Source organism: Dipodomys merriami, unplaced genomic scaffold, assembly GCF_024711535.1.
Source record: "Dipodomys merriami isolate MVZ:Mamm:240054 unplaced genomic scaffold, mDipMer1.0.p SCAF_59, whole genome shotgun sequence".
In the NCBI taxonomy this organism is placed as follows: domain Eukaryota; kingdom Metazoa; phylum Chordata; class Mammalia; order Rodentia; family Heteromyidae; genus Dipodomys; species Dipodomys merriami.
The window spans coordinates 7,417,235-7,561,413 of record NW_027206168.1 but is presented as its reverse complement, the minus strand read 5'-3'; the positions used below and the strand labels follow the sequence as shown (position 1 = coordinate 7,561,413).

Genomic DNA, 144,179 nt, shown 5'->3' with positions numbered 1-144,179 from the left:
AACTCTAAGAACAATAGATGCTGGAGGGGATATGGACAAAAGGGAACCCTACTGCATTGTTGGTGGGAGTGTAAACTTGTTCAACCACTTTGGAAAGCAGTATGGAGGTTTCTCAAAAGACTCCACATAGGGGGCGGGCAGAGGATGGGAAGGGATGGGAAGGGGAAACAAAGGAGGAAGCCACAATGCTTGATAAGAAATGTACTCATTATCTTGCCCATGTAATTGTAACCCCTCTGTACAGTATTTTCACAATAAAAAACTATATAATCATCTCAAAAAAAGGGGGGGGGAGAATGATTGGGTAGGGGGGGAGAGGATGGGTAGGGATGGGAAGGGGAAACAAAGGAGGAGGCTACAATGCTTGATAATACATGTACTCATTATCTTGCCCATGTAATTTTAACCCCTCTGTACAGTATTTCCACAATAAAAAAATAAAATAATTTTTTTTTAAAGACTCCACATAGAGTTCCCCTATGAGCAAGCAATCCCACTTTTGGGCATTTACCCAAATGATCACAAACAAGATCATACTAAAGCTACCAGCACAACTATGTTTATTGCAGCACTATTTACCATAACTAAGATATGGAACCAACCCAGATGCCCCTCAGTAGATGAATTAAGAAAATGTGGTATATATACATAATGGAATTCTATGCCTCCATCAGAAAGAATGGCATTGACCCATTTGTTAGGAAATGGAAAGACTTGGAAAAAATTATATTAAGTGAAGTAAGCCAGGCCCAAAGAAACATTGTTTCCCTTATTTGCAATACTAGTATATGTCTGAGACAAGCAGAAATGATCAGATAATTTGATGTTAGGCAAAACGAACTCCAAGACAAGGATTCAAATGTTTTTTTTTTTCTTTCTTGCGATTATTTCTAACATATTTATAAGATGATTTCTTTGTTGCTTTATATGTCCCTCCCCCATGGTATAACCCCTGTTTTCACTGTATTTGATGTTGGTATAATTTGGGATGGAAAGGTAAAAAACAAATTGTTTAAACAGGGATACAGGTGGACCCATTGCAACAATGAAATGTACAAGATGCTATGTCAAAAAAAGAACTTTACAACTTTGGGAGGGTAGTAGTGGTGGAGATGGGAGGGCAGGGATGGTAGGGGAAAAACAAAGGAGGCAACAATGCTTGATAAGAAATGTACTCATTACCTTGCTCATGTAATTGTAACCCCTCTATATGGTATTTTCACCAAAAAAAAAAAAACTTATTTTAAGAAAATTTTAAAGAAAACCCAGTCCTAAACTTCATTCAGAAGCACGAAAGACCTCAAATAGCCAAAGAAATTCTGAGAGGCATTATGATACCTCACTTCAAATTATGCTTCACGAGTTCCAGGAAGATAGTGGAGGAGAAGTTGGAGGCTAAACAAGCTCTCACATAGAAAGCAGTTTTAGTGTTCCAGTAAACAGTCCTAAGCCAGAGAATCACACCAAGTGTGCCATCACAGTACAGAGAGTTAGGCCAGAGAGGGAAAATCAGGCAAGGAGACAGATCTGAGCACTTGCCAGCAGCCACAGCTGCAGCAACCATAGCCGCCATACCTGCAACAGAGAGTCTGGGACAAAGGCGCCAGACGCGGCGGGCCAGCATATTCTACTCAACACCAGCAGGAACTGACAAGTAGCAGACATCATCATCCTGCAGTTCACAGACCAGAGATGATCCACAAACCAAGACTCAGTGTGAGTAGAAGCCTGACATCCTCACTCCTTCACAGGGAGCAGAGGGAAGGCCCATCCCTTCCCCTACCCCCACTACCGGAGATCTCCATCTTTGATACTGACAAAGGCCTGGCTGAGCAGCTAGCTCCAACTCAGGCCTTGGAAGAAAACAAAAGAATCATCTAGCAGGTCACAGGAACCTAACCTGACCTGCCAGGCTCAGCTCCACCCAGGGAAAAGTCACCCAGCTCAGGCCAACTGCCCCAGGAGTGGCTTTCTTCACTGGGTAAACAGAGCCAGGGGTTGCCCCTTCCTACAGCAGCCTTGACAATCAATTGAAATTCAGCAAACTTAAACCCTGAGAATGGCTCCAGGCTGGGCTCTGTGAGTGTCTCAGAAGCTAGCCCCTCAGGGAAAAGCTGCTGTTTGCTGAAAGGCCTCAACTCTACCCAGAACCTAGCCTCATCACAGCATCTCCAAACTAGAGGAAACAGCCATCTCCCTCTTTTGTGATACTCAAAGCAGATCTCCCTCCCATTGAGCTAGCCTGGGAGGAGGATGACAAAATCCTGGGAAAAGCAGATCATTTTTCTGCCTGCTCAAACTAACCGACTTAAGAAACCAACTAAGCCACAGGAAAATCAAACACCAGAAGCAGACCACAGACTCCAACTAGAGCCTGGTTAAGAACACAAGGGAGATACAGGATCTTCCCATCCCCCCCCCCAAAAAAAATCAAAGAACACTTTTTGTGTACCTTTTATAAAAAAATTTTTTCTAAAACTTTTTTTATATTGTTTTCTATTAACTTTTTTTTCTTCCGCTTATAATTTTTATTTTAGGGGTATAAGTATGTGTGGTTTGCTTTCTTTTTTTTTTCTTTTCCATTTTATTTTCTTTTTAAAAAAATTTTTGTTTAGCTCTACTGACCTTTTGATCCTCTTTTTTTTCTTTCCTTCTCATTCTTTTCACCTTTTCTTCTCTTTTGTTCTTCTTTGCATGACTTAATTGCTGTTCTGCTCATCCTCAGATATACGCGTAGTTGATTATTAGACATTATCCCCCATTGTGTACACACTTAATCCAGAAATTACTCAATTCAAAACCTTTTAGACTTAAATTCCTTAATAGCGGTACTACATCTTTATACCTATATAATATTATAAGCATTTTTATTTTTAAGTTTTTCATGTCTCCGCTCTATCCCCACCCTTATCCTATCCTCATTCTTCTCTGAATATTACATTTTTATTTGCATAATTTTTAAGTTTTTAAGTGTTTCATTTTTAAATTTTTAATATTTGTTTTTCTATTTTTTCTTTTCTCTTTTTTTCTCTTTCGCTTCTTTTTTTCTCTGTCTACTATCTGGTAGGTTTTTAAAAAGAGGTAGCCGAGTAAGAACTGCACCAGCACGCACGTGGTATTGAGGTAAGGGGTAGGTTTATTCAGTAGACCTGCTGGGACCAGGCAAGGATGGCACTCCACGTGGCTGGGAAAGGCCTGGGAATGAGAGAGAGCTGGGAAAGAGAGGAAAGAGCTAGAAAAGAGCAGAAAGAGGGGTAAGAACAGCAGCACTCACGTGGTATTCAGGTAAGGGGTAGGTTTATTCAGTAGACCTGATGGGACCAGGCAAGGTTGGCACTCCACGTGGCTGGGAAAGGGAGAGAGCAAGAAAAGAACAGAGAGAGAGCTAGAATAGAACAGAGAGCAAGAAAAGAGCAGCAAGAGAGCGTCTGGGCCTGGGCTAGGCCTTATGTAGGGTATGGGTGGGGAAAGGTGTGGCCACATCAAATGCAGATGTGACCTCAGTGGATGCAGACGTGACCTCTTCCAGGTGCCCCAGTTGCCTAGGTAACGCAGGTACTTGGTGGAGACTTTGCTGCGAGGAGGGTGGAGTCTGCTCACCATCCAGGAGCGGACCTTACACTATCATTCTATCCAACCTATTTCCTGCTTTGAGATTGTGACTTAATTAACTCACCCTCTGCCTCTCCACATCTCTCTATTCCTATTTTTACTCACATCTCTCCCTAAACCTAATCATTTCTGGCTTGCTAAATTCTTCTTTGCAGTTTGTAGCCCATTAATACATAGTTGTTTGATGTTGAATAGATAGATCTGTTGAACTAGATAGAGTGTATCTGCAGACTTTTGACTGTGCAACTACAGACTTTGGTTGATGCTTACCTTAAGATAGTGTTCTAGCAAAAAACTGGTGTTACTTTCATGCCAAATGGGCAGGGCAAGCCGGAAAAACACAAGAAAAATGGCAAGTCCAGCTATCTCAACTCCCATTCATGATAATCAGGGGACAGAACAGATAATGAATAATCCAGAGGAGAGTTCCCAAAAAGCTCTACAAACACTACTGGTAAGCATGGTAAATGAAAAGATTGAAACCTGCAAAGGACTCTGTATGAGCATGATAGGGAGAGAGAGAAGGCAAAACAAAGGTCAATACAGGAATGTCATGAGTGTGAGGAAGTTACTTGAAGATTGATACAGGAATTGCGTGAGCAGCTTGAGAACACTCAAAGAGAAATAAAGGAATGGCATGAGCAGGCTGAGATCAGTCCAAGAGATAGACAGAAATTGAGGGATCTGGCTGAGAACAGACAAAGAGAAAGTCAGGAATCGCATGAACAGGCTGAGAACACTCAAAGAGAACTACATAAACTGCACGAATGTGAAGAAGCTAATCAAAGAGTAATAGAGGAATTAAGAGAGCAGGATGAGAATAGGCAAAGATCACTAAAGGCATTCATGGAATCCATAAACAGAGAGCTGAAACAAGTCAGGGAGACCACAAAGGGAATGCTGAATAGAACCCAACAGAAGGAATGGCAGTCCAAGGAAACCATACCAATCAACTAATTGATTTGAGAATAAACACTGAACACCAAATTAAGGAAGTAAAGAAGCTCATACAAGATCTAAAACAAAGGTCCAACAAAGAATTTGAAGCATCAAAGCCAAACAACTAGAAGGAAAAAAAAATAAAAAACAAAGTAAGAAGTCTTGAGAGTAGGATAGACCATGCAGATCGAATCTCCGGGATTGAAGACAGCATAGATTATAGAGAAAGAAAATACAACCATCCAAGGCAAATCCAACAAATAATGATAGATCTATTCAACATTTGGAAGACATCATCAGAAGGCCTAATCTGAGGATAATGGATGTAGAGGAGCACCTAGAGACATAGTTAATGGTCTAGGAAAATTGTTTAACAGGACCCTAGCAGAGAACTTCACAAACATGTGAAAAGATAGGCCTATTCAGATACAAGAAGCTTTTAGAACTCCAAATAGAGCAGACCTGAACAGGACATCTCACCGTCACATTATAATCCACACAGGAACAGTTCAGACCAAGGAAAAGATCCTTAAAGCTGTCAAGGAGAAAAGATCAATCACCTATAAAGGGAAACCAATTAGAATCACCTAAGATTTCTCAGCAGAGACAATCAAAGCAAGAAGAGCCTGGAATGATGTATGCCATACCCTAAAGACAAACAACTATCAACCAAGAATACTGTACCCAGCTAAACTCTCCTTCATAACTGAAGGCCAAATAAAACCTTCCATAGCAAAGAAAAATTGAAACAATATATCTCCACCAAACCAGCCCTACAAAAGATTCTTAAAGATGTCCTACACATAGAAAACAAAAAAGAGCACAATAAAGGCCAAGAAACCACAGCCAAATTGAGAATCCAAAAACCATAGGAGAACTCAGTTTTCGCAGCCCCCAAGAAGGTAGATAAAATGGCAGAAACTCCCAAAAACCTCTAAGTCCTATCTCTCAATTTTAATGGACTTAACTCTCCAATTAAGTGACATAGACTGTCTAGTTGGATTAAACAGCAAGATTGTACTATCTGCTGCCTTCAGGAGTCACATCTTGCCCATTAAAAAAATACATTTTGAATGTGAAATGCTGGAACAAAATCTACCAACAAAATGGCCCACCTAAACAATCGGAAGTTGCAATCCTAATATCAGATAAAATAGACTTCAAATTAAAATTCGTGAGAAGAGATAAAGAAGGTCACTACATACTAATTAAGGGATCTCTCCTTCAGGAGGATATCACAGTTCTAAATATCTATTCCCCAAACAACAGAGCACCCAAATTTATCCAAGAAACACTACTTTCCCTCAAATCCCACATACATCCAAAGACATTAATTGTTGGGGATTTTAACATATCACTCTCCACACTAGATAGATCAACTCGGCAAAAACTCAACAGAGAAAACACAGATCTAAACAACTGCATATATCAACTAGATTTAACAGACATCTACCGAAGATTTCACCCAGCAGGATCAGAATACACGTTTTTCTCAGCAGCACATGGAATATTTTCTAAAATAGACCACATTTTAGACCACAAAGCAAACTTGTCCAAATTCAGAAACATTGAAGTTATACCTTGCATTCTCTCTGACCACAAGGGAATAAAATTAGAAGTCAACACATGGAGGCTGAACAACACACTGCTGAATCATGAGTGGGTCATGGAAGAGATTAGAAAGGAAATTCAAATGTTCATGCTATTCAACAAAAATGAACACATAAATTACCAGCTCCTCTGGGACACAGCAAAAGCAGTACTCAGAGGCAAGTTTATAGCTCTGAGCTCCTACATCAACAAATTGGAGAGATCGGAAACTAACAATTTAATGACACATCTAAACCTCCTTGAAAAAGAGCAGCAAGATAAACCCCAATCCAGTAGACAGAAAGAAATAATCAAAATTAAATCAGAATTAAATGAATTAGAATAAAAAAAAACTATAGAAAGAATCAACAAAACAAAGAGTTGGTTCTTCGAAAAACTTAACAAAATTGACAGACCCTTAGCAAACCTTATCAGAAAAAGGAGAGAACACACCCAAATTAATAAACTCAGAGATGAGAATGGAAACATCACCACGGAAACAACCAAGATTCAGAACATTATAAGGGAATACTTCTCAAAACTTTATGCTAATAAGTTTGAGAACTTGACAGAAATGGACCTTTTCCTAGCAAATATTGACATGCCAAAACTAAACCAAGATGAGTTAAACCAGCTTAACAGGCCCATATCAAGCATTGAAATAGAAACAGCAATAAGTGACCTCCCAGGTAAGAAAAGTCCAGGACCAGATGGTTTTACAGCGGAATTCTACAAGGCCATCAAAGCAGAGCTCACACCAATACTCCTCCAACTCTTCAATGAAATTGAAAGAGAAAGTTCACGACCGAACATATTCTATGAAGCCATCATAACCCTCATCCCAAAGCCAGGCAGAGACTCATAAAAGAAAGAGGACTATAGACCCATTTCTTTGATGAACATTGATGCAAAACTTCTCAACAAAATTTAGGCCAATCGACTTCAACAATTCATCCAAAAATTCATACACCACGATCAAACAGGATTCATTTCAGGGATGCAAAACTGGTTCAATATATGCAATCAATTAATATAATTCATCACATCAACAGGAGCAAGGATAAGAATCACATGGTTAACTCAATAGAGGAAGAAAAAGCATTTGACAAGATCCAACACCGCTTTATGATGAAGGTTTTGGAAAAATTAGGAATCCATGGAACATTCCCCAATACAATAAAGGCTGTATATGACAAAACCTACAGTCAGCATTATACTTAATGGTGAGAAACTAAAGCCATTTCCTCTTAACTCAGGAACAAGACAAGGATGTACACTTTCTCCACTTCTCTTCAATCTAGTATTAGAATGCCTAGCTACAGCAATAAGACAAGATGCAGACATAAAGGGGATCCAAATAGGGAAAGAAGAAGTAAAGTCTGCCTCTTTGCAGATGGCATGTTCTTGTATTTAAAGAATCCCATAGACTCCACTCCCAAATTACTCAAGCTGATTCAAAACTTTGGCAAAGTAGCAGGGTATAAAACTAACCCTCAAAAATCAATGGCTTTTCTGTATGCCAACAATGACAAAAGTGTGGCTGAAATTAGGAAAGCAACTCCGTTCATAATAGCCCCACAAAAAATGAAATAAATAGGAAGTAACTTAACCAAGAAGTGAAGGACATCTATGATGAAAACATTAAAAACTTGAAAAAGGAAGTCAAAACAGAACTTAGAAAGTGGCAAAAACTCCCATGCTCCTGGATTGGAAAGATCAACATCATGAAAATGTCAATACTTCCCAAGGCTATCTACAAATGCAATGCGATACCTATCTAAATTCCAACCTCATTCATCAAGGAAATAGAAGAGGCAATCCAAAAATTCATATGGAACAATAAAAGACCCTGAATAGCAAAAACAATCCTCAACAGAAACAACAGTGCTAGAGGAATATCAATACCAAATTTCAAACTCTACTACAAAGCCATAGTAATCAAAACAGCTTGGTACTGGCACAAGAACAGACCTCAGGACCAATGGAATAGAACTGAAAACCCAGAAATGAACCTACAGACCTATAAGCCATCTAATCCTTGATAAGGGAGCTAAAAAAATAGAATCGAAGAAAGACAGCCTCTTCAGTAAATGACGCTGGCAAAATTGGTTAAATACTTGTAGAAAATTAAAGCTAGATTCTTATATATCACCCTGTACCAGAATCAACTCCAAATGGATCAAAGACCTCAGAGTCAAAGCAGACACTCTGAAAACATTACAGAATGGAATAGGAGAAACCCTAAGTCTCCTTGACACAGACCCAAATTTTCTTAGTAGAGACACAGAAACACAACAAATCAAACAAAGGTTGCACAAATTGCACAAATTGCAGAGCTTCTGCATGGCAAAGTACATAGCTAGCAAGATCAATACAAAGTCCATGGATTGGAGGAAGATTTTCACTAGCCATACAACAAGGGTCTCATATCTAAAATATACTTGGAACTCAAAAAATTAAATCCCCCAACAACAAATCCTCAAAGAAACAACTGCCCAATAAATAAGTGGGCAAAAGACTTAAAGAGAAACTTCTCTGAAGAGGAAAAAAGGATGGCCAAAAGACACATGAAGAAATGCTCAACCTCCCTAGCCATAAAAGAAATGAAAATCAAAACAACATTGAGATACCACCTCACACCAGTTAGAATGGCTAAAATCAAGAACTCTAATAACAACAGATGCTGGAAGGGGTGTGGACAGAAGGGAACCTTACTGCATTGTTGGTGGGAGTGTAAACTTGTTAAACCACTTTGGAAAGTAGTATGGAGTTTCCTCAAAAGACTCCACATAGAGCTCCCCTATGGCCCAGCAATCCCACTTTGGGGCATTTATCCAAATGTTCACAATCAAGACCACACTAAAGCTACCAGCACAACTATGTTTATTGCAGCACTATTTACTATAGCTAAGATATGGAAGCAACCCAGATGCCCCTCAGTAGATGAATGGATCAAGAAAATGTGGTATGTATACACAATGGAATTCTATGCCTCCATCAGAAATAAAGACATTGCCCCATTTGTTAGGAAATGGAAAGGCTTGGAAAAAATTATATTAAGTGAAGTAAGCCAGGCCCAAAGATACATAGGTCCCATGGTTTCCCTTATTTGCAATATCTAGTATATGTCTGCGTCAAGCAGAAAAGGTCAGGTAAATTGATGTTAGGGAAATGAACCCTAAGATATATATTCAAATGTTTTTTTTTCTTTCATGTGATAGTTTCTAATGCATTTATAAGATGATTTCTTTGTTGCTTTGTATGTCCCTCCCCCACAGTATAACCCCTGCTTTCACTGTATTTGATGTCGGTATAATTTGTGGAGGGGAAGGGGAAAAACAAATCGTTTAAATAAGGATACAGGTGGACCTGTTGCAACAATGAGAAGTACAAAATGTCATGTCAAAACCAGCTTTACAATGTAGGTGTGGGGTGGGGTATGATTGGGTGGGGGGGAGGGGGGAGGCTGGGAAGGGAGGTGAAGGGTAAACAAAGGAGGAGGCTGCAATGCTTGGTAAGAAATGTATGCATTATCCTGTCCATGTAATTGTAACCCCTCTGTACAGTATGTTCTCAAATAAAATAAAATAAAATAAAATTTGAAAAAAAAAATTTACCCATTATATTGCCCATGTACCTTGGCTCAGGCCAAAATTTTTTGAATAGAGACCCAGAAACACAACAAATAAAAGAAGGGTTGGACAAATGGGATTGCATAAAGTTGCAGAACTTTTGCAGGGCAAATGACATAGCTAGCAAGATCAATAGAAAGCCCATGGATTGGGAGAAGATCTTTACTAGCCATACAACGGACTAGGGTCTCATATCTAAAATATACTTGGAACTCAAAAAATTAAACCCCCCAACAACAAATCCTCAAAGAAACAACTGCCCAATAAATAAGTGGGCAAAAGACTTAAAGAAAAACTTTTCTGAAGAAGAAAGAAGGATGGCCAATAGACACATGAAGAAATGTTCAACATCCCTAGCCATAAAAGAAATGCAAATCAAAACAACATTGAGATATCACCTCACCCCAGTTAGAACGGCAAAAATCAAGAACTCTAACAACAACAGATGCTGGAGGGGATGTGGACAGAAAGGAACCTTACTTCATTGTTGGTGGGAATGTAAACTTGTTCAACCACTTTGGAAAGCAGTATGGAGGTTCCTCAAAAGACTTCACATAGATCTCCCCTATGACCCAGCAATCCCACTTTTGGGCATTTACCCAAATGTTTACAAACAAGACCACACTAAAGCTACCAGCACAACTATGTTTATTGCAGCATTATAGCTAAGATATGGAACCAACCCATATGTTCCTCAGCAGATGAATGGATCAAGAAAATGTGATATATATACACAATGGAATTCTATGCCTCCATCAGAAAGAATGACATTGCCCCATTTGTTAGGAAATGGAAAAACTTGGGAAAAATTATATTAACTGAAGTAAGCCAGGCCCAAAGAAACATAGGTCCCATGGTTTCCCTTATTTGCAATATCTAGTATATGTATGAGTCAAGCGGAAAAGGTCAGATAATTTGATGTCAGGAAAATGAACCCTTAGATATGTATTTTTATGTTTTCGTTTCTTTCATGCATGTGTTTCTAACGCATTTATAAGATTATTTCTTTGTTGCTTTGTATGTCCCTCCCCCACAGTATAACCCCTGCTTTCACTATATTTGATGTCAGTATAACTTGAGGAGGAGATGGGGAAAAACCAGTTGTTTAAGGATACAGGTGGACCTGTTGCAACAATGAGAAGTACAAGTTGTCATGTCCAAAACGAGCTTTACAACGTCAGTGTTGGGGGGGGAAGGGGGGGGAAGGAGAAGGATTGGGATTGGGGGGGAGGGGGGAGGCTGGGAAGGTATGTGAAGGGTAAACCAAAGGAGGAGGGTGCAATGCTTGGTAAGAAATGTACGCATTATCCTGCCCATGTAATTGTAACCCCTCTGTACAGTATGTTCACAAATAAAATAAAATAAAATTTAAAAAAAATAATAAAATAAAAAAATATATTGCCCATGTAATTGTAATCCATGTATTTTCACAATAAAAAAATTAAAATTAAAAAAAATCACATCAGTATTATTCTGGAGAAAATTTAATAATATTCATTGTTCTTCAGGTAAAAAAAAAAATAAGGACACAAAAGACAAAAACATAATTGTTTCCTTGGCTACCTTCATGCTTTTGCTGATGTTTTTTCCTATGCCTTCCTTGCATTATACGTGCACTGCAAAACTCTTATGAGCTTAGCCATCCAGTTACATAAGACCAAGCTCCAAATGAATGAATTTCCACCTGAGAGGAATCACAGCCAGAGACGGGTAAGAGGGGGTGTCAGTCTGACCAACCTAAGACAGGGCCTTCAGCTTCGCTCCAAAGAAGTTCCCGATGACAAGGCGATCCACCCAACCTAAGACAGGCAGGTTTGCTTCTTTAAACAAAGACAGGGAAGATGATGTTGGGAGCCACTGGGAGCTGACAGTAAAGTTCAAAGGTCATCTTGACCCCTGTGCTAGCTTAAAGGCACTTACAAGGAACTGGCTTGCTTAAAAGACACCAGGTGCCCAGGAATTAATTGAACTGCTTCGGACATTTCTAACTGGTGGGACTGATGTTTATTTTTGTGCTAGGTGGGGATGTGAAGTAACTGGGACAAGCTCTTGGATCATGCACAAGGGCCCTCCCTTTTCTAGTCTGGCGAATCTTGACCCCAGACTTGCCTCAAAACCCCTGCGTAGCCAATGCTATCCTTATCAATGTAATCCTGTTAAAACAACCTTTACAGAGGAGGGAAAAGGATAACTAACTGGGAGGTGGGTCTGCCATTAAAACAAAAAAAGGGAAATCTGCAGAGAACATGGGAAGCAAAGATGGTGATGAGAGGGAATTGACTGAGCAGAGCCCAATTTACTGTAGAGCACATGGGCAGCAGAGATGGCACTGACAGAGAGTAGAGTGGGCAGAGCCCAATTCACCTTATGATCAGTGCTTAATCAGCCCCGGAAAGCTTAGGTGCATGATAGGGTGTGACCTTGACAGTGATTGGTTCCTCTTCTTGAGCTACCATGCCACCCGCCGTTTTTGGCTTTAAAAAGGGCTGCTCTATGTTAATAAACGAGTTTTCTACCTGCTTGAAAAAAAACACATATGTATTATTCTGGAGAAAGTTTAATAATATTCATTGTTCTTCAGGTTAAAAAAAAATAAGGACACAAAAGACAAAGACATAACTGTTTCCTTGGCTATCTTCATGATCTTATCTAGCCTCAAAATATTTCACATCTCTTTTGCAGCAGTGTTCAATTTATATCAGGAAAATTTCCTACCTCCAACCTTTGACATTTCCAGTTATTTTTGCCTAATCCAATCTTCCTTCTGCTCTTACTTCACCAGGCTAGTTCTGTTATCCTTCAAATACATTACATGTGACTTCCTCAACTAACCCTTCCTTATCTCCCTACACAAAAAAAAAAAAAAGAAACAAAACTTGCTTCAATGTTCCCACAGCACCATGTAGTGCTAAATTCTCTGAGCACTGGTTAACTGACTTCAATTATCAAGGGCATGTCTGCTTTTATAATAAAAAAGGGTGACTATCAAGCAGGTGTCTGGATGTGACCAATCATTGTTTCACAAATATTTGCTGATTGTTCTCCAGATTAAGACTTTCAAGGTTGCAAAATCATTTAAGTTACAAGTATTGCACTCACTAAGTCCTCTCAAAAAGACTCACCTAGCTTGAACCATATAGCCCTGTTTTCGACACTTTGGTACATAATTTTTGCTTATAACTTCAGACCTATGGAAAATATTAACACTACTCCTTATTCCAGAAAGATAATCAGATACTCTGGTATATATGACCATATTAAAATTAAATCTAATTAGCTAGAAAGAGCCAAGTAAAAGCATGGGCCTAGTGTGGATGAGCAAGCCCTGAGTTCAAACCCCTGTACTATCAAATAAAACAGAGCAAAACAGGAATAATAAAGCATTTGAGAAGTTTCCCTTAGTAGAAATCACCTTGCTGTTTAAGCTAGCTGCAATAGTAGTTTTTATATTTGGGCATAACATTCTAGTGGACAGTTGGAAAAAGCATCAATGAAATTTTATATGCATGATATCTTAGAACGTATCTTCCCTGGACAGGAGTGGCACCTATCTCTGGCCTCAAGACTCTGTCAGAATCACAAGCACAGAGACTTCACTTGCAAGTGATGTCACTAATCAGCACCTGAGTTTCAGGGCTCCCATAACGGTGCTTCTCATGATTTTTACTGAACTGCATATAAGAATCACAAAAGACACAGCTTCTAGAAATTTAATTTACATATAAAACACGTGGTTACTTTGTTAAATGCCGAATTTGTTAAAGTAAATCTGATTTTGGACAAACTTAATTATGCTTGGGATAGTATGATTAAGTTAATAAGTTTTTTAATTTTTGTTCTGCCCCTCAGTAAATGTGATTGAAATGTCTTGATAGAGTCTCTCTGAGGTTTTTTAAAGCCTCTTGAATAATTGAATAATAAGCAAAGATTAAGAACCTCTGTTCAAAATGCCTTCCTCACAGAAATGACATAATTTGGCAGTGATGTAATTTTATGAGAATACACTGCACAGTAATATTAATGAATGTTATAATTTGTAAAACAATTACAAGTAGTAAACATTAATCAGAATATTTATACTAGGTACAAAAATCTTGGGAGACAGAGTTAGAGAAGATGAATATCATAATGTGAAACATAATCCTTCAGAAAGCATCATCCAACTTAGGAAACCAAGACGCTCAGTTTGGAAGGACAGTTAAGCACTAGCTGACTCTCCCTCTTAACAACTTACCCACAATGTCTGAGAGTAACTCCTCAGTGATCGAGTATCTTTCTCCCTTTTATCCATTATGGGCATATGAAGTAACAGCTTCTGTAGTCATCTCCCATGTCACCACCCACACTTGTGTATCTCATCCTACTTCTTCTCCCTGGTATCAGGGGCTCTGTATCTCAGAGGAGTTTAGATCCCAAAGGAACTCATTGAAAACAAAATAATTACCTAGGACCCTGTAGGGGAAATTATTTCAGGGTGACTTATTACAGTGTCTGATCACACCTGACTATATTTTAGGAGAATGGTGGAGAGAAGCTTGTGGATGGATAATTACTCATTAGCCATTTGCACAATGGACAGGAATCCTATGTCAGTGCATCCTACCCTTCGAGAGATGAAGACAAATGGGTGGATAAATAAGCAAGGACTGAACTGTGATGATTCTAAACTATCTTAGAAGTATATGTTTCAATTTTATACTGTGGACAAGAATCCATCAGTGGTCTTTGAGTAGACTACCACCATGGAAAACATGTATTTTGAAAATATTTCAATGGTAGCAGAATCTTTCTCTACAACCCAATTCTCCATGAAAAAATACCCCAGGGGAGAAATAAATATGCAGCTTACAAGGAGCCAATAATATGCAGATATAGAGAGAAAAGACTAGGATAAGAGAAAAAGATTCTCCCTGGTCTTGATCAATTCTTCCTTGGGCTAAAATAAAAAAAAAAAAAAGGAATACAGATTTTCATCCCACTAAATTGCTTATATCCACTTCACTCTCTAAAAATCCTTAATAGAAAGTTGAGAAAATGATTGCACAATAGCCTTGAGCAAAAGAGCTCAGGGACAGCAACTAGGCCTTGAATTCAAGCCCCACAACTGACAAAAAAGAAAACAAAAAAGCAAAAAGCCTAGTAAGCACCCACCACCACAATCATCCCAGTCTCATGATGTCAGATAACCTCTCAGTGCCAGCTTTTCCTGATCCTGCAAGTGATCCTGGTATTTGTAACACCTTGTTCTATAATCCCTTATCACTTAAGGTAGATTCAATATTCATTTTGGGAGAATCTGACTGTTCAGTGGTATTGTCTTTTGGGTGAAGGGATGTTATAATAGTTTTCCATTAACTTTACCTAGTGATACCAAAACAAAACAAAAAAGAAAAACAACCTCCTGGATATCAACCATTTCTTTCCTCATTGGGTAATGAAAGGCAGCTTTCCATTGTTAACTGGAATTGAATTACCTCAGCTAGTATGATAGGGTATGGTACAGTATAGTATGGTATGTATGATATGATATGGAATGGTATGGTATCCCCTTGCTTGAGGGTTCATCAACATAAAGAACCACTGGCATTCTCAACTTCCAGTAGAACTGAAGCACTGAACCATTCTTATTTCTTTTCTTTTCTTTTCTTTTTTCTTCTTCTTTTTTTGTCTGTCATAGGGTTTGAACTCTGGGCCTGAATACTGTCCCTCGGCTCTTCAGCTCAAGACTAGTGCTCTGCACTTGAGCCACAATGCCACTTCCAGTTTTCTGGTGGTTTATTGGAGATAAGTTTCACAGCCTTTCCTGCACAGGCTGGCTTTGAAAAGCAATCCTGAGATTTCAGCCTCCTGAGTAGCTAGGATGATAGGTATGAACCACCAGTATCCGGCAGCACTGAACCATTCTTGACATAAGTATTCTTTTCCTTAGAATTGTATCAGATACTTCTTGTATATCACTTCAAATTGTCCCAGACATTATCTCTCATTCCAAACACAGCTATAGTGAGCAATTCTGAACAGACTTCAACTAACTTATATAACGACAGTCTAACAGCATTACCTCAAGCTTTCTCCACCAGGTTTCTTATTCCCTGCCACTGGACACCTCTGATTCAATGGAAAGAATACCATGTTTCATAGCCACACACAGCACCTGTTAGTACCTATGTCCATCTTTAAATATAACTGAATGAGGATAGGCATATGTTTTAGACACTTTTAGTGTGGACCAAGTCAATAAACTACTCAACTATTGGGTATCCTTTCTTCTTTATTTAATGTCCCTTTATCCCTCACTTCTGTGACATAAAAAGATATTCTCCACCCAGTGTAGTCTCTTTCACAATTGCAGAAGAAACAAACACCTTCCACGATTTAAAAAAAAAAAAAAAAAGAAACTAAAGGAACTGATAACTACTAAATCCGTATTGAAAAAGGTACTTAATGGAATCCTGCCCACAGGAGATACTTGAAAGCAAGAAAACACAGGAAAAACAAATTTCTTTAGTATAGTGGAACAGGAAATAGTATAGAAGGAATAGGAAAGAAGCATAAAAGAATGACAACGTCAAGCATCATTAGCTACTCAGTGGCTAAGATTCAGAGGATCACATTTAAAAACTAGCCTGTGCAATCCATGACACTTTATTCCCAAAATAAAAAACAACAGAATTTAAGCAGAACTCAAGTACTACAGTGTCAGCCAACCAATTAAGCTGAACAAGCAAGAGAGTTTTAAGTTCAAACACAAGTACAGCCAAAAATAAAGAGCTCAGTGCCAATGGCTCATGCCTATAATTCTAGCTGCTCAGGAAGCTGAGATCTGAGAATTACAGTTCAAAGCCAGCCTGAGCAAGAAAGTCTGTGAAACTCTTATCTCCAATTGACCAGCAAAATGACAGAAGTGGAATTATAGCTCAAGTGTCACAGTGTTAGCAAAAACTCATGGACAGCACTCAGACCTTGAGTTCAAACCCTAAGACCAACACACAAATAAATAAACAAATAAGCATGAATATTATATAACTTTCACTATTGATATTGAATGTTAATGGTTTCAAATCTTCAATTTTAAAAATGTTGGCCTTTCCTTGTGCCAGTGGCTCATATCTGTAATCTTTACTACCCAAGATGCTGAGATCTAAGGGCTGTTGTTTGAAGCCAGCCTGGGAAGACAAGTCTGCAAGACTCCATCTCCAATTAAGATACAAAAATATCTGAACTATAAGTGTGGTTCACAAAGTACAACACCAACCATGAGCATAAGAAAAGCTGGGCAAGAACCTGAGTTCAAGCCCCAATACTGGCATTAAACAATGCTCCATAGGAAATGTACTCATTACCCTACTCATGTAACTGTAATTCCTCTCTACAGCATTTTTACAATAAAAAAACATATTTGGAAGAAAAAAATTGAAAAAATCAAGACTAAATCATTGGTTACCTAGTAAAAATAATCTTACCAGCAAAGATTTATGTTGGGAGCCGACAGTAAAGTTCCAAGGTCATCTTGACCCTTGTGCTCACTTGAAGGCATGTACAAGCAACTGGCTTTCATGAAAAGCACCAGGTGCCCGGGTTTGCTTTGCTGTCTGTAGAGTTTGTTTTACTTTCTATCAGTTGACCTTGTCTTGTTTCAATCAGCACCTTGTTTTTATTAAAATTTTCCTTGCTTTTCTGCACTATGGTGACCTCACGTTACCGCTTGACTTCTAATAGTATGTAATAAGGAGATTTAAAAATAAATGGTGCTGTAGACTTGAGCTGCAGACCTCCTGACCCCATCCTTTGTCTTATGTCTGTATTTTTCCATCCTCGCCCCCTAACTCAGGACTCCCTTTCATTGCTGGTAGGTTCCTGCAGATTCACCCTTAGGATTAAAAGATGATAAAGGATCTTCCAAGTAAATGAACCCTGAAAGCAGGCAGGAATAGCCATACTACATCTAACAAAACAGACTTCAAAGGCAATTCTAAGAGGGAAATTGATACTTATTAGTGGACACATAATCAAAGAACAGAGATCTCAAACTATTATTAAAAACTTAAAACTTGAACTCCTTTAAAAAATGAGCTAAACTCAAAACCTGCCAAAGGAGCCACGTAATAAAAATCAGGGCAGCAATTAATAAAATAGATACTGGCAAAACTACATAAAAATGGATAAAACTGAAATTGGTTCTTTGAAAAGATAAATAAAATTGATAAACCTAAGCCAATCTGACTAAAAGGAAGAAAGTAATTATTTAAATTAAATCAAAGATGAAAATGGGGATATGATGATAAATACAACTGAAATCTAAAAGATTATTTCTTAATAATTCAAAAACTTTCTTCAAATAAAGTAGAAAACATAGTAGAGGGCTGGGAAGGTGGCTCAGTGGCAGAGTGTTTGTCTTGCATGGATGAAGCCCTGGGTTCAATTCCTCAGCACCACATAAGCAGAAAAAGCCAGAAGTGGTGCTGTGGCTCAAGTGGTAGAGCACTAGCCTTGAACTGAAGAGCTGAGGGACAGTGCCCAGGCCTAGTGGTCAAGCCCCATTACTGACCAAGAAAAATTAAATTTAAAGAGAAAAAAAGAAAGAATAGTAGAAATGGATACATTTCAAGATAAACTTACCTAAATTGAGTCGAAAACACATAAACCATATGAACAAATCTGAGCATATGAGCTGTATAAACAAGCTACAAAACTGAAACAGCAATAACTGCTAGATTCCATCTAATTCCAGTCTGTTACACCATCATCAAGAATAAAAACAACAACAAATGCTGGTGAACATGTGAGAAAAAGGGACCTTTAAAGGTAAATTGGTACAAATCAAAATGGAGAGTTCTCAAAAAACTAATATTAGTTCTCTATGACCCAGTGAAATAACTTCTGTGCCTTTATCCAAAAGATTGCAAGACAGGACACAATAAAGACAACTGCACATCTATGTTCATTGCAGAACCCTTCGTAGTAGGCAAGTTACAGAAAGTCCTGATATCCTACAACAAATGAATGGATCAAGAAAATGTGGAATGGAATTTTATTCAACCATCAGTAAGAATAAAATTGTGTCATTTGCAGGGAAATGGATGAATGTATCTGGAAAAAAAACATATTGAGCAAAGTAAGCCAGGTGCAGAAAGACAAAGGACACATGTTATCTGTTATATGTGTGGATCTTAGACTCAAACTCCCACGTAAACACACACAGGGGATTAGGTGTGTGTGTGTGTGTGTGTGTGTGTGTGTGTGTGTGTGTGTGTGTGTGTGTGTGTGTGTGTGTGTGTGTGTGTGTGTGTGTGTGTGTGTGTGTGTGTGTGTATGATCAAGTTGATCAAAGAATGAAACTACACGGTGCAAACCCTTTGAACAATTAATAGTTTAAAAAATGAGTATCAGGAAGCACATATATGTTTTGAATGAGGGAGGGACTTAGGAGGGTTTGGATGAATGGAAAATGAAACAAGGTATGAATACAGTCATAATACTCAATGTATGTATGTGGAAAAAGAAGTGGGAAATTATATGACCAGTGAGGAAAGAGTTTGTTGGGAGGGGAGAATCATGTAAGGGATAACTTTGATCAAGATGTACTATAGACATAAATGGACATGCTAAATTTTACTTCCTATGAACAATTATCTGAAGATAAAATAAATTCTTAAAAATTAATGTTAGAGGGGGGCCAAGACGGCAACGGGACAGTAGGGAAACACCACAGCTCTCTCCAACCAAATAGAGATTTCAAGTTCCAATGCTTAATTTCCCCAAGAGACCAGCAACAGGAAAAAGACAACCACCAAGCCAGGTGCCCATGGCTCACACCCGTAATCCTAGCTACTCAAGAGGCTGAGATCTGAGGATTGCAGTTCAAAGCCAGTCCAGGCAAGAAAGTCCGTGAGACCTTATAAACTCCAATAGACTCTTATAGACTCCAATAAACGAAAACCAGAAATGGTGCTGTGGCTCAAGCGGCAGAGCACTAGCCTTGAAGAGGGCAGGGACAACACCCAAGCCTAGAGTTCAAGCCCAATGACCCACAAAAAAAAAAAAAGACAAACACCCAGAGAAAAACAGGAGGTGAAACAAATAAGGAAAGAAAATGAAGAATTTCAGAAGAAAAGTGCATGAAGACCTTTCCCCCTGTGCTGGCAGGCCAGTCCAGCTGGCCGGGGCTGCCGGAGACCCTAGATCCACAATGCCAGCACAGAAGATGTCCCAGATGCCCGGGCTAGACCCACTGATTGCAAACAGAGAAACCTCAGAGCTTGGAGCCTGCACAAAGACCCTTCGCCCACTCCTCACCGGAGCAGATCCACCCCATCCCACCAAAACCACTCGGCCTCACAGCCAAGGGGAGAACCCCAGAAGTACAAGATACATGTGTAGAAGACTCCCAAGGTGCCGGTGCTGACCCGGAGAGCACAGAGACAAAAACCTTAGAGCTCAGTACTTACGCAAAGACCCCCTCCCCCACTCCTCAGCCAGCGGCCAGGACAAAAAACGCCTGTACACCAAGACCTGGACAGCATTGACAGAGGCAGAGACAGGGAGAAACAATGAACCAGAGCAACCAGCACCCAGCCCAGACCACAAGCATCTCAACTGAACACAGAGCACAGTGGCAACCAGCAACCCGCATTGCACAGAAACAGTGATCTGCCACAGCACTGCTTTAACTTCCCAGCTAGCTCCAGGGTGAGTACCCCTGCAGGGGACAGCATACCCCCTCCCAAGGGAGACCAGTTTGAGTGCCAACTCCCAGAACTTGACCCAGACCCTCACCCCAACACCTGGACTACACTAAAATTTGGAAGTGTTCAAGTGCCCCACCAGCCCATGAGCACATCCAGCCTACCAGGCTAGATCAAGATTACCCCTGGAAGGGAACTTAAATGTCTAAGCTGGGAACAGCACCCGTAGACCACAACAGCCAGCAGGAGAAATTCAAACGCATACCCCAGACCGTGTACCCTGGGTGGGATACCCAGCAGTACAGGTCCAACTGACATGCCTCAGGCAGGGGACTGGGAGCCAAGGCCAGGCCTGGGGATTGGGTGCCTGAGCTGCATAACTCGACCATCATGATTGAAGTCAGAAGCTAAGCACAGGCCTCACGGAAGAGGGTGGGGTGTAAAACAGGGAACTGCATCCCCTGGGAATCAAGCCCATGAAGGCAAAAGACCTGTATGTCCAGAGCAGGAGAACCAGAAGTCCAAACCTCACCAGCGCCTGACTTACATATCCTAGGCCAGGGATTGGACAGTCCCTGATTATAGTCAGGAACTTAGAGCAGACTCCAGCATCTGGGAGAATACATCTAGAACACGAGTAAGCACGAGCAGTCTAAGCTGCTTAGTCCTTGGCTAAAGGCAGGAACTGCCTGTGATCTCCAGAAGACAGGAGAAAGTCTTATGTGGGTTAGACTAGCAGCTGAAGGTCAGCCTCTCCCACAAAGAACAGCGACCAGGTACAGACTCTCTCAGCCAACACAGGGCCTAGAGCAAGCTTCATCAATTGATCCAGGAACCAACCCAGAACCAAGCAAAGACAGCCCACCTATTGATCAAAACAATCAGAATTCCAGATTAGCCTCCAATAATCCCTGAATCACCATGTGAAAATTATAGAAAAAAAATTACAAGATTTATCAGCACCCAGGATAGCAAGCTACCCCCAAAAGCCAGCAGCCCCAGTGGAAGCAAAGCAGGCATGCAAGACAAACAGTACATCCAAGAGATGCTGGAGGCAATGACTCAAGAATTAAGGTGAGAAATAGATCCGAAATTTAAAGAACACAGAAACTAAATATCAAAAGAGATGCAGGATTTCAAATAGGGGAAGCAGCAAAAATAGGTGAAGTACACACCTCACTAAGAGATGTGATTAATAGTCTGAGAACCAACATAGAAGCCATAAATGGCCCAATTTCCTCCATGCAAATCACAATGGAAGTCATAGTTAACAGAGTGAATGAAATGGAAATTAGAATATCAGATACAGAAGACAAAATGCAACAAATGAAAAAAAGTCATAGATACAGAAAAATAACTAAAATTATGCCAAAGGGAAATCTAAGAAAAAGCAGACAGTGCCAAGAAATTTAACCTTCATATAATTGGAGTGGATGAAGTTGAGGAATATCAAAGCAAGGAAATGGGAAGCTTATTCAGTAAGATTATATGAAAATTTCCCCCATCTTAAAAGAGAACATCTTACCTATGTGACAGAAGCATACAGAACACGTAACAAACAGGATTCCAGGAGAAACACTTCTAGGCACACATAGTAAAAATGATAGATCTGAATAATAAATAAATAATCTTGCATGCAGCAAAAACAAAGAAGGAGCTATACTATAATGGGAAAAAATCAGAATCACTGCAGATCTCTCCACACAGACACTGAATGCAACAAAGGCCAGGGAAGGTATGATCCGAGCCCTGAGAACCAATAACTGCCAGCCCAGACTGATATACTCAGCAATGCTCACATTCAATGGAGAAACTAAAAATTTTAATAGTAAAGAAAAACTAAATGAATTCATAAACCATAAGCCAGCATTACAAAGAATCTGAAGAGGGGGGGGGAACACAACCTGAAGAAAGCAATCAAGAACAGGGATCCACATCAGACAGATATCACTAAAAGTCTGACTTAGTAAGCACAGGAGGAAAGGAAAGAAGAACAACTTAGGACTGCAGGAAATTGACAGGGAACACAATGCATCTCTCTATAATAACTATAAATATTAATAGGCTCAATTCACCGATCAAAAGAAAAAGAACTGCAGTTTGCACCAGAAAACAAGACCCATCTCTCTGTTGACTTCAGGAGACCCACCTCACAGCCAAACATAAGAACAAACTCCAAGTAAAGGGATGGAGAAAGATCTACCATGCAAATGCTCCCAGCAAGAAAGCAGGAGTAACTATCCTGATACCAGACAAAATAAACTTTTCATTAAAATCAACACAAAAAGACAAAGAAGGACACTACATATTAATACAGGGAACAATCCAAGAAAAGGATATTACCATTATCAACTTATACTCCCCAAACATTGATGCACCCAAATATGTTCAGCAAATACTCTCAAACTTACAGAATAAAATAGATCCAAATACTATAATATGAGGAGACTTTAATACCCCACTCTTACCAAAGGACAGGTCTACCAACCAGAGGATTGGCAAACAAGCCACTAAATTGGGTCTGGGAAGGTGGCTCAGTGGTAGAGTGCTTGCCTTGCATGCATGAGGCCCTGGGTTCAATTCCTCAGCACCACATAAGCAGAAAAAGCTGGAAGTTGTGCTGTGGCTCAAGTGGTAGAGCACTAGCCTTGAGCTGAAGAGCTGAGGGACAGTGCCCAGACGCAATTTTCAGGCACCGTGACTAGCAAAACAAAACAAAACAAACAAACAAACAAAAAAAAAACCGAAGCACCAAATTAAGTGAGGCCATATTTCAATCAGAACTAATTGACATCTACCAAGTTTGACACAGTACGCGTTCTCAGCAGCTCGTGGAACTTTCTCCAAAATAGACCATATCATAATTCATACAGGAATTTAAACAAATACAAGGGGATTGACACAATCCCCTGCATCCTATCCGACCACAGTAGAATCAAGTTAGTTTTCAGTAACAAAGCATACTGTAGAAATTACTCAAATACATGGAAATTGAACAGCACACTTCTGAGCAACATCTGGAAAACAGAAGAAATTAAAGAAATTAAAAAGTTCCTACATTCAATGAAAATAAATACATATCACAAAGAAAAATCTGGGACACAGCAAAAGCAGTCCTGAGGGGCAAGTTTATCACTCTCAATGCACACATCAAGAAAATAGAGACAAGGTAAATAATCTCATGTTGCAAATAAAACTGCTAGAAAAGCATGAAAAAATTGAATCTAAAGTTACTTAACTGAGCAAGATAAGCAAAATAAGAGCTGAAATCAATGAGATAGATAAAATTGATTTTAAAAAACCAAAAGGCTGGGCTTTTTTGAAAAAAAATCAATAAAATTGATGGACTTTTGGCAAGATTAACTAAAAAAAGAAAGGAAACACACATCAGCAAGATCAGGGATGCCACAGGAAAAATTATAACAATCACCCAAGACATCCAAACAATTATAAAGGATTATTTCCAGAAACTATACTCACTAAGGAAAGAAAACATAGCAGAAATGGATGAATTTTTAGAGAAATACAAATTGCCCAAACTGGACCAAGAAGAAATAAATCAATTAAATAAGCCAATACCTTACAATGAGATAGAGGAAACTATCAGAAATCTTCCAACAAGGAAAAGCCCAGGACCAGATGGATTCAATAGAGAATTCTGTAAGACCTTTAAAGAGGAACTAATACCCATATTCCTCAGCCTCTTCCGAGAAATAGAAATAGAAATAGAAATAGAAATAGGTGGTTTGGGAGCTATCCCAAACTCATCCTACAATGCAAATATCACACTCATCCCCAAACCAGGCAAAGACCCAACAACAAAAAAAAGAGAACTACAGACCAATCTCCATGGTGAACACAGATGCAATGATCCTTAACAAAAATCTACCCAACAGAATCCAGAAATACATTTAAAAAATCATATATTACAACTAAGTAGGCTTCATCCCAGAGATGCAGGGATGGTTTAACATATGTAAATCAATAAATAATCCATCACATCAACAGCTCCAAGGTCAAGAACCACATGATTATCTCCATTGATGAATAAAAGGCTTTTGATAAGATACATTCATTGATGTTAAAAGATCTGGAGAAAATAGGAATAGAAGGAACATTCCTTAAAACAATAAAGCCATATACAACAGACCAATAGCAAATACTATACTTAATGGGCAAAAACTACAACCAATTCTCCTAAAATCAGGAAGAAGGCAAGGATGCCGACTCTCACCACTCCTCTTCAATATTGTTCTTGAATCCTTAGCCAGAGAGGCAAGAAAAAGACACTAAAGGGATCTACATAGGGAAGGAAGAAGTTAAATTATCCCCTTTTGCAGATGACATGATACTATACCCCCATGATCCCAAAAACTCCACTCCCAAACTCTTAGAACTTATAAACCACTTCAGCAAAGTAGCAGGATACAAAATTAACCCACAAAAATCAGTTGCCTTTCTGTACAACAACAATGTACAAACAGAAAGGGAAATCAAGGAAACAACCCTATTCACAATAACTCAAAAATATATTTAGAGGAAGAGATGGGAAAGGGAAATAAAAGATGAGGCTACAATGCTTGATAAGAAGTGTACTCATTATCTTGCCCATGTAATTATAACTCCTCTGTACAGTATTTTCACAATAAAAAATATACTTAGAAATTAACCTAACAAAAGATGTAAAAGAATTATTTAATGAAAACTATAAAAACTTAAAGAAATGATAGAGGACACCAGGAAATGGAAAGACCTTCCATGTTCTTGGATAGGCAGACTTAATATAGTGAAAATGGCCATACTGCCAAAATTGATACACAAATTCAACGCAATTCCTATTAAAATCCCAATGACATTAATTACTGAAATACAGAAAAGAGTCCAAAAATTCATGTGGAACAACAAAAGACTTAGAATAGCCAAAACAATTCTAGGCAAAAAAGACAACATGGGAGGGATCTCGATGTTGGGCTTCAAACTCTACTATAGAGCCATAATAACAAAGACAGATTGGTACTGGCACAAAAACAGACCAAAGACCAATGGAATAGAAGATCCAGAAATAAAACCACATGCCTACAGTCAACTGATATTTGACAAAGTAGCCAAAGACATAAAGTAGAAGAAACACAGCCTCTTCAACTACTGGTGCTGGGAAAACTGGGAGGCCACATGCAGAAAACTAAAAGTGGACCCCAGCCTATCATCATGCACCAACATCAACTCAAAAATGGACAGAGTACTCTGTTGCAGGACAGAGTAGGAGAGACATTTGAGCTTTTAAGCACACACAGGAACGTCCTGAACAGAGTTCCAGAGTCACAACACATGAACCCCCATGTTTATTGCAGCACTGTTACAATAACCAGGATATGGAAACAGCCCAGATGCCCCACTACAGATGAATGGACCCAAAAGTTGTGGTACCTATATACAATGGAATATTATATAGCCATTAGAAAGGACAAAATCATGGCATTTGCAGGGAAATAGATAGAACTAGAAGAAATCATGTTGAGTGGGGTAAGCTAAGAGAAAAGAGACAAATGACACATGGTCTCCCTGATAAGTGGATGTTAAATCCAAAATGTAAGGAGATACAACAAAGTAAACAAGACTCGAGAAACAAAGGACCTCTGTTCATCTGGTTGAATCATTACTAAATGACCCCATGCTGCTGACTACATATATGGGATAAATGTGCACATCAGAGGGAAACTGGGAGGAGGACACAGAAAAAGAGGGGAAACAGGGGAAAACATACAACAGTGGGACCCATCATCTGCACTGGTCATAGATCAAAACAAACTAAGCAACTCAATGGCAGCAATGTGAGGGAGGGAATGAGCAAGGAAGAGGGAACAGCTAACACTAAGCAAAAGGAAAGAAATGTATATACCACCCAATGTGGAAGAAATAACAACTTGCTCCATGAAGGTTAGAATGTGTTAGAACGTGTTTGTTACTATCCCACAATACTGTGAAATTTGTAAAATTTGTGTAATCACTTAATCGCAATAAAAAAATACTATAAAAAATAAAAATTAAACCCAGATGAGTGGATCCAAAAATCATAGTATCTATATACAATGGAATATTATGCAGCCAATAGAAAGAACAAAATAATGGCATTTGTAAGGAAATGGAAGGAACTAGAGCAGATTATTTTGAGCAAAGTAAGCCAAGAACAAAGAGACAAACAGCACATGGTCTCCCTGATATGTGGATGCTAAAGCCAAAATACAAGAAGATATGGAAAACAAAGGACAGCCACCCATTTTGTCATATCATTGCTAAATGACTCCATGGTTTAATCCATATATATGATAGATATATGCATGCAACAGAGGGAAGCCAGGAGGAGTAACAGAATAAATGGGAACAGCCAAAACTAAGCAAAAGGAAAGAAATGTAAACATCACCTGATGTGGAAAAAATAACTTGTATTGTCAAAGCTCATACAATTCCCAAACTGTATAGACCATGATAATGACAATTTGCCTTATGAAAATTAAAGTGTGTTTGTGACTCTTAAGTATCACTATTCCACAATACTGTGTAATAGGTGAAATTTATGTAATCACCTAATCTCAATTTTAAAAAAGCAAGAGAAGGGATGGGCTAAGAGAGCTGGGTGACAATGTTGTCAGACACTTAGTACTCATATACTGCTTTGTAGAATGGGAACTTCTTTATACAACCTCTTAAACATAATAAAAGTTTTAAATTTTCAAAAAAATAAAATAAAAATTAATGTTTTACATATATATATATATACATATATATGCATTCCTGAATACCATGATGAAACCCCTTGTTGCAATAAATACACACTAAAAAATAAGTAAGTTACAGGAAAGTAAAACATGATCTGTTGGGAGCTACCAATGGGAGGAGGTGGGTAAATGGACAAGGTAAATGAGATTGATTTGGGTAAAGCTTATTCATATATATGAAAATACAACAGGTAAACTTGTTAAAATTGTCTTAGAGGTGGGGATAAGGGGTAAGGGATACTCTGAATTCATGTATAAAAATATCACAATGAATTTCCCTGTGTACAAAAATAATAGAAGCTAATAAAACATTGTAAAAGAAAAGCATGACTGCCGGGCGCTGGTGGCTCATGCCTGTAATCCTACATACTCAGGAGGCTGAGATCTGAGCATCGAGGTTCAAAGCCAGCCGGGGCAGGAGAGACAGTGAGACTCCTATCTCCAATAAACCACCAGAAAACCGGAAGTGGCGCTGTAGCTCAACTGGTAGAGCACTCGCCTTGAGCTGAAGATCTGAGGGACAGCGCCCAGGCCCAGAGTTCAAGCCCCAGGACCGATTAAAAAAAAAAAAAAAAGGAAAGTCCGGGAAGATGGCGGAGGAGAAGCTGGAGTCTAAGTAAGCTCTCGCATAGAAAGCAGTTTTAGAGTTCCAGTGAACAGTCCTAAGTCAGAGAATTACACCAAGTGAGTCATCACAGGACAGAGAGTTTGGCCAGAGAAGGAAACCCAGGCAAGGAGACACTTCTGAGCCCTTGCCAGCAGCCGCTGCGGCGGTGGCAGCTGTGGCAGTGGCGGGCGAGCGCAGCCGCCATACCTGAGCAACAGAGAGTCCGGGATGAAGGAGCCAGACGCAGCAGGCGAGCGGATTCTACTCAACACCAGCAAGAACCGACAAGGAGCAGACATCTTCATCCTGCAGTTCGCAGACCAGAGACAACCCAGGAACCAAGACTCGGCATGAGTAGAAGCCTGACGTCCTCACTCCTTCTCAGGGAGCAGAGGAGGGAAGGCCACGCCTCCCCCCTCCAGCACCGGTGATCTCCATCTTGGATACCAACAAAGCTCAGAGGAGCTGCTAGCTCCAGCTCAGGCCTTGGAATAAAACGAGTCATTTAGCAGGTCACAAGAACTTAACGGCAGCGTGACCTGCCAGACTCAGCTCCACCCAGGGAAAAGTCACCCAGCTCAGGCGCCAGCCCGAGGAGTGGGTTTCTTCACTGGGTAATCAGAGCCAGAGGCTGCCCCTCTCTCTAGCAGCCTCGACAAGCAATTGAAAATCAGTCAACAGAAACCCTGAGAATGGCTCCAGGCTGCGCTCTGTGAGGTTTTCACAAACCAGCCCCAGAAAAGCTACCAGAACCCAGCCTCATCACTGCATCCCCCTCTTTTGTGATACTCAAAGCAGATCTGTCTCCCAATGAACTAGCCTGGGAGGAGGATCGCCAAATCCTGGGTAAAGCAGAGCATTTTACTGCCTGTTTGAACAAACTGACTTAAGAAACCAACCAAGCCACAGGACCACAAGCAGACCAGAGACTCCAACAAGAGGCTGGTTAAGGACACAAGGGAGATACAGCATTTTTCCCACTCCTCCCAAAAAAAATCAAGGAAATTTTTGGGTTTTTTTGTTTTTTGTTTTTTTGGTTTTTTTTTCTTTTTTCTTTTCTTCGTCTTTTTTTTTTTTTTAAGTTTTTATTTTTGGTACCTTATATAAAAAAAATATTTTTTTCTTTTCTAAAACTTTTTTCAATCTTTAATCTTTGCCTTTTTTGATAAAAAAAAAATGTTTTCCAGAAAGTTTCTTTTCCTCTTATAATTTTTATTTTGGGGATACGGGAGTGTGCGTGTTTGCTTTCTTTTTTGGTCTTCTTTCTCTTTTTTTTTCTTTTTTAAATTATCTTTTTGTTTTTTGTTTAGCTCTACTGAACTTCTCATCTTTTTCTTCTTCCTTTCATATCCTTTTCACCTTCTCCTCTCTTTCTTTCTTCTTTATGTGACTTAATTCTTGTCCTGCACACCCTCAGATAAACCTGTAGTTGACTATTAGACCCTATCCCCCATTGTGTACACACTTAATCCACAAATTTATTACACAGGTCAAAACCTCTAAGACTTAAATTCCTTAATAGCAGTACTACCTCTTTATACCTATATAATATTTTAAGTATTTTTATTTTTAAGTTTTTCACATCTCCTTTATATCCCTCCCCTTCTCTCAATAAATTCACGTTCTTATCTAAATAGATTGTTATCTACTCTACATAATTTTATTAATTTCTACCTTTCTATTTTTTCTGGTCTCTTTTCCTTTCCCGTTCCCTTTCTTTTTTTTTTCTCTCTCTCTCTACTTTCATCCTACCCAACCTATTTCCTGCTTTGAGATTAAGACTTAGTTAACTCCCCCAGAGCCTCCCCACATCAATCTATTCCTATTTTTTTACCCACATCTCTCCCTAACCCTAATAATTTCTGGTCTTCCAAATTCTTCTTTGCAGTTCGTAGCCCATTAACGTATTGTTGTTAGATGTTGAATAGATGTATGTGTTGAACTAGATTGTTTCTGTAGACTATTGAATGTGCAAATTCAGACTTGGGTTGATGGTTGCCTTAAGATAGTGTTCTAGCACAAAACTGGTGCTATTTTGATCTCAAATGGGCAGAGTAAGCCGGAAAAAACACAAGAAAAATGGCAAATCCGGGTATCTCAATTCCCAATCCCAATAATCAGGAGACAGAACAGATAATGAATAATCCAGAGGAGAATTCCAAAATAGCTCTACAAACACTGCTGGCAAACATGATAAATCAAAAGACTGAAAGCATACAAAGGTCTCTGTATGAGCGTGATAGGGAGAGAGAGGAGGCATTTCAAAAGTTTATACAGGAATATCATAAGCATAAGGAAGCTACTCAAAAGCAGATGCAGGATTTGCACGAGCAGCTTGAGAATACTCAAAGAGAAAGACAGGAATGGCGTGAACAGGCTGAGAACACTCAAAGAGAACTACAGGAATCCCATGAATGGGAGAAAGCTTATCAAAGAGTAATACAGGAATTGAGAGAGAACAAAGAAAATACACAAAGATCACTAAAGGCATTCATGGAATCCATTAACAAAGAGCTGAAGGAAGTCAGGGAGACCACAAAGGGAATGCTGAATGGAACCCAACAGAAGGAAGGGGAGTCCAAGGAAACCATAACCAATCAACTAAGTGATCTGAGAATAAACACTGAACATCAAATTAAGGAAGTAAAGAAGTTCATAGAAGATCTAAAACAAAGCTTCAACAAAGAACTTGAAGCCATCAAAGCTGACCAATTAGATGGAAAAGAGATAAAAAACAAAGTAGAAAGTCTTGACAGCAGGTTAGACCATGCAGAAGATCGAATCTCAGGGATTGAAGACAGCCTAGATATTATAGAGAAAGAACATACAAACATCCAAGACAAGTCCAAGAAATATGATAGATATATCCAACACTTGGAAGACACCATCAGAAGGTCTAATTTAAGGATAATGGGTGTAGAGGAGCACCTAGAAACAGAAGTCAATGGCCTAGGAAATTTGTTTAACAGGATCCTAGCAGAGAACTTCCCAAACATGCAAAAAGATAGGCCTATTCAGATACAAAAAGCTTTTAGAACTCCAAACAGACCAGACCAGAATAGGACATCCCACTGTCACATTATTAACCACACAGGATCAACTCAGACCAAGGAAAAGATCCTTAAAGCTGTCAAGGAGAAAAGATTAATCACCTATAAAGGAAAACCAATTAGAATCACCTCAGATTCCTCAGCAGAGACAATCAAAGCAAGAAGAGCCTGGAACGATGTATGCCATGCCCTAAAAACAAACAACTATCAACCAAGAATACTGTACCCAGCTAAACTCTCCTACATAACTGAAGGCTAAATAAAAACCTTCCATAGCAAAGAAAAATTGAAACAATACATCTCCACCAAACCAGCCCTACAAAAGATTCTTAAAGATGTCCTACACATAGAAAACCAACAAGACCACAATAAAGGTCAAGAAACTGCACCCAAACTGAGAATCCAAGAACCATAGGAAGAAACTACTTTTCGCAACCCCCAAGAAGGTGGATAACATGGCAGGAACTCCCAAATACCTCTCAGTCCTTTCTCTTAACGTTAACGGGCTGAACTCTCCAATTAAGCGACATAGACTGTCTAGTTGGATTAAAAAACAAGACCCTTCTATCTGCTAGCTTCAGGAGTCACATCTTGCCCGTAAACACAAACACATATTCAATGTTAAAGGTTGGAACAAAATGTACCAAGCAAACGACCCCCATAAACAGGAGGGAGTTGCAATCCTAATATCAGATAAAATAGACTTCAAATTAAAACTCTGAGAAGAGATAAAGAAGGTCACTACATACTAATTAAGGGATCTCTCTTTCAAGAGGATATTACAATTCTAAATATCTAAATATCGTCAAACAATGGAGGACTCAAATTTATCCAAGAAACACTACTTTCCCTCAAATCCCATATAACTCCAAAGACATTAATTGTTCGGGATTTTAACACACCACTCTCCCCACTAGATAGATCAACTCGGCAAAAACTCAACTGAGAAACTACAGATCTAAACAGCTGCATAGATCAAATAGATTTAACAGATATCTACCGAACATTTCACCCAGCAGCATCAGAATACACGTTTTTCTCAGCAGCACATGGAACATTTTCTAAAATAGACCACATTTTATGACACAAAGCAAACTTGTCCAAATTCAGAAACATTGAAGTTATACCTTGCATTCTCTCTGATCACAAGGGAATAAAATTAGAACTCAACACCAAAAGCCACCTAAGAAAGTCTGGTATCACATGGAGGCTGAACAACACACTCCTGAATCACAAGTGGGTCATGGAAGAGATTAAAAAGGAAATGCAAATGTTCATGCTATTCAACAAAAATGAACACACAAATTACCAGCTCCTCTGGGACACAGCAAAAGCAGTACTCAGAGGCAAGTTTATAGCTCTGAGGTCCTACATCAACAAATTGGAGAGATCTGAAACCAACAATCTAATGACACATCTAAACCTCCTTGAAAAAGAGCAGCAAGATAAACCCCAATCCAGTAGACAGAAAGAAATAATTAAAATTAAATCAGAATTAAATGAATTAGAATCCAAAAAAAACTATAGAAAGAATCAACAAAACAAAGAGTTGGTTCTTCGAAAAAATTAACAAAATTGACAGATCCTTAGCAAATCTTATCAGAAAAAGAAGAGAACACACCCAAATTAATAAACTCAGAGACGAGAATGGAAACATCACCACGGAAACAACCAAGATTCTGAACATTATAAGGGAATACTTCTCAAAATTTTATGCTAATAAGTTTGAGAACTTGACAGAAATGGACCTTTTCCTAGCAAATATTGACATGCCAAAACTAAACCAAGATGAGTTAAAAAAGCTTAACAGGCCCATATCAAGCATTGAAATAGAAACAGCAATAAGAGACCTTCTAGCTAAGAAAAGTCCAGGACCAGATGGTTTTACAACGGAATTCTACAAGGTCTTCAAAGCAGAGCTCCCACTGATACTCCAACTCTTCAATGAAATTGAAAGAGAAAGCTCACTACCAAACACATTCTATGAAGCCATCATAACCCTCATCCCAAAACCAGGGAGGGACTCATCAAAGAAAGAGAACTATAGACCCATTTTTTGATGAACATTGATGCAAAACTTCTCAACAAAATTTTGGCCAAGCGACTTCAACAATTCATCCAAAAAATCATACACCACGATCAAACAGGATTCATTTCAGGGATGCAAAGCTGGTTCAATATACGCAAATCAATTAATATTATTCATCACATCAACAGGAGCAAGAATAAGAACCACATGGTTACCTCAATAGATGCAGAAAAAGCATTCGACAAGATCCAACAGCCATTTATGATGAAGGTTTTGGAAAAATTAGGAATCTACAGAACATTCCTCAATACAATAAAGGCTGTATATGACAAACCTACAGCCAGCATTATACTTATTGGTGAAAAATTAAAGCCATTTCCTATTAACTCAAGAACAAGACAAGGATGTCCACTCTCTCCACTTCTCTTCAATCTAGTATTAGAATGCCTAGCTACAGCAATAAGACAAGATGCAGACATAAAGGGGATCCAAATAGGGAAAAAAGAAATAAAACTCTCCCTCTTTGCAGATGACATGATCTTGTATTTAAAGAATCCCATAGACTCCACTCCCAAATTACTCAAGCTGATTCAAAACTTTGGCAAAGAAGCAGGGTATAAAATTAACCCCGAAAAATCAATGGCTTTTCTGTATGCCAACAATGAGAAAAGTGTGGCTGAAATTAGGAAAGCAACTCCATTTGTAATAGCCCCACAAAAAATAAAATACCTAGGAATTAACTTAACTAAAGAAGTGAAGGACCTCTATGATGAAAACTTTAAAATCTTATAGAAGGAAATCAACACAGAACTTAAAAAATGGCAAAACCTCCCATGCTCCTGGATTGGAAAGATTAACATCGTGAAAATGGCAATACTTCCCAAGGCTATCTACAAATTCAACGCAATACCTATCAAAATTCCAACCTCATTCTTCAAGGAAATAGAAGAGGCAACCCAAAAATTCATATGGAACAATAAAAGACCCCGAATAGCAAAAACGCTCCTCAAAGGAAAGAACACCCCTGGAGGAATATCAATACCAAATTTCAAACTCTACTATAAAGCCATAGTAATCAAAACAGCTTGGTATTGGCATAAGAACAGACCTCAGGACCAATGGAATAGAATTGAAAACCCAGAAATGAACCTACAGACCTATAGCCATCTAATCTTCGATAAGGGAGCTAAAACAATAGAATGGAACAAAGACAGCCTCTTCAGTAAATGGTGCTGGCAAAATTGGTTAACTACATGTAGAAAACTAAAGCTAGATCCTTATATATCACCCTGCACCAGAATCAACTCCAAATGGATCAAAGACCTTGAAGTCAAAGCAGACACTCTGAAAACATTACAGGATTGAATAGGAGAAACCCTAGGTCTCCTTGGCTCAGGCCGAAATTTTTTGAATAGAGACCCAGAAACACAACAAATCAAAGAAAGGTTGGACAAATGGGATTGCATAAAGTTGCAGAGCTTTTGCAGGGCAAATGACATAGCTAGCAAGATCAATAGAAAGCCCACGGATTGGGAGAAGATCTTTTCTAGCCATACAATGGACAAGGGTCTCATATCTAAAGTATACTTGGAACTCAAAAAATTAAACCCCCCAACAACAAAATCTCAAAGAAACAACTGCCCAATAAATAAGTGGGCAAAAGACTTAAAGAGAAACTTCTCTGAAGAAGAAAGAAGGATGGCCAATAGACACATGAAGAAATGTTCAACATCCCTAGCCATAAAAGAAATGCAAATCAAAACAACATTGAGATATCACCTCACCCCAGTTAGAACGGCAAAAATCAAGAACTCTAACAACAACAGATGCTGGAGGGGATGTGGACAGAAAGGAACCTTACTTCATTGTTGGTGGGAATGTAAACTTGTTCAACCACTTTGGAAAGCAGTATGGAGGTTCCTCAAAATACTTCACATAGAACTCCCCTATGACCCAGCAATCCCAATTTTGGGCATTTACCCAAATGTTTACAAACAAGACCACACTAAAGCTACCAGCACAACTATGTTTATTGCAGCATTATTCACCATAGTAAAGATATGGAACCAACCCAGATGCCCCTCAGTAGATGAATGGATCAAGAAAATGTGGTATATATACACAATGGAATTCTATGCCTCCATCAGAAAGAATGACATTGCTCCATTTGTTAGGAAATGGAAAAACTTGGAAAAAATTATATTAAGTGAAGTAAGCCAGGCCCAAAGAAACATAGGTCCCATGGTTTCCCTTATTTGCAATATCTAGTATATGCATGAGTCAAGCGGAAAAGGTCAGATAATGTGATGTCAGGAAAATGAACCCTTAGATATGTATTTTAATGTTTTTTTTCTTTCATGAATGTTTCTAACACAGTTATAAGATTATCTCTTTGTTGCTTTGTATGTCCCTCCCCCACAGTATAACCCCTGCTTTCACTATATTTGCTGTCAGTATAACTTGAGGAGGAGATGGGGAAAAACCAGTTGTTTAAGGATACAGGTGGACCTGTTGCAACAATGAGAAGAACAAGTTGTCATGTCCAAAACGAGCTTTACAACGTCGGTGCGCGGGGGGAATGGGGGGTAAGGAGTAGGATTGGGATTGGGGGGAAGGGGGGAGGCTGGGAAGGGACGTGAAGGGTAAACAAAAGGAGGAGGCTGCAATGCTTGGTAAGAAATGTACGCATTATCCTGCCCATGTAATTGTAACCCCTCTGTACAGTATGTTCACAAATAAAAAAAAAAAAAAAGAACTGTAACAACAACAGATGCTGGAGGGGATGTGGACAGAAGGGAACCTTACTTCATTGTTGGTGGGAATGTTAACTTGTTCAACCACTTTGGAAAGCAGTATGGAAGTTCCTCAAAAGACTCCACACAGAACTCCCCTATGACACAGCAATCCCACTTTTGGGCATTTACCCAAATATTTACAAACAAGACCACACTAAAGCTACCAGCACAACTATGTTTACTGCAGCATTATTCACCATAGCTATGTTCTGGAACCAACCCAGATGCCCCTCAGTAGACGAATGGATTAAGAAAATATGGTATATATACACAATGGAATTCTATGCCTCCATCACAAAGAATGACATTGCCCCAATTTTTAGGAAATGGAAAGACTTGGAAAAAATTATATTAAGCGAAGTAAGCCAGGCCCAAAGAAACATAGGCCCCATGGTTTCCCTTATTTGCAATATCTAGTATATGTATGAGTCAAGCGGAAAAGGTCAGATAATGTGATGTTAGGAAAATGAACCCTTAGATATGTATTTTAATGTTTTTTTCTTTCATGCCTGCGTTTCTAACGCATTTATAAGATTATTTCTTTGTTGCTTTGTATGTCCCTCCCCCACAGTATAACCCCTGCTTTCACTATATTTGATGTCAGTTTAACTTGTGGAGGACATGGGGAAAAACAAGTCTTTTAAGGATACAGGTGGACCTGTTGCAACAATGAGAAGTACAAGTTGTCATGTCCATAACGAGCTTTACAATGTCTGTGGGGGGGGGGGGGCCGGGAGGAGGGAGAATGATTGGGACTGGGGGTGGAGGGGGGGGCTAGGAATGGATGTGAAGGATAAACAAAGGAGGAGGCTGCAATGCTTGGTAAGAAATGTACGCATTATCCTGCCGATGTAATTGTAACCCCTCTGTACAGTATGTTCACAAGTAAAATAAAATAAAATAAATAAATAAATAAAAAGGAGTATATGATCCAAAAAAAAAAGAAAGAAAAGCATGACTAAATGAGCTGAATAAAGTGGTAGTTCCAAACAGTACTAAGAGATTACAAATACCCACTATTTGGCTCTCAATTAGAAGTCAGGTAACACAGGAGAGTCTATATTCTGAAGAAAGAGACTAAAAACATCAGGAGTCATAACAAGAAGACTGGACAGTAGAAAAGCATGGAGAAACATAGGCAACAAAGAAATACAGCAAATAGTTCCAAGCATAGGAGCTGAAGACATATCACAAGGTAAATGTGACATCCCTGGTGTCAGATGGGTAATTCTAAGCACAAGATAAGTCTACATCTACTGCAAGCCCTTAGACCCAATGCAGGGGTTTGATTAGACGGTGAAATGACTGCTTAGGTGACAAAGACTACACTCAACAAAGAAATTCTCTTTGAATACATTAGCTAGATATTGACTTGAGAGAGGATCTAAGTTTGAGACAGATACTCAAAAAGGTCCTGAAGACAAGGAACTATCATGGGTCTTGGGATCTTGGGACACCCCAATACAATGTCTGGGTGAGAACCAGGAGAAGTAGTTGAGAGAAAGACAATCTGATGTGGTCCTAGAGAAGTTTTTTGTTGTTGCGTTTTGTGTGTGTGTGCCAGATCTGGGTTTGATCTCATGGCCTAGACACTCTCCCTGAGGTTGTTTTTGTCAGCTCTTCAGCTCAAGGCTAGCACTCTACCACTTCAGCCACTGCACCACTTCCAGCTTTTTCTGTTTATGTGGTGCTGAGGAATCGAACCCAGAGCCTCAAGCATGTGAGCTAAGCACTCTACCACTGAGCCACTTTCCCAGCCCAAACTCTGCGTTTTTTCACTGAAGGCTACCATTTAAGCCACAGCTCCATTTCCAGCTTTTTGGAAGGTAACTGGAGAAAAAAATCTCACAGACTAGCTAGGCACCAGTGGCTCATGCCTATCATCCTAGCTACTCAAGAGGCTGAGATATGAGGATTGAGGATGATTCCAGGCAGAACCTGGAAAAGCTGTTGCTGCTATTTATGCATAACATACTGCTATTATTGGTCTTTTTATATTTTAAATATAAATATATATACATATATATAATTTGAATTTTTGGAAACTTTAGCTGTGCTGTCAACTTTGGAAAAAGTATCCCAGTTTACCGTGTTGAGTTGGCACTGTACAGAAATTAATAGCCATATTGGTCTAGAAATGTTAAGCTTAATTTTTTTCCATTTGTACAGGGGTAAATGCACTGTATTAAATATGTAAGGTCTTATCTACGTGGGTTTGATTACAGAAACTAATAAAGTATTCTCTAAATAATTAAAAAAAAAATCTCACAAACTAGCTAGGCACCAGTGGCTCATGCCTGTCATTCTAGCTACTCAAGAGGCTGAGATCTGAGGATTGAGGCTCGAAGCCAGCCTAGGCAAAAAAGCCTATGAGACTCTTATCTCTTAATTTTAACCACCAGAAAGCCAGAAGTGGCGCTGTGACTCAAAGTGGTAGAGCACTAGCCTTTAGCAAAAAAAGTTCATAGGCATTGCCTATGAACAAATACCGCAACTCAAAAAAAAAAAAAAAAAAAACTCAAGACTTTCCTGCCCCAACTAGCTTCAAACTGAGATCCTCACATCTCAACTTCTTCCCAGAGAAGTTTAAGTACTAAGGAGTTCTGGGAGCAATGAAGAAGGCAGTGGCTGAAGGCCTCACTCTCCCTGGTAAGTAGTCCCTATCAAGCAATCTTATCAAACAGTCCAAGGCTTGAGTCAGTAACATCACCTGAGGCAGAAAAAGGAGCACAGCTTGCTTTGGGGGCTGGCTTAATGTTCAGTCTCTAAAGGCCTGCCTCCTAGCTATGTGTTGACTCCTTGGTAGGTCAGAGCTGATGCCCAGACCCCCTGAGTCATGTGACTTCCACAACCTTTCTCCATATAAGCAAGCAGACTGCTGAATGGGCCTAGACTGAAACCTGTCAGTGGAAACTGAATCTTGCAGTGTGTTACTGACAGGATGGGTGACTTATAATCAAGACATTCTGAATCATGAAACATCCACAGGGAAATTAACTTCTAAATGGTGTCTATAAGCATTGAGGCCAGCAAGCAGAGCAATTCTGTCACTCAGGGTAGTATGCTCCCCACTCACTGGCAAATTCAGATGTCTAAGCACATTTAGGATTGAAGCATACTCTTAGGCTTGGACTCTTGATGATCTTGGAGAAACAAAATGGGGATCCTGTAGTGCAAGTGGGAACCTACCTAGCCGACAAATGGCAGTGCTCTCTGCATCAAACAAAAGCTTCTAAGGGGTGACTCTGACCCAGATGAACTATACTTATAAACTATATGTTGAATTGAAACTCCTTTGTGCAATTACTTAAAGATAGTATTTGTAAGTATGGCAGTCCTGCGGCCTGCACTCTAAGCCTGGCCTGCACACTGTCTGAGCTTTTATGCTCAAGGCTAGTGCTGTGTCACTTGAGCCACAGCTACACTCCAGGCTTTCAGGCAGTTAATTACAGATAAGTCTCACAGACTTTCCTGCCCTAGCTGACTTAACTTTCACCCTCACATCTCAGCCTCCTGAATGGCTAGGATTAGAGGCATGAGCCACCAATGACCAGTGCAGCTCTCAAGATAACTTTCTTAAATTAATAACTTTTAAAAAGCTTCTATCCTGTTACCTTTTCCCCGTGACACCAACTTACTCCTTTTGAATACCTGCTCCCTGGTGTTTTATTTTGCTGAATTTTGATTTTGACAGTCAAGAATCCAATGTATATCCTACAGGGAAAGGCTAGGGAGGGAGGGGTGACATTGTCAAATTGCAACTCCTTTGTATGACAACCTAAGGATAATAAAAAGAAAAACAAAACAAAATTGAGGGGAGGGGTAGGGTTCAGAGGAATGGGGAGAATAATGAAAAGAAAACTTAAGGATATAAAAATATAATTCTTATTAAGGATAATAAAAATGTAATATTGGAGCTGGGAAGGTGACTTGACTCAGTGGTACAGTGCTTGCCCTTGCATGCATGAGTCCCTGGGTTCCATTCTTCAGTACCACATAAGCAGAAAAAAACAGAAGTTTGGCATTGTGGCTAATGTGGCAGAACACAAGCCTTGAACTAAACAGCTGAAAGACAGTGCCCAAGTCCAGAGTTCAGGCCCCACGACCAACAAAAAAAATACACACATATATAAAATATATAAAATACATATAGAAAAACATAAAAATACATACATATATAAAATATATAAACATACATATATAAAATACATACATATATAAAATAAATAAAAATATAAAATACATAAAGTCATGGGGCTTGAACTAGGGTATAATTGCTATCCCTGAGCTCTTTTTGCTCAAGGCTAGTACTCTACCAATTTGAGCCACAGTGCTACTTCCAGTTTTCTGGTGGTTAATTGGAGATATGAGTCTCATGAACTTTCCTGCCTGTGCTAGCTTTGAACCACCATTCTCAGATCTCAGCCTCCTGATTAACTCGGTAGGATATGAGTCACCAGCACTTGGCCTCAAAGTATAATTTTTTATAAAAGCATTCACTGGCCCCTCCTTTTGTGTCCAGCAGGTGGTAGATTTGTTCCAAGAACCAAACACTGGCAGAAGCTTCTATACTGAAAGTGGCCTCAAAGCAGAAAACTTACCCACTCTTCTACAAAAGACTCTATCTAGCTAGTTATTTCAATGAGTACTGCTGGAGGTCAGGCCTACTGCTCTGAACATATAGGTGAATGTCTAGTTGCTGAGCCATAATACTTAATCTAGCATGAGAAATAACACCTCAATCTTAGACATTACACAAGTGGTAGAGAGCTAGCTTTGAGTACAAGAGGCTCTGGGAGAGTGCCCCAGGACCAGCAAAACAATAAAAAAATAAAAAAAAGAAGTCCAAGACCGGATGGATTCACTGTTTAAATCAGTTAGACCCTTAAAGAAGAATTAACACTAATACTCCAAAAACTACCTAGAACATAGAAAGGGAAGGGGTTCTACCAAACTCATTCTACTAAGCCAGTATTCCCTTGATACCAAATGACAATGACAACAGGCACTGCTGACAATTATCCAGCACTTACCAGCTCTTGCCTATAATCCTAGCTACTCAGGAGGCTGAGATCTGAGAATTGCAGTTCAAAGCCAGCCCCAGCAGGAAAGTCCATGAGGCCCTTATCTCCATTAAACTACTCAGAAAAGGCCAGAAGTGGCCCTGTAGCTCAAGTGGTAGAGGTCCAGCCTTGAGCAAAAGAAGCTCAGAGATAGCACCTAAGCCCAGAGTTCAAGCCTCAGGACCAGCAAAATAAAATAAAAATAAAAGTATAAACCAGTTTCAATGATAAACTAAATGCAAAAAGTATCAATAAAATATTGAAAACTAAACAGCATATTAAAAAAGATCACTGGCCATGGTAAAGTTGGTTTCACCTCACAAATTCATGGTAGTTCAACAAATATAACTCAATAAAAGTAACACAGCATATATTAACAGCAATATATTGACAGGGACATAATACATGATCATAATACATGATCCTCTCTCAGTGGATGCAGAAAAACTTTGACCAAATTCAACATCCCTTAATAAAAACTCTGAAGAAACTAGGAATATTAAAATCTTTTGTCAACATAACAAATAATATATATATATATAATAAACCTATAGTTAACATCAATTAAAAGGAAAATTGATGAATTTCCTCTAAAGTCAAGAACAAGGGTAGGATGTCCACTCCCTCTATTCATATTAAAAATACATACTGGAATTCCTAACTGGAACAGCAAGAGAAATAAATTGGGGAGATTTAATTGGGGAGGAAAGGAGTCAAATTATCCCTTTTATCATAGATAACTTGGTCCTCAGCTTAACAGATTCCACAAAAGCTCTACATCTAATTTGAAAAAAACTTAGGTAATATAGCAGGATATAAAATTAACAGATAAAAATCAATAGCTTTTCTATATCCTGAGGAAACAATACCATTCACGGTAGCCTCAGGAAAAAAAATCTTACCTTAAAATAAGGAGGTGAAAAACAACAACAATAAAAACCTATAAAACCCTGAAGAAATTGAAGATGACTCCAGAAGATGCAAAGATTTCCCATGCTCCTGAATCAACAGAATCAATATTGTGAAAATACCTCCAGTACTGAAAACAATCTGCAGAAATGAAATATTCATCAAAAGTCTGATGTCATTCTTCATAGAAACAGAACAATAAATTATAAAATTCATTTGGAAGCTCAAAAGACCTGAAATAGCCAAACCTATCCTAACTGAAAAGTGAAATGCTGGAGGAATCACAATACTGAACTTCACATTATAGTACAGATACACAGTAACAAAAATAGCATGCTACTGGCACAAAAACAGACATGAAGAAATGTCAAGTAAGATTGCATTAAGAGGTTTCTACATATCGAAGGAAACAATTACCATAATCAAGAAACAATAAGAAATGTAAACTAGCATATGACATAGATACTTGTACACCCATGTTTATCATGATAGTCAAACTTTGAAAACAGCCTAGGTGTCACACTCATAAATGGATAAATGTGAAATATATGTACACACACACACACATCTCATGGAGTATTAATCATCCATAAAGAATAATGGAAATATGTATCTTTAAGAAAAATCACAATAAAAAGCAAATTCAGCTGGGCACTGGAGACTCACATCTACAATTCTAGCTACTTAGGAAGCTAAGATCTGAGTGAGGATCAAGGATAGAAGTCAGCCCAGGCAGAAAAGTCTGCAAGAGTCTTATCTTCTATTAACACCAAAAAGCCAGGAGCATCAGCCTTGAACAAAAAAGCTAAAGAACAGCACTCAGGCCCTGAGTTCAAGCCCCAGTACTGGAATAAAAAAGGAATAAAGCAAGCTCGAAACAGGCAAATATCACTGGTATCTAGACCTAAAAAGAATCTAAGAATCGGGCATAAGGCCTTGTTAGTGAGAACCAGTGGGAGAGGAAACGGGATAGTATAGTACTGGAGGAGTGAAGAATGTTGAAGTATTTTAAACACATATGAAAACAGCATACTTAAACCTACAAAGTACTGATTTTAAAACGGGAGAATGAAAGAGGATTTAAAAGGAGGTAAAGTTGTTGAAAATACCCTGAATGCAAATTATCATAATGAAACCCTCTTTTTCTGTGTACGTGTGTAAGCGTGTGTACAGTTACTTTCTGCTACCACTTGAGCCACAGCTCTACTTTGTTTTTCCTGGTTCAGAGTCTCATGATCTTTTATGATCTTTCTTCCCTTCTCATCCTCCTGACTAGCTAGGATTAATAGGCATGAGCCACTGGTGCCCAGCTGCTTTGTACTACTGATGTAAGCTAATAAAAAAGAAAATAAAATCTCTACTAATGACTTTTTTGAAGTCCTGACGATGGGAATGCTTCTAGAATTACCTCTGCTAAGTCTGATGTTTGTTTGGAGAATAAATGTACTATTATCCCACATTAAAGAAGTACCTAACAGATAAGAAAGCTGTTCATGCTTATAGACCTAGCCACTCAGGAGGCAAAAATCAGAAGGATCTTGGTTCAAGGCCAGCCAAGGCAAAAATAAAGTTCGTAAGCAATTCCCATCTTTCCAGCTAAACATGGGTGTGAACAGGAAGACTGAAACTCTACCCAGAAAATAAAGTCAAAAAAGGGTTGGAGGTATGGCTCAAGTGGTAAAGCATCTTCTTTACAAGTATGAACTATTTCAAACCACAGAACTACAAAAAAAAAGTACTCACTATCACTTCTCAGCCTTTAGAATTATATCAAGTGTAAGGAGTAACTATGTATATTACAATGAAAATTTTTATCTGAAATCATTCATACATTTTAGCAAATGCTCCATTTAGCAAACACATTAAAATTATTTTCAAAAATTTCATTTTAAAGGATTTAATCCAAGAAATAAAGTACAGAAAACTTACAACACTATGACCACAGGAATGGTAAATTAAACAGCAATAAAATGAATCCATTTATACTGTCTTATCACTATTTAAATTTCATTCATTGCTTTTGTATAATACTTCATCTCAGCATCTACAATTTTAACAAATGCTTGGAACGTTTTTTGCTCACAAACAGATGCTGGTCTGACAGAAACACATTTGAAAATGTTCTTTTCTGGGTCATAGTTTCCAACACATCTGTGAACTCGGCCTCTAATCAGTCTTGGAAGCTCACGATCCTGTTTTTCAAAATATAAGCATCAAAAAGTCATTATTTCATCTAAATTTCAACTTTTAATAAACGATTAACCATATTTTGTATATTTCTGTGTATAAGTATGCATTTGGTATACAACTCTAGGTTATATTACATCTAGATGTAGCATATACCTAGAATCCCAGCACTCAAGAGGCTGAGGCAGAAGGGTTTAAAATTCCAGGTCTCATTGGGTGACACAAAGAACCAAATCAAAGAACCAAATCAAACAACAAAAGTCTAATCAATATAAAACAAGTGCTAGATCAAAGAGCACATATATATGTATATATATAATTTGTATATTTATGTATATATGTGTATATTCTAATATACCACAATTTAATTTTCCATATTACTCTTGATGGGAAACAACCAGAGAGATTTTGCTATTATGGACAATGTTATATGAACTAAATAGGAACCATGTCCAAAAGCCTTAATTCCATCATTCAGATTCCTACTGCTGAAAATAATCAACAGAGTAGGAAGTCATCTTCCATTTTTACCATTTTTTAATGAAGTTCAGATATTTTAAGCAACTTGCTTAGGTCAAGAAACTAATAAATGATAAAATAAATATCATGATCCAAGTCTTTTTTCAGAATTTAAGACAATTTCAGAACTAAAACCAAACCCTTTTATAATATGTAGATCTCACAAGGTATTTGGCCTTTAATTTATATTCAAACATTTAATTTATATTCCAACTTACACTTGGATATAAATTACTCCCAACACTTATTAAACTTTATGTTTTGGTTCTTGCAGGTTGCTGAATGAGGCTTTGTTTCACATCTTTGCATATGCTGCTTCTTCATCTTAAAAAGCATTCTTCCACATCTCTTACAGATCTTCCTCCCTCTAGTTTAGCTCTTACTAGTCCTTATAATAATACAGGTTCTGATATGCTACTATTTGCTTGAAATTCTTTCTCTGATTTCATCTTCCTATCCACTTCTATAGCACCCTACTTACACTTCTATCATAGCCTTTATTTTTGTGTGTGCCAGTCCCAGAGCTTGAATTCAGGGCCTGAGCCCTGTCCCTGAGCTTTTCTGCTCAAAGCTAATGCTCTATACTTGGGCCACAGGTCCAAAGCTCTGGCTTTCTAGTGTTAACTGGAGATAAGAGTCTCATGAACTTTTCCTGCCTAGCCTACCTTCCAATAGCAGTCCTCAGATCTCAGCCTCCAAAGTAGCTATGACTAGAGGTTGAATGACAGTTGTCCCTAGTACAATACCGGGTCAAGGATGTAATCAAAGATTTTTCTTGAGCACCAGCTACCAAATGCTACCCCCACTTCCTGGAGGAGAACCTATGAAAATGCTAGGAGAGCATTTAATTTTTTAATGTATCTTTTTACTTGAGATTGTAACTCTTTTGAGGGAAGTAGCCATTTACTCCTTACATTCTACACTATATTCCTAACATAACATCTAAATCACAATAACTAATCTCTCCATATTATACAAATAAACAACTCTATCAGAAATAAAACCAAATAGGCCGGGCGCTGGTGGCTCACGCCTGTAATCCCAGCTACTCAGGAGGCTGAGATCTGAGGATCACGGTTCAAAGCCAGCCCGGGCAGGAAAGACCGTGAGACTCCTATCTCCAATAAACCACCAGAAAACCGAAAGTGGCGCTGTAGCTCAAGTGGCAGAGCGCTCGCCTTGAGCTGAAGAGCTGAGGGACAGCGCCCAAGCCCAGAGTTCAAGCCCCACGACCGACAAAAAAAAAAAAGAAAACTAAATAAAATATTCAGATGTAAACAATTTATATTACAATGGAATTTTGGCCTGCACTTTGATGTTTTGTTGGCAAAGTCTTTCCAAAGAATATTTTAAATACTCACAATTTCATAAAACACACAAGGCAGTGTATTTTTTCCATCTCTCATAAGAAAGGTCTTCGAATAGTATGGACCAGATGTAACAGCTGAATCAAGGACAGCTAAGCAACATGAAAATAGGGAAGAATTACTTGTTGGTAAAATACAAATAAAATTTAACACAGAATAGATTTTTTTTCCTCTTTTTTAAACTGCTATTACAAAGGTGATGTACAGAGGGGTTGCAGTTATATAAGTCAGGTGATAAGTACATTTCTTTCTGGACTATGTCACCCCTTCTCTTGCTCTCTCCCAGTTTTTCCCTTTTATCCCACAAGTTGTATAGTTCATTTTCAACAGTGTCTAGTGAGTACCACTGCTGCATTTATTCACCTTTGTCCCACCATTTTTGTGTCCTCTTAGCCTCTCAAAGACAGATAAACAAGACAAAAAGAAAACAAAAACAGAAAGTGGTGCTGTGGCTCAAGTCATAGAGCACTCACCTTGAGCTAAAGAGCACAGGGACAACACCCAAGCCCAGAGTTCAAGCCCCATGACCAACCAAAAAAAAAAAAGAAAACAAAACAAAAACAGGGCTGGGAATGTGGCTTAGTGGTAAAGTGCTTGCCTAGCATGCATGAAGCCCTAGGTTCAGTTCCTCAGTACCACATACAGAAAAAGCCAGAAGTGGTGCTGTGGCTCAAGTGGTAGAGTCTTAGCCTTGAGCAAAAGCAGCTCAGGGACAGTGCCCAAGCCCTGAGTTCAAGCCTCATGACTTGCAAAGAAGAAGAAAAAAAGAAAGAAAGAAAAAAACAGCAACAAAGAAACACCTCTTCTTAGGCAATCCAAAAATTCATATGAAACAATAAAAGACCCCGAATAGCAAAAATGATCCTCAACAGAAAAAACAGTGCTGGAGGAATATCAATACCAAATTTCAAACTCTACTACAAAGCCATAGTAATCACAACAGCTGGCACAAGAACAGACCTCAGGACCAATGTAGTAGAATTAAAAACCTAGAAATGAACCCACAGACGTATAGCCATCTAATCTTCGATAAGGGAGCTAAAAAAATAAAATGGAAGACAGCCTCTTCAGTAAACGCTGCTGGCAAAATTGGTTAACTACTTGCAGAAAACTAAAGCTACATCCTTATATATCACCCTGCACCAGAATCAACTCTAAATGAATCAAAGACCTCGGAGTCAAAGCAGACATTCTGAAAACATTACAGGATGGAATAGGAGAAACCCTAAGTCTCCTTCACACAGGCCCAAATTTTCTTAGTAGAGACCCAGAAACACAACAAATCAAAGAAAGGCTGCACAAATGGGATTTCATGAAATTGCAGAGCTTCTGCACGGCAAAGGACATAGCTAGCAAGATTAATACAAAGCCCACAGATTGGGAGATCTTCACTAGCCATACAACAAGGGTCTCATATCTAAAATATACCTGGAACTCAAAAAATTAAATCCCCCAAAAACAAATCTTCAAAGAAACAACTGCCCAATAAATAAGTAGGCTAAAGACTTAAAGAGAAACTTCTCTGAAGAGGAAAGAAAGGGGGGCTGGGAAGGTGGCTCAGTGGTAGAGTGCTTGCCTTGCATGCCTGAGGCCTTGGGTTCGATTCCTCAACACCACATAAGCAAAAAGAAAAAAGCCAGAAGTGGAGCTGTGGCTCAATTGGTAGAGCGTTAACCTTGAGCTGAAGAGCTGAGGGACAGCGCCCAGGCCCAGAGTTCAGTTCCCACGATCGGACCCAGAAAAAAAAAAAAAAAAAAGAGGAAAGAAAGATGGTCAATAGACACATGAAGAAATGCTCAACCTCCCTAGCCATAAAAGAAATGAAAATCAAAACAACATTGAGGTACCACCTCACCCCAGTTAGAATGGCTAGAATCAAGAACTCTAATAACAACAGATGCTGGAGGGGATGTGGACAGAAGGGAACCTTACTGCATTGTTGGTGGGAGTGTAAACTTGTTCAACCACTTTGGAAAGCAGTATGGAGGTTCCTCAAAAGACTCCACATAGAGCTCCCCATGACCCAGCAATCCCACTTTTGGCCACACTAAAGCTACCAGCATGACTATGTTTATTGCAGCATTATTTACCATAGCTAAGATATGGAACCAACCCAGATGAATGGATCAAGAAAATGTGGTATATATACACAATGGAATTCTATGCCTCCATCAGAAAGAATGACATTGCCCCATTTGTTAGGAAATGGAAAGACTTGGAAAAAATTATATGAAGTGAAGTAAGCCAGGCCCAAAGAAACACAGGTCCCATGGTTTCTCTTATTTGCAATAACTAGTATATGTCTAAGTCAAGCAGAAAAGGTCAGATAAGTTGATGTTAGGGAAATGAACCCTAAGATATGTATTCAAATGTTTTTTTTCTTTCAGGTGATTGTTTCTAACACATTTATAAGATTATTTCTTTGTTGCTTTGTATGTCCCTCCCCCATGGTATAACCCCTGCTTTCACTGTACTTGAGGTCAGTATAATTTGTGGAGGGGAAGGGAAAAAACAAATCATTTAACTAGGGATACAGGTAGACCCACTGCAACAATGAGATGTACAAATCGTTATGTAGGAAAATGAACTTTACAACTTTCATGGGGGGGGGGTGTTGGGTGGGAGAATGGGAAGGGATGGGAAGAGGAACCAAAGGAGGAGGCTACAATGATTGATAAGAAATGTACTCATTATCTTGCCCATGTAATTTTAACCCCTCTGTACAGTATTTTCACAATTAAAAAAAGTAAAATTCCAAAGGGAAAGGGAAAAAAGAAAAATTTCTTCTTTCCATTTCCTGGAGTTCATTTTGATAAATATTATTTTAGAGGCAGAAGACTTAGAATTAATTCCAGCACTGTAATTAACCAGCTGTGGGGATTTTTTTTGTCTTTTCTTTTTTGGTACTGGGGATCGAACCCAGGACATTGCACTTGCTAGGCAAGCGCTTTGCCACTGAGCTACATCCCAGCCCCATAAATATTATTTTATATGATCAGATGCATATAAGCATTGAGCCTTTGTGTTTCTAGAAGTAGATATTAATTGTTCCCACATCAACCTCTCACAATTCTACTTACACAGTAATAAAGATATTTTAAGAAATGTATTGTAGAACTATTTTGTATAAAAAATGTTTCTAGCCCTTGGCTTTATATTCAAGTGCATATAATTAAAAATAGGTGTTTAGCTGGGTGCCAGTGGCTCATGACTGCAATCCTAGCTACTCAGGAGGCTGAGATCTGAGGATCATGGTTCAAAGTCAGCCTAGGCAGGAAAGGCCATGAGACTCATCTCCAATAAACCACCAGAAAACCAGAAGTGGCACTGTAGCTCAAGTGGGAGAGCACTAGCCTTTAGCTGAAGAGTGCAGGGTCAGCGCTCTGGCCCAGAAGTTCAAGACCCGCAATAGACCAAAAAAAAAAAAAAATGTGGCCATCTAAAGTTTTTCCTCAGAATATGTTTTCTAGAGTGTCTAAATCTCCAGAGCAGTGTATTACATTATCAATAAAATACATTATAACAAATGGGCATCATAATTTAATTTTTAAAAATTACCGAATTATTATTACAGCCCTAGTCTTCAGCTTACTAACATTTTAGAACTTCAGATCAGTTGATTTCTTAATTGTATTTTATTGTGTAAATGTAGGGTATATAACAAAATAGATTTCAAATGTGAAATCATTACTTGAAAATGCAAGCTCTTTCTACATATGATATAAATAAATGTATGGATACAGATAATATGATAACTTATAAAAGCATGGCCAGGAAAGATACTTCAGGAGTTATTTCTAAAATGACAATCATAAAGGAGCTTTAAATATACCTGTACTACTACATGGTCATATGGATATTTATGATAGTCTCTTTCTGTGAGATTATTTCATAATTTATTATTAATTTTAACTAAAAAGTATTTTGATTTTTTAACATTTTTAAATTTATTATCCTCAAGTAGTTGTACAAATTCAATGAGTACAATGAATGAGTACAATGAATCTTTATCAATTCACCCCTTTAAATCAATCATTCTCCATCTCTCCCAATCCTACCCTAAGTAGTAATTTTTGAATCCCTAAACATTACTTCTATTATTTTTCCCTTCTAAGAAAAATTTAATTCTAGAAATATACAAAATTCTCTTAAAATATTAAGTTAGCAAAAGTATTCTTGTATTATTCTTAAAATGTTCTTTTAGAGTATTTAAATATTAGTTAACTTCTGTACAAAAATAAGTAAAGTAGTAGAAAGTACACTAGATTAAGATTAAGAAGACTTGGATTCTTGTGTGTGTGTGTGTGTGTGTGTGTGTGTGTGTGTGTGTGTGTGTGTGTTCAAGTGCATGCATGTGCACACATGCACCAGTAATGGCGGCTTGAACTCAGGGTCTCCCACTTTGCAGCTGCTGCTCTAACATTTGAGTCATGTGTCCAGTTCCAAGGAGACATGGATTCTAAATCCACTCAGCTGCTAACTTTATGATTTTAGTCAAAACTATTTTAATAATTTGCCCCATTTCCTCATATAACTCAAAGGGTATAATTACTTGCAAGAGTCTATCTAATGTCAGCATTATGAATCAGAAGAATACTACACTATCAGTTACCAATTACTTAATTCACACAAATAAATGACCCCAAAGAAGAAAATTCCAATAAACCATAATCTCCTTTTGTAAAATTTTTTCATAATCCCCTGCGGATTCCTGTTGATATTTAAAACTGCTGTCCAAATAGTATTACTGATGTATTTTTGAAGTATTATACTTACCTAGTAATTCAAAAAGCAGTACAGATTTCTGTGTATGTTTGCGCCAGTATTTCATGCTTTCAATAACTGCAGAAATAATTCTTAAAGAACTGTTTTTAGCCTCATACTGTAACTGATGCAAAGGAATTTTCTTTTGGAAAAAAAAGTACATTCGAAAAATTATTCATTTATTAATGTCATTACTATAACACAGTAGAAGGAAAAATCAAGATGCATTTGAAGACAAGAAAGCAAAAATTATGTATTATTCATCTACTCATTCACATTCATTTATTGAATAAACATCATACAGACATAAATAAAACAAGTTCTTTCCTTAAAGTTCTCACATTCTAGGAGAGGAGCCAGACACATTATTCATTCATTTCAAAGGTGTTTTCTGGAATCTAAAAGAAAAATTCTTGAGAGTAGAAGAGAAATTATTAGGGAATAAGAAGGTGACAAATATATACATGTGCACATATGAGGGAAGCCAGGAGGGCACAGAATCAGAAGGAAACCGTGATAAAATACAGCAGAAGGGTCTATCAGCTGCACTGGACACTGATGAAAGTAAACTAAGTAACTCAAGAGCAGCAATGGGATGGAGGGAATGAGAGAGAAAGAGGTAACAGCTTACACTAAGCAAAAGGAAAGAAATGTACATATCACCCAATTTGGAAGACATAGTTGTATTGTCAAAGTTTGTAGAGTTCACAAGCTTTATAGATCATGATAATGACAATTTGCCTTGTGAAGGTAAAATGTGTTTGTGACTTTAGCTAAGTATCACTATCCCACAAAATTGTGAAATTTATATAATCATTTAATCTCAATAAAGAAATTTTTTAAAAAGGTGATCAATGAGAGGCAAAAAGGTACAAGTGTAAGGCTGAAGAGGTAAGTACAATAAAATTAATTTACATATATGTATGAAAAAAGTTGTAATAAAACACTTTCATAAAATTATAATACTAATAAAAATCGAAAAGCAGTTGGACCATCTATTCCATCGGAAACACAGCTTCTACTGAAAATAGAGCACAAAATAGACATAATACTTGTCCTCACATGACTTAACAGTCTAAAATGCAATTCATAAATAAATATGTAAAACAACGCGAAGAATAGGTATGTCTTATACATTTTAAAAAACCAAGAAAAAAGAAGGATTGAGATTAATATTTTAAATGGTTATATGGTAATATAGAGAAATGTTAAGGGCCCTGAGATACAAATTTGCTTTGTATCTCTGAAGATTAACTAATAGTGTAAGAAGAATGGTCATACATGTCTGTAATCCCAACTATGTGGCAAATAGAAAAGCCTGGCCAGATTAAAAAAAAAAAAAAAGAAAGACCAAGTAAGACTACATAAAAAAAAACAAAGCCGGGCACCAGTGGCTCATGCCTGTATTCCTAGCTACTCAGGAGGCTGAAATCTGAGGATCATGGTTCAAGCCAGCCCGGGCAAGAAAAGTCCGTGAGACTCCTCTGTCTCCAATAAACCACCAGAAAACTGGAAGTGGCTCAAGTGGTAGAGTACTAGCCTTGAGCTGAAGAGATGAGGGATAGCACCTAGGCCCAGAGTTTAAGCCCCACAACCGACAAAAAAAAAAAAAAAAAAAAAGCTATTTCTGCATGCAGTAGCCCAAACCTATAATCCAAGCTACTTGGAAGGTGGAGCTATGAGGATCGCAGTTTGAGGCCAGCCCAGGCATACAAGTTTGTGAGATTCCATTTCAACCAATGGCCAGGCACAATGGCATGAGTCTATTATTCCAGCCACAGATGGAAGCACAAGTAGAAAGAGCACAGCTCAGAAACTACCTTGACAACCAAACTGAAAAAGGGGTGGAGGCATAGCTCAAGTGATAGAATGGCTGCCAAGGAAGCATGAACCCTGAGTTCAATCCCCAGTATTGCTAAAAAACAAAACCAAATTGGACCTTGGTGGAACACACCTGTAATTCCAGCTATGAGGGGACACAGGTAAGAAGATTGTGGGCAATTGTGAAATCCTATCTAAAAAATAAACTAAAAATAAAAAGTCCAGGTTTCATGGCCCAAGTGGCACAGTGCTTGCTTAGCAAGCATAATAACCTGAGTTCAAACCTCAATAACAACAAAAAGAAAGAACACAGTGTAAGATACTGATGATTTTCTTTGTGAGGATAAGGGTTGTAAGAAACACCTGATGGAACTTTTTTTTCAAGTACAAATACTTCCTCCCTTGTTCCAATACTAACCCAAATTCTAAAATGTCTCCTTTTGAAGATTATTGCCATAGTGAGCCACTGTTACTAAGGTGACAATGTCATTTTATGCACAAGAGGACATAAAGCTAAGAACTACTGGAAAATATGCTATATTGATCACGTTACCAGAAAGAAAAAAAACATAATTTATCCTAAACAGGCATAGAGACAGAACAAACAAAGGATATTTAAGACCCCAGACAGAAGCAGGTAAGAAGCTGTTATCACTCCTATGTTGAAAGGACAATGGAAGAAGTCAAATTACTAAGCCAAGAAAATCTATACTCATAGAGAAATTATTTCATGCAGTGACATAGTCATTTGATATTCTCCTAGTGATTTCCACCGGCTGAAGCTAGCAAATAAGAAGTCCCATCATGATGAGCTATGAATCACCATTACAGAGCACAACGAGTGAGTGAAGAATCTACTGTGCCAGAAGGTGAGGAAGGGGAGAGACTAACCAATACATATAAAGTGTACAAATATTTACAAAGAACAATTAGCACTGTGCACAGAGTGAGGTAAGAAGAATATAAACCAAAGCAGAGGTATTAGAGCACATTCCATCTTTAGAGAATTGTCAAGTCCAGAATGACTAGCAAATTGGAAAAAATAGTAGAGTGTGGAATATGAGCTATAAACGCAGAATAAGAGCAGACTACAAAGCAGAAATCAGTAAACTATTGCCTACACTCCAAATTTACCTGACATCTGTTTTTGCGAACTTTATTACAACATGGCCATACTCATTCATTTATGTATTGTCTATAGCTAATTTCAAACTACAATGGCAGAGTTAATTGGTGTAGCTGAGTGTGTGTATATGTGTGTGTATATATATGCATATACATATATACATATATATATATATGTATATATGAGACAACATTACTAATTAAGTAAAAAATACTACCTGGCTCTGATCTGTTAAAAAAAAAAACTTAGAATAAGAGGTTGGGTAAATTTTGCAAGCTGTAGATAAATTTATTGTCTTAATAATTATTAAGCAGTGAAAGCCTGAATCCAGAAAAAAACTCTAAAGCAAGCTAGTGCTGTTGGCTTATGCCTGTAATCCTAGTATTCAGAAAGCTCAGATCAAAGGATCACAGTTCAAAGGCAGCCTGGGAAGGAGGCCCATGAGATTCTTATCTCCAACTAACTACTAAAACAGATGGAAGTGGAGCTGTGGTTTTCACTGGTTGAGTGCTAACTTTAAACACAAAAGCTTAAGGACAGTGCACAGTTCAAGCCCCATGACTGGCACCAAAAAAAGAAAGAAAGAAAAATAAAGCCTCTAAGGCAACTACTGAAAAGAGCATCCAGCTGATTCTCTCAGTGGCTTATACCTGTAATCCTAGCTACACAAGGAGCTGAGATCTGGAGGATAGTCAGATCTGGGCTAGAAACTAGCCAATGCACAAAAGTCCAAAGACTCTTATTTCCAACTAACCAGCAAAAAGCCCAGGCTGGAGGTGTAGCTCCAGGCAGAGAAAGTGAATGAATCAGTGAACGCAAAAGTTGAGTAAGCATGACCTGAAGTCCAAGTTCTGGAACCAGACAGACAAACAGACAGAAAGGAGCCTCCAATCACATCCCTTACGACATTATTTTGAAAACTAACACTCATCTACTCCAATGGAATTGCATATTTGTACTAATCAACATATGCCATAGGATTTCAAATTATTTTTTTTATAACTTTCTAAGTATTTACCTAATGTTTTTGAAGTCATGTATTAAATTTAAATGTTTACCTTCAGAGTGTTTTCTTCTGAAATATCATCCAAGGTTTTTTTCTTAAATTGATTTTGTTGAAAATTAGGCTTAAATGCCTGCAATCTGCTGTTCTTATCCAAGCCTTTTTTTGTGGTATCAGACATTTTTGAGAAGCTTGTTTGTCTGAGGATCTCAGTTTCTTTGTGACCAGATAAATTAGAAGGTTCAGATATTCTTAATTGCTTTTGTGGTTGAGTTCCCAAACTCACTGGACAAGAACCGAATGTATCCTTTGCCATCACATTTTTTTTAAATTGAGGTCTAAAATAATTTGCATCCCAAGTATGCAAGCTGGTATTTTTGTCATCATCTCTGTAGCTATAATAATAAAAATGTATTTATATAAGCTTTTCTAAAATGACATTTGATAAAATTTTTTACTTAAAAATTTGTAATTACTATTTCTGATTTATAACTACTAATTACAAAATCCAATCATAATACCTCAACAACCTCACAATAAATCATTACCTCTTTCCAAATGAAAAGGTAGAATCAGGGAAGAAATAACTTGCCGAAGTAAAACAGCAAGTTATTGACAAATCCAGATCTCAGAAAACTAGTGTCTCAATTCATAATACAGTGCTGCAAAGTATATTTTTAAACTATTCTAGCCTCCATATGACAGTGGTTATCTTCAAGTGGAAAGAGGACTTTTGCTTAATTCTTTATACATTTTCAGTTTTCTACAAAGTAAAAAAATTAAATTTTAACTATTATATAAATCACATGAAAAATATAGGCAGACTAGATAGCTATTTGATTAGATATTTTGTGCTTTCACTATATAGCTAAGAAATACTACTATTCAGTCTGTCACAGCACTTTTTTGCTACATTAATCTTAGTATCAGCTTATCAGAACATGGAACTCTTCAATGAAGCCAAAATCTAACTATATTTTCTAGGTGCACAAGGAGAAACTCCCTCAAGTCACAGTTGAGTAATTTTCCAGGAAATATTGCAAGAAAACAATAAACTCATCCCTTAATTAAGAAAATAATCCACCAAAAGGGAGTTCATATTTAAGAAAATAATCCCCCACAAATGCTTTATGGTATCTGAAGCTTGTATTAACTGGAAAATTTTGTTAAATACAAAATTAAATAACAAGTGCAAATCACAATGACAAAAACTTTTAGATTATAAAAATACTACAAATATCATAATATCCAGGAAAAATATTAGAATTATTAATCGCCTAATATACCTCTATGAAGACTTTTTGTTGTTGTTGTTGGTCGTGGGCCTTGAACTCTGGGCCTGAACGCTGTCCCTCAGCCCTTCAGCTCAAGGCTAATGCTCTACCACTTGAGCTACAGTGCCACTTCAGGTTTTCTGGTGATTTATTGGAGATAAGAGTTTCACGGACTTTCCTGCCCGGGCTGCCTTTGAACTGTGATCCTCAGATCTCAACCTCCTGAGTAGCTAGGATTACAGGCATGAGCCACCGGTGCCTGGCTTGAAGACATTTTTCTACTATCTCTTTATATGATAATTTGGAACTTTATTTTCAATACAGAGAACAGAAATGCAATTGTTCTTCCTCTCTTGTGGCTACTAAAAGCAGCATTTATAGGCAGAAATGTTTCTTTAAGCTTCACAATTATTTAGTGGTTAATCATGAAACTAAAACTTCCTCCTGAGGTGTTTCCACAGCCTGGAGATTAGCCCTGAAGAACTACAGCCTGATTGCCTCTCTAGTGTGCCCAAAACACATAATCCAATTCAGTCATGTCTTCAACACCCCTATTAAACCATGAAGCCTAATTCGCAGTAGCTCCCAAAGAGAGAAGGAAGCAGCATCTTCCCCAAGGCATTTACATTATCCATTATATGTAATCTACGCATGATATAGAATCCATAGGTATTAATGCAGAAATTTCCCCAAGAGAAGGATAGGAAAGAAAAAAGTTGAAAAAATAGTTAAGTAGACTCACCTCCAATCACTTTTGTTTCTTTCAGTATATGACTGAACATATTTAGACATTGATTCTTCACTTCTCAGAGGACAAGAAACTGAAGGTGATGTTGGCCTTTCAATGAAATGAGTTGTTAAGTATCTTTTTTCAAACTGATCATGTAAAATATACACGGAAGACTAACATCAGCTAGTAACAGACAAACATTTATTGGTTTATATTTTTTTCACATACCCTGGGTTCATTGTGTCCTTTAAATGCGCTAATTCTGGAGTCACAGCTTCCCAGGCCCAATCTCAAAAGTATAAGAACACAAATAAAAGTAAGATAGGCAGCATTTTTCAAAATAACCACTTCATATTCATTTAATTTGGGAGGTTTAAAAATTAGGAGAAAAAAACTTCAATAGTACTCTGTTGCAGATTTAATCACAGCCTAATTTTTATGTGTCTTTCTTCCCTCACTGTATTTTTAATAGTTTAATCTGTATGCTTTCCACAACCAATTTTTATAAAGGATCTTATATTTTGTAACATAGATTTAGTTTGACCCAATGTTTGTTAAAAATTTTAGTTCCACTCAACAGTAAGAAGCACATCATAACAGACAGCAGATACATGCAGGATGTGTAGAAGACAAAGATGGAGAGAGTGGAACCGAATTTCACCGCTAAACCTAATACTATATAATGTACAGTAATATTTTCATAGTCTATTCTACTCTATGCTCTTCTATTACTTTTTATAGATTATATCCCAGCCCAAGTAATGAAACAGACAATTAAAAAAACACTTATATAATGCTTTCTTATCTATTACAAGAATTTAGATCTCTCATGAACAGTAATCTTGATCAGAACTGGAAGAGCAGAAAGATGCACTTTTCCTTACAGAGTAGCTCAAACATGGATTTTTTTTTTAATTTTTATTGTAAAGATACTATACAGAGGGGTTACAGTTACATGAGTAAGTTAATGAATACATTTCCTATCGAGCATTGTTATCCCCTCCATTGTTTTCCCCCTACTATTCCTGTCTTCCCAATGTCCCCAACTCTCCCCCCCCCCCACCAGGTTATACAGTTTGTCTTCAACATAGTTAGCTGTAGTGGTCAGCTCTTTAATGTTTGCTGACTTTTTACTTCTCTATGGAAGAAGGACAACATTCTGAAATATGTCTGGTATGTGCTGGTTATATATACTTTAATTTCAGATACACACCTAGAACTATTAACAGACAAATAAAACTACACATTTAAAATGTACCTATGACTTCTTTTAAACTTTATTTTTGTGCTGGTCCAGGAGCTTGAACTCAGGGCTTGGGCACGCTTCCTAAGCTTTTTTGATCAAGGCTATCTCTCTACCACTTGAGCCACAGCTCCACTTTGGCTTTTTGGTGGTTAATTGGAGATAAGATTCTTAGACTTTCCTGCTGGGGCTGGCTTTGAATTGTGATCCTCAGATTTCAGACTCCTGAGTAGCTAGGAGTACAGGCGTGAGCCACTGGCACTGGCTAAAAACAGAGTTATGTGTTAAATAATAGGATGTTAGTAGTCTCACTTAAAAGATGTTATTAATCAGAGGCTCCCTGTCCCCAGAACTTAATCAAGAGGTTTTTAAAATGCAGTAAACCTGTTTCCAGCCAGCGCCAAGTGATGGGCATCTCTAGGGATAACTGGCACAAGCACCACAAAAACGGGGGTAAAAGGAAGCCCTATCATAACAAGCAGAAGTATAAGCTGGGATGCCCTGCTGCCAACACTAAGATAGGGCCCCATCACATACACACAGTCCGAGTTCGAGGTGGCAACAAGAAATACCATGCTCTGAGGCTGGATGTGGGCAACTTTTCCTGGGGCTCTGAGTGTTATACTCTTAAAACAAGGTTCATTGATATCGTCTACTATGCATCCAATAACGAGCTGGTCTGCACCAAAACCCTAGTGAAGAACTGCACTGTGCTATTGACAGCATACCTTCCCAACCATGGTATGAATCCCGCTATGCACTGCCCCTGGGCCACAAGAAGGGGACCAAACTGACTCCTGAAGAGGAAGAGATTTTAAACAAAAAACAAGAAAATTCAAAAGAATTATGATAAAGGAAAAAGAATGTCCAAAACAGCAGTCTTTTGGAGGAGCTGTTCTAACAGGGGAAGCTTCTTGCCTGCATTCCATCCAGACCAGGCCAGTGTGGCCGAGCAGATGGAAGGTAAGGAGCTGGAATTGTATCAGAGGAAGATCAAGGCCTGGAAAGGCAAATAAAGTCACCTACCATCCTTAGCTCATGTAATAAAGGTGTTTATTGTTTTTTAAAAATGCAGTAAACCCATGACCTCTGAGAAGTAGAACTAGACAATATAAACCCCCACAATAGCAACTTAGTTTGTGTATAAGCTGAAGCTACAAGCAAGCAGCAAACTGAATGAGAGAATCTCAGTCCCATTGGGTTGCTGGAACAAAATACCTTAGACTGGGTTATTTATAAACAATATAAATGTATTTCTTACAGTTATGGGAACCGAGAACTTCCAGGTTAGGGTGGCAAAAATGTTTCATATCTGGTGAAAGCTTGTTCTCTCCTTTTTTAAGTGGTACTTGTATTTTAAACTCAGAGACTCAAGCTTGCTAGACCAGTGTTCTATCTTTGGGGCCATACTATCAGCCCCTCCCTCACACTTCTTTAATAAGGTCACTAGTCCATGGCTAAGAACAGAGGCCATGTGACTTAATCCTCTTAATGCTAAAATCAACATGAAATTTCAGACAATAACAGAGTAAAGGGCTAACAAATGAAGAAAGGCAAACTGCTGTTAAGAAAAAAAAGACTAAGCATCAAAACTTTCTAGTCCTTTCCCATCTTTCCTACATTCTACACATACTTTTCCCTGTTCCTAAAGCAACTTGAATCTTTCCATTGTTTGCTACCACATACATAAGTCACAATGTCTATATGTGTTTTGAAGAAGAAAAACTCTTGTGCTGGAATGTTCATACTTGGGGAATGAAAAGAAGAAATAAAAATCTAAGCTGGGTGCCATGCTTATAATCCTGCCTATTTAGAAGGCTGAGACCAGAACAATCAAAGTCAGTCTAGACAGAAAAAATCCGTAAGACCCCATCTCTAATTAATCAGCAAAAATCTGGGCTGAAGGTGTGGCTCTAAGGGCAGAATGCCAGCTATGACCAAGCAAGGCAAACAAGTGCAACTTCCGCCACTCTCAATTCAAGCCTTAGTACAAGTATATATACATACATATATACATACATACATACATAAAGTTACTTCTGAGTTCTTGTTTTCTGCAAATTTTTACTTTGCTCATTTTCTTACCTGTTGGTACAGGAGGGCAATCATAACTTTCAGAAGCAATACCAATACCTGGATCATTTTTCAGCGGATTAGAAGTTAATGGTTGTCTGTTTCTCTTTTTCTGATTGAACAATGGTACCTGCAAACAGCCTACATAAAATGTACCAATAAAGTAGTATATAGCAGATAAACAATTTGAACTTACAAAATAATTACTATAAAATAATGTGTAGCTTACATAACATGCAATTTGAATCTCTACTTCTATAGGTCAATAGGTACATTATAGCTATTATATATTTTATGTCCCTAATTTTATATTATTTTTAAAAACTTACATAACCTCATTTTGCTTTAATTTCTCATCTCTGTTCTCATCTCCTAATACTTCCCAAATACAACTTCTGTTTTTCTTCCCCTCCATACAACTTCTGTTTTCTTTTCCCTCCTGTGCTTACCTATTATCAACTGCAGAAAACCTGTAAGTTATAACAAAGGTGAAGAGAAACCAAAGCATGAGCCATGATTTCTAAAAACTTAACCATTATTTGGACCATAACAACCAATCTTTAGGGCCACAGTTATCAAAAGTTTAGTTTGACTAAGATTTGATTTGGAATGCTAATTATCATTTCAGTTCCAAAACTATAAACTCATTCTTTTTTTTCTTCCTTTTTTTCTTTTTTTTTGCCAGTCCTGGGGCCTGGGCTCTGTCCCTGAGCTCTTCAGCTCAAGGCTAGTGCTCTACTACTTGAGCCACAGTGCTACTTCTGTTTATTGAAGATAAAGAGTCTCATTGGGGCTGGGAAGGTGGCTCAGTTGTAGAGTGCTTGCCTTGCATACATGAGGCCCTGGGTTCAATTCCTCAGCACCACATAAACAGAAAAGGCCAGAAGCGGCACTGTGGCTCAAGTGGAAGAGCACTAGCCTTGAGCTGAAGAGCTGAGGGATAGCACCCAGGTCCAGAGTTCAGGCCCCAGGACTGGCAAAAAAAAAAAAAGGAGTCTCATGGACTTTCCTGCCTAGGCTGGCTTTGAACTGTGATCCTCAGATCTCAGCCTACTGAGTAGCTAGGATTACAGGCGTGAGCCACAGGTGCCCAGCATATATAAACTCATTTTTATAAACTATATTGCATCATATTTTGTCTAAAACCCCAAACTCTTCAATTTTAATAAGCACTCCAGGTATGGATTATGGTATTTTTCTACAGACCATTCTGAATACTTTGGAGAATGACAATATAAAAATACATGGCCAGGCGCTGGTGGCTCACACCTGTAATCCTAGCTACTGAGAAGGCTGAAATCTAAGGATTGCAGTTCAAAGCAAGCTGGGGTAGCAAAGTCTGTGAGACTCTTATCTCCAATTAACCACCAGAAAACCAGAAGTGGTGCTGTGGCTCAAAGTGGTAGATCACTAACCTTGAACTGAAGAGCTCAGGGACAGCACCCAGCCCCAGAGTTCAAGCCCCATAATCAACTCCCCAAAAAATCATAATAACATATATATTTGTTTGTATGTATATATATATATAGCAGATAATTAGAACATAATTAAAACAATATGCATATATATTGCATATATGTATATACATATACACACAGATATACATATATGCATATATATGTATGTGTATATGTATATATGCATGTGTATGTATATATGTATATATGCATGTATATGTATGTATATGTGTATATATGCATATGTGTATATGTGTATGTGTATATATATAAATATATACGTGTATGTATACATACACACACACACACACACACACACACAAACTCCACTTTCTTCATGTGAAAAGTAGGATCACAAGTTAGGCCAAAACTAGAATTAATAGACTTTAAAAACTATAAGGGAACTCAAAAGAAAAAGAGATCCAAAAAGCTTTCCATTGCTTGAATGCAAATCGTTGAAGTCATCACTACAGTGCAGGAGGATACTGACACTGCAAACTCCCTGATGAAAGGCTAGGAGAATTATCTCAAGTCAGGCTGACCGGGTTTTAATTATGACTTCAAAGTACATATGTGGAACAAATACAGAAAAGCAAAATAAGATAATGATTAATAGCATGGACTCTAGATCCATATTCCTAAATTCAAATTCTGTTTCTGCCACTTAATAAATTAGTTATTTAAACTCTTTATTCCTTGATTTCTTATCTAGAAAGCAGGAATAATTAAAAACTATCTTAGGGGCTGGGAAAGTGGCTCAGTGGTAGAGTGCTTGCCTTTCATGCATGAGGCCCTGGGTTCGATTCCTCAGCACCATATAAGCAGAAAAAGCCAGAAGTGGCACTGTGACTCAAGTGGTAGAGAGCTAGCCTTGAGCTGAAGAGCTGAGGGCCAGCACCCAAGCCCAGAGCTCAGGCCCCACAACCAGCAAAAAAAGAAAACTATCTTAAAAAGTTAGTATAAGAATTAAATGCACTGATTCTTATGTTTAAATGTCTAGAATACATTATATCTATCATAAAAAATAGTTACAAACTTCATTGTATATTAGAATTATTTGCCTGGTCCTCATCATCTTGCCCTGTGTCCTTATACTATTAAATTGAGGAAACAAAAATGGCACAAACTGTTAGGAGACAGAAGTAATTCTGTAAACATTTTGAACAAGTCAATTACAAACACAAATAAAAACATCTGTTTCTTTGTGTGCAGCTTAGAAGCATAAAAGCTTAAAAGAATTCAATCACATAAGTTTTATAGATAGATCAATATAATAAACCTAAATGCATTTTATTCCTATCTGTTACTAAATATTTGCCTTGAATAAGCTATTTTTTTCTCCCTGTATCTAAAAAGAACAGAATATACATTTCATGTTTAATCTTTTTGAAAGTTTCTTTCAAAATGTTCCATCTCAACTATACAAGGTTTAAGTGGCATATGCAAAATATAGAAACTTCTCAAATAAGATTGTTCAATACCTGCTGTAGTTCGAGTTGAATTTTCATTTAGGTTTCTCTTCATTTTCTTCAGTATCAAAATCTATAAATATTTGCTCAGCATCCCAAATCTACAAAATGAAGTTGTTTGATTAAGCCTTCAAAGAAACTTGGAAATTCATCAATAAGGTCAACAACAAAATTAATTTCTCCTCCTACTAATAACAGAAATTATGGCTTGGCACTATTTTGATAATATAAAGATTTCAGGGAGTTCTTTATTTTCAGAATAAATATTTACAGTATTTTTTCCAGCTCTTAAAAAATTATGACTGGAGTGACTTTAATCATGCTTCCTAAATATACATGGATTTTCACACAATGTACAGAATTTCAGCATCAAGAACCATGAGAATTATGAACCAGATCCATAAAGAGAAAAACAGACTATGTACAGCATAGTAAGTTTCCATTCAGTTTCTACAGTTCAACTAAGTGAAACAAGTTTTTACTTTTCAATATTTTCTGTCGTACAGAGAGACAAATGGCACATGGTCTCCCTGATATGTGGATGCTAAAGCCAAAATGCAGGAAGATATGAAAAAGTAAACAGGACTCTAGAAACAAAGGACAGCCACTCATTTTGTCATATCATTGCTAAATGACTCCATGTTCTTGACCATATATATGGTAGATATATGCACACAACAGACAGAAGACAGGAGGAGAACACAGAATAAGTGGGAAACGGAACAACATACAACAAAGAGGCCCATCAGTGCACTAGACATAGAAGAAAAAGAACTAAGTAACCCAAAGACAGTGATGGGAAGGAAGGAATGAGAGGGAAAGAGGGAACAGCTTACACTAAGGAAAGAAATGTAAACATAACCTGATGTGGAAAAATAAGTTGTATTGTCAAAGCTCATAGAATTCACAAACTGTATAGACCATGATAATGACAATGTGCCTTGTGAAGGTTAAAAGGTTTGTGACTTTATCACTATTCCACAATACTGTGAAATATATGAAATTTATGTAATCACCTAATCTCAAATTTTAAAAAAAAGTGAGAGAAGGGACAGGTTAGGGGTGATGGGTGACAATGTTGTCAGACACCTTGTATTCATATACTGTTTTGTAGAATGGGAACAACTACTTAATAAAAAATATTTTAAAATATTTCCTGTTGTAAATTTTTTCCATATTCAGCCTCCTAATATATTTTATTCCCAATCTAATTCATCAAACACTTGTCCATTGCATGAAATGGCAAGCTGAAAGCTATTTTAAATAAGGTAAATTCTTTTTTTTTTTTTTTGTGCCACTACAGGGACCTGAACTCAGGACCTGGTACTGTCCTTTGGCTATTTCATTCAAGGCTGGTGCTCTACCACTTGAACTACATCTCCACTTGTGTTTTTTGTGGTTAACTAGACACAAAAGTCATGGACTTTACACCTGGCTAGCGTCTAACCCTGATCCTCAGATCTCAGCTTCCTGAGTAGTGAGGATTACAGGTGTGAGCCACCAGCTCTGAGCTTAAATAAAATAATTTCTCTCCCAAGTCCACTACCTAATGGAACAGGTAAACATAATAATACAACTCAACCTGAGCTACTTTTAACTTCTAAATATGATTTATAAAAATAAAAAGGTCGGGGAATACCTCCACTTTGTTTTTGTCTTAAACTTTTAGCAGGATGGAAGGGGCACTTTATCAAAAGTAACATAAATTAAAATAGTTCTGTTCTAAGACGTAAAACCTCGTTTTGTCCTCTCCATAAACGCAGTTCACACCCTGAACCTATGAGGACCGACTTATCACACATGCAAGACAAAGCCAGATTTAAAGTGCATCCCTTTAAGTGCTCCCCACTGGGTCTTCCCACCAGGCCCACCCGACTTAGTAATGGATCTGAGTCACTGAGGCGCAGAGAGGTGCTGGCTGGCCCACACGATGGCCCACCAAGATGGAGGACGCGCGGCCTGCTCGGGCCTTGTGCTCTGGGAAAGCGTACCTTGACCCACCCAGGAGTTGGGGACAGTTTGATAATAAGGCAAGGAAAAGCCTTTCCCTTCTTCGAGCCTTTGCGAAAGGCACCAACAAACTTCCACCACAGGTCCCCTCACCTCAGCCAACAGCCAGTCAGTCAGTCGAGTCCAGCCGGCAGCGGTCTAAACGGGCCCAGGTCCGAAAATGGGCGGGAAGTCGGGCTTTGCGCAGGCGCCGGCGAGCTCATGCAGGCGCAGGCGCGCAGGGCCTCTTCCCCCGCGCCATGGCTTGCGCAAGCGCATGCGCTGCCCTGCGCGATGCAACCTGGCCTGGGAGGTAGGCCAGTAGGGCCCTGCAGTCTTTCCCCAGGAAGAGCAACCTCAGAGAGGCTCCCTTTGTTTGCTCACACAGTGAGAGACAGGCACAGGGATGGCTCTACCTCTTTAGCATTTTGCCTAGAGAGGGCAGGGAGCCGTCTGGTAACCCGCCCTGAGGCAGAGGCAGCACTGCAGCCGCCATGCTCTCTGCCCGCCCGCCGAGGGAGGCCAGGGCCTCCGGCCCATGCCCCACACCATTTCTTAGGTTCTAGACAGGTTTGTTAGGATGCCGGTGGCAACCCGGACTGTGCCTAGAACAGAATGACCCCCAAAAGAGACCACGGGGCTCAGAACGAATGCATATGTACTTGGCTTGGTTGGGCTGCATTTCTAAATCATATGGACAAGTGGAGCATAGAGGCCTGCGTTTAAATGACAAGCAGTGCAAGGCACAGAGCAATCAGTAAGGCAGAGGAGCTCTGCTCAGATGGGAGAAGAACACATGGGTGGCAGAAATGATACACAAAAGAAGTAGAACCATTTAATGACCCAAACTCTGGTTCCAGGCTTCCTGCCCAACAGCCCTGGCCTCTGCTTGGTCTCTTATAGCCCTCTCTCTATTTTCCCCAGTAAAATAACAATGACAGTATTTAGTTAATTACCTTACAAATACTAACAGAGAAAATGAACAGTCCTGGCACATAATATAGTGTTCAATTACAGCCCTATTTCATAGCATCAGCTGCCATTTATTAAGTACTTACTATCAGCCAGGTGTAGTAATTCTAGATCTAGCTCAAAGACCATGTTCCGTTATTACCTTGGCTATTCAAGGGCTAGGAAGATGAAGGGAAGTTATGGCTCTGAAGTAAAGGGCAAGTTATTAGTAAAGGTCTATGACTATGAGACAGCAAAACAGGCATTTCTTTAAATAGTAGGTCAAATAAGAACAGTGTTAGAAGATTGAAACCAAATAATAACAGACCTTAGATGCCAAGGTAAGAAATAAGCTTTGAAGGAACAGAGCCTTTTAATTTGGAAAGAAACTTCGGATGACAAAATGTCACTGTTCCAGATAGAAGACTTACACAAAACATGTTTCAAGGAAGGAATTTTAACCTGATATATACTTACATATACACAAATATTTAAAACGCATACTCCCTCACAAAAAAAAGTAACTTGCTCATTTTAAAAGGAGAAAGATCTAAGAGTGTGGCTCTAGAGAGCTTTCCCAGAGTGCATGAAACCCAAGTACTGATCGTTAGCACCATACAAACACACCATAAAAGAAGTCCATAAGACTTGTACTGCAGCTGTAAGAAATGCAAACATTACCAATATTAGATCTTTGCTATCAGTTAAGAAGCTTATTTATTCTATCCCTGTCTGTTTTTTTGCTTTCCTTTATTTCCACCTAAAAATCTTAATTAGATGGATAGGAATAAGGTCCTCAGAAAAAGGAGACATTTTAAGAGAATATTTGAATATAGTTTGATAGCCTGACTTCTGGACCACCACATTATTTATGAGTCACTGACAATTGTTGAACTGAAGTTCCTCCAAACGTGCTCTTTTAGAAAAATCTAATCTTAAATTTGTCTTCAACAAATTTACTGGTATTGATCTATTGAATACCCATAACCTTGAAGTGAAAATGTGCTCTGTTTTGTTTCAAGATACACTATTTTATTAAGAAATGAAGCCTTTCTCCATACAGAAATAACTAAAGGTAATTGCACTTATTACTCTAAGTATTATTTCCTCTTAAGTATTTTAAAATATTAAATAGTAGTGAGACAGTGATGAGTTTTCTATAATACAATTTTCTGAACTCTCAAAAAAACCTAGTAAGTTGTATAGTTTTGTATGGTTCAAACCTCAAGTGTATTTTGGAAAACAAGGAGTTAAAAGTCTTTTGGAAGTTAACTTGGTATAAAAGTATGAAAAGCCTCTGTTGCTCCAGTTCTAAGGAAATGCTGTCTTTCTTTTTCTAACAAAGATTTCCACAGAAGACAAACTCTGTCTACAATAACCAAGGTAAGGACAAGGGGAGGGAGGGGATCGTTGTAATTCATTAACTTTCCAATAAGTTACTCATTTGGACAAGTCACAGAAACTTTATGAAATGTGCTTCAAAATGCTGACCTGATAAAATTCTATAAAAACAAGCCTCAGAATGCAAATCATTTCTGCCAGCTACAAGTAAATAACTGAAGCAGAACTTACAGAGAGACTAGGGCAAAAGACAGAAAGACAAAAAAAATGCAAATCAGCAAGAAAGAAACAAAACATACCAGAATATTTAATAATTTGCCATAGTGAATTAAAACTAAAGTGGTAATAAAACTGTCATCTGTTTATATTTACTTGTGTTTTTATAATCTCTAGACCAACTATAGTGTTTAGTGTACACTAATGTATGTAGAAAGTCAAAGGTCTTAGGTCGGTAATTTTAGTGTGTAAATTTACATTTTGTTTTATTTTTGTCAAGCATTTCTTTAAAGAATATAAAAATTGATTTAGTAAATATTATTTTAAAACCATATCTTATATTTCTATTATGTATTTTATTTGCATATCCTGAGCAGACTGTAGTGGCTGTTTACATAAATTCTAAAAAAGCAAAATAAGAACATCAGAAAAGGCCAATAATAACAGAGGTACTCCTGCTATCCTCTGAAAAACACTGGACTTAATCAACAAAAATAGGTCCCAGGCCTAGTTTTCTCTTATGTATCTGTGAAAACTTCATCATGTCTTTTCTTTATCCCTGCAAGGGGGGACGTTAATACCTAACCCATTCTATCTAATAAAGTGAATGTGTGAATAAATTGATCTGAGGTATGTAGAAAAACATTACAAATTAAACTGCTCTTTCTTGTAATCAGTTACTCGTGTCCAACATGAGTAACTGGCATTACTAATATGTAGTATTTTCAGCACTTGGACATATCAGACTTTCTGGCTGACTGAGCATGAAACCAAGTCAGATTTGGCTCAGAATCATTTCTTCAAAGGCATGTAATCCTCTTAGTATTCTGGAAAACTTCCCTAATAAGACCCCCTTTCAAACAGCACATTCCAGTGGAGAATCCCTGGCTGACTGTAAAAGAAGCCATTTAAATAAACTCATATGATGTGGTCAATGCATATAGTATGTTGTAAGATATTTTTAGGATTTGAAAATTACAACCAGTTGGTTTTTCTTTAGAGGATAAGCAAGATTTCTAAGGAAAGTAAAACAGAATTAGAAAAAATTTTCACACAAAAAAAAAGAAAAGAAAGGATGTTTCAAAGTAGTTTTTTCTTACTATTGAGGTCCTTCACCTTTTGACCTAAGTTAATTCTTAGGTATTTTATTTCTTACGAGGCAATTGCAAATGGGGTTGCTTTCCTGATTTCAGTTTCAATCTTCTCGTTGTTGGCAAAGAGAAAAGCTGATGATTTTTGTGGGATTATTTTATGCACAGCTACCTTGTCAAAGTTTTGGATCCACTCTAGGGAGGTATACTTTAGGGTCCGATAAGTACAGGGTCATGTCATCTATAAAAAGAGATCATTTTACTTCTTCCTTCCCTATTTGGGTCCTCTTTAGTGTTTTTCTCTTGCTTCATTGCTCCTGCTAGGAATTCCAAGACTATATTAAGAGCAGTGGCAAGAGTGGACATCCTTTGTCTCATTCCTGATTTGGGGGAAATGGCTTTAGTTTTTCACTATTAAATACAATGGTGGCTGTAGTTTTGTCACATACAGACTTCATTATATTGAGGAATGCTCCATGTCATCCTGACTTCTCCAAAGCTTTTATCACAAAGGGTATCATGAAAAGCTTTTCCTGCATCTATTGAGGTGATCCTGTGGTTCTTGTCCTTGCTTCTGTTGATGTGTTGTATTACATTTATTGGTTTACATATGTTGAACTCTTTGCATCCCTGGGATAAATCCCACTTAATCATAGTGTGTGATTTCCTTGATTAATTATTAGATTCTATTGGCCCCTATTTTGTTGAGAAATTGAACATTGATGGTCATGAAGGATATAGATCTAAAGTTCTATTTTCTTGGTGTATTTTTATCAGCTTTAGGGACTGTAATGGTGGTTTCATTGAATGAGTTTGATAGTGATCCCTCCATTAAAGGGTTTGAGGAATATTGGTGTTAGTTTTACTTTAAAGGTCTCAGAATTTGGCTGTGAGGCCGTCAGATCCTGGGCTTTTCTTGGAAAGGAGGTCTTTTATTGCCAATTCAATTTCTTTACTTGTGGTGGATCTGTTTAGTTGGTTTATGTCTTCGCTCAGTTTCAATGTATTTATTTTCTCTAGGAATGTATCCACTTCTGCCAGATTCTCCAATTTATTGCCATAGAGGCTTGTAAAGGATTCCCTTATAATTTCCTAAATTTTACCTGATACTGTTGTGATGTTTCCATCTTCATCTCTGATATTACTTATTTGGGTCACTTCTCTTCTTAGTCAAGTTTTCTATGGCCTGTAGGTCAAAGCTCAACAAAATCAACACCAGGAAATGGGTACATCCAAGTGCGGCGGAGAGCTAAGGGGAGAAAGGAAAATGAATGAAGGGGAAAGAGGGAGAGAATGAAGGCAAGAATTCATTGTATATAGCACAAAACTAAGAAAAGTAAAGGAAGGTGTGGGTTGAAGGGGGGGTGGGAATGTTGAAGGAGTGACACTGATCAGGATGCATTGTGTTTATAACTGTTTTAAGTCCCAGCAATCACTAGTTAGGTCTTAGGTCCTTGTGCCTTTGGCTACTGTTTCACAAGGCTACCTCTGGACTTCAACCTTTTGTTCTTAATAGAGATGAAACTCAAATGCCCTCATATTATGAAAAGCAATGTTCTTAAATGTTAATGCAAACATAAACACTAATGTGCTGGGCGCTGGTGACTCATGCCTATATCCTAGCTACTCAGGAGGCTGAGATCTGAGGATTGTGGTTCAAAGCCAGCCTGGGCAGGAAAGTCCATGAGACTCTATCTTCAATAAACCACCAAAAACTGGATGTGTCACTGTGGCTCAAGTGGTAGAGCACTAACCTTGAACTGAAGAGCTGAGGGATAGATAGCATACAAGCCCAGAGTTCAAGCCCCACAACTGACCAAAAACACTACTGTGCCACTTTTTAAAATTTGGGGGAGGGGGAAATAGGAATGTATAAAATGTCCTCATTATTTCAAAACAAAATCTTGAAAGTTCCATTGGGTTACATTCTAGATGAAGAGAAAACAACAGCATTTTTTTTTATTAGTAGGAGATCCTGATTTGTTGTTGTACTTAGATCTTCTGACCATCTGAGGGAGTTAGAAGTTAACAGCTGTAGCTCTAGTTTATCTTTGCATATTTTAACCCAAATATGGTAAAGGGCAGGACTACAGAAGGAAGTGCCCATATAATAAACAGGGCTCAGAACTTGTAACAGAAAACTTTTTAGATATTCCACTTAAGGGAAATCTGTCTGTGCTTTTCACTTTGGCTAATGTCTCATTTAGACCTAAGTTTCTAAACTTTTCTTGGGAAAATAAGCATTCTTTAATCTCCTCTCTTCTGAATTGTAGAAATCAGAGAAAATTGCATAGTAAAATGACCTCTTGTGACTTCACTGAAGAACCTATAAAAAAGATCGCCATCTTTGGAGGAACTCATGGAAATGAGCTAACAGGAGTATTTCTAGTTAAGCACTGGCTAGAGAATGGTGCTGAAATTCAGAGAACAGGTTTGGAAGTGAAACCCTTTATTACCAACCCAAGAGCAGTGGAGAAGTGTACCAGATACATTGACTGTGACCTGAATCGTGCTTTTGACTTTGAAAATCTTGGGTAAGATTTTGTTTTGTATTGTGTGTGACTATACGTGTGGGAAAAGTGGTAGGTGTTTGAAAGTGAGCTTACATATGCATATGATCAATATCCATGTTCATAAATATCATGGCTGTAGTGAATAAAATCACTTTCACTTTATTGATGCTGCATTGTGAATTACACAATTAACAAAACTGGGCATTTGTTTGCCCTTTCACAGACTTTTTAAAGCATTGGCTATTCTTCACTGTTTTGTTTTTAAATGAAGTCCAAAAAATTTAAGAAAATAAATGGCAAAGTCTGTTATTTAAAATCATATCTTTAAAGACACAGATTTAATAACACTTTTCACTAAATTAGTGTTTGACTACTCTGCTCATGTACATGTTTGTTAGCATTTTAAAGAATTCAGTGCTATCTTTTCTTACAACTATGTTTATGATATCCATAAAGTCCTAGTTGTTAAAAGGGTGATGTTTAAATTAACATTTGTTGAATGAAAGCAAGACTAAGTATCCATTGCCAGAAAACTACTCTGTGGCCTGAGGAGCAGATATATTTATCTCCGATTGTGGATTGCTGCAGATGAGAATAATGAATGCTAAAAACGTTTTCCTTGAACTTTCTGCATTTGAATTATAGCTGATTTACAATACACTGTGGACAGTGTATATAATAATAATAGTCTGGTTTGTTACTTGCTAATTATATTGCCTTTGTTTACATAACAGTAGCTGCTATGACATAAGCCTTTTGCTACTTCTTTCATTTACCTAAAAGAATTAAACATCTATTCTGTGTCAAACACTGTGGAAGCATAAAATGGTTTTTATCCTCAAAGGGTTGACAGGTTACTAGCTATGATATAAGACATTGTAACAACTAAATGTACTGCTTCATTTACTTACTTGCTTTCTAATAAGCATTAGTTGGAGTTTAAGAATTCCTTAGGTTTAATCTCACTTCAGAACAAACAATAAATGCTTCTTTTAGCACAAATATATATATATATATATATATATATATGCTTTCCAGAGAAATTATACAGTAGCCATACTTTGTGTGTCAAATCATAATTTGAGAAATTCATAATTTCAGAAATTCAACATCTTTATAGGTGTATCTTTATGATTATATCCACATTGCTAATGTTCATTAGCATAAAATAGCTATTAACTAACTCATATATTACAAGTAAAATTTTTGAAGAATAACTCTTACTTTTTAAATACATTATTTTTTTTTACTGTTTATTCCTGCTCCTTTTTGGTATTTCCATATATGCATATGGAATATAAAATAAGAATAACATGAGTGTAAATGTGTGTGTGTGTGTATGTGTGTGTGTGTGTGTGTGCATGCAGATCCTGGGGCTTGCACTCAGGGCCTGGGTGCTGTCCTTGAGCTTTTTTGATCAAGGATAGCATTCTACCACTTGAGCCACAGCTCTACTTCTGGGTTTTGGTAGTTAATTGGAGATAAAAGTCTCACAGACTCTCCTGCCCAGGATGGCTTTGAACCACTATCCTCAGATCTCAGCCTTCTGGGGAGCTAAGATTACAAGTATGAGCCACAGTGCCAGCTAAGAATAACTTTTAATCAGCATATTAATTTCCCAAATAACTCTGGAACAGACTGGGTTTTCTTATTATAAACAACCAATGTCATGCCTTTCAATGACAGCAATATTTTAAATTGAAATCACATTCTTTCTTATTCTTTTTTTTTTTTTTGTCGGTCATGGGGCTTGAACTCTGGGACTGAGAGCTGTCCCTCAGCTCTTTAGCTCAAGACGAGCACTCTACTACTTGAGCTACAGTGCCACTTCCGGTTCTCTGGTGGTTTATTGGAGATGAGAGTTTCCAGACTTTCCTGCCCAGGCTGGCTTTGAACCACGATCCTTGGCTCTCAGCCTCCTGAGTAACTAGGATTGCAGGCATGAGCCACCAGCACCCGGCTTCTTTCTTATTCTTTACTCACAGGCTAGACAGTTCTCTCAAAGGGTAGCTTTCAAAATGAGATAAATAAACCAGTCCATCTCTCTATTAGCCCTCTCCCAAATTTACTAATTTTCCTAGAATTCTTACTTCAATGATGGCACCATTACCCACAAAAATCACCTATAGAAATCCTCTTAGAGTCTTTGTGTTCAACTCTCATGTTTAGTGGATCAGTAAGTGCTCCCAAGTACTTTTTCTTTTGATGCTGGTACTGGCGCTTGAACTCAGGGCTTTAGATTCTCACTCAGCCAAACCTTCCCCTGCCCCATGGCTTTTTTGCTAGTTAACTAAAGATAACAGTCTCACATATTTATCTGTCCAGGCTACCTTTGAACCTTGATCCTCAGAGCTCAGCTTCCTTAATTGCTAGGATTATAGGTCTGAACCACCAACACTCTGCTCTTTCAAGTATTCTTTACAAGAATCTCACAAAGGTAGTCTTCTTGTCATTACCTTAGTTTATTTTTTCTGTGGACAGTTAAAATAGCCTCTGATAGGATTTCTGTTTCCAGTTTTATTCCAATTCTTCCTGCCATCCATCATCCATATGCTAGCTACAAGTATCATCCAAACATGCAACTACATTCTTCCATTGCTGAAATTCCCTTAAAATTTCCATCCATCAGGCATTAATGGCTTGAGCCTGTAATCCTAGCTAATCAAGAGGCTAAGATCTAAGGATCATGGTTTGAAGCCAGCCTGAGCAGGAGGTCCATGAGACTCTTATCTCCAATTAATCACCAAAAGACAGAAGTGGAGCTGTGGTTCCAGTGGTATAGCACTAGCCAAAGCTCAAGGACAGTACCCAGGCCCTGAGTTCAGGCTGCAGGACCAGCATAAACACACACACACACACACACACACACACACACACACACACACACACACACACACAATTCCTTTAAAGAGTATATGTAATTTAGTGATGTCCTTTAGAATCTAATCCCTGTCTATTCTTTCAGCCTCATTCTTTAGGATTCTTCCAATAATACCTAAACTCTAGAGATGGGAAGTGAAAGGTGTCCATAGTCTTTCAAAATTCTAAACCTTGACTCTGAGCAACTTAGTAGGAAATAGGACCATTACTCAAATGAGATAGACCATTGTAGAAGTAAATATTTATGGGGTGACCTCATGGGCTTGTTCTATTAACTTTTAAATGCACATAGATAGATAAATAGATATTACATTAGTAATCATGTCTGGTTGCAAATAAAACCACAAGAATAGTAGCTTAAGCAAATAAGAAATTCTTGGTCATAAGAATAAGTCCAATGGCAGACAGACCCAGACTGGTTCAATAGCTCTATAATTTCATCAGTTCCACAAGCTTCTTCTATAGTCCCAGAATTGTTGCTCCTTATTCTTGATTGCATTCCAAAGAAGAAATACTTAGATATAAATCAACCCCTTGAAAATACAAGCAAAATTACCAAGGCATTGAATAAATTGAACTATATGAAATTGTAATAATGTCATAAGGAAAAATAAATTTAAGGTATTGTCATGCACAGTAATTTTAAAATTATCCTAACCATTGCCAGAGGTGAGGAAAAGATGAATAGGGATCCATTTAAGAGCATAATGATAATCATTAACGTACTAACCCTCACCACAGAAAAATATACATATGTATGTATCTAATTAGATCTCAATTTAAAATATTCAGTTAAGGCCTGGCATGGGTTATTTAACCTATAATCCTAGCTACTCAGAAGACTGAGATCTGAGGATTAAGGTTCATAGCCAATCCAGGTAGGAAAAGTCCATGAGCCTTTTCCAATTGACCACCAAAAAGCTGGAAGTAGAGCTGTAGCTCAAGAGGTTGAGTGCTAATTTGAGCAAAATAGCTCAGGGACAGGCCCTGAGTTTAAGCCACAAGATAGGCACAAAAAATGTAATTAAGATGATGTGAGCACCTAAGCTTGGCTGTTTTGTTCACTCAATTTAGCTACAGAAAAGAGGAAATGTACATTCAATGGCATTTTCCCACAAATATATCTAGCCTACTATAACTACTAAGAAACTGTTAATCAAATTAATATATAACATTTGCTTGGGATTGAAGTTAAATGATAAATTGTTTGAAATGTTCTACCTGTGACATGCCATATACATGAACCTATCATTTTGTAACCCTGCCAAAATGATATTAGTTATGTAGAATCAATTAGAGAAAGAAGTATATTGTTTAATTTATAAAGGTTTTAGGTATGGTAGATACTGGTGACTCACACCTATAATCCTCACTATTCAAGAGGCTAAGATCTGAGAATTGAAGTTCAGAGTCAGTCCAGGCAGACAAATCTGAGAGTCGCTTGTCTCAAAAATAGTCTGTAAAAAGCTACAAGTGGATGTGTGGCTCAAGTAGTAGAGCTCTAGCCTGAGTACAAAAGCTATGCAAAAGCTCAAATCCCTGAGTTCAAGCCCCAGTATCAACCTTATAAATAAATAAATAAATGTTTCAGATATGTTTTTCCTTCTCTCACAGATTTTTTTTTTCAGTTGTGGGGCTTGAACTATGGTCCTGGGCACTGTCCCTCAGCTCTTCAGCTCAAAGCAAGCACTCTACCACAGCGCTACTTCTAGTTTTCTGGTGGTTCATTGGAGATAAGAGTCTCACAGACTTTCCTGCCCAGGCTGGCTTTGAACTGCGAGCCTCAGATCTCAGCCTCCTGAGTAGCAAGGATTACAGGCATGAGCCACTGGCACCCAGCTCTTACAGCTTTTTCATCTTAAAACTATAGCAACCATTCTTTTACACTGTCAACTTATTGTATAGTTATGTTATCTTAGCCACAGACATTGTTAATCTTTTCCTTTCTGCTCAAAACAGCAAAAAAGTTTCTGAAGATTTGCCATATGAAGTGAGAAGGGCTCAAGAAATAAATCATTTATTTGGTCCGAAAAATAGTGAAAATTCCTATGACATTATTTTTGACCTTCATAACACTACTTCTAACATGGGATGTACTCTTATTCTTGAAGATTCCAGGAATGACTTTTTAATTCAGATGTTTCATTATATTAAGGTAAAATGTCAATTTTTAATTTTTAATTTATAAGTTAGCATGAGACTACTCAGGAGGCTGAGATGTGAGGATTGTGGTTCAAAGCCAGGTTTGGTAAGAAAGTCCCTGAGACACTTATCTCCAATGAACCACTCAAAAACTGGAAGTGGTGCTGTGGCTCAAAGTGGTAGTCTTGAGCCAAAGAACTCAGGGACAACACTCAGGCAAAGTTCAAGGAAGTATCATTTAATGTTGGTTAAAAAAACCAGTGATAACAAGTTTTTAGCCTTGCCCTTATCTCCATTTAATCCAGATACTCCCAAATGTATGTCTGATCTTTCAGTACACACTTCATGTAGTTCATTATTTTAGGCCTCAGAAATCTGTGAGATGACAGTATCAGTAACCCAGTGCCTAAAGCTAAAGAAAACTTGCTAGAAAAAATAATGGAGCAGGGGCTGGGAAGGTGGCTCAGTGGTAGAGTGCTTGCCTCGCATGCCTGAAGCCCTGGGTTCGATTCCTCAGCATCACATAAACAGAAAAAAAAGCTGAAAGTGGCGCTGTGGCTCAAGTGGTAGAGCACTCACCTTGAGCTGAAGAGCTGAGAGACAGTGCCCAAGCCCAGAGTTCAAGCCCCATGACCAACAAAAAGAAAGGAAGAAAGAAGGAAAGAAAGAAAGGGAAAAAGAAAAAATAATGGAGCAGAAATACAAATAATGGATTGTGTGTTTATTTCTATATAGTAGACATCCTTCCTTCCTGAAAACTAGTACAATTTACTAGAAAAGGTTGATCCATGTAGCCAGGAGAATGCAAGTTCACATCTTGGCTTTCTTATCTATTAGAAACTTAGACCAGACACTAATTGTGGCAGGCTTTAGTGGCTCATACCATTCTGTAATCTTCACCATTCAAGAGAATCTAAGGATCACAATTTGAAGCTAGCCAAAGTAGGAAAGTCCATGGGTACCCTTATCTCCAATTAACCACCAAAAAAAGCCCAAAGTAGAGCTGTGGCTCAAGTAGTAGAGCTATAGCCTTGAGCAAATAAGCTCAAGAGCAGCACCCAGGCCCCTGAGTTCAAGCTCCAGGATTGGCAGGAAAAAAAAAAGGAATTAATCTTCCCAAATCTTACTGCTCATTTTATGTAATTAGTGTACTAATGAAGTATTCAACATAGCAGCCTATATAAAGTTTATTATATTGATTTCTCTTGAGTTTTGACAATAACTAGATAGTGGTTCTAAAGAAAATGGGAGATCATGCAGCTGTCATTTGAGAAGAAAGCTTGATGCTTTGGTTCCCAACATGGAAGTAGCATGGCTTATATTACCAAAACCAAGAGGCCTGGCTCAAATTCTTAGAAGCAGAAGAGAGGAATCACCCAACATCTGTAAAAACCTGGACTTCCAGAAAAAAAATAATATTCTTTAAGAGACCAATACTACACTAAGTAGCAAGGTTACCAAAAATAACTGAATCTATTTGGAAGGGAAATTTATTACATATTCTTTAACCATTGTGTTAGAGAATTATTGTGTACATTTCATTTAAAAAGCAATATATAATCTGATTTTATATATAATTGGTTCATGTGTTTTCCAAGCTGTGGGTTTCACAGTGTGTTTCATAAAGCTCTCTGGCTAATATTAATAGGTAAAGTAAAATATATTGAAGACATTACTAACAGTAATGGCATATGTTGTTTATATAGTAAGAAATGCATTTTAAATTTTTTTCAGACTTCTTTGGCTCCATTACCTTGCTATGTATATCTTATTGAACATCCTTCCCTCAAATATGCAACTACTCGTTCTATAGCCAAGCATCCTGTTGGTAAGTCATATTTCCTAGTGGTGAATAAAGTTTGTCCTATGTGAAATTCTGAGAAAATAATTTTTCTTATTTTTTTTTTGTTGGTTTTGGGGCTTGAACTCAGAGCTTGGGCACCTTCCCTGAGCTTTATTCACTCAACGTTAGCGCTCTACCACTTTAAGCCACAGCGCCACTTCCAGTTTTCTGGTGGCTAATTGGAGATAATAGTCACATGGAAACTATGGGACCTATGTTTCTTTGGGCCTGGCTTACTTCACTTAATATAATTTCTTCCAAATCTTTCCATTTCCTAACAAATGGGGCAATGTCATTCTTTCTGATGGAGGCATAGAATTCCATTTTGTTTATATACCACATTTTCTTGATCCATTCATCTACTGAGTGGCATCTAGGTTGGTTCCATATCAAGCTATGGTAAATAGTGCTGCAATAAACATGGTTTCCCTTATTTGCAATAACTAATATATGTCTGAGACAAGCAGAAAAGGTCAGATAAGATGATATTAAGTGAAATGAACCCCAATATAAGGACACAAATGGTTTTTTCTTTCTTGCTATTGCTTCTAACGTATTTATAAGGTACCAAGTGATTTTTTTTGTTGTTGCTTTGTATGTCCCTTCCCCACAATATAACCCTTGTTCTCACTGTATTTGATGATGGTATAATTTGGGGGATGGAAAGGAAAAAACAACTTGTTTAAACAGGGATACATATTGACCCACTGCAACAATGAAATATACAAGACACTATGTTGAAAAATGAACTTTACAATTTAGGCGGGGTGTGTGATTAGGGCATGGGGGGGAGTGGAGGAGTGTAGTTGTGGAGATGGAAGGAAAGGGATAGTAGGGGAAAAACAAAGGAGGAGATAACAATGCTTGATAAGAAATGTGCTCATTACTTTGTTCATGTAACTGTAACCCCTCCTCTGTACAGTATTCTCAGAATAAAAACCTTAATTTAAAAAAAAAAAAAGAGTCTGGGAATGTGGTTTAGTAGTAGAGTGCTTGCCTTGCATGCATGAGGCCCTGGGTTCAATTCCTCAGCACCACATAAGCAGAAAAAGCTAGAAGTGGCACTGTGGCTCAAGTGGTAGAGCGCTAGCCTTGAGCTGAAGAGCTGAGGGACAGTGCCCAGGCCCAGAGGTCAAAACCCAAGACCAAAAAAAAAAAAAAAAAAAAAGAGTCTCATGGATTTTCCTGCCTGGGCTGGCCTCCAACTGAAATCCTTAGCTCTCAGCCTCAGTAGGTAGGATTACTGGTTCCTGACAAGAAAATAATTTTTTAAAAATATTCATGCACCAGATGCCAATGATTGTAATCCTGTAATCCAAGCTACTTAGGAGCTGAGATCTGAGAATTGCCATTCAAAGACAGCCTGGGCAGAAAAGTCTGAAAGCCTCCCAATTAACCAGAAAAAAAGTTAGGCTAGAAGTGTGGATGAAGTGGTAATGCACAAGCCATGAGGGAAAAATGCCAAAAGAGAGAGCAAGAGGCCCTGTGTTCAAGCCCTAGTGTTACCACACAAGAAAAATTATAGCTGTCTTGCTTACCATAATGTTTGACTGACAGGTAAGAAGCACATTAACTTGAGGCAGGCTCTAACTGTACTTAATTTCCTTAGCTTCTTTGAGTAGCTTTCTGCTTTGTTCATATAATCACCTTTGTTATTATTGTTCAGTTGTTCAAATGACAAATTCCCAAGATTTAAGTGAAATACTGCCTCCATATAGAATCTACTCTGATTCCACTCCCAGAATTATTACTCCAGACTTTACACAGGTATTTATTGTGGTACTGAGGATGTAGTGGTGAAGAAGCCATGTAGTTTTCCCTTAAAGAAATTAGTATCTAGGGGCTGGGAAGGTGGCTCAGTGGTAGAGTGCTTGCCTTACATGCATGAGGCCTTGGGTTCAATTTCTCAGGACAACATAAGCAAAAAAAAAGCCAGAAATGGTGCTGTGGCTCAAGTGGTAGCGTGCTTGCCTTGAGCTGAAGAGCTGAGGGACAGCGCCCAGGATCAAAGTTCAGGCCCCATGACCAACTGGAAAAAAAAAAGAAAAGGGAAAAAAAAAAAGAAATTAAAGGAGGAGGCAGCAATGCTTGATAAGAAATGTACTCATTACCTTGCCCATGTAATTGTAACCCCTCTGTATGGTATTTTCATAATATAAATAAATAAATAAATAAATAAATAAATAAATAAATAAATAAATAAATAAATAAATATAAAAAATAGTATCTAATGAGACAACTAACAGCCAACCAGGTCACTACTACTACAGAGGGGACCACGGCCAATACAGAGTCATTCCACACTCTTCCTGAGACACCTTCATGAGTTAATCATCTGCAGACTACACCATACTTAAGATTGCTATTTTTTCTCTCTTAATATATATATAGACATATATATTTTGTAAAGATACTGTACAAAGGAGTTACAGTTTATGAGCTAGGTAAGGAGTCCATTTCCTATCAAGCATTGTTATACCCACCTTTGTTTTTCCCCTACCATCTCTTCCCTCCCCTCTCAGTTTTATAATGAGTAATTTGTTGGTAACTAATGTAAGCAATTGAAAAACTTTTTAAGTAATCCTGGTTGTTTAAGAGGTGATGTTTTGTTGCATAATTAAGTGAATTAATTCAATATCAAATGTAATTGGAGAATATATCCAAATATAGGCACATAATATAGCCTAAATATCCAAATATAGATAGATACATAGTTGTAATTTTTTAAAGCCTTAACAAGGTAAGATAGGGCTAGATATGTGAAAGAGAACCTGTCTAGCATGTACGAGGACTTCAATTAGATTTCTAGCAAAATAACAACAACAATAAGAATAATAAATGTGGAATAGAATTATGGCTCTTTTTTATACCAAATAAAAGCAAAGGATTTCCAAACCTTTTTTTTTTCTTTTTCATTCTTTTAGTACTGAAATTAGAGTTTCTTACTCTCTAGGCAAGTAGTCTACCACTTGGGCCATCTATTCAGCCCTAAGATTTCCAAACTCTGAAGATCAGTTTTGCTCTATGATACCTAAGGTCAATGTTGTTTTTTGCCAGTCCTGGGGCTTGCACTCAGGGCTTGTGTACTGTCCCTGAGCCTCATTTGTGCTCAAGGCTACACTCTACCACTTGAGCCACAGATCTACTTTCCAATGTTCTTCTGAGCTACAACAAATATCTGCTGCTACTTTTAGCCCTGACAAATAGAGTCAAATGTTTAAAACATTTCAATATGAGGAATTATAATTGCTACTGATTATAAATCATTAGAAATATTACACATTCTCTGTTTCTCTGTAACTTGATTTGGAGTCCTTTTATGGCATACTTACCCATTGAATTATAAACACTTCACATCAGAAGGACACTGCTTTTGATTCAACATTTCATAATACACTAAGACCTTTACCCCCTATAAGCTATCATCTATTTCTACTAGTCACCTACAAGGACCATTCTAATTCCAAAGTAGTTGAAATTTAACAGGATCATTCTCAGTCACTAAACTTTGTTCCAGAAAGCAGCAGTTTGCTGTAACCAGCCTCATGATCATTCCAGAACTGTCACAAACACATACATGTACACACATAGAAACATGACTAGATACAACTTCTCTTGACTTTCTCAGATTGGCAATGATCTCACTTGAGATTCAATAGTTATTTTATCTTATTTTATTTTTGTGCTGGTCCTGGAGCTTGAAGTCAGGGCCTTAGTGCTATCCTTAAGGTTTTTTGCTCAGGGCTACTGCGCTACCATCACTTGAGCTACAGTTCCACTTCTGGCTGTTTGGTGTTTATCATAGATAAGAGTTTCATGGACTTTCCTGCCCAGGCTGGCCTTCAGCCATGATCCTCAGATCTCAGCCTCCTGAGTAGCTAGGATTACAGGCATAAGCCACTGGCACCCAACATTAATTTGTTATCATCATTTTTCCTTCCCTCCATTCAACTATGCCACTCTACATAAACATTTACAGCACTATAAGATCTTACATTAAAGATAATTTTTAGCTTAGAAAATATGACCACCCAACCACTCACAGTGAGAATATAAAACTTCACTAACCTTTTGTTCTGATTAAAGCATCCACGAATACCTGTCAATAGCTTCTTACTCTCTAAATAGGACTGACCATACCACAATACCACAGCTCTTGCCCTGTGAAGACAAGAATACATAGAACACTTTTGGCTGCTTGTAACCCAAAATGGCATAACAATAAGATAAATGTATTATTTTACCCAATATTTCAACACAAGGGACTAGGTTTCTTTTATCTTTCTGGTCTACCACATTTGGTGTGTCTTTAGTGGCCCTGTGGCATGTGATGTCCACTGTGATTCCAAGATTCATACAACAATATGACAAGATATAATAAAGGAAACTCTAAAGAACTACCCTACATCTCTTTCATTTTGTCACCTTGGGCATAACTGGGCCATACATTCATTCTTCAATCAATCACCAAAGTGTCAGAATTACTATGATTAAGTTGAACCATTCAATATTTAGTCTTGAGCTGAAGAGAAGTTCATGTAACTTGAAGATTGACTACCTAACAGATTATGATCCTATTAAACAGGAGTAATGGGGCTGGGAAGGTGGCTCAGTGGTAGAGCGCTTGCCTTGCATGCCTGAGGCCCTGGGTTCAATTCCTCAGCACCACATAAGCAAAAAGAAAAAAAAAGCCAGAAGTGGCGCTGTGGCTCAAGTGATAGAGCGCTAGCCTTGAGCTGAGAGCTGAGGGACAGCACCCAGGCCCAGAGTTCAGGCCCCACGACCGGACCCCCCCAAATAAATAAATAAATAAATAAATAAATAAATAAATAAACAGGAGTAATGAGGAAGGAATTTGGAATAGGCAAACCACATCTTGTTTTTTTTTTAGGAGTGGATGCTGAGTGCTGAGTGCGATTTAATGCAGAGGATAACAAACTTTTAAAACAGAAGTCTTCATAAGAAAAGGGCAAAAGGTTACACAATCTTGCTGCAGGGCTTCATTCTTGGGTGGTCACCAGCTGGTCGCCTGAAAAGCACTTGTTTCCGGCTTATCTCTAAGAAATATAATGGGTTTCGATGTTTGTCACCATCTAACCATTACCTTATTTCTATAGAGGCCTTAATTGTCCCATAAGATCTTTCCTGTTCCTTCTTTAATAGGAAGGTCATGGAGGCCTAGATCTAGCAAGTCTCTTAGTAAGTGAAAGAGAGTAACAGGAAGTTCTTTCTCCTAAGTAGTTATCTCCGCAATTGCCATACATTCCTTCTGTTCTAGCCGCGCCTAGAGCTTCTTGCAACTCTCTTACAAATAATTCCTTCTGCTGGAGTGACTTCGTGAAACCCCCAATACTTTTATATTTGCTTATGGCTTGTCTACTAGCCTCCATAAGAGGGGTTTCAGGGTAGCACTTAACTCTGGTGAGTTAGTCATATTTTTAAGACACTCATCAGATATTGGAGTCATCAACACTCTTAAGAAAGAGCTTTGAATAAGGGAACGTTGACAATGAGTAAGTACGATGAACAGCAGAAACAGTAAAAGATTAATAGGCACTCTTATGAGGAAAAGAAAAGACAGAAACACATCTTTCCCAGGGGTTTGCCAGCCTTTTTCCAGGAGTAGGCCTCTTAGAAGCCCTATTCTCCAAGGTAGACTTCGGTGAAGTCCCAAAACTTGGAGATAGGGCAAACCACATCTTGTACACTATACATGCAGACATAGCCATGAACACAATTTTTGTGTGTTTATATAAGATATAAAGTAAAATACATTTTTACAAATAAATTTACACAAAATACATGATTTACATTATAGTTTAAGCCATTTTGAAATATCTGCAGCCACAAGTATTCTATGGATTCATGTCTTTAGAGAAGACTGAGGTTTGAAATGGTCAGTCCTAGGTAGAAAGCAAGATGCTGTGCACCAATAGGGAGGGGTTGGGTCTTCACCCAGAAGAATACAGTTAACTAATCACTTATGCACAGATACATACCTTACCAGCATATATGATACCATATACTTAAATGTCCCTAGGCACATGAAGCTAAACACAACAATTTTAAAAATCATGATAAGGAAAAAAAATAGTAATGTTTTGTGAACAGAAATAGGAAAGGCATAAAAGAAAAGAGAATGAAAATTGATGATACTATACTGGATGATAAGTTTGAAAAAAATAGAAAAAGGGCTGGCTGCCAGTGACTCATGCCTATAAATCTAGCTACTCATGAGGCTGAGATTTGAGGTTGTGGTTCAAAGCCAGCTCAGGCAGGAAAAGTCCATGAGACTCTTATCTCCAATTTACTACAAAAAAGCCAGAAATGAAACTGTGGCTCGAGGTGTAAACTGCCAGCCTTGAACAAAAAAGCTAAGGGTAAAAGACTACACATAGAGCTCCCCTATGACCCAGCAATCCCACTTTTGGGCATTTACCCAAACGATTATAAACAAGGACATACTAAAGCTACCAGCACAACTATGTTTATCACAGCATTATTCACCATAGTTGAACCCAGATGCTCCTTGATAGGTGGATGGATCAAGAAAATGTGATACACACACATACACACACACACACACACACACACACACACACACACACACACACACACACACACACACACACACACACACACACACAATGGAATTCTATGCCTCCATCAAAAAGAATGCCACCGCCACATTTTTTAGGAAATGGAAAGATTCGGAAAAAATTATATAAGTGAAGTAAGCCAGGCCCAAAGAAACATAGATCCTATTGGTTCCCTTATTTGCAATAACTAGTATATGTCTAGGATAATCTCACCAGACAAGTAGAAAGGCTCAAAAGCTATGCACTTATGACCATTTAAGATGATGCTAAGTGAAATGAACCTCAAGATAGGAACACAAGAGGTTCTATCCTTGTTGCTGTTGTTTTTAATGTACTTACAATGTACTATGATTTTTTTTCTTTTGTATATTCTTCCCCAATGGTATAACCCCTGTTTTCACTGTATTTGGTTCTGGTGCCCTGCATCTTGTATATAAATTTTTCTAACTTGGTGAGGGGAAGGGAAATAACAAAATGCTGAAACACGGATACAGGTTGGTCCATTGTAACAATGAGATGTACAAGACACTATGTTGAAAAGGAACTTGACAATTTTGGGGAGGGTAAGGGAGGAGTTGGGGAGGTGGGGAGGGAAGGGATGGTAGGGGAAAAACAAAGGAGGAAGTCACAATGCTCAAAAGGAAATGTACTCATTGCCCTACTCATGTAACTGTAACCCCTCTGTACAATATCTTTACAATAAAAAAAATTTTTAAGCTGAGAAAAAAAAAAGCTAATGGAGAGCAGCTAAGCCCTGAGTTCAAGCACCGGTATAGGCACAATTTTAAAAACGGTAATGATTGGAGCACTGACTTTGTGGGAGACTTTAATAGGAAAGGAACAAGACAAATGGTTGGGAGAGAATGTTTTGTAGATGTAAAGATGCATGTTTAACAACCATGGGAAATAGACCTGATAATACAGACTCGTTTTATTGGAGATAGATTAAACAACTACTTTTTTCTACAGAAAATTAAATTCGTTGTACTATATTATCAGGATGAATTATATTAAGGACAAAAAAATCGCTTCAAGATCACTTATCATGTCAAAAATCATGACTGTGGCTCATCTAGCTAGATTTCAAAGACTAAATAGATGTCCTTCCTCCTGTCAAACTAAGTGTTAGGTCTTGGTCAGTTGTCTTTGTGGTCACCTATTAACTTTTTCAACCTAACTTTGTTTACCTCTTTTACTATGTTATGAACTTTTGATATTTTGACAATATTGAAGGAATTTTTTTAAAGTGTCTCTGAATTCTTCACAGTTAAACACAATTCTATGTTTTTTCTATATTCTCTCCTAGTCTTTATTTGCTATTTGTGTTATTTGAATATATAAATGTTCCTTTATTGTCTAACACTATATTTCAAATATTTTCTATAATACTAAATGTTTTACCATTGATAAAGTGTCTAACAATGAGATTCTAGATCTTTATATATTAAAATGTTCCACTTGGGGAAGGGGGAGAGGCAAAGTAGGAGGAAAATGAAGAAAGGGGTAACAAGTTTGACAAGAAATGTATTTATTACCTTAGTTATATAACTGTAGCCCTCTGTACATCATTCTGACAACACAAAAGAGAAAAAATAAATAAAATAAAATGTTCCACTTTACAGAATGTTCTAATACTTGATTATATCACCTACTGTACCTAGGTATAGAAGTTGGTCCCCAGCCTCAAGGTGTTCTGAGAGCTGATATTTTGGATCAAATGAGAAAAATGATTAAACATGCTCTTGATTTTATACACAATTTTAATGAAGGTATGTGGTGAGTGAGAATCATTTTCTTGATGTGTATTTGAACATCATTTGGCCATCAGAATGTGTGTATATATGAGTGTGTAACTTAATCAATAAACACTGAAATGGGAATTGGAATCTAGGTCAAATTTGTCTTAGATTATTTTTTGAAACAAGGTGTCACCATGTAGCCCATCTAGCCTCAAACTTATGATCCTTCCGCCTCAGTCTTCCAAGACCTGAGATTAGAAGTATATGCCACCTAACCTCACTCTTAAATGCTTTTTTATGTGCTACATAAGACACATTTACTTTTTTATTGTCTTTAAGTAATTGTACAAATAAGTACAGTATATTTTGATCAATGTCAATATTTTCACTCATCCCTCCCCTACCCACCTCTTCTCTCAGTTTTCTTAATTTTGTAGGAAATACATTGATTCATGACTGTATTCTCTCCTTCTTCCCTTCTTAAATCTTCTCTACTTCAGAAATTCTTCAGTGACCGTAGGATATTTAAGAAGAGCAGCTACCCAGAGTCAAGTTTCCTTATAACTTGTCATTTTAAAAAGCACAAAAATCTGTACAGTAAGTTCACAAAAAATTAAAATTTAAATTTAAAAAATAAAAATAAAAAGCACAAAAAGACTAGGAAATACAAATGTCCAATAAACATAAGAAGAAATGTTAAACATTGTAAATAACCAGAGGAATGTAAATTAAAATAACATTTTTCTTTATTATATTGGGAAAATATTAAAATCCAATGATAAGTTACTCTCATTACCTGCTACCTGCTGGAGAAATAAAATAAATTAAAGACCTTTTACAGATCAATTTTGTAGTATTTACTAATTAAGATGCACAAGTGGGACCCAGAAGTTTCACAAGTACATGTATACCCAAATATACACTGAGTGGTTATTACAACTCTGTTCATAACAGTACAACAATGAAAATAACTCAAATGTCCATTAGGTATTAAAATTTATAATAAACTAATGTGGAATAATATTCAAAACACATTATAATTAAAAGAAAACAAATTGCAGGCCACAGAATATAGTATGTTGATTTGCTTTAAAATAATACTACTAAACTGGGCATGGTGGCATATGTAAATAATCCCAGTTCTGGGGAGGCTGAGGCAAGAGGACACAGAGTTCAAGGCCAGCTTGGACTACATAGAAGTTTGAGGCTAGCTGGGCTATATAGTAAAAACTTGTCTTAAAAACAAATACGTGCATACCTACATATATGTATACATACATAATCACTTACTAGAATACATATACATATATACTAAAATATACAATAAATTTTTGAACACACCAACAGATTACAGTAATGTCTAAGGAAGAGAGGAATAAACGAGGCTCACTCTGTTATTCAACAAGACTAATATATTCATGTATTATCATTAATACATTATTCTTGTTGAATATTTCTATAATTAACAAGTAAATAGAGACTGGTAGAGAAGTTGGTGTGTGGAACTCTTATTTATTCAGTATATCTAAAAAAAGCACACTATAGAGTCTATTAATTATAAGAAAAGTTTACTTTTCAATTGTAACAACATCGCATAAGAGCAATAGGCTGAGTTGTAGCATTTCATGAAGAAGTCGTTGCAGCAACAGTGCTAGTGTGGAGTCTGGTGCCTGGAGAGAATGTAATTGCTAAACTTTAGATGTGCAGCCCCTGTGAGCACAGGATCTTCTGTGGTTGGCAGACTTTGGTACATAGTCATAGAAACTGAACATCAGCTGTTGCCTTCCAAGTCTAGGGACAGGTTCTGTCCTGTACATTGAAACCAGGATTGGGACAGTCACCACATACACATACAGCATCCTCAAACAATGTGCATCTACAATGATATGATAAGAAATGACATCCACCCAGAAGGCCACAATCAGACATAGTTTAAAAATCACAGTCCATAGTATGCCCCCATAGGCATTAGTAGTGGTAACTCCAACAACCCACTTTCAGTCTCTGCAAAAACCCAGCAGTTCTCTATCCCTTGAATCTGACTTTTATGCCACTGAATAGGCTTGCAAAAGACTTGCACCTGTGACTTGCTCTCTTACTGCTCTCCCAAACCTATACCATGATGATTTAAGTCAATCCACATGAGCCTGCTGAATAAGGAAAGGTTCTACAATGGAAAACTCATACATACCAGATGCCAGACATACGAGTGAGGCCATCTCATAACACAGCTTTTAGCTGCCTGACAGCTTACCCTAAATCCATAAGCAAGGCAGTCAGAAATTAGCAAAGCCAGTCCAGAACATGAGCTGGACATTTGCCATGGTTTTTTTTTTTTGTAAGTTAAACTCCCCTGCCAGGCAGTACTGTATTCTGAGAATAAGCTGTTCACAAACTAGCCAAATGTCTAGTGTATTGAACACACAGAACCACTAGGCAGAAGCCCTAGCTGACTGGCATTCATGGAAGAATTTCTGAGAGAAGCAAACCTAAACCTTCATCAGTCAAGACATGAAAGCAAGCCACTAGAACATCTAGAGATTACACAGCAATGGGAGGAAAAGGTGATACAGACAAGAGAATAAAGTCCAGAAGTCCTGACTCACAATCCTAGTGTTTTAGCTCCCACACTGGCTTTTCCAATTCTATTTTGTTTATCAGTTCATTTCTGGAAAGAGTTCTGAGAGGAATAATTCCAGAACATCTTTTCGTTTCTTATTTATGAAACATATTTAAATAAACCTGTTGTATTCTCCTATTAACTATCTAACTATCTTTGTGGTTTTGTTGCTGTTCTTCTTTAAAGTATCTATTTCCCTTTCTAGGAGTATTCTGTGTGTGTGTGTGTGTGTGTGTGCGCGCGCGCGCGTGCGTGCACATGCGCGCATGTGCGCACGCACACAGGACACGTGCATGTGTTGGTCTGGGACTTGAACTCAGGGCCTGAGCACAGTCCTGAACTTTTTTTACTCGTCTAGAGCTCTCTCACTTGTGCCACAGCTCCACTTCTGTCTATTTTAGTGATTAATTGGAGATATGAGTCTCATGTACTTGCTTGCCAAGGCTGGCTTTGAACTGCAATTCCTCAAATATCAGCCTCCTAAGTAGCCAGGGTTATAGATGTGAGCCTTAAGCACCCAGCTATAGGGTATTTTTTAAGTTGCTAATAATACATTTTTTCCATAGGAAAAGAATTTCCTCCGTGTTCTGTTGAGGTATATAAAATAATGGACAAGGTCGATTATCCCAGGAATGAAAGTGGAGAGATTGCTGCCCTCATCCACCCAAATCTGCAGGTAATATTTGCTGCTTTTGTAAAACTGAAAATAGCCGGGCACCAGTGGCTCACACCTGTAATCCATTACTCAGGAGGCTGAGATCTGAGGATTGAAGTTCAAACCCAGCCGGAGCAGAAAGTCTGTGAGATTCATTTCCAATTAACAAGCAAAAATCCCAAAACAACAGTGTGGCTCAGGTGGTAGAGAGCCAGCCTTGAGCGAAAGAGCCAGGTGAGAGCATTAAAACCTTGGATTCAAGTCTCAGTAATGGCACAAAAATACCTGGTTCCCAGGTTCCATCCCCAGCAATTCTGATTTGATTAATCAAAGCAGAGACAGGGAATCAAATGAAGTCATCTAGTAATGTTGGTATGTTCACTTCTAGGCAGCACTGCACTATGAGACTCTGCAAATGGAACTAGCCATATGCGTATGGAACCTTCCTCCATGGGTCCTAGGCACACCTCTGGCTGAAAACCACTGGTCCAGTGGTTCTACAGGCCATACCAACCTTCTCAATTCCTAAGACTTACAAAAAAATTAGATATTAAATATAAATGAGCAACATGAAGTGAAATTATCTCTTTTTTTGACAGATCTCTATGAAATGATGTTTTAGGTACATTATTTTGTTTTGTTTTTTCTACAGTACTGGAAATTGAACACAGGTCCTTATACATACTAGACAAGCTCTCTACCACTTGAACCATGTTCCTGGCTCCATTGTTTTGTTGTTGTTGTTTTTATACACCTGATATTTTATTATTTTCATCTGCCACTCACAACAGTCTAAAATTATTAGACACATTGAAAATTTATACATAGATATAAAACTAGACCCCGTGCTTTTGTAGATACTATATTTTTCCATGTACATGGGCCATTGTCAGTTATGCATTTCTAATATACATTTCTGTTCATTTATTTGAAAAGTAACACCAATATGCTTTGCTGTTTTAAAGATAGGCTTTCAATAACTATGGCAAGGCAGGATCCTTCTGCTTCTACCTCCCAAGCATGTGAGATTACTGACATGCACCACCATGTCCAGCTTAATTATTTATACTGATTGCATGTAGGACTACACACAAAAACAAGTGGATTTTGCTCAATGAAAAATTTTGAGATCCATTTTTTGAAGAAATGAAAGAAAGCACAGATAAATCCATAAAGAAGTCTATACAATATCTTAAAATAAATTTTTATTTAAGAATTTACTAAATGTCAATTTTATTTAAATCAATACATTAAAACTATTACAATTTAATTATTAAAAAATCACATCATTCTCTTTTTTTCTGTTGTACTATACTGAACCTGGACCATTGTCCCTTAGCTTTCTCCATTCAAGTCTGGCACTCTTCCACTAAGTCACTGCTCCTTTTCCAGTTTTATTTAGTGGTTAAGTGGATAAGACTCTCAAGGACTTTCTTGTTGGCTCTGGCTTTGAACTTTGATGTTCAGATCTCAGCCTCCTGAGTAGCTAGGATTACAGGTATGAGTCACCAGGTCCCAACTTCAAGTCTCTCTTTTAATTCTAATTTGATGAGATTAGGTCAGACCCTGTAATCCATGTTAGGGCATATTAATATCCCAAGTCATTATCATGTGCAGCTATGGTTGAGAAAATCCCTGTGATGCAATTCTTTTTCTTTTCTTTTTTTTTTTTTTTTTTTTTTTTTGGTCTGGGGCCTGAACTCTGGGCCTGGGCGCTGTCCCTCAGCTCTTCAGCTCAAGGCTAGCACTCTACCAGTTGAGCCATAGCACCACTTCTGGCTTTTGCGGCTTCTGAGGTGCTGAGGAATCGAATCCAGGGCCTTATGCATGCAGGGCAAGCACTCTACCACTGAGTGACCTTCCCAGCTCCACATTTCTTCTTCTATGTTCCTATTCTGCATATGAATTGCTGACAGATTATTCATATGAAGAATATTATTTAGTATGTCAGCAGTGGGAATTGTAATTCTGCTTTGTTAACAAACTCTCAGGTAAGGCAAAAGCTGATGCTCTTGGGAAATGCTAGAAATACAAAATCTCAGGCACTACCCCGACTATCTATAGAGTCAAAATCTGCATTTTAATCTTCCAGGAGATTTGCATGCACACCCAAGTAGGAGAACAATTGTTCTGGAAATCCTGTGGTCTTATGACATTGGTGTCCAAAGGCCAAATCATGGTGCAAAATGTTCCAGCTAACACCACATGTAATATGAGGATACATAGCTATATGCTAGCTTTGTAGTAGAGTCTGACAGAAAATTTTTAAGTAGGAAGAAAGCCAAAGGTAATTTATCTTAATTGTCTCCTGAGAGGATCAAGACTGGAAACCATTGCACCCTGGAGATCCTGTGTTTGTGACTATTGATGGAAAGACTATTCCACTGGGCGGAGACTGTACTGTGTACCCTGTATTTGTGAATGAGGCCGCTTATTATGAAAAGAAAGAAGCTTTTGCAAAGACGACTAAACTAACACTCAATGCAAAAAGTGTTTGCTATGCTTTCCACTAGAAATCACTGCTAGCTCACTTATTATAGGGTATCTTGAAAAGCCCTACAACTCTGTAATTTCCTCAAGAGCAGGATTGTGCCCTTTCACATCCATCCACATAGCACCTAGCCCAGACTCTTGTGCAGTAAGCGTCCAGACCAGTCTCTTAAAGCAAAGAATAAATTAACGAGTGTGTTCTAAAAGCATCATACTCTATGTACATAGCTTTCCAAAGAAGTCTGCTTCATATTTCAACCCATTTTGGTAGTTTAACATTCTTCATAAACAACCTTCATAAACAAATATAAAATTGAAAAAAATACTATATGGAAGTTATCAACTTGAACACAAAATGAAACAGTATTTCATGTTTGTTTTAAGTAATATGTAAGTACTACTGGAAACTAATGGCTTTGGCTTGCTATTTTTTGCAATTTTCATATCTAATGACTATATTAAATATACAATCTATAAACTTTTAACAATACTTGGGATACCTATAGGAGATTTTAAAATAATCTTCTATAGGTGACATGTCCAAGAAAAATTAGGACTACATCAAGAAACTCGGTATCTCACATGCCCCTTGAGAAGCTACTATCTCTAACCATCCTTCTCAAGGTGGAAAATTTGGAAAAGGCATATTTCTAACAGCTGTCACTTGTCATTTTGAAAGGACTCGCTCACCCTAATCGTCAACTGAAGTTGAGGAGTCACTGATCTCTAGTAACCACTATCAATTAGAGAGAGCTGTGGGTGCCAGTGGAGACATGGCCCAGACTCATGGCTCTAGTTTGCAAATAAGAGCTTTCATGAAGCTTTCTTAAGTGTTGAAACTCCTGGCTTCCCATGCTTCTTCTCCTCAAATACCTGCAGCTGAAACCTGCCCATGCCCTCTCTCATCCTCTAAAAGGACCTCCTTCTCCCTCTATGGCAACAGAAGTCAAGGAAGGAGTGTTTTTTGCCCCAAGAAATGGAACCAGTGTATTGTTCATGAATTCCAATGTGTTTATCAAAAATACTAACATTATCTGGAAATATATGCATGTATTTCATTCTTCTAGGGTAAATGACCTTAAGCCAATTTCAATCCATAGTCAATGTTAAATAGAACATAATTAAATGCTTTATAAATTTTAAGCATCTATTTTGTGCATTATGGAATTATTTTGTTAGAATAAACACTTTTTTCTGAATATTGTAGTAAAATTTTGTCAATTAGCTTTCCTGTGTTATGTTTTATAAGCTTCCTTCTCCCATTCTTAACATTTCATTTTATTTCAGAGTTCACTTTCTGTGGGTCATTTTTTGCCAGATGTAAATGCTGGCAAGAAAACTTTATTCTTCGATCAATTTTTATAAATGTATTTACAAATTTATGAGGTGCAAGTTTGGGGATTATTTTATTAAGTCTTCTTTTCTCTGAGTTGGTCTTGATAGTCTTCAGTATTTCTAGTTAGATATTTCTTCAGTCTATAACTCATTGCTTCACCAGTTCAGGCACTTTGAGTTGTGTTTTGTTTTGTTTTGTTTTGTTTTTGTTTTTGGGGGGGTCCGGTTGTGGGGCCTGAAGTCTGGGCCTGGGAGCTGTCCCTTGTCCCTCAGCTTTTCAGCTCAAGGCTAGCGCTCTACCACTTGAGCCACAGTGCCACTTCCAGCTTTTTTCTTTTTGCTTATGTGGTGCTGAGGAATAGAACCCAGGGCCTCATGCATGCAAGACAAGCGCTCTACCACTGAGCCACCTTCCCAGCCCTGAGTTGTGTTTTATTTGCATTATTTCTAATCTACGGATGTGTTTTCTAATTTCTATTTCTAATCTACGGATGTGTATAAAATAGGAATGGGAATAATAATAATGCCTCTCTCATGGAGTAATTGTAAGGATTAAGTTAAATAACCTTGTAATGCCCTTGAAGTCAAGAAAATCTATGGGAACATGGGCAAAGGTGGCGAGGAGTTTTATTTGACTGGCCATGACTGCCTCATCCTGGGAGGACCAAGAGCAGCACCAACCTACAGTGAGGTAGAGTGCAAGTATCAGTTTACAGATGCTCAAAGAGCATTGGGGCAGGGATATTTTTCAGCTGTGGTCAGGACCAGGCATGTGGGGGTTATCAATAAATGAAAAAAAGCAACCTCAGTGCCTAGTAAATGGTGTGTACTTCATACATTATTCAAGTCCACACCTCTCACAAAAGGCCCTTTAGGGTCTTACCCTGTTGGACTCATCTCCTTCCCTGTTCTTCCTGTTTTTTTTTTTTGGGGGGGGGGGGGGCGGTCGTGGGGCCTGAACTCTGGTCCTGGGCAGTGTCCCTCAGCTCTTCAGCTCAAGGCTAGCACTCTACCACTTGAGCCACAGTGCCACTTCCGGCTTTTTTTTTTCTTTTTGCTTATGTGGTGCTGAAGAATCGAACGCAGGGCCTCAGGCGTGCAAGGCAAGCACTCTACCACTGAGCCACCTTCCCAGCCCCTGTTCTTCCTGTCTTAATGTCCTTCATGTTATATGCTTTCACTGGGACTGATTCTTCCCTCCAAAACTTTCTCCAACTTTCATGCATCTTCCCCATTTGGCCATGCTCTAGATGATTCTTGTATTTCCACCAGAATGCAGCTTAACTCCCATTTATTTCATATACAAAACCTTGCCCTACTTCTCTGATTTAATTGCCCCCCTTTTTCTTTCTCTTCTCCAAGTCCATCTTGAAAACATTTAAATAAATCTTTCTCAATGTCTGCACTCTAAAGTCCAGTTGAATAAACATGTATATTCAACTATCCTTTCTATATCAAAACATCTTCAAATTCCATCAGTGTGTGTTATTCCTCTGGCACTTTCCAAGTATTCCCCCAGTCACTCCCAAGTGAAACAGTACATTCTACAGTCTTACACTGTTACTCTATTTCAAAGGATGGTAGGAGAAGGCTAAAAAATAAATCCTTCACCCAGACATTAGTGGTTCACACCTATAATACTAGCTACTTGGGAAGCTGAGATCTGAGGATTACAGTTAAAAACTCGCCTGGGAAGGAAAGCCCGTAAGACACTTATCTCCATTTAACCACCAGAAAGCTAGAAGTGGAACTGTAGCTAAAGTGGTAGAACACTAGCCTTGAGCACAAAAACTCAAGGACAGCATCAAGGCCCTGAGTTCAAGCTCCAGGACCAGCACACACACACAAAAATCCTTTGAAGCCTGCAACTCCATAGGAAAAAGTCAGCATGCTCAACAATTCCTTTTGGTGGCTTCTCCTTTACTTTTGCTATGAAATCTCAAAGATTCAGTAAGGCCAGAAAAATCTTTCCTACTCTGGACCCTTCCACTTTGCCAGTCTCATCTATTGTCACTCTCCTTTTGCCCCCAGCAATTGGAACAGAAAACCTGAGTTCTCCACTCCTGAGATGCACCAAGCTTTCTCTTACCTTGGCTCTTTGCCCACATTATTCCCTTTCCTTTTGTTTGTCCCAGTATCAGGCACTGTCCCTGAGCTTTTTTGCTTAAGAATAATGCCCTGCCACTTGAGCTATAGCAATGCTTCAGGTTTTTAGGTCATTACCCAGAGATGAGAGTCTCTTGAATGTTCCTGCCTAGGTTGGCTTCAACTGGCTTCCTCAGCTTTCAGCCTCCTGGGTAGTTAAGATTATAAGCATGAACCATTGGACCCTGGTTATTCCCTCTTCTTTGAAAGTGTAACCTCTCTAACCCCCACACAGTTCCTTGACCTGGATGCTGGGTGACACTTGTTGTGTGTGTGAGTGTGTGTGTGTGTGTGTGTGTGTGTGTGTGTGTGTGTGTGTACATGCATGCATGCGTGTGCACCAGTGTTAAGGCTTGAACTCTGGCCCTCTCCCTCTTGCTTGGCACCTGAGTCACGGTTTCACTTCCAGCTTTTAAGTGGCTAATTGGAGATCAGAGTCTCAAAAACTTTTCTGCCCAAGCTAGCTTCAAACCATGAAATCAGATTTCAGCTTCTTGAGTAGCTAGGAATACAAGTATGAGCTATATAAGTGACCATCCACTTGTGATACTTGTTCTTAATATGACTCTGGCAAAATTAGGCATACAAGCTCATGAATGCTACCAGACTAGCATTTGCCAGAAACAATGACTGATGAAATTAGAGCATGGAGAGTTGATATTGGTCTTTTTTATTGCTAGGCCTGGGGCTTGAACTCAGGGTCCCTGAGCCTCTTTGTGTTCAAGGCTAGTGCTCTACCACTTGAGCCACAGTGCCACTTCCAGCTTTTTCTGTTTATATGGTACTGAGGAATTGAACCTAGGACTCCATGCATGCAAGGCAAGCACTCTACCACTAAGCCATCTTCCCAGCCCCAATGTTGGTCTTTTTTATTAAACTACAAAATTCCCAAGAAAGTAGGGATAGTGTTGGTTTCCTGGTATCCAAAACATTTCACATAGTGCTTAACACATAACAGAAGCAAGTTTTGTTGAATCAATAAAAGTTGTTCCATGTGACCTGAAACTATCTGGAGAGGCTTCTCCGGAGGTGACCCTGAGACCACAGACCATATCACTGGAGACCACAGTTGATGCCACAGGGACAAAAATGGTGAACCACATATAGCTGCTGCTCCAACAGGAGGTTTTCAATAAGTGGAGGACAGTGGTGGGAACTTTGGAGACGGAGATGATGAAGACCATGATGCTGCAGGAGGAACTTATGAATTATACATGCACCAGGGCAGATGGACAGGGTGTGTCTAAAAGCCTTGAATTAGCCTACCCAAAGTAGGCAGATTCTGAGGAGGAATAATTGCTTAGGGACTCTTAAAACCTTTTCACATCGCTATACTTCCATATAACATACATGGCCTTCAAGATGCCTGCAATCTGTCTGGAGAGACCCTCTTCATAGTCTAAGCCCCAACATTGGCACACAAAGAGCTTGATCCAGAGGTTGCCAGACAGGAATTTCTTAGCACTTACCAAATCAGTGATGGACTGCTTTCCATCAAGTGACAGAAAGTCAGAAAGTGATAGGGGCAACCCTGGACTGCCACATGGGCCTAGTGACTTGTGCAAAGCACAACTCTGGAAGGGGTAGGGGACATTCATGTAATTCCAAAAGTAAATAACAGCCCAGGATTTTAATCCCAGCAAACTGACACCTAAGATTGAAATGTCAGGGCTGGGAAGTTGGCTCAGTGGTAGAGTTCTTGCCTAGCATGTATGAGGCCCTGGGTTCAATTCCTCAGCACCACATAAGCAGAAAAAAAGCCAGAAGTGGAGCTGAGGCTCAAGTGGTAGGGTGCTAGCCTTGAGCTGAAGAGTTGAGGGACAGCACCCAGGCCCAAAGTTCAGGCCCCATGACCGACAAAAAAAAAAAAAAAAAAGATTGAAATGTCCTCAGTTTGGCCACGAAAACAACGAAGTACCTGCTTTGTAAATTGTTTTTTTAAAAATCTAGGGTTTTTAAAAATCTAGAGCCAGTGGTTCATACCTGTAATCCTAGCTACTCAGGAGGCTGAGATCTGAGGATCACAGTTCAAAGCCAGCCCAGGTAGGAAAGTCTGTAGGACTCTTATCTCCAATTAACCACCAGAAAACCAGAAGTGGCGCTGTGGCTCAAGTGGTAGAGTGCTTGCCTTGAGCTCAAGAGTGCAGGGACAGTGCTCAAGCCCAGAGTTCAAGCCCCACGACTGGAGAGAAAAAAAAAAAAAAGAAGAAGCTGAGATCTGAGGATCATACATAGTTTGATGTCAACCTGGGCATAAAAGCCCATGAAACTTATTTCTAATTCACCAGCAAAAACCCAGAAGTAGAGGTGTGGCTCAAATGGCAGAGTACCAGCCTTGAGGAGGAAAATAAAAACCCATCTGGGGTCAATAAGGAATTTGGTTAGTGTAGCTTAGACAGAAGAAAAAAAAACCACTGGTGCCATTAGCTACAGATAAATGTTTAATGTAAAGCTTTGTTCTTAGAAAACAAATCTATTAATCTGAGAAATAGTTTCACCACTATAAACAGCATAAGGAATCTCATGCAAGTAGAGCATGTTTCTAGGTTTGGTGGCCAAAAGTTGAAAATGTCCCCATTTGATGGCTTCTATTTTCACTGCCAAGTGATACTGAAAGGGAAGAGTTGGAGTCACAGGTGATAGTTTTAAAATAACTATAGGAAAACAGAGCAGACAACTTTTGAAACAGATAGAGGAACTCCAGGGGTATTGCAAGAATTAATGAAGACACAAGTGAAGTGCATGCCATTTTCACTTCCTTCTGTCTCTCTCTCCACCCATTTTATCTCATTTGTTTGACTCCTGTATCACTGAACATAGTGAATGTTCCATTTTTGTGGCATTGGGTCTAACTTCTCACACATACTAGGTGAGATGTATTCACACACAATGAAGAACTGGATTGGATCCCTTCCAATCAGGTGACATTGATTCATGGGATGTACTCATAATCTGACTGTTGGAATTTAAATCCCTTTTTTTGTTGTTTTTTGTTTTTATTTTATTTATTTTGTGCCTTTTAAAGTGAAAGTTAAGACATACAAACCACAGAAACTTCAGTACTGACCAATTTAAAAACATAAACTGATCATATACACACATTTCTCATCTTTAGTTTTACATGTTGGTTTACAAAGGTACTCTTTACACACATACACACACACACACACACACACACACACACACACACACACACACACACACACACACACACGTCTAGTTCCTTAGAACCTACTTGTCAAGCAGCAAGATGGCAATGCCACCAGAGCCCAGCACAAAGGGCTCCTTCAAGGAACCAGCAGCAGTGCTTGATGAATGGTTATGCATAGAACCAACTGTAAGACAGGTAGCACATGTACACTAACAATGGGAAAGTGCGACCATTAGTAATAGAAGATGAATGTTGTTCTTTAAGTTTAAAGCTCTGGGATATTTTTAAAGCAAGACAAAACAAGGTACTTTAATTCTAAACTCCATGACCAAGCACTATTCTATTAGTTGTCTGAGAGTCTGTATGTTGAGAACTGCTCAAAGGCTTCTCAAATATATACAATAGCCTTTAACCAGTCAAAATCTTGTTACATTTGCTCACAATAAACATAAAAGATACTTGTGGAGAAAAAACTGACTTAAGACTGCTTTGTTGACTTACAATTAGTCTTAAAAGGAAAATACACTACTTTCAAATCTTTCAACATGTTTTCAAAGCTACAAACAATAAATCTATTACTTTATATTCCAAATTTTTCAACAAAGTATTATGAAGTGATTCTTGAGCCTAACTCCATCTATAAAAATGGGTCAGCACATGTGTAAGATGGCGATCCAATGCAAAAGGATACTGGTTTCCACTATGGGATCCATCAAATTCTACAGTTAACTGGAGGTATATACTTAAAGCCTCACTGAACAGTGTTCTTCAAATGTTTAGTGTTTTGGCATTTAAATCTGAGCAATGTTACTGTACAAGCAATTTTCACAAAAAATTGAGGCGAGAGAAAGAGAGATTTGGAGATGGCTAAGAAGGAAATGGAACAATCTACCTGAGTCCTCAGTCATAGAATTAATTCACCATTTTGTAGAATAATTCAGGCAAGATTCAAATATTGGTACATACTTTAATGCTTGTAACTTTTAAACTTTAAAAATAATCACAGGCCACTGACAGACCGAATATGTAATTGTGAAACAGTTCTGGTAAGTTTGTTTACAAAAATACTATCATGCTCTCTCTGCTCTTTTCTAGCTCTCTCTGCTCTCCGCTCTCTGCTCTCTGCTCTCTCCTCTCTCTCTGCTCTCTCTCTCTCTCTCTCTCTCTCTCTCTCTCTCTCTCTCTCTCTCTGTTCTTTTCTAGCTCTTCTCTCTCTCTTTCCCAGCTCTTCCAGCTCTCTTTCCCAGGACTTTCCCCTCCACATGGAGGACCAAGATGGCCTGGTTTCAGCCTGAAGGATGAATAAACCTACCCCTTACCTGAATACCACATGCGTGGTGCTGTTCTTACTCAGCTACCTCTTTTTATAAACCTAACATAAATGCCATTATCAAATGTAGACAGTTTTTGCCACTGCAATGGTAAATGGTCAGAAGTCTGTTTACTTTCAGGTTCTTTTTGCTCTCTCTCTGCCAGTCATATCCAACTTTCCCTATCTCTCTCTTTCTCTTTTCTACATTTTGGCTTGTGCCCTGCAGAGTGCAACGCAGGCTGGGTCCCGGGGACCCCCCTCTAGGTTCCCTCTCAAAGGCTAGCCAAACTAGGCTTGATCTATTTGTTCAGGGTTTCTTTGCATTTTTTTCAGAAATTCGCCATCTTGAGTTCGCCATCTTGGCCACATGGTGGGTTAAGGGTTTGGCCCTATGTGACTCTTAAACTCCCACCAAGCTTACTACTCCATCCAGCTATTCTAAGGTATCTTGCTAAGAAGTTGCTCTTTTCATAGGTCCTGGTAACTGAGGCCCAACTATCTGATGTGCTTTGTTAGCAAAGACGTCTTCACATTGTTGTCAAAATTTTAGATTTTGAGTTTTGCCTTTTTTGTTTTGTGTTATGTATTCTGATACTGACTACGTGACTCTAAAATATTGGGCATATCTGTGCTAAGATTCTCACATCTAAGAAGTTTTGTCATTCCAGAATATTTGTCAGTCAAGTCTTTTTTTTGGGGGGGGGGGTTCGGTCGTGGGGCCTGAACTCTGGGCCTGGACACTGTCCCTCAGCTCTTCAGCTCAAGGCTAGCACTCTACCATTAGAGCCACAGCACCACTTTCAGCTTTTTTCTTTTTGCTTATGTGGTGCTGAGGAATCGAACCCAGGGCCTCATACATGCAAGGCAAGTGCTCCACCTTCCCAGCCCATGTCAGTCAATTCTTGGTAAGAACCAGGTTAAGCTCTACTTATTCTACTTGATCTCCTTGTTGCTTTAATTGGAAATAATAAAGGGCTTTTGTGGCAAAGGTTTCGGTTCAAAGCCAGCCCATGATGAAAAATCCCTAAGACTCCATCTCCCAACTAACCTGCAAAGAGCCAGGCTGGAAGCATGGCTCAAGACTTATTTCTAACCAGCCAAACACTGGAGGTGCTATTGTAACTCAACGAGGTAGAGCACTAGCCTTGAGCAGAAGTGCTCAGGGACAATGCCCAGGCCTTGAGTTCAAATCTCCTTGAATACCAACTGGGACAAGCCATCCCAGCAACGAGCACCTAGACTCAGCCAGTCTGGGGAACAAGGGACCATGGAGAGGAGTAAGAGGAGATGATGTCACATCATCTACTTTGTGTCTGCCCTTTCAAAATTAACCAGAGCCAGAAGGTCAGTAGAAGTAAGAAGCCTGCCCATCTAATGTCTATACCTGTCTACCTATTAACTGAACAGGAATTTATATTCTTGCCTTTGTCACCTGACTTCTCTACCCAGTAGCCAGATGTCAGAAGTAGCTAGGGACATTTCTACCAACATTTTCAGCCCAAGTCCTTCCTCTTGCCATTTATTTGCTCTCTAGTATTTTTTTTCCAGCCCCTCAATGCTCATGAGACTTCTCCAGACTTCATCTAAGGACTCATGCCACCAAGGGACAGCTGCTGCTCACTGCCTTCTCTGGGAGGGGACCAAATTCCAGCCTTTTACCCCTATTGTCGATGCCCCTTGTCAGCAGGAAGTAGCCAGAGAGAATCCGCACCCTATTTCATGATTATTAAAAGACTGGAATGTAAGGTCTGCTCCTGGATGGCTAGCAGACTCCACCCTCCTCACAGCAAAGTCTTCACTAAGTACTTGCATTACCTAGGCCACTGGGACACCTGGAAGAGGTCACATCTGCATCTGCTGAGGTCTCATCTGAATTTGATGCGGCCACACCTTTCTCTGTCCATACCTAGATAAGGCCTAGCCCAGGCCCAGATGCTCTCTCTCTGCTCTTTTCTAGCTCTCTCTGCTCTCTGCTCTCTGCTCTCTCTCTCTGCTCTCTCTCTGTGTTCTTTTCTAGCTCTTCTCTCTCTCTCTTTCCCAGCTCTCTCTTTTTCCCAGCTCTCCCAGCTCTCTTTCCCAGGCCTTTCCCCACCACGTGGAGGACCAAGATGGCCTGGTGCCAGCCGGAACGATGAATAAACCTACCCCTTACCTGAAAAAAAAATACTATCATATGAGGGGGTGGGGGGAGGAAATGGGAAGGGATGGGAAGGGGAAACCAAGGAGGAGGCAACAATGCTTGATAAGAAATGTACTCATTACCTTGCTCAGGTAATTGTAACCCCTCTGTATGGTATTTTCACAATTAAAATAAAATACTATCACAGAACAGGAAAAAGAACTAAAATAACATATCACACAAATAATTCTGCATGAACAGCTATTTCCCTCCCCTCTCTTAGTGCCTCAGAAATATATACTACAGAAAGTGGGATGCACAAAAAGAAAAGTTTTGAACAAAAAATTAGTTTGTGAACCTTCATGTTGGCTTCAGCAATTCCTCCTTACCTTTCCCAAGTGAGATCAACACAGCAAGTATGAGCTGTCAATATACCTTTAGAGCATATCATTATGTCCTTATTAATGCAGACCATTTCCTAAAATGCTACAAAGATACATTTAACACACAAATGCCAATAAATCATGTCCAACATATGTATCTTTACCAAGAATAATCTGGGTGTGACTATGGGGGGGGGCAGGTAACATCAGCCATCATTCTTTAATACTGACACAACAAGAAGCTCACAAGCTAACATTTTTCAACAACCATTATCATCCAAACCTTAGGACAGCCACTACAAACACAAAACAAAATATGAATTATTTTAATGCAAATATACCCTCCTATACCAAGATGCTTTGGGGTATTAATCTTTTTTTAATGAATGACCATTCCAATGTGATATTCAGCTAGTATATGACACATTACAATTAACAGTAAGATCTATGTCACTGTTTTCTATGCCCTCAAGTAACCATACATCCACTAAGGAAATTAGAATAAAATGACTGCACCCCACTCTCAGATACTGGGCAATCTCCCAGCAAATATGTAAAGTTCTGCCTTGTGGATTCCCTTTCAAAATGCCCAATGAGACACAATATCATCAAGGAGGCGTTCAACAGGTATACAACCTGGGGCAGAGCCAGTGATCTAGTCACAAAAACAAAAGCTGGGGGCTGGGAAGGTGGCTCAGTGGTAGACCGCTTGCCTTGCATGCCTGAGGCCCTGGGTTCCATTCCTCAGCACCACATAGGCAAAGAGAAAAAAAGCAGGAAGTGGCGCTGTGGCTCAAGCAGTAGAGCGCTAGCCCTGGGCTGAAGAGCTGAGGGACAGCGCCCAGGCCCAGAGTTCAGGCCCCACGACTGGACCCAAAAAGAAAAAAAAAAAAAAAAAGCTGTCAGCATGAAGAATGAGGTATCAACACAGTTACACACCATGAGAGGTGATAACTAGCTCTTCCAAAATAAAGGTTAAAAATAAAGAACTCTGATTAACAAAATAAACTGGCTTTACATTTCACTTTTGTACAAAGCTGAGAACACTAAACAAGAAGATTGGTTAATCCAAATCTGTTCCCTAGTAAACAGTCCAAAGTTCAGTCAGACAAACATGGAAACTTGGCAAGAGTCATTCAGACCCGTTCAGCAGGTGTTCTTGCCTGCTATTTTTTAAGTATCCAATACCTTTGAGGGCTTATCACTGAACTATTATTTGTGAAGAACAACTGTTTCCCCAGAACGCATTCCTGGGGCATGAAGTCCTCACATACAAAAGGAGTGACCAGACTTAAGTCTTCCTAAAGCGGTAGATAATACTACTAACACTAGGTTACTACACCTCAAATCCTGAACAGCTTGTTCCCAAAGTGTATTTCAGAGAAGGTAGCTACTTTAACATTACCAGGGATAGAATTCAGTTCCCCAATAAATACTACCTTGAAAAGAAAAATAAACTTACAAACTATCATGTTTTACCTAATCTAAGAGGCAATTCATTGTTAAGATGCACCACGTACATTGCTAAAAAAAAAAAAAGCTGCCTGTTAACTACAACACATGCCTTGTATCACAGAAATTGTTTCTTTGATACTTATTGAAAGGGTGCTTCTAAAGATAAACAGATGTTCACCACATCAATTTTGTGTATACCTAAAGAAAAGGAAAAAGCAATTGGTTAAGTTATAACTTCATATTCTGAGTCCAACTCTTCTGAATCACTTTTTAAATGCAGTGGCTGCTTTTTCCCACACATGGTCTTTGGTGTCAAGAGTACTGAGATGCAGCATTTCCTGAACAAGGGCTCCAACCCTGTCTTCCACTGAATAGAAGCAAGAAACTTTGGATAAAATACTAATACCATAATGGCAATCCTGCTTGATGCTGCATTGGTCACACCAGCTTTCTGTTGCTTTCAATTTTGCTTCATGGATTCCAAGGGCTTTGGCAATTTCTCCTGCCTTCAGTTGCATCATTTGGCCTGTGATAGGCATTCCTTTTATACCTGCCTCATTGCCAAAACATGGTACAGCTTCATTTATTTGTGGGGATCTTCCTTTTAGGTCCTGTAATGCATTTTCTTGTTGTTGCCTCGTAAGAAAATAAGGAATGTTGGTCATTCCTCCAACGATGAATATTTGCTTCGCTAATATCAAATGTACACCCTGCTGTTCCATTTGTATGCATTTCCATGCTGAATCATAGTGTAGGCATTTCTGAATGCCTTTGATGACAAGCACACACACACACAGGTGAAGGCAATGACAATGGGACAAGCTGTGACTTGACACATGCATGGCTAGGAAATAACATGAACAACCACTGATAGTCATGAAATGCATCCCAAATTCAGACAAATTACAATGTCAGCAAATCAGTACATTTTCAGTCCAATAAAATGTTTCTTCAAGCTTGAAATGTTTACCAGATTCATCAGTGTAAAAAAAAAGAAGAGATAGCCCAAGAGATAAAGGAACAACTGTGTTAAGTAGAGAGCTAAGGAAGCAAAATATTCTTAAGATGAAATTTTCAGGGTCTAACTTGTTTCAATTCCCTTTATTTCTATATGGCTTATATGTAAATCTGTTTTTGAACTGGGCGTAAAATCCAAGTAGAAATGCTGTTCAGTCATTTAGTAAATTTCAAAGTCACATCACTGAAGACAGAGGCTTATAACTGCCTTTTACCATTTACTCAGGAATAGAGGCCCATGTCTGGGGTTAGTGGCCTTCATCAGCAGGTGCCGGCGCTGACGAGCAGATCTTAACCTGTGTGCAGTGGCTGATGGGTCTTCTTCAGTTTCAGACCCTGAAGGCTCATGATCTCCCTCCTGGGACCCTGTATCTCCGGCCAGTTCTCAAAGAAACTTGAATTTAGATAAAAATAGATGCCATACAAATTACCAACCGCACACCATCAGCAGCAGGATGATCAGCATCGTGGCCTGGCCACAAACACCAGCAGGGTCAGCCCCACGTTGTGCCACATCTTGGGCGTGGCGATGGCCTCTGGGGGGCAGGTACAGGACTCCTGAAATCCCTTTGTACAACTACTTACAATTTTTAAAAAATAAATAGAATAAACCTTTTGATATTGTTTTAATATAGAAAAGTGGGATAGGAGAAAGAGTGAGGTTGATCGGGATACATTGTACACATGTGTACAAATGGCATAATAAAGCCTTCCTTGTACAACTGCTAAAAAATAAATATTACAATGAAATCTCCCTTATACAACTAATGGCTGCTAAAAATAAATAAATACCCTAAGGTTATGGAAGTAAAATTTGCGCTAAGAGGGAGGTAGAAGAAGAGAAAAGGGGAAAAGAGAATAAGAAAGAGCAATAGAGAGGATGATTAGGTTCCAAGTACATTACATGTATGTATGGAAATGTCAGAGTAAAAGCCTTTACTATATGCAATTCAACAAGTCAGATTATGAGTACAATGGATTTTCACCACTTAAAGATCCTATTTACTTATTTTACTGACATATATTAAATTCAAGTTGAGAGCTGCACCCAATGGAATGACTCAAAACAATTAAAAATACACAGACATATGCACAGATATATGGGCAATAATGATGAATCAGCTCTGTGGTATTTATTCTCTCATTGCCTCCTCATGAGAATCCCATAACATCAGACAGGATTACCTTTTGATCTCCAGATGGAGCCATGAATTTATAATCCAAGCTAAATAAGTTGAGTGCCAGCAAGACACAATGAACAAAATACTGTGTGATGGTCACATTATCTGGCTGTGAATCCTTTACTCAAACTGCTGTAAAAGCTGCTGGGTGGTTCAAACAGGGTATTAGAAAGGCATGTGCTTTGAGATGTAGACAGTGCTCTGTCCCTAATCTGGAACTAATAATAATGCTTTAAGTTCAAAAACTGGCCTTCCTAGAACTCATAGTTGGTCTTTCCATTCACCCACCCAAGGAAAGGAAAAAATGCAGTCATAACAAGACAAAATAAATATTTATTTAAAATCAAAAAAGCATATCTTCAATGGGACTAAAATATCCTTTTTTTATGATTTCTTGAATGTAAAGTCTCATATACACAACACTGAGAACAAGTCTGTAGATTATAATTTACAATGATCAGGCATATTTAATGAGAACAGAGACACAATTCTGTTTGGAACCAAGATCACAGTTAAAAAAATATTGGAAATCAATGGCACAAATCATGTACATCCAGATGAGGGCCATTTCCACGGGCCCCACCCAGAGCAAAAAGACTCAGTTTACCAGGCCCTGAGGAGGGCATCAATAATACTGTATTCTCTTGGACAGGCACTAGCTTAGGAGCTTAATGACTTCACAGTACAACCTGGAATACATTCTCCCCATCCCAGGGAAGATAGAAGCACCCTTATTATTCCAGATACATGATATAATATCTAGAATAATTAATTCTTCTTGAGGAAAGGGTTAACTGAAATAGCACTGATAGCCAAAAATACCCTGAGCATGGGAGGTCCCATCCCTGGATAACACCTTCCCTTAAATTACTGAAATGTGAATCATGGGATTTTACTGGATTACTGCGATGAGTATATATGTACGTGTATGTGTGTGGCTTGGGCACACTTGAATTTTAGACTAGTTGTAAGGATGATAGTAACAATCCCAACCATCAGTCACCCAAGCAAAAAGGCCCTAGTCCTGGCATGTACCAACCACAAAAATAGACTCAAAGTTCCTAAATAACCAGGCTAAAATTAGTCAGGACACTTTGCCTTACATGCTTTAATCTGACTTCCTCAATGATAATGAACAAGTCTAGAGTCATTTCAGAGCTCTAAGCCTCATGTATGGAATGAAGGAGTTGGTCCTTTTGACCAGGATGTTTTCAGACTTATTGCTTCTCTTCACTCTAGTAAACCTACCTAGGTTTACACCTAGGAGGTTAAAAGCCATTGAGGAAATGCCATTATTGGGGAAAATAGCTGGTACCAAAATGGTCTTGCCAACAAATTCCATCCAGATTAAAGAAAACAGCTCTCCATAACATGTAAAATTGATTTCTATTTGCCTAACTTCACAGCTTTTGTCTCAGTGGAAAACAGGGCTATACGGCTTTCTCCACTAATACCTAAGTCAAAGCAATTCTGGAATTCCCATCCATAAGGTACTACACAGCTCCACACATCCAATGGCATCCGTTCAAAGCAGAACATCTGTTCAGGATAAAAGAACAGTAACAATTCCAGCTGTGAATGTTGATTTGTAGAATCGTCAGGCTAAAAGATTTTTAAACTCATCCAATCTAGGCCCAGATGGCTCACACCAATAATCCTAGCTACTCAGGAGGCTGATACGTGAGAATCAATGTCTAAAGCCAGCTTAGGCAGGAAAGTCTGTGAAACTCTTATCTCCAAATTAACCATGAAAGAGCTGGAAGTGGAACTGTGGCTCAAGTGGTAGAGCAAAAGAAAAAATTCAAGAACAGCACTCTAGCTCTGAGATCAAGCCCCAGGATGTGACTGTACCTACATACATGCCCACATACACACACGCAGAGACACACAAAATCATCCAATTACCTTCTTCAGTATCTTATAACTCTTCCATAAGAGCTCAACCAACTTCTGCTTAAACATCTCCAACGGCGGCAAAGGACTAAATGTAGCAAAAATCTTTCTCTAGCTTTTACTAGTTCTATCCATCCAGCACACATCTGCTCCACTTAACCCTATGACAGCCCCCTTAAATCTTCCTTCTCCAGAGATATATGCCACATCTTTTTTCTCCTGCCTACACCTGAATGTGGTCTGACCATCATACGTAGAGTGTAAGAGGAAAAGCAGGGGGTACTGAAGACTGTGGAGTTGTCACCCTTGAACTGTCACATCCTTCTCTCCAGCTTGACTAGCCAAAGGCTAAGTTTCTACTCATCCAGTGAAGCTGATAGGCAGACAGCATAACTATTTGGCCCAAGGTGGACAGACAGGCTTGGAATCAGCTTGCTTTAAGTCAGATTAACTCACTAATTGCCAAGAGCCAATTTATTTTTGTATCATTTAAAATTTTAAATTTGTTGGGACTATCTTTATAATCCTGCCTCAAACATTTCCACATGATTCTTTCTTTCACTAGATACCAAAGGACAGTGAATTCCATTGCTGCTGTTTTTGTCTCTTGTCATCTGGAAAATTTCTTCTACCTCCACTTTACCCCTGTCCTAAAACCAACACAGGAACTTCAGAAGAAAGAAAATTCAAGGATGAGGATCTAAAATAAATCCAAAGCTTTTGGCAGCCCTTCCCTTTAGCTTCGAAATAAACCCACAGTTAACAAAAATAATGTGAGAACATTTCAGGTATTTTGCTAAATTCCCCCATACTGGTGTATGCTCTGAAATTTAAGACCATACAAATAGAGAAGCTGCTATTTCTGTCTCAGACAGGCACAAACTGGCAGGACCAGAGAAGGAAGGAGCCAAACCCTTTCACCCAGATAACAGTCTATCCCCTTCAGACTTTTGTGTGTATGAAGAAAAGCTTATTGTCCTAGATCTGGCCACCCGGAGACAAATTACATAATACATCCAGCCCAAAAGCTTCAAATCTATTCCTCGACTTTTAAAAATCACCCACTTCATTCGAAGTAATTTTCATTGAAACTGAAATGTCTTTTCTATACCAAAAATAAAAACCCTGTGTTGATTACTCAACTAAAAACATCCTATTGGAGACAGTTTGAGCCTTGGGTTTCACTTCAAGGATGGTTTCATTTCCTGAAAGTTTCAGGAGGCATTTCCATATCTCCCTTCCTCCCCAAGATGTCTGGCTTAGCTCAGTCTCTTACACATTCAGAAATAGATTCAAACATCTCCCACACAGCTAGGGAGGTAGCTCATTGGTATAGCACTAGCCTAACATAGGCAAGGCCTTGGGTTCCATCACCAGGAACAAAAAGAAAAAAGAAAAATATTGTCTACAAATTCAGGTGACCCAGCCATCTAGGAGAGATGAAGAAATCTGTGGGTAGGTTTAAGTTGACAAGAAGTTGGCAGGAACTATGTTCAAGTCCCTCCCTTCCCAAGAATCTGTCTCTTCCAGCCAAACCAAATCAAACCAAGGTTCTCACTCAGGACTCCAGGAGAGTCCCAGGCTCAGGGACGCTGGCCTGTGGGTTCACACTGTGCTTGGAATCAAAGATGTTTCCCTTTCCAAAATGGACAGCTGCCGCTCAGTGCAGCCACCTGCTCAGCAGGATGGGGTTTTCTGCTGTGCACAAGAACCAAGTTCAAGTCTCAGCCCACAATCATACCCACTTCTATACCGAGGTTTCTGGAAATTCATCTATTTCCTCAAATGCATTCAGGGTGGTTTTGCTGTTGCTCCTGGAAGAATCTTGGATTTTGTTGAAATCTACTTTAAAAAAAAGAAAAGAAAAGAAAAACTGCTTAGATATGGATCACTCTGCATGCCATGTTTCCAAAGCATATGGCAATTTGTGTGTGTTTGTGTATATGTGGTGGTGCTGGTAAGTGAACCAAGGCCTGACAGCATAATAAGCATGTACTCTACCGCTGAGCTACACCTCCAGCCCCCCACCACCTAATTCCGCTGAGCTACACCTCCAGCCCCCCACCACCTAATTTGTAAAGTTGTTCCAACTAGGGCTAAAAACAATGTTAGAGCTGATAGGGACCAGTGAACCAATTTAATTCAAACTCCTTGCCCGACCCACATGCCCCACCCTATTTTACAACAGGGCCCCCAGACTTGATTTGCACAATACTCCTAGTGGCAATGATACCTGTTCGTCGTATGGGCCCGGGATCTTCATTAAGGAAGGAGACATGTGTTTTCCATTCAGTCCACTTCACCTCATTGATCCTGCCAGTGTGGTAATTACCTCATTACTTCACAATCACACTTTATTGAATGCAAACAGAAGACACTATGCTCTGGATATCCTTCTGTGTATCCCAGGGATAAGAACACTCTTGACCCTCATAGTCAAGCATAATAAAGGGTTTAATACCTGCCCAAGTCTCCATTTTCCCAGGCCTCAAGGAATGAGTTCTCCTCCAAGAGTAGGGGCCCAGGAAATCTATAAGTTACTCAGAGAGAGATCTCCTGACAGACTGCTGTGTCTGGCTGGTAAGAAAAAGCTCATGAGGAAGACAAGACAAGGAGGGAGAAGAGAGTAAGGGCCTGGGTTGAGAAGAAGCAAAGGTTAAATGTAGGTTAGCTCAGGTTGAGGGTGCAATGAAATAAGGTGGCTATGGATCTGATTCCAGGACAGCTGGCATTGCCTATCATGTTGGATTACAGCTGAAGACATTGGTGTGACTTATATTCACATTCAGAAACCCACTTTAGAGAGCAAGTGTCCAAATCTGTCACTCTTGTTAATGTACAGATTACAGGTTGAAGTGATGATTTCCAGAGGTGGGAATTGTAGTCAGAGAAAGAAGTAGGCTGAGAACAATTATACTCAAAATTAAACATCTCAGCCAGGTGCCAGTGGCTCATGCCTATAATCCTAGCTACCCAGGAGGCTAAGGATTTAAAGCCAGCCCATACAGGGAAATTCAAGTGACTTCTATCTCCAATTGAACCACCAAAATGCTACAGGTAAAGCAGTGGCTCAAGTGGTAGAGCACCAGCTTTGAGCAAAAGAGCCAAGTGAGAGTTGTAGGGCCCTGAGTTCTAGCCCTTGTACTGACACAAAATGAATGAATGAATTGATTGATTGATTGGTTCATTCATCCATTCATTAATAACATCTGAAGGGCCAGGCAGTCATGTGGGATATAGGGATGACTGCACTTTTCAGAAAAGGTGGTCATAGGATGTGGAAGAATTATTTTAATGGAAAGGCTTGAGATGTGTGGAAAGCCATCTCATCCTCCACTTGGCAGTGATAAATGTGCCCAGATCCTATGATGTCACACCCATCCATCAGAGCAGACAGAAAGGCAGCCCTCAGGCTGGTGAATCTTTTCTAAGTCAGTTACTAAACAGAGAAGGCCATGAAGGCACCTCCAAGATGGCAGAGAAAGAGTATCTGATGGCAGAAACCTCTTTCCCTTACCCTTACCCTCCTGAGCTTAAAAACCCTAGCCCCAGGTCCATATTTACATGGAGAGAAGTTCTGTCTATAAGGATGCCATAAGAAACAGTTGTGGGGGGGCTGGGAAGTTGGTTCAGTGGTAGAGCGCTTGCCTCACATGCATGAGGCCCTGGATTTGATTCCTCAGCACCACATAAGCAGAAAAAAAAAGCCAGAAGTGACGCTGTGGCTCAAGTGGTAGAGCACTAGCCTTGAGCTGAAGAGCTGAGGGACAGTGCCCAGGCCAAGAGTTCAGGCCCCACAACCGGACTCCCCCCACCCAAAAAAAGAAAAAGAAACAGTTGTGGGATTATAGAAAGCAAGTAAACGTCATGTTTCTCCAATATCCTGACTTGTCCCCTTCTACCCACCCCAAAGACCACCACCCAAGGATCCTCCTTCTTTGTTACCGAAGACACAGCCGGAAGTCTTCCTCAGCTACTTTGCACAGCTCTCCCATCCGGAATCTGCTCCTCAGCCATTCTGGTAACATTTTCTCAAACTCCAGGATTGTCCTGGCTCTCTGAAGACAGAAACAAGATTAAGCTGGTTGCTCAGAGCCAACCCCAGGAACATGACTCTGTAGGAGTGTTCAAACACACACACACACACACACACACACACGCACACACACACACACACACAGCCCCTTCCAGCCTCTCTGATTGTTTAATGTGTTTAATGCATAAGTTCTGGAAGATTTAACTAATGTATAAAATTTAAAAATGGGCTGGGAGTCTGGCTTAGTGGCAGAGTGCTTGCCTAGAATGCATGAGGCCCTGGGTTCAATTCTTTGGTACCACATAATCAAAAAATGAATAAAATTAATTCAAAATACAAAAATGAAAAACTGAACTGTTAGGGAACTATCCAAAATACTTTAAAGCACAGCATAGATAAACTTCTCTCATGGTTCAGGAGCCTTCAAACTGAGCTGTTAGGATCCTGGAATCCCAGGTGGGGTGAAGTTCAGATGTCACACTGTCCCACCTACCCCACAGACTGGAGTTCCTCGCAATGTGTCCAGTCTCTTCTGAGCATTATCCACAATCCAATTAAGAAGATCTTAATTCATAGAAGCTCTTGGTGTCAAAGCTTCTTTTACCCTGTGGTTTTCCAAAGTTCTGGGGCTACAGGAGGGGCTGCTCCCTCATTCACAGGTAGCTCTGGCACTATCTTAAGGAACCCTCTAGCTCTCTAAACACAGCCTCCAATTCTCTCCCACTCCCATCCAGAGATGGTCTCTGAACCCTGGCGATTAATGATGTCAGCAGGAGTTGTCATCTTCCTTGTCCTAGACCTCATACCCCTCAATACTCAATAGTGGCATGTTTCCACAAACATATATCATCACACTGTCAACAGTGAATAGAGAGCATCGCCCTCTGAAAGACAAAGCTGCTCTCATATATGCTACTTATGCAGCCTCACTTCCTACACATGTTACCCACAGATAGTGCACTCAAAGCTTTCTAAACCTAGCTTATGTCAATTCCAAGGCCCTGCCTCAGACCCACCAGTGATGACTTTTTGTTGTTGTCAACAACTATATGATTCTGTGGGAAGTCTTTACACTAAGGTCTCTGCCCAGCTCACCTGAAGACGCCAGATGCGCTCACTCTCCTTGGAGACATTCTCCACAGTCTCCCCCATCAGCGCGATGAGCATGTTGAGGAGGAGGACGAAGGTGAGGATGACATAGGTGATGAGCAGAAACAGAAAGAGGATAGGGTAGGTGGAGTTCTGCTGGATGTTCAGGTCACCCAGGCCTATGGTGAGCTTGAAGAGTTCCAGCACGGCATCACTGAAGCTGCCATAGGAACTGCAATCCGTTTTGTCCTTGGAGCATTTCTCAATCAGTGAGGCCAGAGCTGGAGGACATATAGAATACTCTCTTGGCCTCTCTGCCTGGATGATTATCAACAAGCTTGCATAGTCCCCAGTGTTGGCCTGCAGCCACCCTACTAGTCTTAGCCTCATCTCCAACCTCATGTTCCCTGGAAGTCTCATTAGGATAAGGCAGAAAGCCCCTCCCACCTAGCAAAACCCATCTTCTCCTCTCCCATCTCTACCTCAGCGTGCAGGACTTGCTCACAAGAGGAGTTGCCAATTATGAGCTACTCCAAATACAAGTAAGAACTTCAGAACTTCATCCAACAGGACTTAGTGCTCCAGATTTCCTAAGGCCTGGATCACCTCCACCAGTGCTGTGAGACCTTGAATTTCCTCCTGATGCTGTTGTGAGCTTTCTGCAATGAAGACCCCAGCTCACTCTGTTCTTTGCAAGACAACATAAATAGTTGTTTCTGGGTAAATGAGTAGGGAAGCCTAATGCCTGAGTGAATGCATGGATAAAAAAAATGGGTACCTGGAGGATCAAATAAATTTGGACCCAGAAAAGGCACCAGGGAACAGCTGCCTAATTTTGAATGCTAATAGTGACTGGTAGGATGCAGGGGGAAGGAGAAGAAGGAGGAGAGGAAGAGGAAGAAGAAGAGGAAGAAAGTTAGGTGGGGTGGCTTATCCCTGAGATCTTAGCTACTTGGGAGATAGAGGTTGGGAGAATCATAGTTTGCCTAAGCCAGGCAAAAAAAGTTCACAAGATCTCAATAAAAAAAAAAAAGTGGGCATAGCCAGGCACTGGTGGCTCATACTTATAACCCTAGCCACTCAGGAGGATGAGATCTGAAGATCAAGGTTCAAGGCCAAACTGGGCATAAAAGTCTGCAAGACTTTTATCTCCAATTAACCACCAAAAAGTCAGAAGTGGGGCTTCTTCAAAAAATGCTAAGTGAAGCTAGGCACCGGTGGCTCACGCCTGTAACCCTAGCTACTCAGGAAGCTGAGATCTGATGATCACAGTTCAAAGCAAGCCCGGGCAAGAAAGTCTGTGAGACTCTTATCTCCAATAAACCACTCAGAAAACTGGAAGTGGCACTGTGGTTCAAGTGGTAGAGCGCTCGCCTTGAGCTGAAGAGCTGAGGGACAGAACCCAGGCCCAGAATTCAAACCCCATGACATACAAAAAAATGCTAAGTGAGAGTGGGAGGCCCTGGATTCAAACCTCAGTACCAGCACATGCACAGTTGGGCACAGTAATGTATGTCATGTATGTATATCATCCCAGCTATTGGGTACATGTAAATAAGAGACTCACCATCCAGTCTAGTCCAGACATAAATATGCAACCATATTAAAAGAAAGGGGAAGAGGAGGAGGTAGAGCAGCAAAAAGGGATTGAATCCTTTGCAAATGCAAGGCCCTAAATTCAACTTCTACTAGTTGCTTTTTAACAAGAGATAAAGGCCCAAAGGAAGTTATCTCCATGTATTACTTGGCTCCTATTCTTGAATACTTTCAGTTAAATTTCTGTGAACCTTTAGTTTCTCCATCTGTGAAATGGGACAGGAAACATCTGCCAAGTCCATCTTAGTTCATAAGGGTGACAGGAGGCCATGGATTTAATCATAGGAGGCAGATCAAAATGTAGACTGAAAAAGCGACAGGTCTGTGACTATGTCTCAGTTCGTTTGGGGTCGATGATAAAACCCCCACTAGATCACTGAGAGAAGTGTGAAGATCCTGCTTGGAAAGCAGGGATCTGGCAGGTATTACACTACTGGTGGTCGTCATTGTTGCTGAGACTACTTGACTTTGACATTTGCATATAGTGCTTTGGCAAATGCAGGAAGCTACTAGTATTTAAGAATCAATTACCTACTCCAAATCCAAGTAAGAACACAATGTATACAAATAAGAACTTCAGAACATCATGCAAAATGACCTGCAAAGAAAAAAGCACAATTTGAGTGTGAGGTATGTGCACTACCCTCTCCCAGCCTCCACCCTAACCCTGCCACAACTCAGGACATGACCCTCCCCTATGGACAATCTTCCTGATGTTCCCATGCTTGGTTCTGTGCACCACTTTTTCTAGAAAGCCTTGTAGTCTCACTTTAGTCTCAAATTCTGTCCTCCCTCTTGGAACAGCTTCTCTGCTTCACTCTGTGCCTGTTTCTATGGGTCTCACACCTGGGCTTCATACTTCCTGGGTAGAGTGTCATGCACATACCCATATCAGTGATCATAGATGATTGTTAAATTGTCATGAGTTTTGTGAGCTGATTGTTCATTTCAGCCATTATTAAAACCAAAATAAAACCTTCAGTTATCAGACGAATAAGCTCCTGGGATCCAACACATAGTATAATGGCTGTATTCATTATATGATATCCTAAGTGTATACTTGAGATGTGCCAAGACTATAGCTCTTAAACGTTCTCAAACACATATAATTAAATAAATTATACTGAAAGCAAAGATTACAGATATTTAAAAGTGATCATTGCCCAGCTTTTGCATTTTTACAGTTATCTATTATTTTGAAATGATTTAAGTAGATTATAGCCACCCCATTGAAGACTGGGCAATATACGCTGTTGTGCATCTCCTCTCAACTTTGTGCTCAGTGACATAACATCAGCAGCTGCACACCTACCATGGTAGAAATGCTTACATCATGGAAATTGATAAATACTACAAGTCAGAGATTTATTCCTTTTGTTTTTCTTTGTCATTGTTTTTGTGTACCCGTACTGGGGCTTAAACTCAGGATTGTTCCTTCGCTTTTTGCTCAAGGCTCAAACCACAGCTTTACTTCTGCTTTTTTCTTTTGGTAGTTAATGGGAGATAATAGTCTCACAGGCTTTTCCTGCCCAGGTTGGCTTCAAATTGTGATCCTCAGATCTCAGCCTCCTGACCAGCTAGGATTACAGGTAAGCCACCAGCACCCAGACTCTACTCTAAATTTAAGGTGGTAATGCAAAAAAAATGAAGGCAGATTAAATTTTAAAATATTTCCTGCTATCTATAGACATCCCATTATGAATAGCACATAGTATTAATGAGATATTCTTCCAGTATTTCCAAACAATTACCCAATTCAGCAAAGAAATTGCTCACATTGTTGTCAACAGTGAAGTTCAAAAATAAGCCTTCATTGTTTCATTTTCAGTTATTGCTTATAAATAAAATATCAACCAACACTTGGGTCAGTAGGGAACAATAATCATTTGTCAATTATAACTCTAAGTTGGGAACAGACAAAAGAATTCAATGAAAAGCAACAAATTATTCTTTGCAGGGGCTGGGAAGGTGGCTCAGTGATAGAGTGCTTGCCTTGCATGCATGGGGCCCTGGGTTCAATTCCTCAGCACCACATAAACAGAAAAAGGTGGAAGTGGCGCTGTGGCTCAAGTGGTAGAGCGCTAGCCTTGAGCTGAAGAGCTGTGGGACAGCACCCAGGCCCAGAGTTCAAGCCCCACAACCGACAAAAAACAAAAAATTATTCTTTGCAGCTCAACTGGCTATGTGGAATTTAAAATAAAATATATTGCATAATTTATTGTTTGTACATCACCTGTTGCAATCCTTTATATAGTAAAATTTATAATAATGCATGTATATAAACACACATATATAGTCTGTATACAGACATATACACACACATATATAAAAAATACATACACATATCTCCAGAGTTAAATTGTTAACTATTTTTCCAGCACACCACTGCCAAGGGATGAGAATATTTCCAAACAATTATTTGGAAATGCTCTCACCCAAATCAGGTCACTTCTCAATTTCTAAAGGGCCCAGGCATTTTAAGGTCTGGAGATAAAACCAAAGGGAGAATGTGACATTTAGGAAAAAGAACTACCTCTTGTTATTTCCCTTTCCCTCCGAAAAATAGAAGCCCTCTGAAAGCCCACCCAACCACACAGCTACCCACACACCTTCTGGATCATGACGCTGTACATGCCCATGGACTGGAAGCCACGTGTGTAGTAGAGCATGTTCGCCCAGCCCAGGGCCATGGCCAGCACGAGGCAGGCAAGGTACTCTTTGTAGGCAAACAAGTACAAGAAGACAGAGAGTATCACAAGCACAGCTTGGACAAAACTGTTCAGGAGACACAGGAGACAAGGGCCTTACTTACTTCTCTGTAGCAAGGCACAGGTATTTGACTCCCCAAACCTTAACCCCCTTGATCCCTCTGGTGACTGTTGACACACAAAGGCTACCTCCAGTTCATTCAACTGCTTCTGAACTCCAGTAGTATAGACAATATTGCCAGATGCAAATCAGGGCCAGTGGTGAGCTCATAGGGACTTTCAAAAGAAAAATACAAATCCCCAAGTCTCCAGCAGGTTCTGGGGGTAGCCCACATAGCCATATGGCTTTTAAATCACCTGAAGATTTATGAATCCCACGCAGAATGTAAACCACTGAGGATACATTGAATGACCCAAAGTTTCCAATATCAATACTTATGATCATGATACCTCGTTCTTATATTTTATAAGAGAAAAGTCACAATGCAAATACTATTTGGTTCTAGTTATATGAAGTTCTCAGAGTAGTCAAACCCATATAGACAAAAAGTAGCGTAGTGATTGCCAACAGGGAGAAGAGGAGATGGGGAATTGTTTCCTGGGCAGAGTTTCAGTCTGGGAGATGAAAAGCATCCTGCTGGCTGGTTGCACAGCAATGTGACCACACTTCACAGACTTTAGCTAAGCATGTACAAATGGTCTGTGAAGCTGGGCACCATGGCACACACCTGTCACCCCAGCTATACATGAAGCTTAAATAGAAGGACTATGGCCCAGGGTGACCTGGGCAAAAAGCAAAACCTTATTCAAAATAAATAAATAAATACAAGAAAAAGAGCTGGAGAAGTGGCTCAAGTGGTACAGCATCTGCCCGACAAGCACAAGTTCAAATACCAGTAACCACCAAAAAGAGAAAAAGTGGTCTAAATCATAACTTTTATGTTACATATACTTTAGTACAATTATACATTATCCATGTATAAATTTATGATATATATACAATACAATATGAACCTGAAAGCTGTGGCACATCCTTGTCATCTCAGTCATGTGGGAAATGTATCAATATTAATATATCAATATATACAAGTATTGTTAATCTACTAGTTAATATTATTCATTAATTATTGGTTAATTTATATTACTATTCAATTGATTGTTGGTTGTTGTTAAGTGTTAATATTAATGTAATAATGTTAATGATATTGATATTAATGTTGTTTATTATATTTACTTTTTATTTATATAAAATATATGCAGAAAATATAAATATATATTGCCCACATAACTGAGGGATAGATAGACAGACAATTACATCTGACTATAGCCCAGCTTGGCCTTAAACTCATTATACAGACCTGGCTATCCTTAGACTCAGGATCTTTCTATTTCTATCTCAGCTTCCCAAGAACTGAGTTACAGGCATGTACTACCATTTCTGACTACTGCAATTCTGTGTTTTAAAGTATGATTTGTAGCAAACATACAATATTAAAATGTAAAACACATGAAGAGAAGTGGGGGAGAATGCAGTCAAAATTCAAAGTATATCCTATGAAGGTAAGAAAAGTGAGGGAAGGGGTACGTTGGGAGGGATGGGTAAGAAAGAGATGACATCCAGCAAGATACGTTGTACCCATAAACTGTTTTGTTCAATGGCAACAAAGATAATAAAAATAACTTTTAAAAACATTCAAAAATAGGGGCTGGGAAAGTGGCTTAGTGGTAGAGTGCTTGCCTTGCATGCATGAGGCCCTTAGTTCAATTCCTCAGCACCACAGAAGCAGAAAAAGCCACGCTGAGGCTCAGGTGGTAGAGCGCTGGTCTGCAGCTGAAGAGCTGGAGGACAGTGCTCAGGCCAAGTTCAGGCCCCACAACCGACAAAAAAATCTAAAATAATAAAATAAATTTCTGTGATGATTTATCTTGAATATCAACGTGCTTGGATTTAAAAATGCCTAGTTGGAAGAAATAGTTCTATTGTCAAAGGTTATAGAATTCACAAACTTTAAAGACCATGATGATGACAATTTGCCTTGTGAAAGTTAAAATGTGATAGAGACTTTTAACTAAGTATAACTATCCCACAATGCTGTAAAGTTTGTGAAATTTATGTAATCACTTAATCTCAATAAAAAAGCATTTAAGAAACAAATAAAAATGCCTAGTTGATCAGTAAAACAAAACATTTCTGGATATGTCTGTAAAGATATTTCCCAAGAGCCGGGCGCTGGTGGCTCACGCCTGTAATCCTAGCTACTCAGGAGGCTGAGATCTGAGGATCGCGGTTCAAAGCCAGCCCGGGCAGGAGAGACCGTGAGACTCCTATCTCCAATAAACCACCAGAAAACCGGAAGTGGCGCTGCAGCTCAAGTGGTAGAGCGCTCGCCTTGAGCTGAAGAGCTGAGGGACAGCGCCCAGGCCCAGAGTTCAAGCCCCACGGCCGACAAAAAAAAAAAAAAAAAGATATTTCCCAAGGCAGTTGACATATGGAACAGGAACTGAAGGGGGAAGTCCCGCCCTGAATGTGGGCACTACCATCCATCCAGTAGACTCAGGGCCTGATGGAACAAAGACAAAAGAAGAAACCTATTCTCTCATATTCTCTCTCTCTCTCTCTCTCTCTCTCTCTCTCTCTCTCTCTCTCTCTCTCTCTCTCTCTCTCTCTCTCCTCCCTCATCCTCTTTCTTCTTCTCTCTCTCCACAACGAGGTGAGCAACTTTACTCCTCCATAGTCTTCCACCATGATGTTCTGCCTCACCATAGCTCAGAAACCACAGAGCCAGTCAATTATGCCCTGAAACCATGAGTCCCCCAAAATCTTTTCTCCTTTAAGTTGATTTTCTCAGGTGTTGCCACAGTTGACACAACTCCCAAACAGTGAATATATTTCCAGTTTTGCAAACATTGGCTTAAAACACTCTCTTGCATATAACAGCAAGACATTTCTACAATTATAAAATATCCAATCAAAATTAGGCCACAAGCAAGCTTGTTTTACTGGTACAGTGAAGAGCCAACATCTGCTTGATCTGCTGCATTTAAGACTGAAAAAAGTAAGGATGTCTCCACTTTCCTCCACACTAACAAAAAGAAAAAGAAAAAAATGAAGAGAAGAAAAGCAGAACTAAAACCAGTGGTTGTATGGGTGGACTTTTCTCTCGAACCATTACACTTCCCCATTGATGAGAGATGTGGTATGGCTTACATCATGGGACAGTGTCAAATCTGGCCTATCCACTTACTAAGAATACCCGAGTGCTTCACCTTGTGGGAACAAGGATAAAGAGATTGTTCAAGCCTCTGGAAAGTAGGGACATAACAAAATTCTTAGGTATTTGGAAACATCAAACTAAAATTCTAGGTCTCATAGACCTGGCCTCCTAAATATTCAGAAGCAAGACTGAAGTAGTGTAGCTACAGCTTCAAACTCTGTGCCATTACCACACAATCAAGCTAAGTCAGCGTCTGGTCACTTAGAGGCAGAAGTCACCAGCACCTCTGATGTCAGCTCTACATGGCCTCATTAGGACAGGCTGTTGAACTAAGCTTTCTAGCCAGGTCCCTGTGATCCTGATCCTGTACTATTTGGGGATAAAAATGCCCAAAGGCTGGGGCTTCAACACTGCTGGAACACCGTGTGGCTGTAGGTGACTAGCTTCCTTGCTCTGGAAACTTCCGAGCTGTCCACAGATGAGACTGCTTTCTCAGGGACCTTCCTGGCCTGCTCTGCAAAAGTCTCAAGTGGCAACATCAAGGCCCAGACAGCTACCCTGGAACAATGCTTGGTGAAAAAGGTCAACAGGATTGCTCTGTGAGTCAACAGGTGGGACTCTATGGCAGTGTGGCTGTCCTACAGGTTTCTGAACTCTTCACAGGTGTTTGTGTGCCTCTCTTACTGGAAAAAAGTAGACAGATCCTGTCATAGAGCCATGGAATGATGCCTGTACATGGTAAGATGGTAGAATGGCTGTTCTAGAGGACTTCAGTCCTGTCTGTGAAATGGTAACCAAGAAAGCAATCTACTTACAAGACAAAGTGAAACCAGGCATCGGACAGAATGGACTGTAGATCCGAAGGTCTCAGCAGGAAAATGGCAATGCCCTAATACCAGGAAGGAAAGGAAAACATCACCCTCTTCCTGACCCATGCTGCAGGAGCTGAGTGGAAAGGGGACTGATTGAGATTTGGCAAGGAGGGGCTGTGCAAAGACCCAGCCAGAGCCAAGGTAGGGATCTGGAGGACATGGTAAAGGCAGATGCTCCCACAAATTGACTTACCTCTCTAACTTTTCAACCCTAGTCCCTAGCTCAAGACCTGCAAAGCCACATAGCTACCTACCATCCCCCAAAATGACCTAGCTCTCCATCCTCTTTACTTGTGTTCAGGTGTTTGGGTGGATGGATATAGAAAGGTGGTTGGATGAATAATGAAAGGGTGGTAGGTAAGGCTGTTTGGATATTTGAATGGATGAATGAAGAGGTTGGTGATAGGGGGTAGGTGACTGAATGGGCAGATGGGAATGGGGAAAGGAGAGATGAATGTAAGGAACAACTGATAAATGTGAATAGTAAAATAGATGAAGATGGGACGCAGTTGGTAAAATAGGCTTACTTTATGCATTTATTCCTGACTTGTAACTTAGGAATCTAAGGCTTAGCAAGGATCTCCCAAAGCCCTCAGCCATCTAGCAGAACAGATAAAAACAGAAAGATAAAAACCAGGCCCGCAGTGCCTGCCTCACAGGACAGTTTAGAATGGCTTACCAGTCTACCTACCTCTTTCACAGAGATACACGTGGCCCAGATGAGCACAAACATCCTCCCCAAGAGTTGCAGCCACCCCATCTTGTGTGTCAGGGCCAGAGGATGTGGGAGGGCCTGGGGAAAGAAATGAGGAAGGTAGTGAGGATGAGGAAGAGAAAAGAAAGGGCAACTCTGAAGGGACAGTGACTCAAACACATGTCAGATCTTCAAGCTGGGCCACAGGCCTAGCAAGAAACCTCATCTCTGTAAAGGACCAGGAAAGAAATTGCAACCCCTTGCCTCCAACCTCCCAACCTCAGCAGGAACAGGAATCCAGAGCTCTCCAGTGAGGCTTCCCCTTCCCAGACCCAACACCCCCAGACACTCAGCAGGGCCTCTAACACAGCTTGATAAAGCTGAGACTCTATGCCTGATGATGGATGGGAATCTGAGGCTCGAGAGCCCAGGGAAACTTGGCCAAGTAACCTCCCGCCTTTTGTACCCCTGTGGCCCTCACAAAAAATAATCAATCCATTTTAGACTCAAATAGAGAGCCTGGGCAGGACCCAGAGTACCCAATTCCCAAACTATCATCCAACATTAATCAGCTAGGGCTAGAAACTTAGAATTCAGCCCTATCAAGCTCCAAGGATAGATTCTGGTCTCTAGAAACCTTGAAAAATGCCACTTGGATGACCCCATGCAAGTTTCTTGACTGAATTCTATAGGCCTCAGCTAGGGGAATCTCCTAGCTTCTCCAATTCTAATCTTCCCATCCCTCCAGGCCCACGTGCCTCCTCTTCCCGAGGACGGTAATAGGAGACAAGCGTCAGGGTGATGTTGTAGAAGAAGTAGAAGCAGAAGGACAGGAAGAACATGTACTTGGCAAACTTCTTCCACTTCATATGCAGCAGTGTGTGTAGAGGCTCCAGGGTCAACATCTCATGCCGGTTCTGGGGGTGGAATAGCACTCATCACCATGGAGATGAGGGAGACAGTGAGGGACCATGTTCAAAGGGCCCATCAGGACCTCTCTGAGTCAGCAAGGAGCCTATGGCAGAAGGTTCTTGTTATTTTGCCAAGGGACTGGTTTAACTGGAAATGCTGGGAGGGGAGGCTGATGAAACACAGCAGCAAGTGGGAACTAGAAAGGGGATCAGGTCTCAATTAGCCCCACCCCCTTCACTGTGTGCTCTTAGGGCAGCCTCTGGCCCTCTCTGGGCCACACCTTTTCACCTATAAAACAATCTCTGCCTTACCAAACAGGCTGCTATGAGGATTCAAGGAGAGCCTAGACAAAGCAGGCTCAGTGGTGCAGAGGCCCAAGGCAAAGCCTCTTGCCTCACTTCCTCCAACAGCTGAGCTTCTTGGAGATAATCCTCTGCCTCTCCAGCTTCCTCAAGCACCCTCCTCCTGCCTCCACTAGAAAGGCCTCTAGGATGTCTCCAGTTATGCATTCACTGGCCCTCTTGGGAACCCAGGTTTAGAGGAAAAAAGGATTCCAAACCAGGCCATATAAACTTTCAGAGAATAGGGGAAAAACAAGACAGAGAAGATTAATACTCAAATGTCCCAAGATTCTGAGATCAGAGATCTCTACCACTTGGTCCACAGTCCAAGGTTTGCCAGAATCATCCCTGACCCTGTCCTGTGTGTGGTGTACCCAGCTCTTTTACTTAGGCAAAGGACTGGCGGATTACACCACAGGACCTCCCAGTGCCTTCTGACCCTGGCCAAGGCCCAGCCCTTGCTCCACCCCAGCCGGCCTAGAAGACCCACATCAATATTTGTGTTGTAGACAATGATTTCCAGAACTGAGTTGTCTGCTGTAGTGTCCACATTGGTGAGGTCATAGAGGGAGGACGACACAGGACCATATGCCCAGTCAGTGAACTTCCGTGACAGACTGCGAAGTGGCTTCTCCTTGATCTCACGACTGAGGATGTACTTCAGAATCTGGGGAGAAAGAGGAAAAGCAATGGAGCTTAAAGACATCAGCACTAGGCCAATGAGGCAGCTAAGCCAAGGAAGATGCTCCTGCCAAGGGTAGTTTGAATCCAGCCTTTGCCTGGCACCACACTCCTAGTCCCAGATATAGCTCTGGAATGGGTAAAGAGACCACAGCTCTACCCATCTCACCAGGGACCAAAGGCTGTAAGACCCACGCTACAGAGCGCCACATCCCCTCAGCTCCAATTCTATGAGGAATTGAGAAATTTATAACTTTGGGGAACTATTTTTATTTGACCTAACTTGCAAACATCTAGTTTTCCAGCTTCCTCACTCCATCTTGAGACGAAGTCCATATGGCTGGTTCTGGTCACAGGGTGATACAGGGCATACCGTTCTTTATAAAGATGCCCATGTGACCCATTCAAATCAGAAATCCTCACATTCTGTGGCAGCAGATCAATAGGATTTTTTTTAATTTTTGAATTTTAATTTTAAATCAGATCTCTGGAGGGAAGAAAAAACTATATCTGTGTCTGTGTGTCCGTGCGCATGCACACACGCGTGCACACAAACACACACACACTAGTGCTGAGGCTTGAATTCAGGGCCTGGTAGCTGTCCCTGAGCTTTTATGCTCAAGGCTAATGCTTTACCACTTGAGCCACTTGGCTTTTTGGTGCTTGATTGGAAATAAGAGTTTCTCAGACTTTCATATTTAGGCTGGATTTGAACTGAGGTCCTCAGAGCTCAGCCTCCTGCATAGCTAGGATTATAGGCCTGAGCTGCCATTCCCAGTTTGACAGATTACATTTTTTATAGTCTTCTAGATGGTTCTAATATACCAGCTGGATAGAGGGGTACTGCTCTCCAGGCTACTATTTCCTGAAGGTTAAGCCTTGAGTTAACCTAAATTGGGAACTAGTGTCCCAGTGTCTGAATCTAAGACACAAGGGAGGAGATTGTGGAAGAGGAGTATCAGAGTTGGATTTCATACAGCCTAGTAGCATCCTCATGCAATGACAGCCTTAGGAGCCCCAGGATAAAATGATCTTCCCATCATACACCCACCTAGAAAGCTCTCGGGACAAGCTCAGTGTTAAGACTTGCTGTGCTTTCCACGCCCAGCAAAGTAGCCACCTTGAACATCTTAAGCAGCATCCAGAAAAGTTTTCCAAGGACACTGAGTAAAAGGAGAGAATATAGTTGGGCACCAGTGGCTCACACCTGCAATCCTAGCAACTCAGTAGGCTGAGATCTGAGGATAGTGTTTCAAAGCCAGCCCAGATAGAAAAATCCATGAGATTCTTATTCCCAATTAATCAGAAAAAAGCTGGAAGCAGAGGTATGGCTCAAGTGGTAGAGCACCAGACTTGAGAGAAAAGCCAAGCAAAAGTGAATGTCTAAGCTCAAGTCCCATCACTGGTACAAGGGAGTGGGAAAGAGAAAAAGAAAAAGAGAAAGAGACACAAAGGGTATGCATGCCTCCCATGCCTCCCAGACTGTTCCTCAACTTCCACTCCATCCTCTAAAGAATAAGGGAGTCTTTTGGTCACTTTCTATAAAAGGCATAATACTCCCTAAGTGGAGATGACAGGGAGAGCACATATTACAGTGACATGCAGGGACAAGACCCATGGAGGAAGCTCAGCCTGCAACTATCACCTGACTCCTCAGAACTCACTGTGACCCTAGGGCAGTAAAGTGAAAGGGAGGCCAGCACACAATTCCATTACTGTTGAAGCCATTCTCCATCCACTCCTTCCCCCACAAAGCAGGGGAAAAAAGGTCCTTTGTAAGCTCCAGCCTGGCCACTAAAACAGACCCAAGGCTCTCCGATCAGCTGACTGGGGAAGTGGATGCACAGCTGGGCTTGTCTAATAGCTGCCACCTACCCAAGGGCCTCCTGCAGCCTTCCAGAAGCCACAGCTCCTTCCCAAGGCTTGATGCTGAGAAACAGTCCATGACCTCAGGATCTGTCTCTAAGAACCCAGTTATGGCCTTGATCTTAGACCAAACTGTGATTCCAGCCACTGATGCAGATCTAAACCTGCCAGTCTGAGTCTTCATTTTTTTTGGTTCCTCAAGCCACATCACACAAGGCATGAGGGCCTCATGCAACCATTCTCTTTTGGGAATGTGACTCAGCATCTCACCCCAATCAACAGGCTGGAGTCCATCCACACAGAGGAGCAGCTGCCCTGTGAGCCACAGGTAGCCATTCTGGAACTCCTGACCTCATGAGGGGTTGAAGGCCTGAAGGGCAGACATTCAGCCCCTGTTGGGTACCTCAACACATAGAACTAATCAGCACAAAGCCCATGAGGTGTGGTAACCCCTCAGCCCTAGAGATGTTCCAGTCTAGCCCCCTATAGGAAGTCCTGGGACAAGAGGTGCAATCACGGAGTACAGGACTGAAGTCCATGATGTGGTGTGCCCATCTCCTGCACGTCAGCAGTTCTCCATGTCCCTCAGAGCCCTAGTCACCCCTGTACTACTGCATCCAGACCTAATACTAGGCCTGTCTCATGGTTAAAGCTGAGATATGTGGGGGGAGGGAGTCTTTAAAAAGGCCCCAGGGTTGGCAGAGTGATAGCTGTGCCTCCTTGCCCTCATGGCTGCACCAGGACCCCACCTCAGCCTTGCCCATCTTAGCAGCCAGCTGCAGTGGTGTGAGGCCATCATGGTTACACATCGTCTCCAGTTCCCAGTTGCCACTCCTCAGCAGGATCATGTCGTACATGCGTTTAACAAAGTCGTTCTGGGTCTTGAAGTCCTCAGCCACTGTTACTAGTGCGTGCAAGATGTTGTTTCCCCGTGAATCCTGGGAGGTGATGTCCGTTTGCTCGTTCTCCATCAGCAGCTGCACGATCTCAGGCTGGTTGGTGCATGCTGCCAAGGCCAGGGGCGTTTCTCCTATGGAAGGGGAATAGTGTGGCTTTTGGTCTTTCCTTGGGCTAGAAGCAGTATCTTCCTGAGCCCAGGACTCCGCCTCCTATCTTATTTTGCTATCTTAGTTCACTAAGGTCCTCAGCTGTCTTTATTGGACAGGTGATCACTATGATCAGCTAATGTATCTGTGTCCCCACAGACCCTGCAACACTCTGTGCTCCACACCAAGCCAGACAAATCCTGTTAACACACATACCCTACCTTTCCAGAATGAAAGCTCCAGCACAGTCCACAAAGCTCCAGCACAGTCCACAAAGCCCTACATTCCTCCAACTCCTCCCCCTTCCCTGCCTCCTCCCCTCCAGTCCCAGGGGTCTCTTCTTCCCCCAGCACACTGATTTGCCTGCTTCTGGGCCTTCTCCCCCGCCCCCTTCTCCTTCCGTCTGCCTGGAGATGTCTGTAACTGTTCCCTCATTTCCTTCAAGTCTTTATTCAAGCAGCACCTTTTTGATAAATCATCCTAACTACCTACTTGAAATTGAATCCAGGGATTTCAATTTTAAATTCACAGCGGAGGCAGAGAGCTCCTAAGGAGGCACTCCACACCCCAGCCTGGAGAAGCTCTGAGGACACCCATTCGTCTTTGACTGGGAGGAAATTGGCTGGAACACCTTGCAGACACGTGACACTAACCGTGCCCCACCCACAACTAATGTGAGCGAGCACCGAGTGTGAGCCGCCAGGGACTCGGACCGGAGCTCACGGCCTGGCCGCACCCACCGAAGTAGAAGCCCTCGTGCTGGTGCCGGGGGTTGAAGAAGGCGCCCTTGGCGTGTGCGTTCACGTCGGCGCCCGCCGCGATGAGCGCGGCCGCGATGTCCCGCTGCCGCCGCTCGATGGCGATGCTCAGCGCGGTCTGTCCTGCGGACGAGAAGGGCAGACGGGGTGGGGCGGGCGGACCCGGAGGATGGGGCGCCGGGGGCGGGGTGGGGCGGGCAGAACGGGAGGATGGAGCGCACGGGGCGGAGTGGGGGGGGGACCGGGAGGATGGGGCGCACGGGGCGGAGTGGGGGGGGACCGGGAGGATGGGGCGCACGGGGCGGAGTGGGGGGGCACCGGGAGGATGGGGCGCACGGGGTGGGGTGGGGAGGGCGGACCCGGAGGATGGGGCGCATGGGGCGGGCAGAACGGGAGGATGGAACCCACGGGGGACAGGGCGCTCAGCTGGGGAAGCTGGGGTGGGCCCACCCCATGAGCCCGAGCCCCACCCACCCTGTGGGGAGCACCCTTCCCAAAAAAAATACATGGCAGGGGCGGGGGGAGAGGAGCAACAGGGGGCACCAGGAGCAGAAGGAGGCGGCATGGCTGGTCTCTGAGAAAGAGGGACACGTGGCTCCCCAATATGGAAGAGGCAGGAGGGAAGGAGGGAGCGGCAGAGTGAAGTGGAGGGGGAAGGAGGGAGAGAGGAGGGACAGGAGGGAGAAAGGAGAGATGGACATCACCCCTGCAGCCTGGCAGCAAGAAGCAGTTGTGACAGAAGGAAGGAGCCAAGCGAGACTGGCAGGGGCAAGCTGAAGATAGATGGCCCCACGGTACATGGCCTTAATAGAGACACTAATAATTTTCACACTCAATCAAATATCTCTAGTGTGAGACCTGCAGAGGGGGATTCTTCAATCCCTGAAGTCTGGACAAGGAAAAAGGAGTTAGGAAAAGAAGGCCCTGGGTTCCATTCCTCAGCACCACATAAGCAAAAAGAAAAAAGCCGGAAGTGGTGCTGTGGCTCAAGTGGTAGAGCGCTAGCCTTGAGCTGAAGAGCTGAGGGACAGCGCCCAGGCCCAGAGTTCAGGCCCCACAACTGGACCCAAAAAAAAAAAAAAAAAGATTTCAGTCTTCTCTGAATTTCCTCTCTCCTCCATAGCTTCTTCATAATCCTTGCCTTAGCACATGTTTGTGTGTGTGTGTGTGTGTGTGTGTGTGTGTGTCTGTGTCTGTGTGTCTGTGTGTCTCCATGTGTGTGTATGTGTGTCTTTGTGTGTGCTGGCACTGGGGCTTGAACTCAGGCCTGAATGCTGAATCTCTTAGCTTTTCAAAGCTGATGTTCTACCACTTGAGCCACAACTCACTTCAGCATTTTGGTGGTTAATTGGAGATAAGAGTCTCAAGAACTTTCCTGCTTGAGCTGGCTTCAAACATTGAACTGAGAGGATCACCAGCACCTGGCTTCTTGCTGTCTTCGAGCATATGCATTTTTAATTGAGAGTTTACAGAGTTCAAACAGTAACAAAATTAGTTTCTCCATGCAAACAATTAAGAGCTTGAAAGATCCCACCTTGAAAACGTGAATGCTTAATACCTTCAGTATATCAGCAAGATGACTAATCATGAGCCATTTATTTTGCCATAAGGGGCTGTTTACTGTTCTCAAGTCAAATTTGGACACAGCTTACTAACTCACAGACAGGGAAACATTATCCCTATTTTTTTTCCTAGCCTACCTATGAAAGAAGCCAGACAACTAAGACCCAAATGGGATAGTTAATAATGATAATGATAATGACACTAATGGTTGTTTTGTTGTCCCATCCAGAGACTCTAGCCTAATCACCAGCCTTCTTTCTAGAGTTTAAATATGATTATCTCATTCCTACCTCAGGGCTCTTGACCCAGCCTAACTCTGGATCCTTCTCACCATGCAGGTTTTGCATTGAAGACACTTCTCTGTCCATCCACTCTGCTCATCCTGTCACTGTATGTCACTCTACATTTGCTTATTTGCTTCTTTGCTTATTGTTGTTCCAGGACTAGGGCTTTAAACTCAGAGCCTGGGTACTCTCACTTAGCTTTTTCATTCAAAGCTTGTACCCTAGTATTTGAGCCACACTTCCATTTCTGGCTTTTTGGTGCTTAATTAGAAATAAGAGTCTCACAAACTTCCTTCTGGGCTGGCTTTGAACTGAGATCCTAAGATCTCCTGAGTAACTAGGATTACAAGCATGAGCTACAGACGCTGGTTTACATTATCTTTTGTTTGCCTAGCATTGTTTGTCCAAAATCAGAGCAATAACCTTAATCTGACTTGTTTGCTTTTGTACCTCAGTGCCCAAAACAATGTCTATTGTGGAGTTAGCACTCACAATTATTTATAGAAAGAAAAAGGGGCAAAAGAGATGTCTGCTGCATGACATAAACCAGGCTATATGCTCAGGCTTCTCAATGGCTTTGGTGTCTCTGCACGGAAAGGCCAGCAGTGGCTCTGCATCCTACCCTGTGCAGCCCCTCCACTGACAGGCTACCTTCATATGCCTCTTCTGTGTACTCAGCATTGATGAACCTGTCCAGGATATCATTCTCCTCAGCAAAGGCAAGCAGGATCCGCACAATCTCCTTGGTGTTAGGGTTGATGTTTAACAAGGCCTTCATCAGGCAGGTCTTCCCTGTGTCTGAGGCTGTCAGCTTGTGCATGAGAAAGTCTGCAGGCAGAGCCACAGGATACAGGTTCAGAAAGGAAGGGACAGCTATCCTCATCCCTCCCAGCCCCCAGCAAAGAAAGGGGGGCAGCAGTCACACACCTCAGCATGAGGCTCCACAAGTTCCCATGCACAACTTCCCTTACCCTTTGCTCCTTAGCTGCTGGCTTCTCTGGTCCCCCACAGGACCCAGGAGAGCCTTATTTGCAGCTTTTCTCTTGGCCCTCTGCACCTTCTCCCAAGTGGGGCAGTCTCACCCACAGCCAGACTTCTCATTGTCCACTTCAATGTCAACACCCTAAAATTTCCATCTTCAGCTTATTACTCCTCATGGCCTACACATGGTGCTCATTGACACCAGGCAACCTTGTCTCCTGGTCTCCCAAGACCACTGGAGCAGGAGCCAGTGGATCCAAGTGGGTTCCAAGTGGGATCCAAGGTCTGGGTTCCCCCAGACCTGCACCCTGTCAGTGCCAGGCACTCACCAGGCACATCTCGGCCACGGCGCCGTTTGCAAAGCTCCTGCAGCTCCAGCAACAGTTCCACCAACTCCTCCACACAGCCCTCTGACACGGCAGTAAAAATGCACTTCTTCAGCCGCTTCTTCTTCCGCCTCTGCTCTTCCTTGGCTAGGTTTGCACTGAGGCCAGAACACAATTTCCAGCTTGCTACACATGTACCATAGCCCACCCACATTCCCTTCTTCACCACAGCTGCTGGCCCCCAGGGGGACAGCACTGACTCCCTAGCACCTCCCAGGCCTGTCTCCATGCCTGCAGTGTCTACAGGTCCTGATTTGTGCTACTCTATTAGGCTTCCCTCCCAATCTATATTTTTTTAATCACATCAACATGTTTACATACATGTGGGGACCATCAGGAAAGATGTGTGCCCACTGGCCACAGGGATGACCTTGGAAACCAGGATTATGGAAAGGGAAGATTCCCTTTAATATTTGGAGTTGTGTGAACTTTGCTATTGTATCCCTGTCTGCCTCTACACTCCTCAGACAATCCTGGTAAAGCATGGATGTATCTCCTTTTGTTTGTATTGTATGCATGTATTTTGTATGCATGCATTTTGAACTTACATAAGCTATCATGTCCTAAATTTTTTGTTCTTCTGTATACCACAGTTTGAATGCTTTATAACAAATGGGTATTATTTTACAATTTCTAATATTAGATATTCCACCCCATCTACAAGATGCTCTGCACATAATAGCCATGGCCCAGACCTCCAAACCTGTGTCCTAACACCTCAGGGATGTTGACTTCTTTCCCTTTCCTGTACTGAAAGCCTGGGGTCTGACACTGCTTCTTGGGCACAGGGGGAAAAGGAAAGGGCTGGACTGACCTTGGACTGTTGGGATTAGATGGAGTCTCTGTAACATCATCCTGAGGAGACTGAGGAGAGTCCATGTCATCACAGTTCCCAGAGAGACTGAAGGGATTTGAGGAGGCAAGAGAGGAACAAGCATAAAAATGGACAATGGTGGCATGCCATCACTAGGCCCCACAGCATGGCCCAGGCATACCACTGGTTGTCTGCTGGCACTGAGGGCTGGGCTGAGGGCTGGTACTCACCACTGCCGGATGTTGGAGTCCATGGGCTTGGAGAAGATGGGGGGAGAGGTCTTGGTGACAGTGGGGTTAGGCTCGAACCCTTCTATCTCCAGGAAGAAATGTGCACTGAGGGGACACCCAAGCAAGGACATTAGAGCTTCAACAGGGACTGTCTACCTGGATGTCCTCCAGCCCTGAAGGAAAGAGTCCCACCCTTGGCTACCTCTGTGCCATGTGTCTTCATCTAGCTCTCATAATGACCATCACTGTCATTATCAGCTACATTTCACTTTGGCTCCTAGGAGGCTCTGGAGTAAAGCAACCTGCCCTAGTCACACACAGGAAAGTAGTAGAGCCTGGGTTCAAGCCTGAGTCTTGATAACTTCTGTCAAGAGAAATACTGGATGGATGAGCCCAAGAGTCTCTTTTATGTGTGGCTTAGTATCGGAGGACCTGCTGCTGCCTTCAGGTGTAAGGGACCCTTTAAACATGGGACCATCATACTAAGAACTAGATTGCCACCGCCAACCAGCTTCCCCAAGAACTTGGGTCTGACATCTTTGGCCTCTGGGAAGGGGAAAAGGGAACACCACTGACTGTTCCATCACTGCCCAACGCTACTGTAACACCATTGGGCAGCACTTATTTGTTACAACAGCAAACAAGCCAAGGGGGCTGATCTAGAGCAGAGAAGACTTCAGAGATCAGGGCTAGAAATCCTCCATCAAGAAGGAAAACCCAAGCCAGGTATGGTTGTGCAAGCCTATAATCTAAGCACTCAGGAAGCTGAGGCAGGAAGATGTTAAGTTTATGGCCAGCCTAGCTTATACATAGCAAGATCTTGTCTCAAGAAGAGAAAAAAAAGACATCATGTCAAGAAGAAGGGGGAGAAGAGAGGAAGTGAAACAAGGTCTGCTTTCTCCTCCAGTCACAAGAAAAGAAACAGGGACCCAGGCTCTGATGTCCTGGGTGAACATGGGGAAATAGGGGACTCTCACTGTCCCAAGAGATTCAAGACTCTCAGGGAAGACATGATTCCCAGAGAGCCACAGCCAGCCCTACCTCCAGTCATACCCACAGACACTAACAGGCTTCATGGGACAGCACAGTCACACATTCAGAGATGAGCCTTTTGTTGACACTAATGAGAACCAGATTGCCTTCACAGACGCCTCCCCTGCAGCTGGCGACCACATGACTGCTCAGGACAATGGCCTCCTGACTTCTGGACCTCTCTCTAGGCAGACAAAACTCCAAATACCTTTACTACCATCTTCCCAGGCCTAGAAGGACCAATGCACTCCCTCCCTTATTCAAAAGACACCAGAGTTGCTCTGGGAGTGCAGCCCCACCATATCAAGTCCAGATCAGAGGGAAGCAGAGATAGGATTTGGGTAAGGTTCAGGATGGAAAAGTAGGAAAAGGAATGTAAGGAAAAATCGAGTCAAAGAACTTCAGCAGGGCACTGGTGGATCATGCCTCTAATCTTAGCTACTCAGGAGGCTTGAGATCTAAGAATTGAGATTCAAAGCCAGCTTGTGGAGGTGTGGTTCAAGTGGTACTTTACCAGCCTTGAGCAAAAAAAAAAAAAGCCAAGCAAGAGCATAAGGCCTTAAGTTCAAAGCCCCAGTATTCTCATTCTCTCTCTGTCTCTCTCTCCTCTCTCTGTGTCTCTCTGTGTCTCTCTCTCTGTCTCTCTCTCTCTCTCTCTGTCTCTCAGACATACACACAGAGTCAGAGAAACTAATCAATTCCTGATATCCAGGTTGACAGTTCACATAGATTTCCACCTCAGCAGACTCTCCGCTTAACTCCTTGGACCAAAGTAGCTGCAGAGTCTAACTGTAGAGTTAGTAAGCTGGTATGGAGTCATTGCCCACCATATGGCATACAGAAAACACCTAGAGCTGTCCTAGGGAGTTCCTCCCCTCCTCCAGGTACAGGCGCTCCTGAAAAGCTCAAAGCTGTTCCAGAAATAGGACATATATTGGGCAGAGAGAAGTTCTGGTGAATATATTGACTGTCTTCTTCCTGATTATTGCCCATGAAAGGGAACCTTCTAACCTAACTTAATAGCAAATCCTTTTCAACTTCTGACTTGGAACCTAAAGCATGAGTCCTAGTGTGCCTCCACCTCTGCCTTCTGCATGACCCTATGTTGTCACTTTCCATCTCCAGGGCAGAGTTCTCATTCAATGGATAAAAGTTAGGCCAGATGATTCCTACGGCCTGGACTCAGGAGCCAAGGAGGCTTCAGGATCACGCACATATGAGCTGTCCTTCTGAAGTGGGCATCAGCGGTCTACGGGTCTGATCACTACTCCTCTGCACTTCTAGGTGCCCTGAATTGCCACCCCAAAGTGGGCCTCACTCCACTGTGGCAGTCACTCAAGGATTCCAAGCATATCCACTGGAGACTTAGCCACAAAATGTTCTAGCTGGTTGTCTCCATATAGAACCCCACCTACATTGGCAGCTTTTCCCTGACAGTTGGTCCAGCACTACCTTGAACCCCTCTTTCCTATTGGTCTGGATTAATCAGTGGCACTTCTATTCAGTAAACCACCAACAGTGTGCAGGGCACTGTTCCTGAAGCTGGGGACATCATGGTAAGCAAGTGGTTGAATTCCTTCCAGAACTGCTGCTTCACTGGGTTAATGAGAAGTGGCCTCAAGGTGAAACTAGGGCACAGGGCAGCAAGGCCATGGCTTTTTTTCCTCTTCACAATACATTATCTTTTTAGCTGTCAGTTCTTCAATGGCGGAGACTATGACTGCATCATTTTTTATTCCCCAGAATCATCCCTGATTGTCCATCATTGATCCAAACACACAGAAAACCTCACTGTGGGTGTATGGGAAGACAGGTGATAAATGAAAGAGGGGAAGGAAGCAGGGGGGGGGAGGGAAGGGGGGAAGGAGCAGGGGAGGATGGGAAGGGAAGGGATGGGAAGGGGAAACAAAGGAGGAGGCTACAATGCTTGATAAGAAATGTACTCATTATCTTGCCCATGTAATTGTAACCCCTCTGTACAGTATTTTCACAATAAAAAAAAGAGGGGAAGGAAGATAGCTAGTTGGACAGAATAAATATGTGGATGGATGGATTGATTGACGGATGGATGGATGGATGGAATGGGCAGTTCAATGGATGGATGATTAGTGAGTAGATAGGTAACTGATAAAGTAGACAGATGAGATCTGTGTACAGAACCAATACACAGGCAGATCAACACAATCTTAAACTATGAATGTTGAAACTTTGCATCTTTCCCATGGCTCCTACTGCACTCTCAATTGCCCCAAGCCTTCCCTCTCCTAAGCCCCATCTCCTTCTTAAGACTCCCCAGTCTTGAAGTCCTCTGTCACTCCACTCTCTCTCCACCTTCTCAAGGTCTCCTCCCAAGCCTACACACACACTCAGGGGCTGGGCACTGTCCCTGAGCTTTTAAGGCTAGCACTCTACCACCAGATCCACAGCTCCACTTCCAGCTTTTTGGTGATGAATTGGAGAGTCGCATGGATTTCTATGCCCAGGCTAGCTTTGAACCTTGATCTTTGGATCTCAGCTTCCTGAATAGCTAAGGTTATAGACACTGGCTTCATATTATTTTCTGTATGAGAAAGGAAAAATACTGTTTTATTCAATCCCACTGTTTGTCTCTGTGAATTACAGATGTTCAATAAATAAATAAATAATCAATAATAAAAAAGAAAAGAAAAGCTTTGGCAGAAAAGGTGTAGTAGGAAAGGAAGTCTGTGGCTTACAAGTGTGAGGAAGAGAATGATGACAGCCAGCCTGGGGGCAGGGGAGCTAGTGATTAGACAAGGGCCTGAACTCAGAGGCAGTAAAGCTGCTAGACCATGATGACCCGTGTCTGCCCTACTTGCCACCACACACCCTACAAGCCACGTCACATTATAAGCACATGGCAAAGTCTTGGTCACATGACAAGCTGGCTCCTGCCTGCTGCAGCTGCTGATTGTTTATTCCTGCCTTTGGTCTAGGCCAAAGGGCACCACATGGCTATTGTTAGCTCTGGTACACAGATAGCTCTACCCCATTCTTCATTTCTGTCCCTTTACACATGGAAAAACTCTAGGATTGGGAAACAATCCTAGAGCTGAGAAGGAGATTAACTGGATGCCTGTTTATCCCAAGAAATGGCTGAGTTCTGAGTTCTTCAAGATAGGCTCCTCCATATATTCCATCAGCCTAAGTCTCTGATCCTGAATATCACTTGCCTATGGAACCCTCACCAGCAGCTACTCCCAGGGAAAGATACGATGTTTGGACCTGGGAACTTTCTCAGGTCCAAACATTTCTCCCCACTTTAGACTGAGTAACTAGGCCAGTCAGCCATTGAATCAGTAAACTCAACCTGGAGCCAAGTTCATGAACTCAGATGGATTCAAAAAGTACATCTAGGGGCTGGGAAGGTGGCTCAGTAGTAGAGCGCTTGCCTTGCATGCAGGAGGCCCTGAGTTCAATTCCTCAGCACCACATGAGCAGAAAAAAAAGCCAGAAGTGCCGCTGTGGCTCAAGTGGTAGAGTGCTACCCTTGAGCTGAAGAGCTGAGGGACAGTGCCCAGGCCCTGAGTTCAGGCCCCATGACTGGAACCCCCCCCCCCGCCAAAAAAAAAAGTACATCTAAACTAGTCCTGCTGTGAAAAACCTGAGATTTTCCTAAGATCCAGTCCTCATTTCTCCCCCTGGCACAGTTCAGAGATGTTTCTGTTCCTTCTAGGCTGTCCACAAGACACCTGTCTCATCACTGTCTCCTCCCACATTCCTCTTTCCACCCTAATGTCCCTCATTCAGCTCTTAGTCAAATTTTCCTACTTGGGGCTGGGAAGGTGGCTCAGTGGTAGAGTGCTTGCCTTGCATGCATGAGGCCCTGGGTTCGATTCCTCAGCACCACATAAGCAGAAAAAGCTGGAAGTGGTGCTGTGGCTCAAGTGGTAGAGTGCTAGCCTTGAGCTGAAGAGCTGAGGGACAGCACCTAGGCCAAGAGTTCAGGCCCCACGACAGACAAAAAAAAAATTCCTACTTATACTTGGCTTTTCCTAATTTTTCTCCTTATCCTCTGATTGCCCCACATCAGAGATGGCTTTGCAATTTCTCTGAATCCTCCCTCTCAGAAGAAGTGGGTATCTATTGACTCTTCTTCCTTCCATGCTGTAGCAGGTCTCACAACACTAATAACTCTGTGTCTTTGTGGTCATAGATGTAGAGGGGACCCGGAACTCATCACCTACCCCTTGGACTTCCCAACAGACTCCTCTTCTGCAATACATTCTCCACAAAGATGAAAATTCAAATCTTACCATATTTTCCCTCCCACACAAACTCCATTAATGGCTCACTCCTCTCGTGATTTTCCAAGTTTCTTTTTTTTCTTTTTTTGTTTTGTCAGTCATGGGGCTTGGACTCTGGGCCTGGGCGCTGTCCCTGAGCTCTTTAACTCAAGGCAAGTGCTCTACTGCTTGAGCCACAGAGCCACTTCTGGTTTTTTGGTGGATTATTGGAGATAAGAGTCTCAAGGCCATTTCTGCCCGGGCTGACTTTGAACTACAGTCCTCAGATCTCAGCCTCCTAAGTATTTAGGATTACAGGCGCAAGCCACCGGCGCCCGGCTTAAGTTTCTTAACGGACCACCAGGAATTATGAGTTATGTTAGATTGTCTAGAACAACAGCTCTTAGACTGTGCGTAACCTATAACCCATTCTGTTTTTTAAAGCAATACTTTTAAATTAAACTACTCCACTTTGAGTATAAGCACCAAAACAGAGTAGACTTTACATTTTGTTTATGCAATTAAACCACTACCACCTGTCAGCACACCATGAGACACAAACTGATAGTTTATCTATACCAATAAACAATTACATTATCAACTCATTTCTCATTTCACAATGTGCAGCAAGTAGACCAAGACTGCCCCGTTCCTCTGGGATGGACCACAGAGCCAGCAGCATGGTAGCCCTCTCCCAAGACAAGATTGCTGGGGGCAACAAGTCCTGTCACAACTGTCTCCCATGGTAAATTAAAGCTGCTATCGCCAGTTAAGTCACTGTCCATAACTCTAGCTTCACTCCCTGCCTCTCTAGGCAAGGTGAGAGAAGTCGAGTACCTGGGAAATATATTGGGGTACAAGAAAAGCTGGTGTTTGGGGGAGATGGGAATACATCTATTCTCATTGCTAGAGAGTATGTTTGGTGGTATTGTGGGGGACTTTTCTGGTCAAATGGAGTAGAATCTGTACTATAGTTCAAGTGGCTATCCCCTTTACTCTGGCATTTCAAAAACCCAAAGATCTCAACTGGCACTGTTGCTTAAGCCTGTGATCCTAGCTACTCAGGAGGCTGAGATCTGAGGATCAAAGTTTGAAGCCAGCCTGTGCAGTAAAGTTCATGAGCCTCTTATCTCCAATAAACTACTCAGAAAAAGCCAGAAGTGGTGCTGTGGCTCAAGTGGTAGAGTGCTAGCCTTGAGCACAAAGAGGCTCAGGGAAAGTGCCTGGGCCCTGAGCTCAAGCTCAAGGACCAGCAAAAAAAAGCCCTCAACAACAGACCCAGTGATTTATGTTCCTTCCTCACCTGAATTATATAAACTAGGACTGGGACAGAGTGGCAAACACTGACCTAGCTTCAGACGGTCTGGCACAAGTACCCAGGACAGGTGTGACCTTTGTCTGGGATGCAGGCACAGCTTGACCTGTGATGGCTCAGTGACTGAGCACTTTGCTAGTTTCATCTAACCACCTGTGAAGACTCTGTTTACCTCTGAATCCACCCTCTGCTCAAGTCCTAGACTGGAAGCCTGCAGCCACTGACACTATTTACTAGCCATCCTCTCATTTCCATATTATAGTAATGTGTACAGAGTGATCTGAGCATTCATATTAGTAATCAAGACTGAGATAAAGAGATCCTGAATTGCTAGCAGCCTAAGCTATCAAGTGAATTCAGGGGTACTTGGTGAATTAATGCCAACCAAATTGGTGTAACTTGTGAATCATTTGTTGTTATTCATAAAATTCTGACTTTGCAGAAAGACACAAGCATGTCTATCTATCTCCATTTCTGACATAGCAAGACTGGCATAACAGGGTTCCATACTAATTAAAGAATCCAGTGAATAAAAAGACTATTGGAATATACAAAAGGTTTTCAAACAAATTAAACAATGTTAGTAATATTCAGCAGCCTTACCAAAGATTCCTAAAAAGGTCTAAAAGCTTGCTCATGACACGGCCTCAATGCGACTCATCTCCCCAAAGATATAGCAACAGCAAACTCCTCCCCAGGCATGGTGGCCAGCCACTGCCCACCATGTCCCCACTGCCTTTCACGCACTTTCCCTTCATCTCTTCTAGGCTTAACATCACTTCCAGCAGTAAATGCCTCAAGACTGTCCCTGGGATTAGCATTGCTCTCCCTCCACATGCTTAGAGGCAGCCTTCACCTCTCTAGGTAGTCTCCACATTTTCCTTAGTGCCCTTTCCTCCAGGCTGCGAGCAGGAGTAGACATCTCTTCTCTCTGTGTCCCCACCTCTCCATTCTGGGCCCAAGCGTGGGCCTAGCACACTGGACACCTTAATTATACCTTGGGACAACAGCTGCAGGAGAGCACCAAGTTCTTCTCTGGCCCAAGAGGATCCTTGGAACCAGGGCAGAGGACTCAGAGTAAATGAGACATCCTAGACTAGGGTCCACACCACATCTGAGAGAAGCAAGCTGGGGTGGCCTCCTTGTCTAGGCTGACCCATTTGAGAGGGCACCCTAACAGCTGAATGGCAGAGGACCAGCTGTGAAAGATGTTCAAGAGTGTGAACTTAATACAGTCCCTCAGCTCCCAGTCTCCTCTGTGTTCCCAGCTCCCAGGATCCTTGTGAAGTGACAAAGGTGATAAAAGGAGCAAAACTAAGATCAACAGGAGATGCTGAGCCCTGACCATGCCCCAGGCAGTGTGCTGAGTGCTCTTGACCTGATTCCAGTTAACCATCACCCTGTCAGCAAATACTACTGCTCGTGTCCCCATGGAGAGGCACATGACTATAGCCAACTTGGTCATAACTTCCATTTGGCCCTAAAGGACAGTCATTACAATAGGGAGCTGCAAATCTTATGCTGGCTCTTAGCATCCAAGCTGTTCCTTCTCCTCTTTCTGCCTTTCCTCCTCCTCTTCCTCCTTTTCCTCCTCCTCTTCTTTCTTCTCATTTTATTGCAGGACTGATGGATGAACTCTAGACCTTAAACCTGCTAGACAGGAGCTCTGCCATTTGAGCCACACCAGCCCTTGTTTGCTTTAGCTTATTTTTCATGTAGAGTCTCACTCTTTTTTGCCAAGAGATGGCATCAGACCATGATCCTTCCATCTCTACCTCTCTCATAGCTGAGATTACAAGTGTATACCACCACACCCAACTGGACCTGTTAACAGTTTTTATGCTAATATAAATCCCTTCCTCCAGCCTTGGGCTTCCAGGATTGTCCTACCTTGCTTTCTCCAAAGACATATTTCTGTCCCTAAACTCTCAATAAAATCGTACTTTGCACAATACTGCATTTGTCTGCCTCTATCTTTGGTTTCAGGGTTCATCAAGACTATCTGGAATTCCTACGTAACTTTCTGCTCCTGGTCTCAAGGGTTGCCCAAACAATCCCTTTGTTCTTGCTACACTGACCCTGACACACAAGGAAGACTTCCCTGACTAAGCCAGTCATGCAGACATCCCAATGAGACCCCTGAGCACATCTATCCCCCGTTATACCTAGTTGGACATTGGGACACCCTAGATGATGTTAAGTCCTAAGTCACAGGAAGCAAGGGTCCCTGAAGGGAGACCCTCTGTGCTCCTCACCCAAGAGCTCAGACCTGAGCATACAGTCTTACCTCTTCTTGGTGGGGGTGAGTTCTGCTGGCCTCTTCTCTGACAGAACAACAGAGTTCCCACAGGGGGTGGTGGTTCTCCTACTGATGAGGGGCACCATCTCTTTGGGATGAGTGTTCATGGCTAGAATACAGTCACAGAGGTCAGAAGAAGCTTCTGGGAGCTTCAGACCATTTTTTGGTCTATCCTGGGACTTGAACTCAGGGCCTGGATGCTATCCCTGAGCTCTTTTGCTCAAGGCTAGCACTCTACCACTTTGAGCCACAGCTCCACTTCCAATTTTTGAGTGGTTAACTGGAAATCAGAGTCTCATGGGCTGGCTTTTCTGCCTGGGTTGGCTTTGAACTGTGATCCTTAGCTTAGCCTCCTGATTAGCCAGTGGCATGAGCCACTGGCTCTCAGCCAGCTTCAGACCTTTTGTAGTACCAACCTGCCCTGATTCACATCCCCTGGAACAAAGAGAGTGCCACAATCTTTCTCCTTCCCAAGCTTCCCTATTCTGTTTCTGGTCCTAGAAGAACCAGAAAAGCATCCAAAGACAACCATGCCCCTAGCTCCTCCCTTTATCACCATCTCAGACTCACCAGTCTCCAAATGAACTTCTAAGATTAAGCTCTGCTTTCTCAATTTCCCCCTAAACTCTTGTGCTCAACTATATTCTCAAAGAGGTTTGGCCTTGACAAAGCAGGAACATCACACTGTGCCCCTAGTAAAGCACCCTCAGGAACCCCTGATTTTTGGATTTCTCAGCGACCAAATGATCTCTGCAGTGAAAACACAGATCACCCTCTGCATCTCCCCCACAAAGCTGAACATGACCAGTGCATGGCTGTCCATCTGCTGGACCCTGTCTTTCCTGGAAGGAGCAGTTGAGTCCCTACCCCTCAGGCAGAGGAGGCAGACTCCCAGTCCACAACTGCTTTACCATCCCAGTATGGGCTGGAAACCCCACTACATTCCCAAGAGTGTGGAAGCACTGGCTGGGAAAAGGGACTAAGCTGGCTTCCAAGGAGAATAAGGAAGGCATCTTAGGAAGACTCCTAATGGCTACTGTGTGAAGTAGGGGCAGTCCCAAATGGGAACGCAGTCTGGGCCAACAAGGATCACGCAGATCAGTGAGTGGTAGGGCTAGAAAACCTGGGGAGCTTGTGGTGAGCCCTGGCAGGGAGAGGCATAGGGGCAGGCAAGCCACATAGTGAGAGACTTCAGACACCATATTGGAAACTGTGGCTGGTCCCAGACCAGCACAAGCAGTGAAGGGCTTAGGGGTGCATGAAGGACAACCCCTCAGGAAAATCAGGTACAAGAAACCTTAGGGCCCAGGGGAGGCTCTTGGAGTGGCCATGGGGATGGAGAGGAGGTCAGCTGGCCCTGCAGGATGTGACAGCAGTGTGCAGAGATGACGCCTGCAGTTAAGGAGCCCATCTCAGCTCAAATCATCTCAGGAAAATCACTCAGATTTCACCCTGCTATATCCATCTTCGCCTGAGGAGAATGGGCAGCCTTTATTTCTTGCCCCAGCTTAAAACAGACATGCAGACAGAAGAGGCTAAAAGGCTTCCTTGGGCTAAGAAAGGAGGGGAATGGAAGACCCCCTGCCCCACCACAAGGTCTCTGGTTTCTCCATGACCCGTGGTACAGGTTCTGCTAGCCTTTCTGTCCGGTCCTGGGCCCACCAGTGTAAGCTATCTTGGGCAGCCAGGGCAGGAGAAGGTCAAGACAAGCTGCACTGGGACCAAGCAGCTATAATTAGTTCCCTGCGTCACCCTGTAAAGCCTGTGTTCTCACCTGACGGCCTCTCTTGACGTCCTGGCCCTGCCTCTCTCTGGGATTTATCATCCTCACCCAGGAAGTGGATGGATGTTGAGATTCTCAAGTACTGACACTGATTTAAATGACCCGGGATATAGACTAGGCCTGGGGGCCATGGGGACACCCCACCACTGCTGCCTCAATACCTTGGGGTGCCCAGGCCCTTCCCTCTCCTGCCCTAGACTACTTCATCCTGTCCCACACTCCCTGGAGCTCCTGACCCCCAGTAGCTCCTCCCTGTACCTGATAGGAGACTGCCCGGCAGCCTGGGGCTTTCTCCCTCCCAGGATTCCCAAACCACAGAGAAAAGCTCCTTAGCCCAGCAGAACCCAGCACCCGTCATCTCCCATGCCCCTGCCGCATGGTAGTATTTCTTCTGTTAAGCCCCAACTCCTTCCCAAGTTTTCTGAGCCTATCAGGGGAAAAGGTAGTCCTGGCTCAGAAGAAGCCAGCCCATGCCCAGCGCTGCCCAGAGGCAGTCCTGTGCCCTAGGAACTCACCTGGAAATGTTCTGGGTGATAGTAATAGTCCTTACTTTGACTTCACCGCATGTCTGGGGTCCAAAGACCCCAGTCAGGAAGATGGCTGAGATGACAAGAGGCGCTCATCCTAGACACTGGGGATGGCTGGTGGCTGCAATTCAGCATCAGAGGCAGAACTGGCTGGGCCACCTGAGCCAGGCACCAGGCAGGCCACACCCGCCACCCACGTGCTCTGCCTGAGTCACCGTCACACCCACAGCAGCAGCTCTACCCCACAGGGGAAAAGGCTGGGGAGGCCCCTTCCTTGGCACAAAGCTAGAGGTCTTGTCCCAACTCTTCCCTTTCTTGTATTTTATGGTCAACAAGTACTTTCCATCAAAAATCTCAGTTTTCTTAACTGAAGATGGGAATCACAGAATTCACTTCACAACTGTATCACAAGGGTCATAGAGGTGAAAGGACTTAATAAATCATTAAGTGTTCTGCCCTGGGTCCTGGAAGGGAAGGCAGACCCCAGGGTAGCCAGCCCCAAAACCTGGCATTCATCCTTCCAACCCAGCCCTGGATTCATATCCTTCAGAGACAAAGGAAATCCCCAGCAGAAGGTTGGTGCTTCCCGAAGCATACATCATGGACCTTAGTGTCAGACAGCCTCGCCCCTTCCTGGATGTAGTAACTAGAGCAAATCATTTCTCCTGAGCCGTCATTTCTTCACCTGTGTAATGTGCCTACTGTACTTTGTAAAGTACTCACGGCTTAACTGAGAGAGCAAAAGGAAAGGGCAAGATTGACTCAGAACAGAATGAACTCACAAAATTGTGACAGCTATTAGGTATTGTCATTTTTGCTGGCCCAGAGCACTACTAGGAAAGAAGATGAGCAAGACTTGACTCAGGAACATACACCTGTTCTGAAGGCAAAATGAGGACAAGGACCAAGCAGAAGTCTTCACTGGGCCCCAGGCAGTGACTGACCCCAGTTCCTCTGGGTGAGGAGGCTGGGAGCTAATGCAGTGGAGACCTTCCAGCATGCTTCTCCAGATCCCCAGTCACCACAACCTTCCAGGCCTGGGGATGTGGCAGGAGTCAGGGACAACAAGCTTCTAGAACAGGGGGTCAGGACAGAAGCAGCTTTTAGTTGTGGCTGAAGTTCAGGAC

General features: G+C 40.5%; 3 protein-coding genes and 2 pseudogenes across 10 annotated transcripts; 2 read left to right on the top strand and 3 right to left on the bottom strand.

Moving 5' to 3' along the window:
• Window positions 1–43,611: 43,611 nt before the first annotated feature.
• On the bottom strand, window positions 43,612–64,923 carry Spata22 (spermatogenesis associated 22). 2 transcript variants are annotated; one of them, XM_070001398.1, is made up of 9 exons: window positions 64,824–64,923; window positions 62,733–62,821; window positions 59,807–59,935; window positions 56,707–56,767; window positions 56,491–56,586; window positions 54,530–54,869; window positions 50,537–50,666; window positions 45,755–45,852; window positions 43,612–43,879 (listed from the first exon to the last, which is right to left on the bottom strand). In XM_070001398.1, the coding sequence occupies exons 2-9, from the start codon at window positions 62,773–62,775 to the stop codon at window positions 43,688–43,690; spliced, it is 1,089 nt and encodes a 362-aa protein (XP_069857499.1). In that variant the 5' UTR covers window positions 62,776–62,821; window positions 64,824–64,923; the 3' UTR covers window positions 43,612–43,687. The 2 variants fall into 2 exon arrangements, with proteins under 2 accessions (XP_069857499.1, XP_069857500.1); XM_070001399.1 differs by having other exon boundaries at window positions 59,855–59,935.
• On the top strand, window positions 58,129–58,737 carry LOC138813186 (small ribosomal subunit protein eS8 pseudogene; annotated as a pseudogene).
• A 2,075-nt stretch (window positions 64,924–66,998) lies between the features above and the next one.
• On the top strand, window positions 66,999–92,988 carry Aspa (aspartoacylase). Of its 6 annotated transcripts, none has more exons than XM_070001775.1 (7): window positions 66,999–67,043; window positions 70,582–70,842; window positions 75,661–75,856; window positions 77,578–77,671; window positions 85,947–86,054; window positions 89,211–89,320; window positions 91,615–92,988. In XM_070001775.1, the coding sequence occupies exons 2-7, from the start codon at window positions 70,607–70,609 to the stop codon at window positions 91,810–91,812; spliced, it is 942 nt and encodes a 313-aa protein (XP_069857876.1). In that variant the 5' UTR covers window positions 66,999–67,043; window positions 70,582–70,606; the 3' UTR covers window positions 91,813–92,988. The 6 variants fall into 6 exon arrangements, 5 of the variants coding, with proteins under 5 accessions (XP_069857876.1, XP_069857877.1, XP_069857879.1 ...); XR_011367749.1 differs by lacking the exons at window positions 66,999–67,043; window positions 91,615–92,988 and adding exons at window positions 89,394–89,533; window positions 89,688–89,757 and having other exon boundaries at window positions 70,437–70,842; XM_070001776.1 differs by lacking the exons at window positions 66,999–67,043; window positions 91,615–92,988 and adding an exon at window positions 91,392–91,606 and having other exon boundaries at window positions 70,436–70,842.
• An 11,966-nt stretch (window positions 92,989–104,954) lies between these two features.
• On the bottom strand, window positions 104,955–105,222 carry LOC138813185 (small integral membrane protein 13 pseudogene; annotated as a pseudogene).
• A 4,069-nt stretch (window positions 105,223–109,291) lies between these two features.
• Trpv3 (transient receptor potential cation channel subfamily V member 3) lies at window positions 109,292–140,849 on the bottom strand. Of its 2 annotated transcripts, none has more exons than XM_070001395.1 (17): window positions 140,731–140,849; window positions 131,853–131,957; window positions 131,623–131,709; window positions 130,752–130,906; window positions 130,093–130,269; window positions 127,577–127,717; window positions 126,540–126,820; window positions 123,734–123,910; window positions 122,749–122,907; window positions 121,988–122,089; window positions 121,240–121,313; window positions 117,111–117,276; window positions 115,033–115,099; window positions 112,912–113,186; window positions 111,726–111,838; window positions 110,014–110,093; window positions 109,292–109,625 (listed from the first exon to the last, which is right to left on the bottom strand). In XM_070001395.1, the coding sequence occupies exons 1-17, from the start codon at window positions 140,847–140,849 to the stop codon at window positions 109,528–109,530; spliced, it is 2,376 nt and encodes a 791-aa protein (XP_069857496.1). In that variant the 3' UTR covers window positions 109,292–109,527. The 2 variants fall into 2 exon arrangements, with proteins under 2 accessions (XP_069857496.1, XP_069857497.1); XM_070001396.1 differs by having other exon boundaries at window positions 109,292–109,622.
• Window positions 140,850–144,179: the final 3,330 nt, after the last annotated feature.

What these genes read in the sequence shown, in the direction of transcription:
- Aspa (XM_070001775.1), top strand. Translation starts at nt 70,607, where the DNA reads ATGACCTCTTGTGACTTCACTGAAGAACCTATAAAAAAGATCGCCATC. An exon ending in TTTGACTTTGAAAATCTTGG is followed by an intron (nt 70,843 to 75,660) that starts GTAAGATTTTGT and finishes TGCTCAAAACAG; the next exon opens with CAAAAAAGTTTCTGAAGATT. An exon ending in TATAGCCAAGCATCCTGTTG is followed by an intron (nt 77,672 to 85,946) that starts GTAAGTCATATT and finishes TACTGTACCTAG; the next exon opens with GTATAGAAGTTGGTCCCCAG.
- Spata22 (XM_070001398.1), bottom strand. Translation starts at nt 62,775, where the DNA reads ATGAAGAGAAACCTAAATGAAAATTCAACTCGAACTACAGCAG. An exon ending in AAGGACACAATGAACCCAGG is followed by an intron (nt 56,587 to 56,706) that starts GTATGTGAAAAA and finishes TTTCATTGAAAG; the next exon opens with GCCAACATCACCTTCAGTTT. An exon ending in ACTGCTTTTTGAATTACTAG is followed by an intron (nt 45,853 to 50,536) that starts GTAAGTATAATA and finishes CATGTTGCTTAG; the next exon opens with CTGTCCTTGATTCAGCTGTT.
- Trpv3 (XM_070001395.1), bottom strand. Translation starts at nt 140,849, where the DNA reads ATGAACACTCATCCCAAAGAGATGGTGCCCCTCATCAGTAGGAGAACC. An exon ending in GCACGAGGGCTTCTACTTCG is followed by an intron (nt 126,821 to 127,576) that starts GTGGGTGCGGCC and finishes CCCCTTCCATAG; the next exon opens with GAGAAACGCCCCTGGCCTTG. An exon ending in ACAGCGTCATGATCCAGAAG is followed by an intron (nt 115,100 to 117,110) that starts GTGTGTGGGTAG and finishes TTTTCTTTGCAG; the next exon opens with GTCATTTTGCATGATGTTCT.